The 140,772-nt window shown below is 49.7% G+C and overlaps 3 protein-coding genes, 1 long non-coding RNA gene, 1 other non-coding gene and 1 pseudogene across 11 annotated transcripts; 1 reads left to right on the top strand and 5 right to left on the bottom strand.

Moving 5' to 3' along the window:
- Nucleotides 1-22,219: 22,219 nt before the first annotated feature.
- On the bottom strand, nucleotides 22,220-24,813 carry LOC105870675 (eukaryotic translation initiation factor 3 subunit J-like; annotated as a pseudogene).
- Nucleotides 24,814-29,144: 4,331 nt separating this feature from the next.
- MYO1G (myosin IG) lies at nucleotides 29,145-47,410 on the bottom strand. The gene is made up of 22 exons (XM_012763401.2): nucleotides 47,210-47,410; nucleotides 45,046-45,254; nucleotides 44,768-44,861; nucleotides 43,706-43,871; nucleotides 43,410-43,463; nucleotides 39,891-40,001; nucleotides 39,506-39,622; nucleotides 38,703-38,927; nucleotides 38,453-38,598; nucleotides 37,951-38,065; nucleotides 37,636-37,806; nucleotides 37,344-37,414; nucleotides 36,187-36,261; nucleotides 35,880-36,012; nucleotides 34,982-35,148; nucleotides 34,439-34,646; nucleotides 32,660-32,883; nucleotides 32,017-32,161; nucleotides 31,208-31,312; nucleotides 30,858-30,971; nucleotides 29,500-29,654; nucleotides 29,145-29,417 (listed from the first exon to the last, which is right to left on the bottom strand). Exons 1-22 carry the CDS (start codon nucleotides 47,302-47,304, stop codon nucleotides 29,261-29,263), a joined length of 3,057 nt encoding a protein of 1,018 aa, XP_012618855.1. The 5' UTR covers nucleotides 47,305-47,410; the 3' UTR covers nucleotides 29,145-29,260.
- A 3,656-nt stretch (nucleotides 47,411-51,066) lies between these two features.
- On the bottom strand, nucleotides 51,067-55,706 carry LOC105870659 (uncharacterized). The gene is made up of 4 exons (XR_001153717.2): nucleotides 55,282-55,706; nucleotides 54,750-54,825; nucleotides 51,902-52,139; nucleotides 51,067-51,394 (listed from the first exon to the last, which is right to left on the bottom strand). It is a non-coding gene; the product is annotated as an uncharacterized LOC105870659 (long non-coding RNA).
- On the bottom strand, nucleotides 54,150-54,282 carry LOC142873206 (small nucleolar RNA SNORA9). Its single transcript, XR_012921247.1, has one exon. It is a non-coding gene; the product is annotated as a small nucleolar RNA SNORA9 (small nucleolar RNA).
- A 9,636-nt stretch (nucleotides 55,707-65,342) lies between the features above and the next one.
- Nucleotides 65,343-123,178, top strand: CCM2 (CCM2 scaffold protein). 7 transcript variants are annotated; one of them, XR_012920974.1, is made up of 11 exons: nucleotides 82,836-83,080; nucleotides 91,165-91,338; nucleotides 111,925-112,008; nucleotides 112,465-112,648; nucleotides 115,412-115,548; nucleotides 116,737-116,872; nucleotides 119,039-119,096; nucleotides 119,841-119,979; nucleotides 120,698-120,836; nucleotides 121,383-121,454; nucleotides 122,497-122,616. XR_012920974.1 is itself a non-coding variant. In XM_012763412.3 (10 exons), the coding sequence occupies exons 1-10, from the start codon at nucleotides 65,459-65,461 to the stop codon at nucleotides 122,775-122,777; spliced, it is 1,362 nt and encodes a 453-aa protein (XP_012618866.1). In that variant the 5' UTR covers nucleotides 65,343-65,458; the 3' UTR covers nucleotides 122,778-123,178. The 7 variants fall into 7 exon arrangements, 6 of the variants coding, with proteins under 6 accessions (XP_012618866.1, XP_012618869.1, XP_075862374.1 ...); XM_012763412.3 differs by lacking the exons at nucleotides 82,836-83,080; nucleotides 121,383-121,454 and adding an exon at nucleotides 65,343-65,488 and having other exon boundaries at nucleotides 122,497-123,178; XM_076006259.1 differs by lacking the exons at nucleotides 82,836-83,080; nucleotides 121,383-121,454 and adding an exon at nucleotides 70,997-71,335 and having other exon boundaries at nucleotides 122,497-123,178.
- A 1,338-nt stretch (nucleotides 123,179-124,516) lies between these two features.
- On the bottom strand, nucleotides 124,517-132,613 carry NACAD (NAC alpha domain containing). The gene is made up of 8 exons (XM_012763403.3): nucleotides 131,857-132,613; nucleotides 126,121-129,153; nucleotides 125,830-125,942; nucleotides 125,678-125,749; nucleotides 125,222-125,368; nucleotides 124,979-125,131; nucleotides 124,725-124,847; nucleotides 124,517-124,603 (listed from the first exon to the last, which is right to left on the bottom strand). The coding sequence occupies exons 1-8, from the start codon at nucleotides 131,921-131,923 to the stop codon at nucleotides 124,589-124,591; spliced, it is 3,723 nt and encodes a 1,240-aa protein (XP_012618857.1). The 5' UTR covers nucleotides 131,924-132,613; the 3' UTR covers nucleotides 124,517-124,588.
- Nucleotides 132,614-140,772: the final 8,159 nt, after the last annotated feature.

Genomic DNA, 140,772 nt, shown 5'->3' with positions numbered 1-140,772 from the left:
GAACTATTAATAAAACTCAACAATAAAAAAGAAATCCAAAAATGGCAAAGACTTGAATAGGTATTTCTATGAACCAGACAGAGAAAAACGGTCTGTAGCGTGTGAGGAGACAAACCCAATGGTGTGCTCACTTTGCATAAGTCACTATACCTGTTATACTCCAACTAAAAACTTAAACAATGTATTATGGCGGGCCCTGGGGGTCATTTAGATGGTAGCAGTTTGGTTGTCCAAATTTTTAGATCCTAGAAATCCGTGCAGCTTGACTGCCAGATGTCAGACCTGGCCTTGGAAAAAAGACACTGGCATGAGCACAGGAGGGTCAGGGGTCAGGGTGGAAGGGGATCCAGGCTGCAGCCCACACAACCAGGGCTCAGTCCCACAGGGAAGCCATGAGGCCAGGGGCCAGGTGGCCTCTCCGAGGGGGCAGAGGCCCAGGCCCATGGGGCGACTCAGTCTGGGATGACTGTCACAGCTGTCTGTGTGTTGCCCCAAGCTCTCATGGCTTCTGGCTGGTGGTCCTGGGCCTGTGGGCAGCAGGGCCAGATGAGGACCGGCAGGGACTCTACTGGATGGGTCCTTGGCAGGGAGGGACCCTGCCCCGACTGGGGCCCGTGCCTTCCCGACCTGACTGGTGACCCAGCCCCACAGCTCCCCACTGACTGGGAAATGCCTCCTTCCCAATAACGGGAACGTTTTTAGGATGACAGCTGGTCTCAGAGGTGTGCCAGCTCAGCTGTCTGGAAGCAGAGGGAGAGACTGACACCCAGAGGGACAGCGTGACGATTCCCGGGTGGCAGGGCGAGAGAGACAAGCGCTTCTAACAGCCAGGGCTTGGGGCCACCCCAGGGAGCAGCTTTGGACTCTGCTCAGGCCTGGCTGGCTCCTCTCCAAGTGCATTGTCAACAGAGGGATAGGGACATCACTTTTTTAAATTTTAAAAATAAAATCTTGATCACAAAACAAAATCAAGAGAGCCAGGGCCTGCCCCATGTCTGGCACAGACCTACCGGACAGGGTTGCCCCCGAGGCGTGTCATCTCTTTCACTTTCTCAGCTCTAGACGCTGTGGGATACTGGGGAGGGCAACTCCAATCCCATTTCTAGCAGCCTCCGTCTCCACTCCTCATCTGTCGTGTGGCCTTTGACACACACTTGCCAGATTCAGCAAATAGAAGGGCCACGAAGTACAAGGACCCTGCATTCTCCCATCAGCCGCTGGGGACTTAGACTCAGACTCGAGGGAGACACGCACCTGATTTCAGGAGAGCGTGGAGCAGAGGCCCCGGGACAGGCGTGTTTCTAAGGGCAGGATGGTGAGGCTGAGGCCAGGTAGGTCCTAGATCCACTCAGGCCTCTTCCCTGCCGGCCCCACCCGGCCCAGCCCTGCCTCAGGTCAGCCGTCCACCCGAAGTGCCTTTCCTCCTGGGTGGTGTCTGACTCCTGGCCACCAGCAGTGCTCCTCGCATGGCTCTCTTTGTGCAGCCTTGCTTCACACACGCTGCCCGTGACAGTCTGCCTCTGAGGGTACGTCGTGGGACACAGACACAAGCTGCGATCTGCTCAGACAATGTGGGGACACTCGGATTTGGAACCACTCAGAAACCATCCAGTGATTGAGCACATACTGTTTGCTGGTTTCTGGGTCAGTAACACCTGTACACCAGCAGTCCCCAACCTTTTGGCACTAGGGACTGGTTTCATGGAAGACAATTTTTCCGTGGACTTGGGGGGTGGTGTGGGGACGGTTTGGGGACGATTCAAGCACATCACATTTACTGTGCAGTCAGCCTCTCTGCTAGCGATAATCTGTGTTTGCAGCTGCTCCCAGCGCTAGCATCACCACCTCGGCTCCACCCCAGATCGTCAGGCGTTAGGGTCTCATGAGGAGCCGCACCCCGCATGCCTGGCAGGTGCAGTGCACAGTAGGGTTCGCGCTCCTGAGAATCCAACACCTCACTGATCTGGCAGGAGCATGGTGATGCCAGGGAAGGGGAGTGGCTGTAAATACAGATGAAGCTTTGTTCACTCACCTGCTGCTCCCCTCCTGCTGTGGGGCCTGGTTCCTAACAGGGACAGGTACCAGTCTGTGGCCCTGGGTTTGGGGACAGCAGCTGTAACGATGGAGGCAGGCAGGGAGTAAGAGCAAGGTAGCTGGTGGAATCCCACGGCTGCTGTACCCAGCTGCCTCCTGGGGTTGTGGGCAGGGTGCTAACTCAGTTTATGTTCGTAATCTTGTTTCTCTGGCCAAGTGCATTCTGAGCTCCAAACAGTGACATTATAGATGAGCTTTTCAACTCTCCCAGGCCCTGGTCCTTTCTCCCCGAGGCCTCTGCACACTCCACCCCCCAGCTCTGCTTCCCAAACTCTTCCTGCTCCCTGGTCGTGCCCCTAACCCCAGGCCCTGCACCTGGTGTGGTCTCCCCAAACCCTTGCCCTCCCTCCTCCTCGGGTGTCCTTAGTACCCAGCTTCCGTGTCACCATCACCTACTTCAGGACCCTTGGTCTGCCCCAAAATTTAGTGGCTAAAAGCAATACCACTTTGCTTTTGCTCACAAATCTGCCATTTGGCAAGGCTCAGTGGGGACTGGTCATTGGTGCCACTCAGTGTCAGCCAGGGTGGCTCAAGGCTGGGGCTGGAGCCATCTGACGTCTCACCCACCGGCAGTCTGGCAGCTGATGCCTGGCTATTGGAACGACCCCAGCTGGGACTGTTGGCCTGACGCGGCCGGGGACCCCTCCATGGGGCCTGGGCTTTTTCCTGCCGCAGGGGCAGGATCCAGGTTGAGCATCACTGGAGGAGAGCCAGGCAGTGCCACGTGGCTGCAGCGGGCACATTCGCCTCCTCCTCGGCACGTTTCTTAGCGACACACACACTCCGGCTGTCCCGGATGGAGGCCCCTTTGTGGCCTCCGTCACCTTTTTCCTTTTCACACATTGTTTCTTCTGGTGAGCATGCACAGCTTCTGTACTTTAGAAGACAGAAAATAAAACAGAATTCTAATTTCCTTTTACTTTAATTTCAGTTCTAGACCCCTAATTATAATTCACTCAAATCGTAGTATATGAACGCCCCACATGTGGCCCACTCATCTTTTCTGGTACCATTTCTAATTATTTGATAAAGATAATAGAGTGAATTAATACTCCACCTTTTGAAGGCTTATGGATTTAGGCTGAGTGAAAACATTTCTGCTTTAGAAATGCTACAGTCAGTGGTCTCTGTGCTATTTTTTTTTTTGAGACAGAATCTCACTCCGTTGCCTGGGCTAGAGTGCCGTGGCGTCAGCCTACCTCACAGCAACCTCAAACTCCTGGGCTCAAGTGATCTTCCTGCCTCAGCCTCCCCAATAACTGGGACTACAAGCATGCACCACCATACCTGACTAATTTTTTCTATATATTTTTAGTTGGCCAATTAATGTCTTTCTATTTATAGTAGAGACAGGGTCTCGCTCTTGCTCAGGCTGGTTTTGAACTCCTGACCTTGAGCAATCCACCCACCTCGGCCTCCCAGAGTGCTAGGATTACAGGCGTGAGCCACCATGCCCGGCTGGTCTCTGTGCTATTGATGTCATTTCTGGCCCATGTTTCAGCCCAGACAGGTGAGCACCCACTCGGGGTTCTCCCAGAAAACATAATGTGTGTGTGTGTGTGTGTGTGTGTGTGTGTGTGCACATGCGTGCATGTGTGTAGCTCCTGTTGACATAGCGACTTGGTTTGGGAGAAGTAACCTACAGACCAGGCTTTTACAGCAGGTTCTGTAGTTTAAACAAATTCTTTTTCTTTGAATCATAGAGGAGCAGCCTCACATGATGGTGAAGTCTGTACCTTCTCTAATCCCGTTTCAGTGCCGCCGTGTGGCTGCCACAAGCACACATTGTTCCAAATAGGGATTTTTCCCAGGCAACAGGTTTGGGTATATCTGTATGAGTAGTTTGATTTTTTTAAAATCAGGCAATGCAAACACCTTAATGATTAATGTAATAGATTTTTTGAAAAATTATAAAAATTCTTTGTTAATTATCCGTATTCCTATTAGGAATTTTAGTGCTTCTTATATTTTTGGCAATAGTTAAACAAATACAGTCTTGGGCCGGGCGCGGTGGCTCACGCCTGTAATCCTAGCTCTCTGGGAGGCCGAGGTGGGCGGATTGCTCGAGGTCAGGAGTTCGAAACCAGCCTGAGCAAGAGCGAGACCCCGTCTCTACTATAAATAGAAAGAAATTAATTGGCCACATAATATATATAGAAAAAATTAGCCGGGCATGGTGGCGCATGCCTGTAGTCCCAGCCACTTGGGAGGCTGAGGCAGAAGGATTGCTTGAGCCCAGGAGTTTGAGGTTGCTGTGAGCTAGGCTGACGCCACGGCACTCACTCTAGCCTAGGCAACAAAGTGAGACTCTGTCTCAAAAAAAAAACCAAAAAACAAACAAACAAACAAAAAAAAAAACAAATACAGTCTTAAAGACTACATTGAAAATATTTAATTCGCCCATGTGAATTAAGTTAGAGGCAGGGTCTAAACAGTGTCTACATAAGAACAGACCCTCCTGATGGGAGGTCTCAGGCCTTGGGGAGAGGTACTTGGTTGGGTGGAAAGAACCGGAGCCCTATCCCTACACATCTGAGAGTGGAAGTTCCCTCTGTTGAGAATGAGGGTATTAACATCTACCTTCAAGGTTAGTCGTAAAGATGAAGTGAAGTGTGTGTATGTGAAAATGCTTCGAAAATATCTGAAATCATTTCTCAGCCTGGCATTGGGCAAGTTCTGCCCTTGGGTTCAAATACTCAGATTAGGTCTAGTGTCCTGGAGGGGAAGAAGGAGAACAACATGAGAATCACTTATTCATTCCCTGAGTTGCTTTTGGTCTCCCGCTGAGTGTGGCATGTTGTTGGGTTATAAATATTTATTGGCTGCCTGCTAAGTGTGGCATTCTGGAAAGGTAAACCAGCCTTTGGTAGGGGACAAGAGACAAGTTCACAAACATTCTGAGAGTTCAGAGGGCAGACCACTTCCTGACATATGGGTTTTTTAAAGTTATATAAACTTACAAGCTAAAGGATGACCCCAAAAAAAAAAAAAAAAAAAAGTTATATAAACTATTTTATTTCCAAACTATTATATGTTGATGTTTTATAGAAGAAAAAAATGACAGAGTTCAATTAGCCACTGAGATATAATTGGTTATATTTTCCTTGGGGGTAATATAGAATTTGTTTATTCTTCAGTGGTTTCATGTTTACAAAATACCAGTAAAAATAGTGAGGAAGGGATTCAATCCACCTAACCTATCACATACAGAACAACTAAATATTTTTCTTCCGGAAATTTGGAAGAAATGTTTTCTAAAAGACTGGATATGCCTAATTTTGGTTACTAGTGTCTTAATATTTATTCAATGTTTTACTTTTTTATTGATACATAATAAATATCTATATCTATTATACACACACACACACACACACACACACACATATATATATTTGCACCAACATGGATGGAACTGGAGAACATTATGTTAAGTAAAATAAGCCAGGCACAGAAAGACAAATGTTGCATATTCTCACTCATGGGCGAGCTAAAAAAATTGGTCTCATGAAAGTGGAGAGTATTATGACAGATACCAGAGACTGGGAAGGGTGTGGATTGGGGGATGAAGAGAGATTGGGTACAAACACAGTTAGATAGAAGGAATAAGGCCAAGTGCAGTGGCTCACACCTGTAATCCCTAGCACTCTGGGAGGCCAAGGCAGGAGGATTGCTTGAGGTCAGGAGTTTGAAACCAGCCTGAGCAAGAGTGAGATCCCATCTCTACTAAAAATAGAAAGAAATTAGCTGGACAACTAAAAATCTATATAGAAAATATTAGCCAAGCATGGTGACACACACCTGTAGTCCCAGCTACTTGGGGGGCTGAGGCAGAAGGATCACTTGAGCCAGGAGTTTGAGGTTGCTGTGAGCTAGCCTCATGCCATGGCACTCTAGCCGGGGTAACAGAGTGAGACTGTCTCAAAAAAAAAAAAACAAAACGGAATAAGATCTAATGTTTGATAGCTGAGTAGGGTGACCATAGTCAACAAAAATGTATGTTTCAAAATAGCTAGAGGACAGATCTTGAAATGTTTCTAACACATAGAAATGCTAAATACCCTGACTTGATCACTACACATTCTATGCAGATGTCTGGGTTTTACTCAGGTGGAGATGGCACTGGAGGCCTCTCAGGTGCATGCCTGCGAGCATTCCCCCACCACAACCCGCTTCAGAGCTGCACTTTGGAAAGATGAATCTAATGGGAACATGCAAAGTTGATTAGAAAACAGAAATGAGAAAAAGAAGAGTGTTCCAAGAATTCAGAGTGGAAAACCACCCAGATGCTTTTTTTGGGAGGAGCACCTGGAGGAGAATCTGGGAGAGCACCTAAGGGAGCATCTAAGAGGAGCACTTGGAGGACCCTTGAGGAGCACTCAGGAGCAGTCAAGAGGAACACCTAGGACTACCTGGGGGAGCATCCAGAGGACTCCTTGAAGGAACACTGGGAGGAGCACCTGGGAGGAGCAGAAGGTGTCATGTGGGGAGAGATCACGTTGGGTGTTCCCACTGAGTGGGTGGGCTGGAGGATGGAGAGGTGACAATCTGGAAGACAGATGGGGCTAGAGACAGGCCATCTGTGAGCCAGTGGTTGTTGAAGGGACAGCAGCAACAAGGGACATTCTGAGCATTGTCTGCACACCTGAGTGGGAAATCTGCCCTGGGAAGGAGGAGGGTGTCTCTCTGCTTTGCTGTTAGAGCCGGAGTCACAAGGAGAGTAGACTCTGCCATCTACCCTCCTTTAGTCCCTGCTGGCGAGCCTGGCTCAACAGGGACCAGCCCTCAAACTTGGCAAGTCAGGGGCTTGTGCCCGCCTAAGTGGTCAGCGAGTCCCTCTGAGACCCTCAGACCGCTCCATGCCTGGCCAGGGCCAGCCCTCCTCCCCCTCCTCACTAGGGAATGGTGAGTACGGTAAAGAACAAGGGCCCACAGCTGATGGGGACTGTGGGAACTCAGTCCCAGGGGCCTGGGCTGCTGGGTCCTGTGAGACCTGCTGCCCGGGGCCTCCACACCACCCCACTCTGGCCCTGGGCTCTCAGGGAGTCTGTCTACCTGCACTCCCTGGTGGCCGTCCCTGAGGAGGCTGGTGTGGGAGTATCCTCCCATTCAAAACTGGTATGCAGCAGTTCATGTGTTTGTTCATTCATTCATTCCTGAAATATTTGCTGAGTGCCTTTGGGTCTCCAGGGCTCTAGGGCCGTGCTGCCCGTTCTGGCGGCCACACGCACCCAGAGCCTTGAAGTGCAGCGAGTTCATTGAGAGGTGCGGTGAGTGCAAAGCACATAGTGGGTGTTGGAGGCTCAGTAGTGTAAAAAATGTAAAATATAGTATCAATCATTTTTATATTTGATTGCTCATTAAAATGATTATTTTGAATAAATCATGTTAAATAAGATATGATTAAAATCTATTTCACTTCTTTCTTTCTTTCTTTCTTTTTCTTTCTTTCTTTCTTTCTTTCTTTCTTTCTTTCTTTCTTTCTTTCTTTCTTTCTTTCTTTCTTTCTTTCTTTCTTTCTTTCTTTCTTTCTTTCTTTCTTGCCTGCCTTCCTTCTCTCTCTCTCTCTCTTTCTTTCTTGACTGCATTTCACTCTTTTACCTAGGCTAGAGTACAGTGGTGTCATCACAGCTCACAGCAACGTCGAATTCCTGGGCTGAAGCGATCCTCCTTCCTCAGCCTCCTGAGTAGCTGGGACTACAGGCACACACCACTACATCCAAATAATTTTTAGTTTTTTTTATAGAGACGGATCTCACTGTGTTACCCAGGCTAGCCTTGAACTCCTGGGCTCAAGTGATCCTCCTGCCTCTGCGTCCCAAAGTGCTGGGGTTATAAGCATGAGCCACCATGCCTGCCTCCCAAGTTTTGACTACCAACTTTCTACTTTGCTAAGTAATAATGTTTGAAGAAGCACTGCTCTCAGCAATCAGGAGAGTGTGGTTATCTTAATACCAGAAATGCAGAAAGCCACGGTCAGAATATAGAACTTAATGAAAAACTCATCCCCTGCCCTTTGATTTATTGATTTGTGGAGACCCCAAGTGCTGGGTGAGTTTTCTAAGGAGCCTCTCGTGAGCACATCCACACCCTTGGCTCCTCCTCTCTCGGGCTGCAGTCACTCGCAGGACCACCCGGAGTTGACACAGGCTGTGTCCCCATGTGGGAAAGATGAGGTGTTGGAAACACACTATTGTTGAGGACTGTGGCTGGCACCTCGCTGGGCCCTTCATACACCCTTCATATCTTGATTCTTACACGCAGATGTCCTCATTCATGTGGCTCAGTGGAGGAAACTGAATTTGTGAGAGGCTATGCAAGGTGTCTGGGCCACATAAACTGTAAGAGGATACCCAGATGGCCAACGAGCAGTGAGAAGATGCTCAGCCTCATTAGCAATCAGGGAGAGGCATATCAAAAACGACGCGCTACCACCGACCAAATGGAAAAGACCAGCAGTACCAGGACTTACAGCAGCACCTCCGGTGGGGATGTGAACTGGTGTGGCCACTTTGCAAGCAGTTTGGTGGACACAAAAGTGTGGCCACTTTGCAAGCAGTTTAGTAGACAAATATCCACACATCCTAGGACCTTGCCACGCCACCCAGTGGAAACATGCACATATGCACAGTGGCATTTGCCAGAGCCCCAGACTGGAAAAAGCCAAATATCCATCAACAGAGAAAAAGGAAAAAAAAAATAATCATGCAATAAAACAGCAAACAGGCCAACTGCTGCTACGCACAGCAACTATGATATTTGTATCTAAATGACGTGCTTTCCAAATTTTGCCATTAATATCATGATGAATAATACCTTTATACATGTCTTTATGGAATACTCCTAGATGATGGCTACAAAATAAATTGCTAAAAAGCAGTTGATGAATCAGGCTATGGGATTTCTTAATTTTTATAGATGCTGTCCAGTTACCTTTAGAAAAAGGCTAAATCAATTTTTATGCATACCAGCTATGCCTCAGAGAGCCTGCTTTCCCATACACATGCCAACACACAATGTATATCTGTTTAAAATGTACATTAAACACAAGTAATATTCCTCCACACTTTCACTTGGAGGCTAATTTATTTATGTTGCCTATTTTTAAATCATCTTCAGGGTACTAGTTAAGAAAATGCCACTTGCTGTAACTAACTAACCCTTTTAGGAAGAATATCCCATCAGAAGACAACTCTGTTTCTCTTCTGTGTCAGCAACACAAATAAAAGGTAAGGTCTCTGATCGTTAGCAATGGCAGGATTTGCTCCCAGTGACCATTTGGGAACGTAGTTGGAAGTAAATCATCTGTGTCTGTTTCTTCATCTGGAAGATGAGAGTAAGGATACTATGCCTTACCTCCCGGGGCTAGAATGCTCGTCAGGTAAGGTCACACATTCCAATGTCTGAGTGACAGAGTGAAGACTTCCCCGGTCCCAACCCCCCAGGGAGATAGGAAAGGGCCTACTCTCCCAGAGCTGACCTAGAGCGCCAAGTGAGAAAGAAAAAGGTGCTGGAGAGGGTGAGGCAGGCTGGACCAGCATCTGGGGAGAAGGCAGATCTTGAAAAACCACTTTTCCCAAGAAGTGCATCAGACCAGCATGGACCAGAGAGGTCATGTAGCAGCCAAGCACCCCTCCTTTCTCGTAATATTTGAGGCTTCTTCTGCAGTTTAAGAGCTGTCCAGAGAGCAGAGGGAGGCTTAATGTGGAAGGTGGCTATTTGAAGATACTATGAGGAAACGACACTGAGAAACTAAAGAACGGCAGTAATAAAATATCCAGTGTCTGGGTAATAGTGAAAGGCACACAGTCAAGCCTTGTCTATGGACGTCGCCTCATTCCTGGCACTGCCCCGCGGGCAGGTGCAGAAGACAGCGGAGAATCAGACCGGGGAATGGACCCCCAGCAGAAGAAGCAGGCTCAGGCTTGAGCCTGGACTGTGGGCCCCAACATTGCCCCTGATCCCTGCAGCCCACTGTCTCTGTCCTCAGAGATGGAGAGAAATGTGCTAGAGAAGCCTGTATGTCCAGACAGAGACCCACAGGCTCCTTTGAGAAGTTCCTGTCAAGGATATGATGTGAGCTCAAAATATTTGTTTCTTTTGCAGCATACAATGTATTCCAGAGAAGAAACTTCAGAAGATAGAGCTGAGTAAAAAGAAATAAACACAAATGATACCTCTACACAAAGACAGCCACCATTAACCTTGAAAGTATTTCTTTCCTGTCCTTTTCCCTCTCACAGACATCTCTCTATTTTCCAAAACTGTAATTAAACTATAATATTGTATAACATTTATTTCATTTTTGCCAGAGTGAACCTATTCCTATGTCATTAAATATTATTTCAGCAGTCTTAATGGTACCCAGATGTTCCTTTGTATGATCAACCATGGCTTAGTGAATTTACTTTTAAATATTTTGAAATTTTCCAAAGTCTTACGTTTAAATACAGATGCTCCTTAACTTACGATGGGGTTACATACCAATAAACCCATTCTAAGTTGAAAATGCAGCTCAGAGCGTCTTTGATCAAAGAATCACTGGTGCTTAAAGTCTGAAACCTTGGGGTTGTGTGTTGTTTTTGCACCAATGCAAAGTTGAAAAATCATTAAGTCAAGGCATTGTAAGTCAGGGACCATCTGTATAATATTGTCTTGATGTCTTGGTCTGCTATAACAAAATACTGTAAACTGGGTGGCTTACAAACAGAAATTTATCTCTCACAGTTCTGGAGGCTGGAAAACTACGATCACACACCAGCAGGTTTGGTGTCTGGTGAAGACCTGCTCTGTGGTTCATAGATGGCATCTTCTCACTGTGTCCTCACATGGTGGGAGGTGTGAAGGTCTCACTGAGGTCCCTTTTATAAGAGAACTAATCCCATTCATGGGGGCTCCACCCTCATGACCTAATTACCTCTCAAAGGCCCCACCTTCAAATAATTACACATTGGAGGCTAGGACTTCAACATATGAATTTTGGGGGGGTGGGTCACAAACATTCAGACCACAGCACTTGATACTTCAGCTAGTTCAATTTTGGTGTAAATGTGTGATTCTTTCTTAAGAACCGTCACTGCTCACTGTAAGACATGTTAAAGTAGTGTCTCACATTTTCATTTTCATGTTTTATTACATTTTTACTGTTTTTCATGAATTTATTAACCATTTCTTCTTTGTGAATGTGCTATGTGTTCTTTTTTTTTTTTTTTTTTTTTTTCAGACAGAGTCTCACTTTGTTGTCCAGGCTAGAGTGAGTGCCGTGGCGTCAGCCTAGCTCACAGCAACCTCAAACTCCTGGGCTCGAGTGATCCTTCTGCCTCAGCCTCCCGAGTAGCTGGGACTACAGGCATGTGCCACTATGCCCGGCTAATAATTTTTTTTTTTTATATATATCAGATGGCCAATTAATTTCTTTCTGTTTATAGTAGAGACGGGGTCTCGCTCTTGCTCAGGCTGGTTTTGAACTCCTGACCTTGAGCAATCCGCCCGCCTCGGCCTCCCAAGAGCTAGGATTACAGGCGTGAGCCACAGCGCCCGGCCTGCTATGTGTTCTTTATTCACTTTTCCAGAAGTTTGCCAATATCATAACTGATTCATAAGGACACTGTATATGAATATAAAAACTTCCTATGGCCGGGCGCGGTGGCTCACACCTGCAATCTTAGCACTCTGGGAGGCAGAGGTGGGAGGATTGCTTGAGCTCAGAAGTTGGAGACTAGTCTGAGCAAGAGCGGGACCCTGTCTCTATAAAAAAATAGAAAAATTAGCAGGGTATGGTGGCAATGAATGAGAGTTCTTGATGCTCTACATCCTCACCATCATTTAGTGTTGTCGGTGTTACTGGCCATTCCAACAGGTGTGTAGTGGTATATCGCTGTTGTTTTCATTTGCTAGCAGGAGTGCAAAATGGGACAGCCACATTGGAAGACAGTTTGGCAGTTTCTTTAAAAACTAAACATACTCTTACCATATGTTCCAGCAATTGCATTCCTTGATATTTACTGAAATGAATTGAAAACCATGTCTGCACTAAAACCTGCACTCAAATGTTTACGGTAGCTTCATTCACAGTTGCCAAAGCCTGGAAGTAACCAAGTTATTCTTCAATAGGTGAATGGGTAAATAAACTGTGGCACAACCATACAGTGGAATATTATTCAACAATTAAAAAAAGAGTTACCAGGCCATGAAAAGAACCGAGGAAACTTAAACACATATAGTAAGTGACAGAAGCTAGTCTGAAAAGGCTAAATACTGTATGATTCCAACTATATGATGTTCTGGAAAAGGTAAAATTATAGACACAAAAAAGATAAGTGGTTACCAAGGGTTTGGGAAGGAGGGAGGAGGGCTGAATGGGCGGAGCACAGTGGATCTTTAGGGCAGTGAAAGCACTCTGTATGATACTGTAGCAGTGGGTACATGATATTAGGTATTTGTCAAAACCCATAGAATCATACAACACAAAGAGTGAACCTTAACTGGGAACTTTAGTCAACGATGTATCAATATTGGCTATCAGTTGTAACAAGTGAACTACACTAACACAAGATGTTAACAATAGGGGATATCTGTGTGATGGGGAGAAGGGGTATATGGGAAGTCTCTGTACCATCTGCTCAATTTTTCTGTAAGCCTAAAACATAAAATCCATTAATAAAAAATTTTGGTATCCCTACCACCAATGTGTGAGAGAGCCTCCATTCCAGACTCACCAACAGAATGCATTGTCATACTTTACAATTTTATACTCTGATCTGTGAGTGTAATCATATTAATAGTTTGCATTTCTTTAATTCTGAATGACATTGAACATCTTATTCATATATTTATTATGGCTATATATCTGTGGATTATCTGTTCGTGACTTTTGCCCATTTTTTGTCAGGTTGTTGGTCTTATGTCCTCCTAAATTTTTAAATTAAAATTTTTATTTTGAAATAAGTATAATTATAAGAAATAACAGAGAGTTCCCATGTACCCTTTACCCTATTTCTGCCAATGGTAACATCTTGCAGAATGAGAGTACATCCCCACACCAGGATACTACATTGACACAGTCTGGATACAGAAAATCTGTCACCGCAAGGACAGCTCCTTGCCTGATAAAGGGGCAGGCGTATCTGGCTTGGGAACATTCTGGAGTGACGTTCTATATCTTTCTAGGGCTTACGTTACAAAAGTATATACATTTATCATCAAAAAATGGCAAAAAATCGAATCAAATGGTATTCTTAAAATTTGTGCATTACATTATATGTAAATTGTACCTCAAAAGAAAAAAAAAACAACCACAAACAAATAATGAACTCCAGTTAATGATGTGTAAACAGAAGTATTGGAGGGAAATATACTGTTGTCTGCAATTGAACTTGAAATGCAACTTAACTTGAAATAATAGCAAGATGAATGGTGGATGGATAGAAGAAAGGATACATGGATACACATGTGATAAAGCAAGTACAGTGTTCACTGTATAATTCTTTTCAACTTTTCTGTGTGTTTGAGAATGTTCATAATATGATGATGGGGGAGAAAAATTCATCTTTGACTCAGTACTTTGTGATGCCACCATGATCAGGGACTAAATTTCCATATGTACTTGTGTCGGTTTCTGTACTTTGTTTTCTACTCCACTGGTTGTTTATCATTCTAACCCAACACTTTTCATTACGAAGGCTTTTGTAGCACGTTTTAATGTTTGGTAAGGCTCTCGTAGCTTCTCTTTTTCAGTGATTTCCTGGCTATTATTTCCTGATAATTTTTCCATATGAATTTTAGTATCAACTTGTCTATCTTCATAAAGAAGCTTGGTGTTTCTATTGGAATTGTGTTAAATTTATACATTCATTTAGGGAAAACTGACATCATAATGATGTTGACTTGTCCTATCTAAGAACAAGGGACAAATGGCTTCCATTCTTTCACATCTAGCCTGTGTCTTACAAGAGTGCTTTAGTGTTTTCCTTAGAGGTTTTGCACATTTTAAATACTTATTCCTAAGCATTAGATCTTCTTTTGTGCTATTGGCAGCAGTCCCCAACCTTTTTGGCACAGGGACTGGTTTCATGGAAGACAATTTTTCCATGAACTGAGAGTGTGGGGTTGGGGGAGGAAGGTGGCGCTCAGCTGGTGATGCACGGCCGGTTCCAAACAGGCCACTGACCTGTGCCAGGCCACGGGCCATAGGTCGGGGACTGCAGAGGAGTGTTTGCTACTGCTGTATACTTTGACTGGTTGGGATTTGTGTATATGATGGGTATTATTGACTCCTAAGAGTTAATTTTATATCATAGTATCTTAGTGAATTTTTCCTCAGTAACTTTATTATTGAATCTCTAAACACAATCTTAACCCTAAACCTAACCTTAATTCTAATTCTACCCTAACAAGACCTTAACTAGCATCAACCCAAAAGATAAACCTGTCATCAATCCTAACCTTAATGCTATTTCTATCTCTAATCATAAATCTAATTATAACATCAAGCCTGACTCAAGCCTAATCTAACTTTTACCTTAACCTAATCCTAAATCAACCCCCAAACTTACCCTTCATTAAAGCCAAACTACCACACTAAACTACCAAAACTTAACACAGATCATAATACTAAAGCTCTCTCTAACCTTAAACCATGACCCTAACAAAATGCTCTACCATTAATCTTTACCCTAATCCTCACACTAACCCACCCACATCCTCACTCTAACCCTAACCCTAACCCAGAGTTTTACATTAACACTAGCACTAACTATAACTCTAACCCAAACACTAATCCTAAAACTGCCATTAAGTCTAAACTGTAATACTAAGCCAAATGTAATCTAATCTTAACCTGACTCTTAAACCTAAAACTAACCCTAACCTTAAATCTATCCCTAAATAAACTATAACCCTAACTTTAACCCCAGCTCTAAGAATCAACTCTACCTCCTCTGTCTCATGTATCTAAATACTAACCTTATCCTTAACTACACCCTAGTTCTGAACAAAATCCTCACCCCAACCAAGTGTTAAGCCTAACCATAATCATGAATCTAATCATATTGCCAAAACTAATTCAAATTTAATTCTAACACCAAATTTAGCACTAAACCAATACTAATCCTAATTCTAACATTTAAACCAATTCCAAATATTAACTTAACTAGAGTCAAACTTCACCATATTACAAATACTAACTCTAACCCCAACAGCATCATTAACCTTAAATTTAAGTCTAAAAGTATCATTAAAAACTCACCACTAACCTTAACCCTAATATTAACTCTAGCATTAAACAAACACTAGATGCCTGTAATCCTAGCACTCTGGGAAGCCGCGCGGGAGGATCCTTGGAGATTAGGAGTTCGAGACCTGTCTGAGCAAGAGCAAGACCCCATCTCTACTAAAAATTGAAAGAAATTAGCTGGACAACTAAAAATATATAGAAAAAATTAGCCGGGCATGGTGGTGCGTGCCTGTAGTCCCAGCTACTAAAGAGGCTGAGGCAGGAGGATTGCTTGAGCCCAGGAGTTTGAGGTTGCTGTGAGCTAGACAGAGTGAGACTCTGTCTAAAAACAAAACAAAACAAAAAAAAACAACGACCACTAGAGTAACAAAACCCGGATTCAGCTCTAACACAATCATTAACTAGCACAACTCCTACATAAAATCTAACTCTAACCCTAACCCTAACTCTACAACTAAAAACAACTCTAGCCCTAATGCTCACTTTAATAACCCTAAGCCGACTCTAGCACTAAATTTATCCTGAAACCTAATACTAACCCCAACAGGAAACCAAACTCTAATTCGAGTAAATAATCCAACTCAAAATCTGTCAGTGTTTATATCCTACTGTCTAATCCGATTAGAAGAACTGGATCATCTGGCAGGTACATTTTCCCTTAATTCGCTATAAATGTTGAAATTCTAAAGAGAAGTCATGTGATAGTTTTCAGAGAGAAGGTGCCCATTCCAGGAAGGCCCCTTCTCCGCAACTGCAGTCTCATTACCAGATCCTAGTCTGATCCTCATCTTTGCTGGAACCTCATCCAGAGGGTATGCCGAGTTGGCCAGACTTCAGGGGACTGACTTATACTAATCCAAATCTAACAGACAAGTGTATGTTAATGTCCTGGGCTACCTTTTGTGGAGTCCTACTTTTTCTAGTGATTGAAATAATCATGAGATTCATGAGTGACATGACATGAATGACTCATGTCATTCATGAGACCCACTGCAGGGCCAAGAAGTGTCACTGGAGCATCGCTCCATGCGACCACTGCTCCTCCTTGGAAGTTCACATCCAGATGTCGGCCCCTGTGGTTAGGGAAGGGCCTCTTCAGCAGGGGTGAAGCTAGTGAAAGACTGAATATGCAAACGGACGACCAGAGCATTCATACAACTAGAACCCCAGCAGCGACTAGAACAACCTGCAGCAACCTGCCCAGGAAACCAACCCCTTAGCTACAGGCACCAGCCCCGGCGGTCACCAGCCCGCCACCAGCCAGACAGGAGGCCCCTTCTAGTGAGCCGCCCCACTTCCCCAGGCCAAAGCCTCCCTCCGGGCACATCTGGAGCCTTCCCTGTCCCACTGTGAAGCGTTTCCCCTCGTCTGCCTGCCTGTGAATCTTGGCCAAACCCATGTGATGGTGGCCAGCTCCTTTGCTAGAGCAAGCTCCGAATAAACAGCTGTGCTGTCCTCACGTGGGTGGTCTTTGTTTATTTCCACACTGATCATGGATGTGCCATTTTCCCTGCTGGTGTTGGGCACAGGCACAAGCTCTGACCCGAGACGGGGCTTCCTAGGAGAGATTTTTCTCCCTGATTAAAGACTGCAGTAAGGGGGGCCTGCCCTTCCCCCTCTGGACACAGTCATGTGAAGGTGTGACACTTGAAGTCACACAAGGCAGCCAGCCTATGTCCATGAACCTAAGGCATTTGGGGAAAGCTCCTTGGATACTGGTTGTTGTCCTCCTCATAGCCAACTCTGGCTCAGTGCGGCCACCTGGCTAGGGCACACATTAGTCAGGCACTCTGTCTCCCAAAACCAGAGTGTCCTAATGATCCACTTGGTGAACAGATCAGAGCCAAAGAGGGCTGACCTCAAGATGAGGTACTGAGGACATTTCTCTGCCCAGAGACTCATGTCCAGCAGCTTCACAGTTGGACTAAGGTGCCAATTTTTAAGATAAATTTGGTTTTTTTTAATGCGGTAAAAGTACACATAACATAATTACCATCTTAACCATTGTTTTAAGTGCACAGTTCAGTGGTGTTAAGTACATTCACATTCTTTTTTTTTTTTTTTTTTTTTTTTGAGACAGAGTCTCACTTTGTTGCCCAGACTAGAGTGAGTGCCGTGGCGTCAGCCTGGCTCACAGCAACCTCAATCTCCGGGGCTCAGTGATCCTACTGCCTCAGCCTCCCGAGTAGCTGGGACTACAGGCATGCGCCACCATGCCCGGCTAATTTTTTGTATATATATTTTTAGTTGGTCAATTAATTTATTTCTATTTTTGGTAGAGACGGGGTCTCGCTCAGGCTGGTTTCGAACTCCTGACCTTGAGCAATCCGCCCTCCTCGGCCTCCCAAAGTGCTAGGATTACAGGCGTGAGCCACCGCGCCCGGCTTTTTTTTTTTTTTTTTTTGAGATAGAGTCTCACTCTGTTGCCCCAGCTAGAGTGCCGTGGCATCAGCCTAGCTCACAGCAACCTCAAACTCCTGGGCTCAAGCAATCCTCCTGCCTCAGTCTCCCGAGTAGCTGAGACTACAGACATGTGCCACCACGCCCGGCTAATTTTTTCTATTTTTAGTTGGTTGGCTAATTTCTTTCTATTTTTATAGTAGAGATGGGGTCTTGCTCTTGCTCAGGCTGGTCTCAGACTCCTGAGCTCAAGCAATCCTCCCGCCTTGGCCTCCAAAAGTGCTAGGATTACAGGTGTGAGCCACCGCGCCCACTCTACATTCACGTTCTTGTGCGACCACCATCAGCATCCACCTCTGGTACTTTTTCATCTTCTCAAACTGAAACTCTGTTCTCATCAAACACTAACTTCCCATTCCTCCTCCCCCGGGTCTTTGGCAACCACCGTCCTACTTTTCATCTCCATTAATCTGGTGACTCTATGGACCTCATATAAGTGGAATCATACAGTATGTGTCCTCTTGTGCCTGACTTATTTCACCTGGCATAATGTCCTCAAGGTTTGTCTCTGCTGTGGCATGTGTCAGAATGTTCTTCCTGTTTCAGGCTGAATAATATTCCAGTGTGTATAGACCACATTTTGTTGATCCACTTATCCATCGACTGACGCTTGGGTTGCTTCCAAGTTTTAACTATTGTGAATAATGCTGCTATTTTTTTTTTTTTTGAGACAGAGTCTCACTTTGTTGCCCAGGCTAGAGTGAGTGCCGTGGCGTCAGCCTGGCTCACAGCAACCTCAATCTCTGGGGCTCAGCAATCCTTCTGCCTCAGCCTTCCGAGTAGCTGGGACTACAGGCATGCATCACCATGCCCGGCTAATTTTTTTTTTGTATATATATTTTTAGTTGGTCAATTAATTTATTTCTATTTTTGGTAGAGACGGGGTCTCGCTCAGGCTGGTTTCGAACTCCTGACCTTGAGCAATCCGCCCGCCTCAGCCTCCCAAAGTGCTAGGATTACAGGCGTGAGCCACCACGCCTGGCCTAATGCTGCTATTAATATGGATGTACAAATATCTTCAAAATCCTCCTTTAAATTCTTTTGTACTTACACTCAAGTGGGATTCCTGGATCATACGATAGTTTTTTAACTTTTTGAGGAACTGCCATACTGTTTTCTATAGAGGCTGGTGCAAGTCCTTATCTTTGAACTAGTCTTTTCAAGATCTGTGAAGACTTTCTGTCTTAGGTCTTTAGTGCTGTCATAACAAAACATCACAGTCTTCCCAACACAAAGAAAAAACAAATGATTGAGGTTACGAATATCTCACTTGCCCTGACTTGATCACTATACATTATATTCAAGTATCAAAATATCGCATGTACCCACAAAATATGCCTAACTATGATACATCAATTTAAAAAGAATACTACAGACAAGGCAATTTATAAAGAAAAGAAATTAATTTCTCGCTGCTCTGGAGGCTAAGGCCAAGATCAGGTGCCGGCCTCTGGTGAGGGCCCTATTACTGCGTCACCCCATGGCTGAGGGGCGAGAGGGCAAGCTAGCCAAGTGCTGCCTGAAGCCTCCTTCATAAGGGCCTTCATTCCATTAAAAAGGAAGGTGCCCTCATGGCCTAGTCACCTTTTAAAGGCCCCACCCCTTAATACCAGCACTGTGACAACACCTACATTTTAGAGGAGACACATATTTAAACCATAGCATTCTGCTCCTGCCCCTCCCAATTTGTGTCCTCCTCTCATACAAAATACATTCATTCTATCCTAATAGCCCTAAAGGTCTTAACTCCTTCCAGCATCAACTCAAAATTCTAAAATCCAGAGACTCATCTGAATCAGATACATGAGAAACTCAAGGCATGATTCATCCGAGGCAAACTGCTCACCAGCTACAATCATGCTGTCAAAATACAATGGTGGAACAGGCATAGGAGAGACTTTCCCAGTCGAAAGGGGAGCAATAGGAAAGAAGGAAGAAGTAACAGGTCCTCAAAACCAACAGGACAAATGACATTAAATCTTAAGGCTTGAGAATAATCTTCTTTGACTCCATGTCCCACCATGTGGACACAGTGGGGCAGGGGTTGGGCCCTGAAGGCCTCTGGCAGCCCTGCCCCCATGGCTTTGCTGGTCGTGGCCCACAATTGGTTCTCACACATTGAAGTTGCATGCCTGCAGCTCTCCCAGGCTGGCACTGCATGCTGGTGGCTCTACAGGTCTGGAGTCTTGGGGGAAGACTCCCATGGCTCCATTAAGCATTGCCCTAGCAAGGGCTCTGCAGTGGCCCTCTCCCTGCAGCAAGTCACTGCCTGGGCCCTGAGGTTATCTGAGACATCTTTTGATATCTAGATGGAGGTAGACATGCCTCCATAACTCATGCACCCTGTGCACCTGCAGAGTTAGCACCACCTGGATGCCATCAAGGTTCACTCCTTATGTCCTCTGGCGTGGTGGCCCAAGTGGCACGTGGGCCCACTTCAGCCACAGCTGGGGTGGACAAGGTATGCTGTGCCAGATGTGGAGAGTGGACAAATTAATCAGCCCTGGGTGGCAAGTCCTGAGGTCCCATGGGCGCCATGGACCCCTTCCTTGAAAGACCTTACCACTCTGGGCCTGTGATGGGCATAGCTATCCAAAGTGGCTGTGGGTCATTCTCCATTGGCTTGATGAATAGCACCTGGTTTCCCTCTCTCCATACTAAGCTCCTTATCAAATTGTTATTTAGCTACACCCCTAGCTTTCTTTCCTAAACATGTTTTTTATGCTTTATATAGCCAGGTTGAGAATTTTCCAAGTCTTTACATTCTGCTTCCTTTTTAATTACAAATTCTGTCCTTAAGTTGTTTCTCTCTTCTCACATTTTACCATAAGCAACTAAGAGAAGCCATGCAGCATCCTGAACACTTTGCTGCTTAGAGATTTCTTCTGCCAAATATACTAGTTCATTGCTCTTAAGTTCTGCTTTCCATAAAGTCCTAGGACACGAACATAACTCAGCCAAGTTCTTAGCAACTGTATAAGAAGGGTGGCCTTCCCTCCGATTTCTAATACTTGTTCCTCCTTTCCATCTGAGACCCTGTTAGAATAGTCTTTCCTGTCATGACCACTTAGATGATCTCTAAGGAGAATGAGACTTCCCCAACAGCTTTCCTTTCCTGACCTATCACTGCTATTGCTCTTAATGCTCCATTCATGGCAATACAGGCTTTTTCCAGCATTCACTTCAAGACTATTCTAGCCTCTACCAATTACCCAGTTCCAAAGCCATTCCCACCTTTTTAGGTATTTTTTATAGCAACATCTCACTCTTTTTTCCCCCTTTTCACAATGTATTTTTAATATCCTCACGCTCAATTTTAAGACAAAGCAATTTTAATACTAGGTGCATACCATATACCATATGCCCTTGCTGCAAACAGCTCTTCTTGACAAGTTATGAAGTAGTTAAACGAGGTGTGGTTATGGCTGTAGTACTGAATGGTGCTGGTAAATACTACACAATTTTTTTTTATCATGTCACAACCTTTCGTTTCCAATTTAGTGACTGCTGCTATGGAATCAAATAGCAACAATGACAACATTATTAGGTTTGTTTTGTTTTGAACTATGACTTAGTAGCAACTGAGGTTCCCAGTTTTAACCCCTTGGCAGCAAGATCCAAGTTCCCTCTTTCGCACATTAGCACCTAAGTGTCAAGGGGTTAAATAACCAGCACAAAAGACACTGCACTTCTGGATTGTTGCATTTGGCAGAGCTGAAAGGAAACGAAATTGCGCTACATGTTGAAGGGATTGTGGGCAACATAAAGAAGACACCAGAAGATAAAATGTCACATGAGGTCTTCATAGTCCTGTACATATCCTCCATCGTAACCACCATAACCTGCCAGAGCGTCCTTCATGGTGGCCTTTAATCCCCTCCAGGAACCACACCTTTCCTCTTCTTTTTGGCTTTGTTTCGCTTTTCTTGCTTCTGTCTCTCACTGCACAGTATAGTCAATGAATTGGTAATCTTTTTCAAGTCATCAATTTCCAATGAAATACACACATCTTAAACTAAGAAGACTTCCAAAAAACTGGCATAATATAGTGACCTTTCATATTGTGTAATTTTATCTTTTAGTAATGTAAGATACTGGGCTATAAGGACAATGGACACCTTCCAGCTTCTGTTTACTGCTTGTTTGCTAACCGCAAGGCATTATGAGTACATTATGGGATGCAGAGGAGAAAGACAAAGAACGCGGAAACCGGAGTCTCTCAGCTAGGACCCGGAACAGGTTGGAGCCTATCAGGGGCAGGATGAAGTAAGAATCACTGTGGGGGCGGATGCATGACCAGTGTGTAAACAACTTAGCTATAAAAGGGTCACTAGCACACAAAGGGGGGTCCCTGCCCAAAAAAGAGGCCACTGCGCTGGCACTCTGGGGGCTCGGACCCTAGCTCAAGCTAGATAATAAAACTCCTTTTGATAATTACAGCCTCGGTGACTCTGTCTCTCTGTCCTGCAGCCCTGCGAATCTCGAATATAACAGTAACTTTCCAAATTCTGTGAAGTCCTCTCTTGAAGATGGGTTCACAGCGTCTATTCCATAAACTGTATTATTAACACCCAAAGTTTCCTTTGCTAACTCAAGGTCTGACTCTTCCTGTAATTTCTTTAGCCGCAGTTTATCTGCTAATTGTTCTCCTGGTGTTAGCGCTTCAGGTTCTTCATGTTCTTCTAACCTTTTTAAAACTTATTCTTGCCTTTTCTTCTGTTGGCGTTCTTTCTCTTTTATCTTCTCTGCTATTTTTTTCTTGTCTGAAATTTTTACTTCTGGTTTTACTTCTGCTTCCTCTTTTTTTTCATCATCACCGTCGTCCCAGTTATCCTTGACGTCCTGGTCCTCGCCCTCGCCTTGCCATCGGTCCCCGCCGGCAGTGCCGCTGCCTGCACTTTCCGCATGGGCCCTTCCACGGAGCCCGTGTCCACGTCCGGAGTTGGAGTCCCCCGCGCCCGCGGCGCCTCCATCTGGAACCGGGCGCTAGCGTGCGTGACAGGAAGAGCCAGCGGGGAGTCAGCGCGGCGGAGGTGAGGCACGGGGCTTGCTCAGCATCTCACTCTTGATGCCAATCTATGTCTTTTCATTTGTATTGCTATGACAGAATACTGCAGACTGGGCAATTTATAAAGGAAATGCATTTGTTTCTCACAGTTCTGGAGGCCGGGAAGTCCAGTATCAAGGCGCCCACATCTGATGGGAGCCTTCTTGTTGCATCATCCCAAGGCAGAAGGCGGAAGGGCGAGAGAGCAAGCTAGCCGGATGCTGCATGCAGCCTCTTTCCTAGGGGCCTTGATTCCATTAACAAGGAAGGTGCCCTTATGGCCTAATCACCTCTTAAAAGCCCCACCTCTTAGTACCAGCATGTTGGCAATACCTGAATTCTTGAGGGAACACATTTAAAACATAGTGTCATCTCTCTACTACCGTGTTTCCCGCAAAATAAGACGGGGTCTTATATTTATTTTTCCTCAAGAAGACACCCTAGGGCTTATTTTCAGGGGATGTGTTTTTTTTTTTTTAAGTACAGTACAACAATCTACATTTATTCAAATATAGTTAAGTCGTCTTCTTCTGGAACATCATCATAACTCTCCAAACCCCAAATTCCATCCTGAATTTCTTGCGACTCTATTTCCTTTAGAACCATTGGCCCCAATCTCTCATGTTGAGCAATAGAGCTCTCACGGGGCAGATGAGAAGGGCTGCTCGTCTTCTTTACCGCTCCATGAACAAATGCTTGGGCTGTGCAGATACGCTGCGTAGCCACTGGCTCCTGTCTCACCCACCCAGGCTGCTTGTTCCCAGCTGCATTCCCAAGAGTAACAGGTTTTCACACCCAAAGGCTGCCCACTGGCCCCATGCTCTCACCTCCATGCCCAGCCTGTCCTCATGGCAGCTGTGGCCAATTCCTCTCTGCCCAGGCTGGGCTCCTGGTGGGGAGGAACTCTCAGCATGGCTGATAGCTTAGGAAGGGCTAGGAAGTTGTAAGGTTTCTGGCCTGTTTTGTTTACTTGGAAAATGTATTGACTGCTCGGTGGCAGGTTCTTATTTCTGACAAACGGGGCAAGGTAATGAACGGTGTATGGGGAGCGGGGCTAGGGAAGCTAACCCCACACTGCAGTGCTATGGCCCTCGTGATGTGTGCAGTGTCTCCATCTACAGGATTGCTCTCTCGTTTGCTCAGCTCAGCGAAGATTTAAACTGAACAGATGGTCATGCTCATTCAGATTTGGTTTCTAGAATATTCTGACCTTTAGTAGCCTATAAGTATTTTTCCCTCCCGGGCAAAATAAAGAGTTCAGCTTGATTCCACGGGGTGTTTACTAAGGCAGTCCGTGCAGGCCTGTGGTCTCAGGACTTCTCCGAGGCCCTGCTCTGTGGAGCTGGTGCCCTGGGACTGCCCAGCAGGTGCTGGAGGTGGAGCATCCCTGTGGGAAGGACTCCACCTCCTGATTCCTGCCCCCAGGCCACAGATGAGGCCGATTCCCACCCACCAAGTGTGCATTGACCATAAAACCAGGTCGAATTTCCAAGTCCATCCTGGAAAAGTACCATCTGCGAACTCAAAGAAGTGGCAGAGGCGACAATTGTGGCCGGCAAGCCTGAGGGGTGGGTGAGGGTCAACAGGAAGCTGCCTTCCTCCAACTCGCTGCTTATCACGGTCCTGAGTGGCTTTTTCAAGACAGGAGCCGGCCCCACCCTGATGAAATGCTACCTTCCTGCAGAGAGCTGAGCGCGAGGGGGGCCCTGGGACCGCAGACAACCCCCAGCCTGCAGCTCCTCTGCACCCTGCCACCCGAGGGCCGGCATGGCTTGGTAGATGTAGGAATTTGGGGAAAAATAGGAAAACACCTGCACAAATAGGATAGAAACTGTCTGCCTGTAATACCATCAGCCAGATATAAGCATTCTCAATTTCACGCTTCATCTTTTCTGCATATCGGACAGAGAACATGGATCCTGCAGCACATTTTGTTTCTGACCTCCGTGGCCTGCACCGCCTCTCCAGGGCCCTGCTGCATCGTCCCTAGATCTGTCTCACCCATCAAGGCGGGGCCTGCGCCCCTGGGAGGGACAATGTGGCACCGTGCTTCATGGTGGCTGTAAGGCTGGTGGCGGCGGCCCCTCCCTTCCCTATATGGAAAAAGAAAAGGCTCAGGAGACCAGACCCGCCAAGGACAAAACTGCCAGGCCCCACTGAGAGGAACCACACCCAGATGTCCACCATGATGAGAATGTTTCAGCTCCTGGATTCCACAAATACCGGCAGCCCCTCCTATTTCTCAATGACCACCCAAGGTCACAATAGAAAATCCCCAGCTCTTCCCGCCCAAAGTCCCTAGCCCCGCCCAAAGCGTATAAAAGGCCTCAGCCCCTTCAAACGGTGGCTACTTCTGGGGCCCCCCTCTCTTGGGGCCCCAGAACCTTGTTCAGGAGTGTATAATAAAGCCATGCGGTTTGGCCCCCACTCTTTCTGTCTGTCAGTCTGTCTTTTCTTTTTGCCGCCGCCGAAAAACCTTACAGTGGCCTCCAGCTTCAGTGGCTTGCAGGCTTGCAGTGGAGGGACAGCAGGCCAGGGGCCACTGTTCCATCCATTCTTCAGGAGCCCCTGGGGCTGAGCATCAGTTTGGGCAGTGGCAGATCTTCCAGAAGACACTGCTGCATTCTAGGGGAGGGGTCGAGCATGCTTCCCAGTGTGGGCAAAGCTCTGTCCCTCCTGGTGCTCAGGAGTGGTTTTAGGAGAAGAGGGGTGTTTGTGCCCACCCACAGGGCAGACGTGCCCACACGGCCATGGGACCTGCCGTCTGGCCACGGCACCTGCCCCTCCGCCCCCACACTGTTGGGCAGGGAGGGAGTCTCAGCCAACAGGACCAAAGCTAGCTGCTCCCCGCTTGGAGAAGGAGAACCCCAGTGGCCGCCGGAGGATGGCCTGTGTCCCATGAGCCGTCTCTCGGCACACACCTTGTCTGAGAGAAATGGTGCTCACACAAGTCAACCTCCCTTCCTGCTGGCTCATCGGCAGAACCACCGGCTCACAGGCCAAAAGGAAACACTGGGTTAGACTTCTGCCTGCTCTCAGAGTGTTGGCTTTGGGTTGAGAAGTGGATTTCTTCCCAGTGCTTAAGACACACGTTTGATGGTCTGTCCCCAATATTTAGTGGGACTCTGATTTTACTCTACATATGAGATGAAAAATTTTTTTACTTTTTTACTTATGAGAAAAGAAAAGAACTTTTAGCTGAGGAATGCGAGTCCTTTTAAATTATCAGGCCCAGAAAGACATGAAAATGAGACAGCAATCACATCCTACTTCCCCCTTGAGCTATGTATTTATTCATCTCTTGAAACTGCTTGCTATCGATACCTACGGCAGCTACAAATAACCTCACCATGCTGCTGCGGACTCGCTGACCAGCACCCTATAGCTTAACAATGCACAGCCAATCACTAATCAATGTTATTTCTGCAAACCGAAGAGAACTCGTGACAAACAACTTCGTGTCAGCACACTCGCTGGCCCCCTTTTTGTCTTTAAAAACCTGCTGGTAACAAAGGCTGAGCAGAACTCACACCCAGATTACTTGAGTGTGAGTCTTCCGGGTGACGGTCCTCACTTTGGCTCAAGTAAACTCTTTTTTTTTAAATCTTTTTTCTCTTTTTCATGTACTTGTGGGTCAGAGCATCAAGTAAACTCTTTAAATCATATTTTGTGCTTCAGCCTCTTCCTTTTAGGTCAATACTTATTTAAAAAGTGGCAGAATATCCAGAATATATAAGAAAGTCTTACAATTCAAGAATAAAATGACAATCCAGTTTAAAAATAGTCAAAAAATTTGAATAAACGTTTCTTTAAAGAAGATACATGAATGGCTGATTAACGCATGAAAAGTTGTCCAATATCTGCAGGGCGTGGTGGCTCATGCCCATAATCCTAGCACTCTGGGAGGCTGGGGCGGGCGGATTGCTCGAGGTCAGGAGTTCAAAACCAGCCTGAGCAAGAGCGAGACCTCATCTCTACTAAAAATAGAAAGAAATTAATTGGCCAACTAAAAATATATAGAAAAAAATGAGCCGGGCATAGTGGCACATGCCTGTAGTCCCAGCTACTCGAGCGGCTGAGGCAGGAGGATTGCTTGAGCCCAGGAGTTTGAGGTTGCTGTGAGCCAGGCTGATGCCATGGCACTCACTCTAGCCTGGGCAAAGTGAGACCCTGCCTCAAAAAAAAAAAAAAAAAAGTGGCAGGAATGTATGCAAAGATAATTTAAAATAATTAAATCTAAGCATTTTTTGAGAGGAGACCGATTTAACATTAAATTTAAAAAAACAAAAAGAAAGGTCACCTTTATGGTTCTGTTTCCTTGTCTGCAAAATGGAGCTGGCCGTGGTGCTCCCAGGGCTGCTGGGGGACCAGGCGGGGCAGTGAGGGAAGCTGCCCCCCAAGCCCATGTACGGAATCACCTCGTCCTGCATCCCAGAATAGGGGCCGCCTCTGTATGCATGACGTCTTCACACACTGTCTCAGGTAGTCCTCATCGCAACTTGGGGGGAAGGTTCCAGCAAACTCATTCTGCCGATAGGAGACGGGTCTGGGCTGGGATGAGTGGGTGGGAGCTGGACTCACATCAAGGCGATGCTGACGGGAGCCGATGACGCATGTCAATGCTCAGGTGTCTACTCCCCTTCTGCAAAACGACTGTGGTGGTGTGACATGGGGCTGCAGAGGTCTGGGGCCAGTGGCTCTGCAAGTCCTGGACCCCCTCAGTGCCTCAGGCGAGTCATGGAACCTGCTTTCTCTCCAGTAACTGGGGTGATGTTGGTAACTCCAACATCGTGAGGGTTTGTCAAAGTGATATGTGACGTGTGTGAACTGCCTGACGCAGGGTCAGACACCAGCCTCGCAGCCTCCCTGTTCCTAGCGTGTCGCCCCACCCCTTGGGCTGGACCTCACAGCCCCAGAAACCACCTTGGCAGTTGTGACCTTTCTCCCTCGAGGCCCTGGGCTGGGCAGGAAGTGGCCCCAGGCAGGCTGGACCTCGGATGTATCCCCAGCTCTGGGCTTCCCTGAAGTTGTCACTCACTCACTAAGGCGCTCCCCCAGTGCGGTGGCGGTGGGCCTTCCAAAAGATCTGGGGGAGCTTTTACAAGGCGGTCTGGGTCTCCACCCCGCCCAGTGCAGGAGGAGGAGAATTTGGACAGGAAGCGGGTGGATAATGTGGGGCTCCCTGACGAGGTGACCCGCAAAGGGCAGGGGACCCACCATGTCCGGGACTATTTAGGATTGTGCGATTGAAAGGGACCCTCCTGTCTGATTGCTCCGAGAGGGAGCTGCCCAGCCCAGTTCCGAAGCCACCCAGCTGGGGAGAGGTTTGGAGCTGGCTGTATGGAAGCTTCCAGGGGCTACCAGGCGGTGCTCAGAGACAGCGGCTCTCCCCTGAGCAGGAGCAGCCAGACATGACCTGCCTGCGGAGGTGACCCCAACCTCCAGCACCTGCAGATGCCTGGCCAGGGGCTTCTTAGTAGAAGGTGCTGGACAGTTCTGAGCCCTCAAGTGCCACCCAAGGGCCATGGTGACAGATGCCAATCTTCCCACACACCAAAGTGGCAAACTAAGTGAGGATGCCCCTGAATTTAGGGTGCGCCATAACAAGAAGGAAAGAGCAGCTGTGAGAGCAGGGGCATCATGGATGAAAGGAAGGGGGAGCTGTGGCTGGGGGTGTGCTGAAGAAGGGCTCAGGCAGCCTGCGGTGAGGTGTGTGTCCACCCCGGCCTCCCTCTGGGTATCTTTCTAGGGACAAGCTGTGCTCCTTGGTGCTGCAAGGCTTGAGCTGTTCAGCAGATCTCTGGTTGCTGGCTCCCAGATGCCTGCACGCAGCAGGGACAGGGACAGCCAGCAGGGACAGGGACAGCCAGAAGGGACAGGGACAGTGTCATCTCTGGGCCCCAGCTCCCAGAAGCTCACCCTGTGACAGCCTCAGGGCTGCTCTGTGTCCCCAGGGGTGCTTACACAGCCCTGCCTGAAGGTGACCCTGGGATACCAACCCTTGGGGAGGGCTGGCGAGGGTCAGAGGCCTGCCGTGGCAGTACGGGGCATAAAGCACAGTGCTTTTTGGGGAGAAGGCTTCCTCTTAAATCACCGCTCTTGTCCCGAGGCTGTGCCTGAGGACCAGGTCTTGCCATCCCACCCCAGACTGGGCTCCAGGCCTCCTCCTTCAGTTGGGGTAACCTGAGGGGTGAGCAGGGGACCCTGGGTGGACACTGGCCCAGGTGGGGGCAGCACAGGCTGAGCCACGCCCTGGGTGGCTAGAGGCCACTCCATGTGGGACGGGAGGGACACAACTCCTCCACTGCAGGCACCGGCACAGACTCAGCATCTTTATTGTGCGAGGTCTCAGGGCAGTGTGACTAGGCTGCCACCTTCTGTGTGGCCTCGCCAGGTGCAGGGACTTGGAGCGGGGCAGACGGGCTGGCTCAGCGGCTGGGCCACAGGAGCGTGAAGGTGCCGCGGGCACAGCGGAAGTCCGGCTCTGGCTGCTCCGGCCGGGGCTCCACCGAGAGGAGGCGCCGGGCCCCGCGCTGGCTCAGCGGGATGCAGTCGGAGACGCGGACTTCCAGGGCTCGACCCTCCCTGCATTAGGAGGAGGGGTCAGGGCGGCTGCTGGCAGGGGGCCGCTGTGCCCCACCTGCACCCAGGCCCAAGTCCGACTCACCCCTGGCAGTGCGCGGCCAGCACACCCACCAGCTCCCCGACGCGGTTGTCCAGCGGCGGCCGGGAGCGGTGCAGGCACACCACCAGGTCGTCCTGGCCCTGGGCGTGCAGCACCACCAGCTGGTCCCGCCCGCTGGTCACGCTCAGCCCTGTCACCTGAGCAGGGGATGCGGTCAGGGTGCAGTCCAGCCCACCAGACTTGCCCCCTGCCCCTGGGACCCACCCCAGAAGCTCCTCCCCGGCCCACCTGAGGAGCCCTGCCTTGGGGAGAGCACCGCCACCCCTCCCCCCACACCGTGTTCCAGAGTCCCACCGCCCGTCCACCTCCCTTCCCTTTCTGGTCCCTGCTGACAAAGGGGAAGCTTGAGCAAGGAGCCACGCAATAGGACTTTCTGCCATGATGGATGATTCTAGATCCTTGCTGTCCAACAGGGCAGACACAGCACCTGTGGCTGAGTTTTTAGGTTTTTTGTTTTTCTTTTGAGACAAGGTCTCACTCTGTTCTCCAGGCTGGAGTACAGTGGCCTCATGATAGCTCTCTGCAGCCTCCAACTCCTGGGCTCAAGCGATCCTCCTGCCTCGGCCTCCCTACTAGCTAGAACTATAGGTGTGTGCCACTGCACCTGGCTAAATTTTTTTATTTTTTGTTGAGACAAGGTCTCCCTATGGCCCAGGCTAGTTTTGAACTCCTGGCCTCAAAGGATCCTCCCACCTGGGCCTCCCAAATTGCTAGTATTACAGGTGGGAGCCACCGCCCCTGGCCTGAGTTTTTAGTTTTATCACTTTAGTTACACGCAAACAGCCATACTGGCTCCTGGCTGCTGTATCAGCCGGCTCGGCACTAACAGCCCCTTCTATTCTGGCAGTTATAGGCCCCCCCGACAGCGTGGGAGACCTGAGGGGATCCCGCCAGGATCCCTGCCCCGGGCTGCTCCTTGTCCTGTGGGAAAGGGAGTTTATGGGAACACAGAGCTGCCACGCGTGGGAGCCCGTGGGCCCAGAGCCGCCAGCAGGCAGGAGAGAGACAGGGCGAGACCCGCAGGAGGCACGGGACACGTGGCAGGGGCTCCCGTGGGCTCAGCACGCCCAGGCAGGAGACCCCCGATGGGCACAGGTGGGGAGAGGGCCGTTTGGCGTGGCTGGGACGTGAGAGTGTGGGCGTGCGAGGCGGCCGAGAGGTGAGGCTGGAGGGGCCAGACCCCTCACGCTTTGGGCAATGGGAAGCCACCGCGGGGCTGCTGCCCTCAGCTGGCACGTGGGACGCGCCAGACCATGGCAGGTAGCAGGACGGAGGAGGCTCGGGCAGCGCCCCGCACAGAGGCGCCCGCGTGCGCCCTGCCCGCCCGCCGTGGCGCTCACCGAGTCGAGGGGCACGGCCCGCATCACGCGGTACTGCCGCGCGGGCTCCAGCTTGTAGAGGTGCCGGTCTGTGAGCAGGAGGGCCCGGTCGCGGCACTTGTGGAAGCGATTCACCTGTGGGAGAAAGCGCTGCGTCCGGGCTGTGCCGCCCTCCTGCCACCTGCCTGGCCGCAGGCCCCTGCCGTCCCACCCACCTCCCTCCCTGGGTGCTCTGGTCACTGCCTGGGCTGGAGCTGATCGGTTCGGAAGTTTCGGGAGCAGCTGGGCCGGGGCTGGGGCTGCCGACAGCCTCTCGTGAGTGCCACCTCACCTGTGTCCCCAGCTCCCCCTCCCCCGCACCAGCCTCTAACCTTGCGGACGTGGCTGGAAAAGAGCACAGCCCTGAAACCGTCCTTGTCCCGAAGCGTCTTCAGTCGCTCAGCAAACAGGCTCGATGCTGTGGGATTGTCGGTGGCCTGAGGACAGATGGGGCAGGGGCTGCATGGGATGGAGGCTTGGGAGGAGGCTGCATTGATGGCAGCTCTCCATGAGCGAGCACAGCTACGCTTCACCCCAGGAAACGGCGCCATGGACGTGGGCACTGGCTAAGCAGTGCTGGGCGCCGGAGGGCCGGGGACACAGACTGCAGCTGAGCCCACCCTCCCCGTGTTCCGCACCGTCCCCACAGGCCGCTGCTCAAGCCACTCCTGCACCTGTGGAGCTCTGGAGAGAGCCTCCCAGAGGGCAGGGGACGTGGGGTCGTGGCCCCCCAGCCAGATGCTGCTCACTGCCGAAGCGGGAGACTGCGGGCTGGGGCTGCATGTGAGAACATGGGGGGGGACGACTGCACCTGAGAATATGGGGGGACAGCTGCCTCTGGGAACATGGGGGGGACAGCTGTACCTGAGAACATGGGGGACAGCTGTACTTGAGAATGCAGGGTTGGGGAGGAGAGACTGAGGACTGGCCAGTAAAACCTAGGCAGATGGGGCCCCATGAAAGCCCTTGAACAGCAGGGATGAACTTTTAGGGAGAGGGGTGGGGACTGGGGGGCAGAGTCAATGGGACAGACCACGCTAGGCCTAAGAGAGGAGGTCTGAGAGCACCAGGCAGTGTTAGCCTTGAGCCCCCACTGGCAGCCCACATCCCCCCAGCAGCCCCGGGCCCACCCGGCACTCACAGAAGACAGGTAGTCTCGGGCCCAGGCCCGCCGACAGCCCCAGTCCTGTCGCAGCCCCTGCAGGGCCCCCATGGCAGCCACCTTGGCCTTGATCTGAGCCATGTCTGAAGGGGGGATGTTCTTTACCAGCTGCCGGGCCCGCCACCTGGGAGAGGGTGGGCAGTGAGACGGAAGCCCCGTGCGTTAATGCCCTCCCATGCCCCTCGCCCCGGGAGGAAGCTGAGCCTAGCCTGGCACCAGCTGCCCTTCGTGTCCCAACATCCTAGAAAGTGACCCTGACCTGCAGCTGCCCAACACCCCCCTGTTCTGGGCACAGTGCTTCCTCGGGGCCCTCCTTGTGGAGAACCACTCGCCCCGCAGGACACGCCCAGATGCAGAGTCCCTCCACTCCCCAGCCCCGAGTGGCCACCCCCTCCTGAGCTGCGGCTCTGGACCTCAAATGCCCAGCACGGTGCTCAGGACAGCCAGGGCTCTGCCACCAACTGTGGGATGTGGACAGTCAGCTACTGTGGCACAGCCACCACCTTCCCACCTATCGAGGGGGCTGGCGTGTCCCCAGCTGGGCACTGTGGGGCCGGGGTACCAGTCGAGGTATTCAGTGGCCGCCGGCTGAACAGGAAAGCTTGGCGTGCCAGGGTAGTACCTGCAGAAGAGCGCGTGGCAGGTGTCCTGGAAAGGCTGCAGCACAGCGGGCGGTGGCGGCCACACAAGGTCGCGGCCGTAGAGCGGGGGCTGCCGCACAGCCTGGAATCGCCGCTGCAGCTCAGCCAGGTGAGTCTGCACCTTGTGCCTCCGGAACCAGCGCATGATGGTGTACACAGCTCTCAGCCGCCGGCAGCGCCGCCTCGCCAGCGTGCCCCGCCAAGCCTGCGCGGGCCGGGAGGGGTGGGACACAGTCAGGCCCAGCCAGGCCCCGGCCTCCTAACCCCAACCCTGACCTTAAGCCTTTTTGCAGCACCCCTGCACGTCTCCAGGGAGGCTGACCCGCCCCCTGGCTCCCAGGAGCCATGTCCGCCTGGCTGGTGGTTGGTTCCTGGGTGGGCATGTGGCAGGCTATGCCAGGGGAGCCCTGCCCAAGCTTTGCAGACGCTTGGGAAGGAGTTGCTTGCCTGTCCCAGGCTTTTCAAGCTGGGTCCTGGCACCGATGGGGACTCCCAAGTCCCTCCAGGAAGAAATCTCACATGAGAAGAGAGGTGGGGACAGATGAAGGTGGTTTCCCACCTGCAAGGGCAAATGCTAATGAGTCTACCTGGAATCTGGCCTGGTATAGATTTAGTCTCCAATTCCCAGTATATCCCAAGACAGAGGGATACCCCAAGAATGCGACCATCAAAACTCAGACTGGAAACGTGCGAGGTAGGCCGTTGGTGGACACGCAGACTTCAGCAATACAGCACAGGCCACAGTGTATGGACCCTGAGCTCAACAGACTGAGAAAACCATCATGAGACAATTGGGGAAGTCTGAGCCCCAAGTGGGAATTGACAGCAACAAATAGTTTGACTTTTATGAACTAGGGTGGCGGTGCTGTACAGCCCCTGTGTATGAGAGGAGACGGCAGAGGCGACAACAAACGCAGGGTGTGATCACTGGTCGGATCCTGGACTTCTAGAAGATGAGCTGGGTAATGGTGGGACCGCTGTGGGCGTTTGAATATGGCCCACACATTAGATGCTCAGATATGTAGGTTATTATTTTATCAGTGTTAACTTTCTTGAATGTGCTAATGTTACCATGATTACAAAGGAGCATGTCCTTGTTCTTGTACCTGCTGAGGTATTTAGGAGTGCCATGGCTTTACACAGGTCAGGAGAAAACATAAATAGATACACGTATGAATGTGTGTGTGTGGAGAGAGACAGATACAGAAAGACAGAGAGAGAGACAGAGACAGAGACAGAGGGGGAAGGCAAGGAAGGAGCACCCTTGCAGCAATCCAGGTGGACAGCTTATTTTAACTTTTCTGCAGGTTTGAATTGTTCCAAAATAGAAAGTTATGGGGAGAAGGGAAAGAAGCCTATCCTTTGGAAACGCATACTGGAATGATTACGGGTACAATGGTTTGCTGGGATAGAGGTGCCGGCCTCTACACACGACCATACTGGCTGTGAGGAGACACGGTTGAAGCGGGGCAGTGGAGTGCGGGAGTTTATACATCATGCAGGATACTTTTCTCCAGGGCTGAAATCTTTCATAATAGTTAGAAGGAAAGGAGGGAAGGAGAGACGGAGCGCCTGAAAACCTTGTTTGGAGCACCTGGATCCAACCAGGCCTGAAGCTGGTAGCCACAGGATGATTGTGCCTCAACTGCATCCATGCTTTTTGCTTAAGTCAGTTTCAATTCTGGCCTGTCTCCATCAAGCAGAGACGCCTGTGGCCCCAGAGTGCACGCGCCCCCGTGGTGTCCCTGCCCCGCCCGCACCTTCTGCAGCAGCAGCACGATGATGGGGATGAGGCGGGCTCGGCTCTGCTCCAGCGTGACCAGGGTGCGGGGAGAGCGGATGAACAGTTTGCTGTGGCCAAAGGCCACATCACCCTGAAGCCCGTGCTGCTCCAGGAGGGCGCTCACGGCTGCCTTGTCGGAGCCCAGCAGGTGGTTGGGCCACGTGTACTCACAGGTCATCTTGTACCTGTCACCACAGGAAAGGTAGTGGGGGCCAGGCCTTGGCAGGGAGCACGGGCCTGCCCTGCCCGCCCACCCCTGGGAGAGGGGAGGGGTGCTGAGGGCCACGGGGCTGAAGTCCTCCCAGCATGCTCCTGGAGCAGCCATGACACCTGTGTCCTCCCACATAGGTGTCCTCCTACACATCCTCACAGACATTTTAGTGTCCTGAGCCCAGCAGCGTGCCGGCTCCCCCTGTGTCGACGTCTGTGAAGCGCTGCTCAGGGACCCCCCCCCCCCACGCTCACTCCCAGACTCCGCCCGGGATCGAGCCCGCGGAGCGATGGGCGTCGGTGCCAGTACCTGAGCAGGAACCGAGAGTAGGGCTGCCGGGAAGCGAAGCCAGCCCTGCGGACCCTCACATTCTCCAGCAGTCCCAGGTATGCGACCTGGTGGCGACAGTGGTCCTCATCCAGCCTCCCGGCCACCTTGTCCTCGTTGGGCTTAATGCAGCGGACGTAGAAGGGCTCCTGTGGGGACAGAGGGGACTTGGAGGGGGCCCAAGCACTGTGGACCCTGCCCCAAGCTGGGGGCTTCTCCGATCTCAATGTCCCAGGCCCGGAGGAGAGCTGGGGACAAGGGAAACCACAGCAAACAAGGGCCCTGCAAGCCCAGAGCGCCAGGGCAGGGGCTAGTGAGGAGGCCGGGCCCAGAGCCGGTCTCCAGCCCAGGCGGAGCAGGAACAGGCCTCCCCCTCTCTCTCCTTCCTCTCTCCCTCCGAGAGGGGCTGTCGTCTCTGGATGTTCCATTGTTAAACCCGTCCTGCCATGTCTCCCCAACCCGGTTCCCCCTCTGTCTTTGGGTCCAAGCTTCCCAAGAAAGCTAGTGCCAGTTTCCTGTCCCTCTGGCCCCAGCTGCCAGAAGAGCCCCTGCTCTTGGCAGGAGCTGGGCTGGGCCAAGCCAAGCTCCCGGCAGGGTCTCCCCAGCCCCTCCCTGCCCCAGAGACAGTGGGGTGAGAGGAAGGCTGGCTCGGATCTGGCTGTGTCCTCAGTGGCTGATCAGGCCTCAGCCCAGCCCCGAGCCCCCACATCTAGCCTGTGCAGTGGGCGGGGTCCCCAGCTGGAGCACATGTGGCTCACATAGACAGGAGAAGGCCTCCCCCACCTCCCAAGATGTCAAGATGTGCAGAGGTGGTTAGGGGCCCTACTCGGTACTCAAAGCACAGAGGGAAGGATCCAGAACGGCCGGAGTAGGGGTGTACCTTGGAGGCCAGGTTCTCTACCAGAGCCACCATGGAGTTCTTGAAGAGTGTGCCAGCTGTCAGGGGGCGCTTGGTCACCTCTGTGATGTCCTGCTGCCCCTCCGGCCACATTGCCCGCAGGGTGGGGTCCGTGCTGCAGACACAAGTGTCATGCCCAGCCACCCCCCAGGGAGAGCAGCCTCCCCGGCCCCCACCTTAGCTTGAGCCCCAGGCTCTCCACCTGTCAGGTGTGGGTGGGGGTGGGGTCAGACCCCAGGGTCTCTGAAGGCCCTGGGCCCTGGCCTCCTGCGCCCCTAGCCGTGCTCACCTGTTGTACAGCAGTCGCTTGAAGTCCTGGAAGAGGAAGTCCCTGTTCTTGTCAATGAAGCCGTCCACAGAATACCTGCCAGAGGCCAGGGCCGGGGAGGGGAGGGCAGCTAGGGTGGGAGCTGCTGGGCCTCTCAGAGCACTGACAAGCCCAGAAGGCCCGCTCTCCTCCCCTGCTCTGTTCTAGGCAGTCTCTCTCTCCCTGCTGCCTAGCTCCCCTCCACCTTCCCCCCGCACACCTGCTTTCTCCTTCATCACCTAAGACTCCCTTCCTTGGGAGAAATTTCTTTCCTGGAAGATGAATTGAGTGACTAGGCCCCCAGCTCTGAAGCCAAATGTCCTAGCACAGAGTCCTGGCTCTCACATTCATGCTGTGTGACCTTGGATGAGCCACTCAACCTCTCTGTGTCTCAGTGTACTGGGAACTATACTTGGAACAGTACCTACTGAGCTTTGGTAAATATCAGTGACCACAGTTATGACAGGAACTCCTGAGTCCTGGGTCCATTTTAATCTGTGGGCACTGAGAGCCTCAGAATCATGGCCTGGTTCTCGCACCACTAGAAAGCTCAGTGTCAAGTCGTGGTTCCACCTGTAAAGACTGCTATTTTGTGAACAGGTTTTTGTGAGCGGATCTGACATCTGAATATCTGCATTGTCTACTCTATCTCCACTCCTTGAGAAGCTCAGATTAGGCGCTTGTACCTCTCTGTGAGTCTCCTCAACTTGCTCCGGGATGAGGGGAGCAACACATAAGTTAACCATCACTGTGACAGTCTCTGAAGGACACCTCAGGCCTCAGCGCTCAGAGCATGGTCATAGGACACAAAAGGGGCTCACCCGGGAGCTTGTTAGAAATGCAGAATCTTGGCCCCCTCTGCCCCTTGCACCCCACCTCGCCAACCTGCAGCTACCCCCAGCACATGCTGGAATGGGGCAGGGCCCAGACATTAGGCTCGGGTATCTGTTAAAGGCGACCAGGTGAATGCAGCCACTTGTGAATCTGGTGACGGGCAGGTTGTCTGTGTCTTAAAAGGGCGGGGCTGGCAGAAGAGGCAATGACACCCTGTCTCCCAGACATTCCCCTGGGGTGCTCCTGGCCCGTGATACACGCAACTGTGCCCCATGGGAAGGCCCAGGAGGGAGAGGGGTCCTTACGTGACATCCCCTGCGTAGTGCCTGATCCGGAAGTCTCGGCCAAACTCCATGGTCTTGTCTGTGGGGCAGAGCTGTGGGGACAGGCCAAGGCCAAGTCACAGAAGGTGTGTGTTTGCGGGCGGTCTGCAGAAGGGTCGTGCTGCCTCCATCCCGCCGGGGCAGAGAAGCCCACCACAGTGAAGACAGCGGCACTAAAGCTGGGTCCCCCGCCCAGGCCCCACGAGGCAAAGCCGCGTGGTGCCTGCAGGGCAGATCCCACCGCCCGCTGTGAGTGCCGGGACAGCCGGGGCACCTGGCGGCTGGTGTAGTGTGGGTGGTGGCGGTGGTGCGTGTCCAGGGTCTGCAGGAAGATGCGGTCGGTGATGGTGCCCGCGGCACTGCAGGCCTCGTCCAGCACGGCCAGGATGCCACGGTGCGGCCGCTCCACCAGGTCCACGATGGTGGCGTTGTTGAAGTACTCGACCTGGGGTGAAGGCAGCAGCAGGGAGGCTCCTGAGGCTCTCCCGGCCACTTCCCCCTGCCACCCCTCACTCAGCACCCACCAGGCCAACCCAGGGGCCCCTCCTCACAGGGGCGCCTGACACCCCCTCCGCGCCGCGGTGCTCACGCTCTGCCAGGTGATGCCCTCGCGCTCATACTCCTCCTGCTCCTGCTTCAGGATGAGCTGGATGAAGAGCTGCTGCAGCTTCTCATTGCAGTAGTTGATGCAGAACTGCTCGAAGCTGGGGGAGGGCGTGGCCTTTCAGAGGGACTGTCACTGCTTGCGGGGCGAGCGGTAATGGACAGCGCCTCCCCTAAATGTTCCCCTGATGCTCACTGGGGGGTCTGGTGCCAGGACCTCGCATGGCTTCCCTGTGGATTACGCACCCTACACCACCTCCGGCAGGCATGATCTCATGGACTTGGGTCACTGACCAGAGAAGTGAGCCCCATAATTTTGCCTTCCATCAGGGCACCAAGGCTGGGGGGTACAGCCAAGGCAGGCTTGGGGGGCATGGGCCTTGAGGCCCAGGGACCAGGACAAACTCAGACATTCCCGCCTCCCAGCCTCGGTGAGCTCCCTGGGACTAGGTGGCCACAGCAGCTGGGGGTCAGAGGTGGGGACTCACCTGTTGACAGGGAACACTTCAAAGCCGTAGATGTCCAGCACGCCAATGACCGTGTCCTTGCCATCACGCCGAGGGTCCCGGTCCCGGGCTTCCATAATGCTGTTGATCCTGTCCACCACCCACTCAAACAGCCGCTGGTACACAGCCTGGGGGCAGGAGCACAGTGCGTTTTGCTGCCTGTGGCCTGGTGTCCCCCACCCCCACCACAAACGCCACCCCAGTTTCCCTCCTTCTGCCTGCCCTGGAGTACCTTGGCACAGGCGTCCCGGGCGTAGCTGGCCTCAGCCGCAGTGTGGCCCTTCTCTATGAGCTCCCTGCCTCCCGAGGCCACGGTGCGAGCCAGCAGGGAGCGGAGCACCAGGTCCCGGGGCGTGGCCGTCAGCTCAGCCACGTGGTCCACCAGCACCTCATCAGCCACCGCCAGGCCGTCTTTCTGCACCCCGCCCTCCTCCGTCTCCACGAACTCGATGTTGCCCTGGTGATGGGGGAACCATGAACAGTCCAAGTCCAGGCTCCTTGGACTCCTCAGACAAAGGAACCTCAATGGCTTTGGATGGGGAGGAGGAAGGAAGACAGGGGACGTGGACATGGGGGGGGCCAGCTCCTGGCTGGTCACCATGGACAGACACAGCCAGAGATGAGGAGGTCAGGGACGCATCAGAGCCTTTGCCAAGGCCTCACATCCAAACAATGTGGGAAGGACCCCACTGCAGCCCCTCAGCAGGGGCAGAAGCTCTGCACTACTTACTCCTGGTGCCACTCTGAGAACTGTGGTGCTGCGTGATGTGCCACAAGCTCACCCACGACTGCACTGAGAGGCAGTCTGCATGACACTCGGCTTTTACTGTGCCCAGCAGCCCTGGCCCTAACGAAGGGCTCTCCTCCACACACGGACACAAACACGTCCAAGCAACTCAGCTTCCTTAGGGCAGGGAGTCAGCTCAGCCACATCACGGGGGTATCTGGGACTAGTCTCCTCCTCCCCCTGGGGACTCTCAGCCAGCAACCCCCTGTAGGATGGTGGTCCTCCCATCCCCTCGGAGCCAGGCTCACCAGGTGCAATATGGCAGCCAGGATGCGATACACAGATGCCACCTCCTCAGGACTGAAGCCGATGACCCTCATGGCCTCAGTCACTGCCTGGTAGCTCTTCTCATCACTGTCCAAGGCCTGGGGCAGAAGGAGTTCACTGCCCCAAGCCACACTGGCCCCAGAAAACCTGCCCTCCCTCAACACTAATTCTTCTATCCCAGGCACCTGCTCACCCCTGCACCTAGTCCCCTCCCTGAGCCATTTTCCCTCCAGCCTGAGCACCCTCCCACTCAGCTGCATGGCTCACATCACCCTGGCCTGTGCTGATTGCTGCCCATTCCCTGCCACCACACTCAGGACCCCGAAACAAAGCCCAGTTTGAGCCCCCCGTGCCTCTCACACTCACACTGTGCACGCCCATGCTGAGTCCAGCTCCCTGGCGTGTGAAATTGTACACAGCAGGGTTTCTCTCCAAGTGCAGTTCACGCAGCTCCTTGTCCTCACTGCCCCTCAGCAACTAGAGGACAAAGAGATCCCCTAGTTAGATGAAAGAGCTCGCAGGACCCCCCACCTCCCACCTCCCTGCCAGAGGCAGGAGAACACACAGCCACGATCTTCCTTCCAGCATCGAACCAACAAACACAGGGGCAGATCAGACACAGTGAGCCAGTGAACTCCCAATTCAGTGGGACAGAGACCGTGAAGAACCACCCACGTCAAAGGAGCCCCACTTCAGCGGGAGCAAATGGGGGCTCAGATTCTGTGAAGACATTGCCCTAGACCCAGGGAGACCCCACCTCATGGGGAGCTCAGAGTCCATGGAGACAATGCCCGTGTCCCCAGATCTCCCACATCAGTCGGGAGGCAAGAGTCTGTGGAGATGCTGCCGGAGTCCTAGGGAGCTCCACTTCAGTGGGAGCACAGAGGTCCTGGAGACACTGCCCATGTCCAGGGAGCTCCACCTCGCTGAAGAGCTTAAAGTCCATGGAGACCCCGCCCCTGCCCCAGTGAGCACCCACCTCAGTGGGGGCATCAGAGTCGGAAGACACACTGCCCTTGTCTCAGGGAGCCCATACCTCAGAAGCGAGCTCAGAGTCTGCGGAGGCACTGCCTGTGTCCCAGAGACTTCCCACCTGAGTGGGGAGCTCAGATTTCCTGCAGACACTGCCCTGGACACAGGGAGATCTCAACTCCTGGGGAGCTCAGAGTCTTGGAGACACGGCCCTTGTCCCGTAAACTCCCACCTCACTGGGAGCTCAGACTCCATGCAAAACCTAAAAGGTCCCACACCAGTGGGGAGGAAAGTCTATGGAGATCCTGCAGAGACCTCCACTCCAGTGGGAGCTCAAAGGCTGTGGAGTCACTGCCCATGGCCCAGGGAGAACTACTTCATAGAAGAGTGGTGTAGACACTTCCTGTGTCCCAGGTAGCTCTTACCACAGGGGGAGTTCAGAGTTCTTGGTGACATTGCCCATGTCTCAGGGAGCTCCCATCTTAGTGGGGAGATCAGAATTCGTGGAGACACTGTCCATGTTCCATGTAGATCTGCTTCAGTTGGAGCCCAGAGTCTGTGGAGACACAGCCCCTGTCCCAGGGAGTTCTTACCTCGAGGGGGAGCTCAGAGTTGGTAGAGGCATTGCCTGTCTCCAAGAGTGCCCTTGTCTCAGGGAGCCCATACCTCAGAAGCGAGCTCAGAGTCTATGGAGACGCTGCCTATGTTCGAGGGAGTTCCCATCTAAGTGTGCAGTTCAAGGTCTGTGGAGACACTGTCCCTGTTCTAGGGAGCTCCCACCTAGTAGGGAACTCAGAGTCTTTCAAGACATTGTCTGTGTCAGGGAGCTTCATTTCTTGGAAGCTCAGAGTCTGTGAAAACACTTCATGTGTCCCAGAGAATTCCCACCTCAGTGGGGAGCATGTAGGTCACGGAGATGGAGATCCCACTCACATCCCAGGGAGCTCCCATCTCATGGAGAGCTCAGAGTCCATGGAGTCACTACCAATGTCCCATAGCTCCCAAATCAGTGGGGAGGTAAGAGTCTGTGGAGATCCTGCAGGAGTCCAGGGAGCTCCACTTCAGTGGGAGCTCAGAGGCGGTGGAGACACTTTCTGTGTCCCAGGAAGCTCCCACAGTGGGGAGCTCAGAGTCCATAGTGACACTGCCTGTGTCCCAGAGAGCTTTCACCTCAGTGTGGAGCTTGGAGTATGTGGAGATGCTGCCTGAGTCTCCACAGGAATCACTTCCCTCAGAGGGAGCCCAGAGTCTGTGGAGACACCATCCATGTCCCACCTCAGTGGGGAGCTCAGAGTCCTTAAAGATAATGTCCATGTCTTAGAGAGCTCCATTGCATGGAGTCTCAGAGTCTATGGAACAACTCTGGGTCCCAAGAATCTCCTACTTCAGTGGGCAGCTCAGTTTGTGGACACCCTGCCTGCATCCCAGGGAGCTCCCATCTCATGGGGAGCTCAGAGTCTGTGGAGACACCACTCATGTCTCAGGGAGGTCCTACCTCAAGGCGAGCTCAGAGTCCATAAAGGCACTGCCCATGTCCCAGGGAGCTCCCGCCTCAGTGGGAAGTGCAGGGTCATTGGAGACAATGCATAAGTCTCAGGGAGCTCTCACCACAGTAGGGAGCTCAGAGTCCTTAAAGACACTACCCGTGTCCCAGAGGCTTTCACCTGTGTGGAGCTCAGGGTATGTAGAGATACTGCCCATGTGCCAGGGAGCTCCCACCTCAGTAGGGAACTAAGAGTCCCTAAAGACACCGCTATGTTCCAGGGAGCTTCCATCTAATCAGGGAGCTCAGAGTGTATGGTGACACTGTCCTCCTCTTTTTGAGGTCCCACCTTCATGGGGAGCGCAGAGATGGTAGATACTGTGTCCCAGTAAGCACTACTGCACTGAGGCTCTGAATCTGTGAAGACACTCCCTGTCCCAGGGAACTGCCATCTCATGGGGAGCTCAGAGTCCATGAGATGCCGCCCTTGCTCAAGGAGCTTTACCTCAGAAGGGAGCCCAGATTCTATGGAGACAGTATTTGTGTCCCAGGGAGCTCCACTTCAGTAAGTGCTGGGTCTGTGGAGTCACTGCTTTTGTCCCAAAGAGTTCCCACCTCAGAGACACCATGGGTGTCTGAAGGAGCTCTTACCTCGGAGGGAAGCTCAGAGTCTGTGGAGACACTGCCTGTGTCCCAGGTCGCTCCCACTTTGAGGGAGAGATCCAAGTCCTTAAAGGCTCTGCTTATGTCCCAGTGAGCTCCTACATCATTGCAGAGCTGAGAGTTGGTGGAGACACTTCCGTGTTGCAGGGCTCTCCTAACCCTGTAGGAGTCCCTAGAGTCCCTGAGTCCCTAGAGACACTGCTGTGTCCCAGGGAGCTTCCACCTCAGTGGACAGCACACAGTTTGCCGGTGTTCCAGAGAACTCCACTTCAGTGTCAAGGCTGAGACTGTAGTGACACTGTTTCCAGGGAGCTCCCACCTCTGTGGGGAGCTCAGAGCTCATAGAGACATTGCCTGTGTCCCAGCAAGCTCTTATCTCACAGGGGTGCCCAGATCAGTGGAGACACTGCCAGTGTCCAGGGAGCTGCACTTCAGTGTTGAGGTCTGATACAGTACAGGCACTGCCTGTGTCCCAAGGAATTCCCACCTTAGTGGGGAGCTCAGAGCTTGGAGTCACTGTATAGGTCCCAGAGAGCCCTCATCTGCAAGTGTCTCAGATGGAGGGACATCCTGCTTTTGTGCTCAGGGAGCTCACTCCCTCTTGTCTGTGGGGCATGGGGTGTGTGGCAGGGAATGAGGACCACGGGCTAGTGAGGGGCAGTGAGGCAGAGTAGAGGAACTGGGGTAGGAGGGAAGGGTCACAAGTTGGCCCAGCCTCCTTCCCCCACTCTGTATTTTCCCTCCTCCCCCTGCCCTCATTGGCTCACCTGGTAGAAGGCATGGAAGTTTCTTTCACCCACATGCTGCTTGAGGACCCGAGACTGAGGAGAGACAGGCAGCTGGACTCAGGCCTTGGAAGGGGTCTGCCCTTTGGGACCCTATCTGAGCATTCCCAGATGCAGGGCAGGCTGGGGATCAGATGGGCCTGGTCACAGGGACTCTGGCCCAGAGAAGGGCCACAGGGAGAGCCCGGCCTACCTCACCTACAGCATCAGGGTCCCCAGGCCTGAGATTGGTCTTAGCCAGGGTTCCCCATGGGGGTCTCCTCGGCCCACCTGCCCACCTTCTCCAGCAGGTAGCTGTAGATGTGTCCTCCGACTGGGTCCCCCTTGAAGTCGAAGTTGATGTCCATGTACTTGCCAAAGCGGCTGGAGTTGTGGTTGCGGTTGGTGCGGGCGTTGCCAAAGGCCTCCAGCACACAGGTGGACTTGAGCAGCACGTGCTTGACCCTGTGGGGGCAGAGGGGCCAGGGCTCAAGGCAAAGACCTCCCATCTGGAGAATAGGGTCCCCGCCTGAGTCTTCCTTACAGAAATCCCAGCCTCTCAGGATGGGTAAAGGAGCTGGCTGAGAAGGAGCCAGGGCCTGGCCTGGCCAGTGTGGAGTTTGGGCTGTGTGACGGCCACGCCTCTGAGACGCTAGGAAACGCGCTTGCCAGGCTGGCTTGCGCTCAACAGGGCCTGTACGGCTCCGAGCGCAGGTCTTTGTCTCTCATGTCCACCGCCTCCCCTCCCAGGCCTCAGCTCCAGCCTGGGGAGCTGGTCTGACCACTTGGCCTTGGCCCTCCAGTGCAGGGGTGGGCAGTGGTGCCCGCCACATGTGCTTGGGAACTGACATTGCTTGTCCCCTCTGAACCCCACCTTGTCGCATCTCAACAGGAAGAAATGGGTTCTGACACAGGAAGCTGCTTCTGCAAGGCCCCCAAGGGAGAGCAGTGGGTGAACAGGCCAGCCCTGGTTTCCTGGTTTCCTGCTGTCACCCACACTCCCACTTGGCATGCTGGGCCATCCCGGAGCCTGCCAGCTTCTCTAGGCTTCCATGGGATACCCTGTGGGGTGCCCACTGCCCTGTCCAGGAGGCTTTTCGGGCATCTCTGGGCCCTACTGCACTTCTCCATGTCCTACCTGTCACTGCCGCCTCCTCCCAGGGAGGAGCCTGTGCTCTCAGTGCAGGTCGGCCTGTCTAACCTGGGCGTTGGAGTTACCTGGATCTTCCTGACGGACAAGCCCACTCAACTTGGCCTGAGCTGGGCTCCAGTTCCCGTCTCTCGCTTCCCGGTGCCAGGCCCTTCCCACCGCACTGCAGCCCCGGCCGTGCTGAGGCCCCCAGCTGCACCTCGCGGCTCACCTCTCCACCTCGGCCCTCTGGCTCGGGTTGGTGACAGCGGCGATGTACTGCATGATGTGCTTACTGGCCTCCGTCTTCCCTGCCCCACTCTCCCCTGCCAGAAAGACGGGAGTCAGCAGAATCAACCAGCCTGTGCCCCTTAGACCAGCTCCCTGTGCCAACCACACCCCTGGGACTGGTGGGGTCCTGGGGCCACACGGGCACAGGAGATACTGTAATGCACCCCCATGTTTACAGATGAGGTGCGGAGGCGGGGGCCTGGCTGCAGGGGCAGGTACCTGAGATGACGATGCAGGTGTCCCTGGACCGGCGCTTCATGGCCTTGTAGGCAGCGTTGGCCACGGCGTAGAGGTGGGGCGGCCGCTCGTAGAGCTCCCGGCCCTGGTACCTGGCGATGGCCTCGGGCCCATACAGGGGCAGCTCCTGGTATGGGTTCACGGACACTAGCACCTCGCCGATGTAGGTGTAGATGCGGCCCTTCTCGAACCTGGACATGGCAGGGCCAAGCCTTAGCACTCACAGGCCTCAAGGGACACATGGGCCTCTGGCCATAGCCTTCCTTGGGCCCTGGCCCTTCAGCCAGCACTGCCGCCTGAGGGGCTGGGAGTGGAGAAGGGAGAAGGGGCGGGTGTAGACCTTGAGTCTCCCTGGTGCTATCCTGGGGGAACTGAGCCACGCAGAGCCTGTCCCCACCTCGGTGTAGAGTTTGGGGTCCACACTGCTCTCCATGGGGGTCCTGAGGTCACAGGGTGACCACCCATTTCACGAAGGGGACAGACTTGCCCAAGACCAAGCTGGTGGGGCAGAGGCAGGGCTGGCTCATGGGTGGGGGCTGGTAGGGAGCCGGGGTTGTGGAAAGGGCTGGGCTGGGAGGGGAGGGAGGGGCCTCGTGCTGTTTCCTGTCTCAAGGCCTGGGCGGAACCCAGACAGGAGGGGACCCCGCCCAGCCCCACCCAGACGACAGGAGGAGGTGGGGACAACCTTGCCCAGGACCTGCTGTTACTGTCTTTGTGCACCCCCCACAGAATGTGGCTGGTGGCCGCCACCCCTCCCTGGCACATCCTCAGACTTCTTCAAAAACCTGGTCACCACTGGGGCCTGTGTTCACCCCTTGCTTGACCTTTCTGCCCCTGTGAGGGCTGGGCGGCCTCCCCGACCCTTAGACCTCAGCTCTCCTTGGTGTGTGGGACCCACCCTGTCCCCCAGTGGCCCCGTCCTGGGATTGTTCTTTCTCCACCACTTCTGACCTGGGTGTTCCGGGGCCAGCTCTAGCCATCCTTCAAGCTGTGTGACCAGGGGCAAGGGCCACCTCTCAGGGCTCAGGACCACCAAGGGTCAAGGCCATCTCTTGGGGCTTGGGGCTCTCATCACCCTCATCATTAAGATGGAGATGATAATGATTGTGTCATAAGCTCAGTATTTTTGTTGTTGTTGTTTGTTTTGTTTTTTTGAGACAGGATCTCCTTCTGTTGCCCAGGCTGGAGTGCAGTGGCATCATCATATCTCACAGCAGCCTTAGACTCCTGGCCTCAAGCAATGCTCCTGCCTCAGCCTCCAGAGTAGCTGGGACTACAGGTGTGTGCCACAATGCTGGCTAATTTTTCTATATTAGTAGAGATAGGGGTCTCACTCTTGCTCAGGCTGGTCTTGAACTCCTAACCTCAAGTGATCCTCCTGCCTCAGCCTCCCAAAGTGTTACGATTGCACAAAGTGCTTAGCTCACGTCCTGTCTAGCCCTCCTGTCCTTGGGTCAGACTTGCAGCCTCTTGATGTCTGTGCTTAGTGGGGCTCCCGGTCCCCAAGTTCTCCCCAGGAGCTTCCCAAGCACATGGCAAGCGCCTCCCACACTTCCCTGGGAGTAAGGACATGAAGCCCAGCTGCCTACACAGCCACCCTGATGTGCCATGTCCCCACCTCCCAAGCTCCTCCTGCTTTCTGCCCACCTCGCTTGATGGCAAATTGGGCTCTGATGTCACTTCTACCAGCTGTGTCCTGTGACACCCCATGTGCCCACCCAAGCATCACCTCAAAGCTATGAGATGCTTTGGACCCCAGGGTGGGGCCTGCCTGCTTCATCTCAGAGTCCTGGGCTCAGGCCAAGCCCCACGAGGGAGATGCAGGGAGGGAGCAGCAGCAACTGTCGGGAAAGGGCTGGGAGGAGGGCCCAGCCCTGGCCCCAGTGCCCAGTGCCTATCTGTCCAAGCAGGAAAGAAGGGGCAAAAGGCACCTGGGCCGTGTGGGAGGCAGGGCTGGGGTAGGGTGGGGCAGCTCCAGCACTGACTGGCCAACCCTGATGGGGACGGGACTTCCTGGTCTGGTCCCATCTTCCTGGGGCAGTGCTTTGAGGTGCTCATTTCAGCCCAGGGTGTCTGCCTCTGTGCCAGGATGAGAGGCAGGGGGCCTTGGTGGAGGGGAGCCTGGAGCCTCCCGCCCTGGGCCTACCTGAGCTGCAGGTTCCTCATGAAGTCCTCCATGGTCACTTGGTCCAAGAGCACAAAGTCGGGTTTGCCGTACTCCGGGCCTTCCTCGTCCTCCATCCTGCCAGCTGGAAACACCCAGGCCAGGTTGCCTCACCTTCCTGTGCCGGCTGGCAGGAGGGCGGTGGGGAGGGGAAGGCTGGGGAGGCCCAAGCCCTGCCAGGCTCCTCCAGTGCTGCAGTAAAGTAGGAAGTGGGTTCTGGCCCTGGGAGGGGCTGCCTTCCCCACTTGCTGCTCCCTCCCCCACGAGGTGCTCTGAGCCCTGCTTCCTGTCCCTGTGCCCCACAGCTGGCCACAGACCGTTAGGTCTGACCTGCTTGCATGCGAGGGCCAAGGCGCCAGACCCCAGGTCCTCCAGCTCTGGAGGGCTCCTTGATGGCCTCTTTCGGAAGCTCCCGTCTACCCCAGGCAGCAGACAAGACTCCGTGGGTGATTTCCAATCCTGGCAGCACGTTAGAGTCACCTGTGGGACTTTAAAGAAAGATTTCTTGACATGGTTTTGGCCACCCAGCTGTATGTGTCTGTCTACTCAGAACTGAACACTAGACGAATTTCACCATGCATGTTTATTGTACCTTAGTACAAAAATGTGAAAAGATCCTAATGCCCAGGCCTCTGGAGCGGGGAACTGGCAGCAGCATTCTCCCCCGTCACTGGGGGAGAAATGGGAAAAGCTTCTTGTCCGGCCCTGTGAAGGGTCAGGGCTCAGGACTCCTCACACTGCAATTCCCACCCCAGCCCCCTGGAGGGACGGAGGCCCCTAGAGTGTCTTCTGGGTGGGGCCAGCCTGCAGGGGAACCCCATGCTCCTAACTGTCCTCTGCCTCGTACTTTCATCTGACAAGCCCTTCAGTCCTTACAGCTCTGAGACGTGCCTGGTACCTGCTGTCGTGCTTTGTAGATGAGGCAGCGCATTTAGGAAGTAGCCCAAGTGGCTCCGGTTTCTCTCCACACATAGCACCCCGACACGGTGGGCCTCGGGCAGACGGGGCGGTTCTCTCCCCCTCTGAGCAGATGGGGCATCTCTTGTCCTCCAAAGCAGACTGGGGAAAGAGTTCTCTCAGCCCAGGGCAGACCAGGACAGTCCTCTCTCATCCTCTAGGAAGACTGGGACAGGTCTCTCTCTTCCTTCAAGCTGACTAGGGGCAGTTCTCGTTCAACCCTCCCTCACACGGGGAGGTCAGAAGGACAGATGTCGGTATTCCCAAACTTGGGTCACTCACCTGCCACCTTCCAGATTTGTTGTACTCACAAGCACTAGTTTAACTATTATCTTTCAAACATCTCTTTTTAAACTTTGAAATAATTGTTTGAAATGAAGTTAAGGTTTTTTTTTCTCTTAAAACTAATGCATTCCTGATAAAATTGAAAGTGCTTATCCAGTACCCGACAGAACTAGGTCATGCACATGCAGTGATAAGGGGCCCTTGTTCCAACACATCCCAGCTTTCTGGCTCCACCCTGAGCTGGGCCTGAGGCTCCTCGTGGGCAAACTCGGGTCAAGCGTAATCCTTCCAGCTCTGACTAGGGAGGTGCCCTCACACCCCCAGCCTCTTGGGCTGGGGCTTTTGAAGGGTTTCCCAAACCTAAGTTCACCCACACTCTTGCAGGCTCATCTCCCTTTTCTTAGTTTCACTTCCCCAAACCCCAGGGAGTTGAGCAGGTGGGGGTTTGTGTTAACGATTTAAAGGAACCAACAGAACCAATGCGGCTGTCCCAGTAAAACCTTAGGGGTATTGAAATCTTAATTTTATGAAATGTTCACCTGTCACAAAATAATATTCTTTTGGGTTTTTCCCCCAAACACTTAAAAATGTCAAGACTATTTATAGTGCAGAGATTTGGCCCGTGGGCAGAGTTTGCCAGGCCTCCCTTTATAGGCTGGTGCTGTGAGACCCTGGGCATAACCGCAGTCATGACTAGGCCTCCTCCCAGCTTGCAGTTTGCTCTGCATTGCCTCATCTGATTCCTGTCACCTGGGCCAGAGCTGCCGCTATTCTTACTTTGCATCTATTGAAACTGAGGCCCAGAGATGACATCACACCAAAGGAAGTTCCCTCTTGGCTCTGGACAGACCTCTGGGCCCTTGCAGCACTGTATTTAGTGTCTCTTTAGACCCCGGGGAAAGCCCAGATGGTCAGTCTCAGCCTGGTTCTCAGCAGGCAGGACAAGTGGCAGCTCTGACCTGCAGCTTTCCCAGGGCAGGCTCCTTACAGGGTGTGACCAGTAGGGCACAGCAAACACTGTAGAGCAGATGGATGAACAAAAGCAGGGGCCCCTGGAGGGACAGCAGTGAGGGGCCACCACCAATGCTACCAACTCGAGCCTGGCAGGGAAGGCTCTGGCCCTGGCTGCAGTTTCATTCATTATCTCATCTCAGTCTGTTACTTACTCCACCAGGGCCCCCTTGCCCTGAACTTCCTCCACACAGCCTTCAAACTCCAGGCTCACTGTGCTGCTGCTGACCTCTGTGACAAATCCCTCGTCCCAAGAAACTGTCCCTTTTCAGGTTTTCAGCGACCTTACACAATGGTACCACAATTTAGGATGTGTATTGGAAATCTATTTTTACCTAAGGATTTACTGTCAGGCTAGTTGCTGTAGGTGAATGGCTCCAAGGCGCTCTGGAAATGCAGACTCACAGACCACACAGCCCTCTGAGCCTTGTGAGCCTCCTGGGACAGAGTGGAGGCTGGTGAGGTGCTGCCACCCGGCCATCAACCCCCACAGCCAGGCTATCAGGAGCTGCTATCTCTGGGGTTTTGAGGAAATGAGTCTTCCTGACCACACCCTTGGGGTGTGGCTGCAGACTAGAAAATCCGGCTCTCTGCAGTCTAGAATAGGGGCCTCAGTAAAAGATGGTACTATACCTCCGTTGCAGGCCCTTTAGTCTGGTGTCATCCTTTTTGGTGTATGGGACAAGGACCTGAGGAGCTGGCACCTTTGTGTGTTTTTCCATTCACTAGTCAGTGGCAAATTGAATGTAAAAGTTGCTTTTTATTTTTTTTTTTGAGACAGTCTCACTGTTGCCCCAGCTGGAGTGCAGTGGTGTGATCATAGCTCACTGCAACCTCAAACTCCTGGGCTCAAACAATCCTCAGTCTCCCAAGTAGCTGGGACTACAGGTGCATACCACTATGCCTAGCTAATTTTTTCTATTTCAGTACAGCCAGGGTCTCGCTCTTGCTCATCTCCAACTTCTGAGCTTAAGCAATCCTCCTGCCTCAGTCTCCCAAAGTGCTAGGATTATAGGTGTGAGCCACTGCGCCTTGGCCTTGCTTACTGTCAACATTCCATGACAATGTCACCAACATTAAACTACAGAACCAAGTCCTGTGGGCTCAATGGTGCATTGTGACTGCTATGTTTCAAATGAAATGGGAGATATCTGGGGCATAATGCAGACTAAAGCTATTACTTCCTGTAATATTTCAATACTTAGGTGAGTACCTAGGAGTATTTGAAAAGACAAGGGTATTCTACCGAGCCAGTGGGTGAACACCACTGGAACCCACTCCAGGATCTCAAGATAAAGCTCCCAATGACAGTGCCTTTGTGCCCATTGATCGCATTGCAGAATTCAGCTGGTTACCCTTGGCACTGTGATAAATATCACCACCACATACCACCATCAGCTGAAATAGATGGCACATGCACACGAGGTGATCACCAAGTTCCAAGTGGCCATCATCTACAAGGCAAGATCACCGAGAATGGTAAAATACCTAGGGCTCCCTTGGACTTAGCTGACAACTCCTTCAAGAAGGGGCAGAGTCTTCCTTATTTTTGCATGTAGCATATGGAAAGAAAAGGCTGGACTGAATCACATTTAAAACCATTCATTATTTATTAAATATCCCTTGTTTTTCATTCAGCAGACACCAGAAGGGCCTGGATCTTGATGCAAATCAAAGTTCTTCATTCTGGAAGCAGAAAACCCAGCACCCAAACCTGGGATCAGAGAATGTCTGTCAGACTCGCATCCCATCAAGGGCCAAGAACCAGAAATTCCCAGCTCCTAGAAGGGAGGCATATGAGGCTTCAAATCTGCTCAGATAATTAAGGTGTAAAGACTTGGGTTCAAATCTGCTCCACTCCTCATTAGGTGTATCAGCACGGGCAAGCCTCCTTCTCAGTATCCACGTCCTCATCTGTAAAAATGAGATTAGAAACACTGTAGAGGTCTGTTGTGAAAAATTAAATGACATAATTCACTTAACTAGGGATTGTTATAAATGCCTATTGCCACAACAGACGGAACAGAACCCAACTTCCTCAATCCTGAACCCATTCCCACTGAGCTGAGAGGCCTGTGACCAACCATAGTGGTAGCACGAGCCCCTTCTAGGCTGACACACCACTAACCTTAGGGAATTCTGGGGAAAAGTCTATAGGTTGAATACAAACCACATAGGCGGTCCAAGAATCAGGCACACAAATCCAGACACTAAACAACTGTCCCCAAATAATCTTGTTACCTTAAAGACAATTAACCTTTCTGTGACTCACTTTATAAATAATTTCTGGGACTTATAATATGGGAGGATCAGAACAGGTTGATAGTCTTTGAACTTTTTCTTGGCCAGGTGACTTAAGGAAAATTAACAAATAAAACAGAAGTGAAGTTACTTGCTAGGCCAGATCTATCCTGGACTTACCTCTGGCACAGGTTCCATGGAACAATCTGGCAGCCACTGAAGAAATCCTCTCTCAGGTCTCCTCTAGCTCTGGCATCCTGAGATTGCTGAAATACTGATGGATGGTAGACACCTCTGTGCCAAGTGCTGGGGCCGGCATACAAAGTGGAACCACTGGGGAGAGATGGCTGTCAGGAACTGGGAAGGTCTGAGCTGCCCCCTCTGCGGCTAACAAGGTAGCTTGCCAGGTTCATGGACACTGATAGAAAACACAGAATTCCTTGATTAGAGACAAAGGACAATTGATTATTCAATTCACAGCAATAGCAAGAACATCAGTATTTTCTAACACCCTCTCAAAGCCCCAGTTCCTACACAGTGATGCAAAGGGAGTCAGAAGGCACCAGCACGCGCATTGGCTGTGACAGGAAAGGCACCCAGTGTGGGACTCCCCATCTTTTACAATGGACAGCAAGAATGACTGCTCTCTGCTCTGGAGGAAGGCACTGCCTCTTACATTCCATGGCTGTCTGTTGCACAAACATCCTTTAAAAGATAATTTGGAAAAGACAACCAGTGCCGGACTCACAAGACTGCAGAGACATGAGAGAGCTCCCAACAGCAGGCCCCAGGTGTTCTGTAACTGTTCCTGGACTGAAGAGGCAGTCAGCTGGAAAAGCCTCTACCCTCAAGAGAGAAGGCGACCCTCCCACCAGAGGAACACAGGAGCTGTGCCGCTCGAGCTATGACCAAGGTGGCAACATTCTTCCAACCCAAACTTCCCAACTGCTTCTAGATTCTACTCAGGCTTCCAGGCATGGCATCTCAGAAAAGAGCACAGGCTGCAGTGTCAAACTCCATCTGCCAGTTTCTGGTTGGGCAACCTTGGACACATAATTCTGACCTTAGGCCCTTCATCTATATTGAATCTAAAACCACCTCACGAGTATGAAAATTTTAAACTAGTTGAGGAATTAAGAGGTTTGGCACAAAACAGGTGTTCAGCCAACATTAGTGCCCTCCTTTCCTATGACCAAAGCTGCAAGGACCTCACCTTCGGTTAGCTCCCAGGGCATTCAGTCCCTCTGCAGAACTGAGCCTTTAGTTTTCTTTGCTTTGCCTTGTAATTGTAAATATCCTGTCCCATCAGCGTCTCAGGGCAGAGCTCTTCCCTGTTAATCCTTTCTACTTCGGCTCCAACTCCTACCTTTACCACTCCTCTGAGCTTCACTTTCAACTTTTATAAAGCCTTTGCTTTGGCCGGGCGTTGTGGCTCACACCTATAATCCTAGCACTCTGGGAGGCCGAGGCGGGTGGATTGCTCAAGGTCAGGAGTTCGAAACCAGTCTGAGCGAGACCCCATCTCTACTAAAAATAGAAACTAATTGACCATATAAAAAGTTAGCCGGGCATGGTGGCGCATGCCTGTAGGCCCAGCTACTTGGGAGGCTGAGGCAGTAAGATCACTTGAGCCCAGGAGTTTGAGGCAGTCAGCTGGAAGCCTCTACCCTCAAGAGAGAAGGCGACCCTCCCACCAGAGGAACACAGGAGCTGTGCCGCTCGAGCTATGACCAAGGTGGTGCTGTGAGCTAGGCTGATGCCATGGCACTCACTCTAGCCTGGGCAACAAAGTGAGACTCTGTCACAAAAAAAAAAAAAAAAAAAGCCTTTGCTTTAAGAATATAATGAAATACGCCGGGCGCGGTGGCTCATGCATGTAATCCTAGCACTCTGGGAGGCCGAGGCGGGTGAATTGCTCAAGGTCAGGAGTTCAAGTTCGAAACCAGCCTGAGCAAGATCGAGACCCCGTCTCTACTAGAAATAGAAATTAGCTGGGCATGGTGGCACATGCCTGCAGTCCCAGCTAATCAGGAGGCTGAGGCAGTAGGATCGCTTAAGCCCAGGAGTTTGAGGTTGCTGTGAGCTACGCTGACACCACGGCACTCTAGCCCAGGCAACACAGTGAGACTCTTAGCTAAAAAAAAAGAATATAACAAAATAAAATTTGTGCTGAGCCTGGAGCATAGCAAACACTTAATGACACCCTTCACCTTTTATATCAGCACTGTCCAAATCTACTTCTGCACACAGAAATGTTCTTTAATCGGCACAGTCCAATATGGTAACCACATGTGGCTACTGAGCACCAGAAATGTGGTTAGCATGAATGAAAAGCTGAATTTTAAATGTAATTAACACCACGTGGCTGCCACATTACACAGTACAGATCTATACAATGCCCAGCATACAGGAGCGAGAAGAGAGCAAAAATTGTCTGAAATTTCTATAACCTTGCTCTGGATGGAGCAGGGCAAGGCCTCAAACCGTTTCAAAGCTGTTCTGGCAAGCGCTGTAGGAATGCACAGGGTCACCGCAGACCCAGGCACGCTGGAGGCTTGCTACTCACATTCAGCCAAATCCCCCAAACCTCAGGAATCCCAAAGTCCAGGGGCGAACAGTCCATAGAGTTCAATTAGTCTGGATGAGCTTGGTTCCAGAAGCCCACCACTAAGAACAACTAACTCTAAGGGAAAGACCCTTTCTGGCTGAGGGAGTAAGGGAAGATGTCTTATAAGAGGTAGGTAAACTTACTCCATGAGCTAAACTTCCACATTATTCTGTGACACTCCAATTCTAGTGTGGTGCTTCATTATGACCACAGAAATATCCATATCATATACTTACACAAAAATAACTTTTTCCCTTCATTTTTCTCATGTATTTTTCTCTGTATGTTTTCAGAAAACGCTTCTGAACTAGGGTGTAAGTCAGGACACATAAGTAAGTTCCACGTGGATTTTTTCCGTGAAATAACGGTTGGAAACAAGTTCCGGGAACGCAGAGCTGTGGGTTCCGAACCGTGACTTACCAGGGTATCTTGCAGGACAGCTGCTGTGACAGCAGCTCCCACTTTGAGGAAACATCACCTCGGCCATGACTCCCACCTAGAAGTGGACAAATACTGTCAGCTCCAGCCTGTGCCTCTGAACCTCACCCAGCTCTAACCCGGCACACAGCCTGAACCCCTCTTCCTCATCTCGAGGTAGGTCCACCCGCGATCTCATCGCTCCCAGCGAGACCCCTCCAGGTCTCACGTCCCATCCCTTAAAAAAGCTCGTGAGATCCCTCCACATCACACCGCCCATCCCGACTACTGGGGTCCCTCCAGGTCACGGACAAGCCCCACTTCTCTTCTGAAAGAGACGCTCAGAAGCACAGCGTGAGTTATACTATGGCCCCCGAGTCTCCTCCGAGAAAAATGTTCTCAACGCGCTCACCTGTCCCTTACAGGAAGCACGTGTAGGGAAGGTTTGGGCTGCGAGCGCAGCCGGCGCCCCCACTCACTGCGGTCCGGCCTCCCGAGCCACCTACCACCGAGCCCTGAGCCCCCCGACCCCTACCTGGGCTCAGGAAAAGGCGGCGGAATCCTGGATGGCAGTGGATGACAAAAACACCCACGAGACAGCCACAGCGACCGTGGAGCACAGGCGTCGCACTCCTGACGTCATCGCGCAGCAGCCCCGCCTCGAAGCCGTGCGTGAGCCCACGTGACCCCGTCCGGGGCAGGTGACGTCAGCGCAGCCACAGAGGCGTGGTTTCGGACGCTGGCAGGGCGCCGTAGACTGGAGTGGGACTTCTAGGATCCGGGACCGCGTGGCGTGTTGGGTCTTTAGGGTGTCCACTCAGTGGAGTCTCCCAACCGCCTTTTGTTACCCACCCTTAGTGTCCAAGAGGCTGGAGTGACGTAACTACCCAGGGTCCCGCAGCCAGGAGGAGCCGAGCAAGACGGAGCCAGACAGCCTGGCGGGGTGGGGACGCTCAGCCGGGAGTGCTGGGCCTGATCCGGGCAGCTGCATGGACGGGGCGGGGCGGGGCGAAACCCCACGTGGACCTGGAGCCTGGGGAGCGAACGGGAGCCAGCCTGTGGGACTAGCACGTGGGAAAGACGATGCAGGTGGAGGGCAAATACAAATTAAACACTGGCCCCCAGGCCTTCCCTACACGTGCAAGGGGCAGTTGAGCGCGTTGGGAACATTTTCCTCTAGCTTTCTTTCAGAGTTTCCTTTTTTGGGGCTCACGCCTGTAATCCTAGCACTCTGGGAGAGCGAGGCCGGAGGATCGCTTGAGGTTGCAGTGAGCTATGATGATACCACTGCACTCTAGCCTAGGCAACAGAACCAGACTGTGTCTCAGACTTTTTTTCTTGCTCCTCTGTTTTTCAAAGGTATGCAAGTCTTATTACTTTTTTTTTTTATGGCTAAGCAAGCCCATGGCCCATCTGTCTCAACTCAGGAATGTTGGTTCAGAGCCATCTTTTCAAAGTGTAATTGTCAAGGGATATAAAGCCCAATCTTCCAGTTTCTTGGGAGGACCAGGGCCTAACTTGTCAACTGACTGCGAGTTTAAAAAAACCTACTTAAGTGATGTTTTGTATCCACGTAGCTGTATAAAAGAGTGAGTTTCTTTTTGTGATCCCTTAGCGGGTTGTCTGTGATGTGTATCATTCTGATTTAATGCTTATTCAAGCATTACCTTTTCTTTCTCTTCTTTGTGGAGAGGTTTTCTGGGTTAGGAGAAAATTTTGTTTTTATATTCCCCACCACAGGCAGAGGAAAGCACATTGGAAAGTCCTGAGATTGGGAAGGATGTCGTTTGTTGGGGGCACTACTAAGCATTACAGGATTGTAGTGCTCTGAAGGGATCTTAATGAGGAGAGAGAGAGGAGGACTTGAAGAGTCTTTTCTTGGGGGGTGTTTTGAGACAGGGTCTTGCTGTGTTGTGAAAGGATAGAGTGCAGTGGTGTAATCATAGCTCACTGCAACCTCAGACTCCTGGGCTCAAGGGATCCTGCCGCCTCAGCCTCCTGGTTAGCTGGGACTACAGGCCCATGCCACCATGCCTGGCTAATTTTGCTATTTGTTCCTTCAGTCAGGGTCTTCCTGTGTTGCTCAGGCTGGTCTTGAGCTTCTGGCCTGAAGCAATCCTCCTGCCCCCACCTCCCAAAGTGCTGGGATTACAGGCTGGAGTCACCATGCCTAGCCCAAGGGTCTTGAATATCAGGCTAGAAAGGCAAGAGCTTAGTTTTGTAAGTAAAGAAAAGCAGAGCAGTATTTGAAACTCATATTTTACATATGGTACTTAGTAAATACATTCAATCACCTTGTGGTATATTGTCAGTGGAAAAGAACCCAAACTCTAAAATAATTTAATGGGCGACCCTGACCCAGAGAGCCAGATCCAAGAAACCTTGAGCCAATGGGCTCAGTGTGGTTGGGTTACAGTTTGGCTTTAGACATTTCACGGAGACAGGAATTACACATAAAGTCATAAATCAATACATGGAAGGCATACATTGGTTAGGCCCAAAAAGGCAGGGCATCTTGAAGCAGGGCATTACAGATTATAGGTGAGTTTAAAGAGTCTTTGATTTGTAATTGGTTAAAGAAACGAAGATTTGTCTAAAGGTTTGGAATGTTTTGAGTTAAGATAAGGAAGTCTGTTCATCAGAGACAAACCACTGAACACATACACCCAGGCTCAAGTGATCTGTTAAGTAAATTGATGTCTCTAAGAAAAAAGAAGAGACAGGGAGACAGCCTTTCTTTTAAAAATGTAAATTTCCCTTTCAAAGGGGAGCATATGATGTTTTTGTAGCTTCTGTTGTTCCTCAAAATTATCAGCTCAAAATAATCTTTGTGCCAACAAGATGTCAAAGTGGGGCTTATAAGGTTGCTTTTGGCCGGGCGTGGTGGCTCACGCCTGTAATCCTAGCACTTTGGGAGGCCGAGGCGGGCGGATTGCTCAAGGTCAGGAGTTTGAAACCAGCCTGAGCGAGACCCCGTCTCTACAAAAAAAAAAAAAAGAAATAAATTAACTGACCAACTAAAAATATATATACAAAAAATTAGCCGGGCATGGTGGCGCATGCCTGTAGTCCCAGCTACTCGGGAGGCTGAGGCAGTAGGATCGCTGAGCCCCGGAGATTGAGGTTGCTGTGAGCCAGGCTGACGCCACGGCACTCACTCTAGCCTGGGCAACAAAGTGAGACTCTGTCTCAAAAAAAAAAAAAAAAAAAAAAAAAAGGTTGCTTTAGCTGGGGCCTGCACAGGTGGCTGTACTTCTGAGGGATCATTATGATCCAAAGTTGGTTTGGTCCTTCATGATTTATAGGCCTGGAAACTGGATATTAAAATTCACTAAGCCCAGGAGTGGTGGCTTGCACCTGTAATCCCAGGACTTTCTGAGGCTGAGGTAGGAGGATCACTTGAGGCCATAAGTTCCAGACCAACCTGGGTAACATAATGTGACCCCATTACTACAAAAAATAAGAAAGATTAGCCAGGTGTGGTGGCCTGCACCTGTAGTCCCAGCTATTGTGGAAGCTGAGGTGGGAGGATTTTGAGGGTGCAGTGATCTATGATGAGGCCATTGCACTCTAGCCTAGACAGGGTCTCTAAAAAAATAAAAAAATTTAATAAATAAAACGAATAATAAAATTAACTGAGAATAATTCATTCTAAAGGGTCTTTCCTTCACTAATAAGTCAACATAGATGTATCACCTGCACAGCAGTGTGAAGTGTTGCATGGCATATGTCAAGGAATAACTCAGAGACATCTAGTTATTTACGAGCCAGTTATTTCCCATATTAGGGAGACAGTTGATATAGACGGTCAAGGACAAATGTCTGAGAGGGACAAAAAGGAAAACACTGCAGTTAGCTTCAGGAACAGTGAAAAGATTCAGTTTAAAAAAACCAATTAGGGGCTGGGCCCAGTGGCTCACGTCTGTAATCCTAGCACTCTGTGAGGCCAAGGCAGGCCGATCGCTCAAGGTCAGGAGTTCGAAACCAGCCTGAGCAAGAGTGAGACCCTGTCTCTACTAAAAATAGAAAGAAATTAATTGGTCATCTAAAAATATATAGAAAAAAAATTAGCTGGGCATGGTGGCTCATGCCTGTAGTTCCAGCTACTTGGGAGGCTGAGGCAGAAGCTTGAGCCCAGGAGTCTGAGGTTGCTGTGAGGTAGGCTGACACCGCAGCACTCTAGCCCGGGCAATGAAGTGAGACTCTGTCTCAAAAAAAACAAACCAAAAAACAATTAGGCCCTGCACAGTGGCCCATACCGGTAATCCCAGCAGTTTGGGAGGCCCACGTGGGAGGGAGGATCGCTTGAGGCCTGGAGTTTAAGACAAACCTGGTCGACATAGACTCTATTTCTACAAAATAAATTTTCAATTAGCTGGGTGTGGTGGTGTGCACCTGTAGTCCCAGCCACTCGGGAGACTGAAGCAGGAAGATTGCTTGAGCCCAGGAGTTCAAGGCTGCAGTGAGCTATGATCACACCACCACACTCTAGCATGGGTGACAGAGCAAGACTCTGTCTCAAAGAAAAAACCCCAAACAAACCAAACCAAACCAAAACAAAAAAACCCACCCCAATTAGCTGGAATCTAGCAGATACATGAATCTGGGAACATTGTCTTTGAGTAGGCCAACTAAGGGTAAACTTTCAGTGTAAAACCCAAGGGTCTAGCTGGGAAGCTGTGTCCAGGGACTATACCACCTCAGTCTGGCTAAATGTGCATCATTTTCTTCATTAGAGTTTCTCAGATTCAAGGAGGAATCCTATGTAGTCCCCACCTTCAAAAGAGCTTACTTACAGCTTAGTAAAGGATATGTCCTAAACTTGGGCAACTAGAGTTATACAAATAAATTGCTCTGGGAACTGGAGGGAAAAGTTGCATCGAAAGATTTAGTAGAAAGGTGATTCTTGAGCTGGGTGATAAAGCTCAATAGCTAAATTTCCCAGGAGTGCAAAAAAATTTGGTTTACTAACCTGCTGTGACCAGGGATAGCACCCCAGAGGAAGGTGGGCTGCCTCTCATTATGAGGGAGTAGGAAGGGGGTTTTATAAGGTTCAGGCTGGCCCTGAATAACTGAGGAGGGGAGAGGGGAAGTGAGAGTTAGCTCTAGATTGTTGCTTTCATGAAGTGTAGGCAGTTTGGTAATTGGTTATTTTTGTTCAAGACCTGGGAGCCCCACAGCAGGCTAGGGAGGTTATTGGTAAGAAAGCAGTAATCACTCAAAGGTAGGAGGCTGTCAGGACACTTTATAGCCAAGGTGTGACCTTGGGAAAGATACTGTTTTATATTATCATTGCAGCTGGTTTCGCTGGTGTCTGTTTTGAGAGACTGAATATACAGACAAGACAGTGGTTGGACCATTTTATACAACTAGAACTCTGACCTACAACCTGCAGCAACCTAACCTGCTCAGGAAACCAACCCATTACCTACGGTAACCAGCCCAGGCAGCCAGCCTGCTATAAGTCAGACTTGCAGGAAGCTAGGTGCTAGCAGTCTCTAGTGACAAAGCAGGAAATTGGCCCCAAATGGCCAGGACTTGATTAATAACTGGCAAGCTGTCTCTCGCTATATACAAAAACCAACTCAAAGTGGATCAGAGACTTAAATGTAAGACCCAAAACTATAAAACTACCAGAAGAAAAGATAGGGGAAATGCTTCAGGACATTGGTCTAGGCAAAGATTTTATAGCTAACACTTCAAAAGCACAGGCAACAAAAACAGAAATAGACAAGTGGGACTATATTAACCTGAAAAGCTTCTGCATAGCAAAGGAAACAATCAAAAAAGTAAAGAGATAACCTGTAGAATGGGAGAAGATACTTGCAAAGCATCCATTCGACAAGGGACTAATATCCAGAGTATACATGGCAATTGAACATGATGATCCTGATTTAAAAAGAAAAAGGGGGCCCGGCGAGGTGGCTCACGCCTCTAATCCTAGCTCTCTGGGAGGCTGAGGCGGGCAGATGGCTCGAGGTCAGGTGTTCGAAATCAGCCTGAACAAGAGTGAGACCCCGTCTCTACTATAAATAGAAAGAAATTAATTGGCCAACTAATATATATAGAAAAAATTAGCCAGGCATGGTGGCGCATGCCTGTAGTCCCCAGCTACTCTGGAGGCTGAGGCAGCAGGATTGCTTGAGCCCAGGAGTTTGAGGTTGCTGTGAGCTAGGCTGACGCCACGGCACTCACTCTAGCCTGGGCAACAAAGCGAGACTCTATCTCAAAAAAAAAAAAAAAAAAAAAAAAAAGAAAAGAAAAGGAAAATAAATCAGAATGTAGGAATGTAAAAAACTCAATAACATCAAAAAACCCACAAACATTAAAAAGTGGGCAAAGCACATGAATAGACATTTCTCAGAAGACATACAAATGGCCAACAGGTATATGGAAAAATACTCAACATTAGTAATCATTGGGGAAATGCAAATCAAAATCACAAAGAGATATCATCTCACCCCAGTTAGAATAGCTATTGTCAAAAAGACAAAAAATAAATGCTGGCAAAGATGTGGAGAAAAGGAAACTCTTCTACACTGTTGGTGGGAATGTAAATTAGATCTGTATGGAAAACAATACAAAGTTTTCCCCCAAAAACTAAAAATAGAACTACCACAGGATCCAGAAATCCCACTATATATATCCAAGGGAAAGGAAATTGGTATCTCAAAGGGATACCTACATCTCTGTGTTTATTGCAGCACTATTCACAATAGCAAAGATATAGAATCAACCTAAATGTCCATCAATGAATGAATAGATTAAGAAAATGTGGAATATATACACATGGAATACTATTTGGCCATAAAAAAGAATGAAATCATGTCATTTGCAACAACATGGCTGGAACTGAAGGCCATTATGTTCAATGAAATAGGCCAGGCACAGAAAGACAAATATCACATGTTCTCATTCATATGTGGGAGCCAAAAAGTTGATCTCATGGAGGTAGAATGTGGAAGAATAGAAACCAGAAGCTGAGGAGTGTGTGTGGGTATTGGAGGATGAAGAGAGGTTGGTTAGTGGGTACTATCATATACCTAGATGGAAGGAATAAGTTCTAATGTTTGATAGCAAAGTAGGGTTATTATAAACCCTACTATAATACATACACCCACTAGGGTGAAATGTATATTTCAAAATAGATAGAAGTATAAACTGGCTTGAGTCTGAGAAAAAAAATAAAAGATTTGAAATGTTCCCAACACAAAGAAATGATAAATATTTGAGGTGGTGGATATCCTAAATACCCTGATTTGATCATTATGTATTGTTTGCATGTATCAAAATATCACACATATCCCATAACTATGTACAATCGTTATGTACTAGTAAAAAATTAGTAACTGGCAGCTTCCCAAGTTTTTGTCCCTGCTTCTAACTTAGGACTAACCAGAGAAAGCCAAATATGCACCCCTAACCAATCACTTAGCATGTCCCCCTTCAGCTTCCCCAGGCCAACAGCCTCTGATCCTGCTAACTTGGCATTCCTGGAAACTTCCCTTTTTCTACTCTACTGCTTACCTATTCCTCTGCCTGCTGCAGAGTCTCTACCAAATGGAAGCGATGGTGGCAGACTCCCTTGTTATAGCCTTCATTTTTCTCATTTTTGTTTTTTTTACGTTCCAGTGGAACAGTGAATGGAGAAAGACCACTTTTTCTCATTATGTTGTCTTTGTTTATTTCTACAGTTATCATCATCATCTGATCATTAGCTGGTGGATTTTTACTTGAAGCATGAATCTGTGAATGCAGAGAAGAGGCAAAGGCATTCTAGCTAATGGGTAGGGACAGCTTGAGGAAGTTGGCACATCCAGGGTCAGGTTAAAGGAAGTTTTAATAGGTTGCTTACTGAATTACAGAGGGATAAATGTGGAGAGGTATATTAATGGAAGATTGTGGAAGACCTTAAATATCAGGCCTTGGTTCGGTGAATGGTGGGAGAATAATGACAACCAAATGCACTGCAGCATTTTCGTGCAGGAATGTGGCAAGCTGGATTATTGCAGAAGGCAGATTGAAAGGGTGTTTCTCATATCTCTTCTCTATCTGCCAAACGGACTGAAATACCTATGCCTTTTGGGAGTGCTAGAGACTGATTAATTCTTTGGTAGTAGTATCAAATAGGGTCCAATCAGGAGACAGAAAAATAGTACAGGAAAAGTTTAATGTAACGAATTATTAAGTATAACATGGGATTAGGATAAAAAGGGGTTAAAGAAGATAAAAATAAACCAAGTGCAGTGGCATGCACCTGTAATCTGAGCTACTCGGGAGGCTGAGGTAGGAGGATTGCTTGAACCCACTAGCTTGAGATCAGCCTGGGCAACATAGCAAGACGCTGTCTCAATTAAAAAAAAAGTGAGGGAGAGAAAGAAGACTAGAACAGTAGATACAAAGAGCAGCTACTATCTGAGAGCTGAGGTCAAGCTCCCAAGAAAGAAACCTCCCTCCTCCCCCAGGGCTGAGCTACATACAGACCTTGTTGGAGAGGGTTACTGGGGCACTGAAAATGATTCCACGAAATATGGCACTTTGGCATGCTGAGTGCTTTGAAAATTGAAATTTTCCAGAGGGACTCTCTGGAATTTCCTCATCTGACTAACTTAAGAAAGCTTCTTTTGGCCAGGTCAAAGTGGCTCAATCCTGCAGTCCTAGCTACTTGGTAGTCTGAGGGGGTAGGATCACTTGAACCCAGGAATTTGAGGTTACAGTGAGCTCTGATTGCACTATTGCACTCCAGCCTGGAGACAGAGCAAGACTCTGTCTCAAAAAAAGAAAAAGAAAAACAGAAAGCTTCTTTCCAAAAGAAATGCAATTGTCTTAAAATTCCCATCCCTCCCTCCAAGAAATCTCATCAAATAACTGGGAAAGATCAACCATGGGAGAAGAGAAGAGACTGGGAGTTGTTACCACAACCAGACTGAATTTTCTTCTATTCTGAGGGCAGTTTAGAGAGATTGTCTGGGGGACTCCATCAGTATAAGACAATCTTTGTTCCTGTGCAATTCTGCCCCTCACCTTCCCAAAGAGAGTCACTTACATGTTCATTTCTGTCTCCAGGGTGCACTCATTTCCCTTGAAAATCATTTGGTCCCACAACCCCCTCTTCCTCTCCCAGTGAAGAGGGTGTTGAAGTATCGACCATCTGGCCCTTTCTTCGAGTGTTCGTATTTTATATGACTCCCATGCACATGTGCGCACATAATACATTTGTTATGCTTTTCTTTTGTTAAGCTGTCTTTTGTTATAGGGGTGTTGGCTGTGACCCTTTATGATGGGGAGGAAAGATCACCTGCTTTCTGTCCCTACAGGGCATGGACAGGGCTCACTGAATGGCAAAAGGTGTGCTGGCAGGACTTGCTGAAAATCTACCTTCTAGGATGCTAAGGAACGTTAATCATGGGAGGTGTCTTGTGGAAGCACTTGGGTATAAAACTGCTCCAGGGTTGCTGGAGGAAACTGCTGGCTGCTGGGTGCCTTTGGCAGTCATGTGCTGCAGGAGTTGGGTGCTGAGGAAGCCACCCAAGATGAGGACAACCTGAACCTGGAGAAGCTGCCATTGATGTAGCAGGTGGGGCCGGGGAGGCCTCTCATTCATCAGGTGGCTGCCAAGACAGTTTACCAGAACCAGGCAGAGAAGCCCCTTACTCGGCGCCGGCTCTCCAGCACCTTCTACTGACAACGCTTAACACTGTGCACTCCAGCAAGGTAAGAATGCTTGACGTGCCCAGCTCCGTGTTCTCAGAGCAGGAGATGAGAAGTGAACGCAGAGCTGAGAGACAATACACAGACAAACTGAACAATATCCAAAACTTTCTAAACCTCATCTGTAAAATGTGGCAATTATACTAGCTGCCGGTTAAGGGTCTACGGTTTTATTCTGACAGGGCCTGGACACCCTTACTGTTCCGTTTCTACGTTCCTGATGTGTTTGTCCAAGGCAGGCAGGCATTAGAACAGGGAGGAAGTCCTAAAAAACGGTTTCCCTGTGGCTGAGAGAATAAAGGGACACACAAGAGGAAAAGAAAGGAAGCGGCCCCGCCCCTCCCGCGCCCTGCCTCCGGCCCCGCCCCCTTCCTGCCCGCCTCGCTCTCCCCACTGCCCCCGGCCCCACCTCCTTCCCGCCGGCCCCACCCCCCTTTTCAGGGGCCCGAGCCCGGCCTCCCAAAGCGCTAGGCAGGCTGGGAAGTCGGCCGCCCGAAAGATGGCGGCAGAATTAAAAAGTTCGAGCAGCTCCCCCGCGCGTCTTCGCGGCCCTGAAGAGTCGGGGAGGTGGGCGGGGGCGCTCCTAGGCCTCCTGAAGGGCACGGGACGGGCTGGGTACGGGGCAACGCAGGCGCGTTCTTCGCCGCCCCCGAGGCGGGGCCTGCGAGCCGTTCGCCGGGATCGGGTCCCGCGCACGCCGTCCTCTATGAGGGGCGGGGTCTAATTGCAGGGCCAGCTCAGCGCCCTTGGGCACGGAAGTGCGGATTCGCGGCTGATGTGGGTGGGGCCTGCGCGGGGGCGGGCCCTGCGCGGGGCGGGGCCGTCTCCCTCGGGCCCGGAAGTGCGGGTGCGGGGCGCGGCCCGGGCGGAGACTGCGGGGCCCGGAGGGCGGGCGGCGCCGGGAGCGCGGGGGTGGCGGGCCTGGGGCGAGCATGTAGCGGCTGCTGGCAGCGGGGCTCCCGGGGCGGGCCGGGCGGGCCGCGGGGGTTGCACGCGGCGACATGGAGGAGGAGGGCAAGAAGGGCAAGAAGGTGAGCGTGCGTGGGCGCGTCCTGCTGCGGGGGTTGGCGGGCTGCTGGGTCAGGGCCCCCGGGCGGCCCGGGATGGGGTGGAGCCTGTGGGGTCTCTCGGGACCCGGGCGGGGGTGGCGGGCACCGGCAGGGCGGGGCAAGGCGAGACCCCGGACAATGGTCAGGTGGGCCTGAGCGGCCGGACGGGCAGGAAGCGCCGCGCCTTTGCTCGGGCACGGCCGCGGCTCGCCTCAACTTCGGCCCCAGATGGCCTTCCCGGCGCGTCGGGACCGGGGCTGCAGAGGAAGTGGGCCCAGCGAGGGGCCAGAAAGGTGTCCAGGGCTGGAACTGGAGCCAGTGGGCTGTGCGCTTAAAGTGGAGACGTGTGCTGCTCACTTGACTTCGTTCTTGGATATCAAGTAAAAGCAAAGATGGGATTCACTTCAGTCGTCGAGTATCACTCGCACCTAAAACCATTGAGTGATTTCAGTGACGTTACATTTGGCAGTGGGATTTAGGACATTGTTCAAGAGGCTCTTTCGTTTATGTCGTTTTAAAAATGTGGCTTTAATTACAGGCTAGAGTAGATAACATTTTAAGGAGACTGGAAGAAAGATGTGGAATAAGCTACCATTAAAGTGGAAAATGAGTTTTAATAAAATGTATCCTTTTCAAATAAATGCTTTATAATGTTCATGTCTTGGCTATCGTTTTCTTTGTGATAAATGTTTGTGTGCGCACTTGTATGCACAAGTTTAAGACAGCCCTTGGTTAAGTCCTAGCTATGAGCTTACTACCAGGTACTCTGAGGAGCAGTGTCCTTTAATTGAGGACTACTCATTATTAGGTCTTTTACAAGGTGCCCCGTTTTTTAACAAGTTCTATTTGAAATCAAATGTAGCCAGGTTGACCTTCAGAGAGTTCTGTGGTGCTGCTTCTCTACTTTCTCAACTCATTATGTTAGGAACATGCATGTCTAATTTAGGTGCATTATCACTTGCGGTTAGCTACAAAAATGGTTGAAAGCTAGAAAACAGCTCAAGAAAGTTATTTAGCCTGCAAGTGTTAGACTAGAGAGGAGTGCTGCACACGGAAAAGGGAATAGCCAAGTTGTCTAAAGGAGTTAGCTGGAAAGGAGAGGGGCTAACCCACCGACTGCTTTAACAGGGACCATCAGGCCTGAGTATGGCTGATGCTGAGTTTTGCTGGAACTGAGCCACCTTTTCTGGTGGAATGCTGGGAGCCGAGAGCACTGGGGATTGGTGACCTCAATCTGCACCATTTACGTGGGCACCTGGCCCACCTACTTACCTGTCTGTGACAGGAAAGGATGGAATTGATTCACTTCTGAGTCTTCTATCAGCTTTGGTGGAATCATGAAACATTCAGCAATATTGAGAGAAAGAAGCAGTAAGACATTCCTAAGCTTTCAGAATAGAAGTGAAAAACCAGTAAAACTATCAATAATTTTATAGTTGGGGCAATGAAAAAATTTAGGTATAGACAAGGTTAATGATTAATTTTATTGTCTTTATTGAAGGAAATAATCAATTGTAGTTGCATAAGCCAGAAGTTTTTTGTATTTTTTTCTGTGTTCTCCCACTTGCCTTGCTCATTTCCTGTAGGCAGGCCAGACAGACAGCTCTGGGGCATGGATTCCTATCCAGGTCATGACTTTACCTCGCATACTCTGCAGTTGCACACTGGCAGAACCTTCCTACTCTGCTCCCCCATGTAGTGTGAGGTCACCTCTTAAGAACTTTGGAGCTTAAATTATTCTCATGGTAAATTAACCAGAGATACTTGTTTGAAACTTATACACAAATCAAGCTTACACAGCAGAAGTAATGACTTAATTCCTTGAAAGTACAGTTTGGACATTTAAGTTTCAAAGTTACCTCCTTCAAAAAAGTTAGATTTAAGCCTTTAAAAATGTGGATTGTTGGCCGGGCATGGTGGCTCATGCCTGTAATTCTAGCACTCTGGAAGGCCGAGGCGGGAGGATTGCTCAAGGTCAGGAGTTTGAAACCAGCCTGAGCAAGAGTGAGACCCTGTCTCTACTAAAAATAGAAAGAAATTAATTGGCAAATTAAAAATATATAGAAAAAATTAGCCAGGCATGGTGGCGCATGCCTGTAGTCCCAGCTACTTGGAAGGCTGAGGCAGGAGGATTGCTTGAGCCCAGGAGATTGAGGTTGCTGTGAGCTAGGCTGACGCCATGGCACTCTAGCCCAGGCAACAGAGTAAGACTCTGTCTCAAAAAAAATATATGGATTGTTAGGCCTTTTTTAGGCATTAGACACTTGTCTTAGTGTTTTATCAAACAGTGATTCTGGCATGTTCTACCATGGCCAGTTTTTGTCAGGACACAGGAATAAGTGAGCCACCAGAGAACTGATGGACTGAAGTGAATTTAGTGGAAAGTGGCCCCAGGTGCAGCCCTGCCTTACCTCAGCCCACCCCAGCACATGTGGTTATGGTCACTGAACACCTGGAGTTTCCTTGGGCAGGCCATAGTTCATTTAGTAAACATCTATGGGGCGTCTGTCGTGTCCCATGAAACTTGCTGGGTGATGGGGATAAAGGAAGGACTGGTGACCTTGATGAGCCAATGGGGAGATGGATCAGTGCTGGGTACATGTGGAGGGATGAGTGCATTGACAGAGAAGTCCACTGACTGCTAGAGGTGTGGGACCAGGGGAGTTAGAAGTACCACTTGGGGGTTGTTCTCCTGCCCTGATGTCCACAGAGTGACTGGTGCTTTGAAGACTGCAAGTCCTGATTTGGGGTTTGGAAAATAAGGCTCCTGTCTGCAAAATGGATCCATGTTCTGTGCATTGTGGCACTGTTCTGTCAAGGTGTAATTCATTTTTGTAAGAAATTTAGGTGTACACTTGAGTTGGATTATGTGCATTTTTATACTCAGACAAGGATCACAGCCTGAGGAAGTCACCCTGGGGCCTTAACTCTGTTGTGGGTCCCAGCTTCTGCTGCCTCTGGTCTTAGGTCACCACACCAGGTGATTGTGATTTCATCCTGAACAAAGTTAAATATTTTTGCATTGATCTAATTTATTTACATTATTTAAATTTAAAAAAGGTTATAAGATTCCTTAGAAATGTAGGACTGAATATTAAATTATAAGAAGGAATTAATTTTGTTTGATGTGATTGTCTTATAAATTCTGATCTGGTAAACATATGAGGTATTTATAGGCGAAATAATATGATTTCTGGGATTTGCTTTACTCAGAAGGAAAGGGAGGGGGGATGATAGCCAAATACATTGATAATGGGTATACATTTTTCTGTCTACTTTTGTGGAGTTTTGAGAATTTCCATAAGAGGTGGGGAGGAAAAGAGTCCCTAGGTCATGGGCTCTGGGTTTTCAGCTCATGTAGCTGTCAAGTCACCCCTGGGCCCTGTCTGTGAGGAATTGGGAGCTTGGGTTGATCCACTGTCTTTTACAGTTTACTCACTGAAGGCCCTAGGAAGCCATACCTTCTCCATGCTGACCTGGTATAGACAAGTGTGTGTGCCTGTGTATAAATGTCTGCATAACCGAAATGAAAGTGTAAAGGGGCCGGGCGCTGTGGCTCACGCCTGTAATCCTAGCTCTTGGGAGGCCGAGGCGGGCGGATTGCTCAAGGTCAGGAGTTCAAAACCAGCCTGAGCAAGAATGAGACCCCGTCTCTACTATAAATAGAAAGAAATTAATTGGCCAACTGATATATATATAAAAAAATTAGCCGGGCATGGTGGCGCATGCCTGTAGTCCCAGCTACCCGGGAGGCTGAGGCAGAAGGATCACTTGAGCCCAGGAGTTTGAGGTTGCTGTGAGCTAGGCTGACGCCACGGCACTCACTCTAGCCTGGGCAACAAAGCGAGACTCTGTCTCAAAAAAAAAAAAAAAAAGTGTAAAGGAATGGTACTTCATATGAGCAACACACTTTGATTTTTAATTCTGGTCTGTTCCTCCCCATTAAATCGCTGGTCATGACCTAAATTGCTTTTATAACTAAATTGAGTCTATAATTATCACCAGCCATAACATGGATTAAAAAGGTGAATTGGGCCTGCTATACCTTATTGCTTTCTTTTTTTTTTTAATTCTTTAACATTTGCCCTTTGGCTGTAATACACCTTGTTTTATTTTTCCTTGTAAGTAGTAGTCACAGTGATTCTTGGGTGGCAAGTTGGTGACCCAAGGTTAGGAGGCTGGCAAAGACCCTAAGTCAAGTGGTCAGTAGATTAAGGCCAGAACGACCAACAACCTGCAGCTTGGAAAGTTGCCATTTATTAATACATGGTAGCATGTATTTATTAATTTTCAACATATAGTCAGATTCTATCATCATTTGGATTGAAAAAGCATGTCAGAATCTCCCAGTGCTGCTTTGTTATGCTCTGAGCATCCTTTCAGAGGAAGATAGTGTAACAAAGGATTTCTCTCAGTGATAGAACTGCAATGAGGGCCACTCTGCAGATGAGAAGGGCCGTCAGCATTCTGCCCCACGAGGGCAGGTACTATTGATCTTCTAGTTTCTTCATTTATGACAGCAATGCTCCCATCTTGTCATCGCTCTGCAGTGTAAGTAAACAGTCATGGTTCAGTCCTGTAAATCTCACTGTTCAGCATTGAAATCATCCTCTTTATTATTCAAGTGCCACCCACATGCTAACATAGTGAGAAGAGGGGTAGGAACTGCACTTTGGAAAGGAAGCTGCTCACACCTCAGCAGAGATTAAGAGAGGGCAGGTGCTAGAGTGTGTCAGAAGAGACACAGGGCAGGGTGCAGCCAATTCCAGAGGGGACTGGGACTGTGTCCCAAAGTTCAGAAGCAGAGAAGAGGTGGAGACAGCCCTGCAGTGCTGGGAGGGCCTTGGCCTGGGGAGTTTGGTGTTGGTCCTGTGTGTACTTGAAGCCACTGGAGGTGTCCGGCATTCATCCATTAAACTACTGTTTGTCAGCACAGCTGTGACAGGCCCAGATGCTGAGGAGACGGATGTGTAGGACAGGCCTATGGCTTCAGAGCTAGGCACTGGAGTTGTGGACAAAAGTGGGCTTCAAAAAGAGGGACTGGGGATTATGAAAACTTCGAGTACAAACATACAGAAAATTGTGTGATGATGCCCCCTGTGTTCAACTGCAAATACCACCCATGTGTGGGCAGTCAGTTTCATGTGTGCACGTTCTCCTCATCCCTGCTCCCTACCTGTGTGGGCTGAATAGTGTGTTCCCAAACTCATGTGATGAAGTCACAACCCCTAGGACCTCATGACATGTATTTGGAGTGGGTTTTTTATTTATTAATTTATTTAGAGATGGGGGTCCCACTATGTTGCCTAGGCTGGAGGGCAGTGGTTCCATCATAGCTCACTGCAACCTCGAACTGCTGGGCTCAAGTGATCCTCCTGCCTCAGCCTTCTGAATAGCTGGGACTACAAGCACATGCCACCACACCTGGCTAATTTTTTTTTTTTGTAGAGACAAGGTCTGGTAATGTTGCCCAGGTGAGTCTCAAGTGATCCTTTAGATGGGGTTTTTAAAGAGGTGATTAAAGTAAAACAAAGTCATAGGGTGGACTCTAATCCAATCTTGCTGGTGTCCTTTTAAGAAGAAGAGATTAGCACAACAACACATACAGAGAAATGACCATGTGAGGACATGAGGGGAGATAGATGGCCATCTACAATCAAGGAGAGAGGCCTCAGGAGAAACCAACCCTGCCAACACCTTGATCTTGGACTTCCAGCCTCCAGATTCGGAGAATAAGTTTCTATTGTTGAAACCACTCAGTCTGTAGTATTTCCTCCTGGCGGCTGAAGCAGACTGATGTACCAGGTCATTCTGAAGCAAACTCTAGAGGTCAGTTTGTCTGTAGATTGGACTGTAGTGGTCCTGGGGTGGGTTCCGAGACCAGGTCTGCACTGTTACCCTGGACACAGAAGAGCTACTCAGAGTGACAGGACGATTTTCATGGCACTCCGTGTGGACCATAAATCCAGGCTCACTTGTTGTGGTCGGGGGAATGTGGATGGTGTTTTGGGACTTGGCACAGCAAGGGACATCCATGTTGCCTGGAACAGGCTTTGTGCTCCGGGATCTGTGGCAGGAAGAGTGGGCCCGGCCATGTCCTCTGCATGTGTCTCTATGTCCCTGTTGTGGACAGTGGATCCTTGTTAGTGTACTCCCCACTGCTTCACTTTCTTATCCCTCAATCCCAGAACAACAGCTGTTTTTCAAACAGTTACACAGGTTTAAGGAGTTTACATTTGGATTTGTCAATTGAACTAGGTGTTTGTTTCTTTTAGTAGAAACAGGAAATTTTTTCCTTAACTCTGTGCCTGTGCCAAAAATGTGACATTTTTTCCCCAAGTGTGTCCGAACAGTAACAGTTTTTCACTTGGATTATGTTAAGAATTAGGGCATTTGATCACAGACATTAGTGCAATGAAAACAATCCCCTTTAGTAAGCATAATAGGAAGCGGGAATCTGGGTTTTGTTTGCAACTTAAGATGGTATATCTTATAACCCAGGGAGGAGGAAAGAATAGTTGCATTCTGAAAGTGGGAAAACTGGTCAGCCTAAATCTGTGGTGTCACTGTTCCTGACAGAAATCGAATGTGGAATGGGAGGTACTATTTCACATGTGCTGTTACTTGTACCTTTGAGAAGAAAAAGAGAGAAATCTTTATTTATATCTTTAAATTTTTTTTCTGAATCTTATTATTTATATCTGAATCTTTATATCCATTCTATAGTTTAAAATTCCATGCAAGTTTTTTCAGAAATCTAGTTTGCTACCTGTGTGTCATTACCACCAGCGTTCTGGTCAGGTGTGGAAACTGTCCACATTTCCCTTGTTGGTTTATGTGGCAGGAATACATGTTATTCATGAGATACCTTGATCAGGTCTAAGTGTCAGTTATGTTGACTTTGTGTCCCATGTCAGAGAATGCCCAGGTCTGATTATGTCTAGCTGTTTTATTACTGTCATTAGATGCATCACTCTAAATAGCTCCTACATCTATGTACTTGGATATAGACAATAACCAAAGCCCACCTGCCTGTGCACATCTGATGCAGACCCAGTTCAGCCTCCTTTCGAAGGGTTCTCCCACCTAGCATTTTCCATCTTCAGCACCCCCTCCTTGAAAGAGGAGGGTGTAGCCTCTGTCTCTGCTTATTCCTGTCCATTCTCCCCACCCCCAGTGTTTCATTATGAAAAATTTTGACTACACCAAAGTTGAAAGAATTTTGCTGTGAAGACTTGCACACCCCCCCACCTAGATTTGGCCCTAACATTTGCTGTATTTGTTTCATCCCTCTACCTAGGTATCAATCCATCTTATTTTTCAGATGTATTCCAAAGTAAATTTCACACGTTACTTCATTTTGATCTAAATATGTAACCATGCATGTCGCTAACTAGGGCTCAATATTTGCTTAGACTTTTCTTTTGATGTACAATTTACGTATAGTGATATAATATACACATATTAAGTGTACATTAGCTAAATATTGACAAATGCATACATCTATGTAACCCAAACCTCTACCAAGAAATAGAACATTACTACCACTGAGAAAGTTCCCTTGTGCAATCTAGCCTGGGCTACAGAGCAAGACTGTCTTAGAACAAAACAAAACAAAAGAATTGCTTTATTCAGCATGATGTTTTTAAAATTCATCGATATTGTCGTATGTATCAATATTCCTGCGTGCATTCTATTGTACGTATATGCCAGGATTTGTTTATCCACTCACCAGTTGTTGGACATTTAGGTTCTTTTCCAGTCTTGTATTATTATGAAAAAGCTGCTGTGAACATTTGTGAACAAGTCATTGTGTGGATGTGTTTTCATTTGTCTTGGGTAAATACCTAATAATGGAATTGCTGAGTTATCTAGTAACTGTATATTTAATTTTATAAGATTCTGCCAAACTATTCCCTACTGAATTTTTATCTACTAATTCCATCAGTTATTGAGAGAAGGGGTGTTAAATTCTCCAGTTATTATTTTACATTTGTTTGTTTCTCCCTCTAGTTAGTTTTGGATTTATATATTTTGAAGTTCTATTGTTAAGCACATACACATTTAGGATCATTATGTCCTGTTGAAATGAATCTTTTTCTTTATGAAATAACCATCTTTATTTCTGATAATACCCATTGTCCTAATCTCTTTTGTCTGATATCAGTATAGCCACACTGCTTTCTTGTGCTGCACATTTGCATGATATGTCTTTAAACATGTCTGGAGATGTATGTATATATATTATTATTATTTTTTGAGCCATAATAGCTAGCCAACTTTATGTATTTTTGGTAGGAATACCACACAGATGATGGCGTGCTCTTCTCATCGCATCATATCAGAGGACATGAAGTTGATTTGTGTTAATGCTGGTGATGTTAACTGTGATCACTTGGTTAAGGTGGTGTTGCCAAGTTTCTTCATTTTAAAATTCTTATTTATTCCACAGCCAGGCATGGTGACCCACGCCTGTAATCCCAGCACTTTGGCAGGCCCTGGCAGGAGGATCACTTGAGGTCAGAAGTTCGAGACCAGCCTGAGCAACACAGTGAGATCCTGTCTCTATAAAAAATAAAAATTAGCTGGGTATGGTGGTGTGCACCTGTAGTCCCAGCTACTGGGGAGGCTGAGGTGGGAGGATTGCTTGAGCCCAGGAGTTTGAGGTTGCAATGAACTGTGATGATGCCGCTGTCCTCTAGCTTGGGCTAAAGAGCAAGCGAGATCCTGTCTCAACAAAAAAAAAGGAAAGGAAAAAATTCATGTTGTTGTGCATCCAGCATCTTTTTGACAAGTCCCTATCATCCTTTCAGCATGTCCTTACATTGGCTAAATCAAGATGTTTTAGGCTAATCTTATTTTTTCCCATTCCAGCCCTGGAACCAAACATTTGCCTAAGGAGCCCTGGTTGTTTAGTTAAAATGATATTTAGAAACCAAGATGTGGTCGGTAGGTGCACTCTTTGCTACTAGAGTGGTTTTATTTCTAGGTCTTCTTAGCAGACAGGGAATTTTTCACAAATACACACCCCTCTTTTCTGTCTATATTAAAAACTAGAGTTCACACTGATACCTCTAATTCCAGTCCATTACCACAGAATTTATTCTGGTTTTCCCTTTTCCACTCTTATACCTTGCTTCTCCAGCAGTGAGAAAACTGGTTCCCATCATCTTCAGTGCGTTTGCCATTTTGCTCAGTCTCCCTGTAGCTAAATACTCCTAGCTTTGCCATCCACACTCAGCTGAAACATGCCACCATTCCCTGCCTGCAGCCTGCTGCTGGGCATGCCGTTCTGAGCCAAACCCAGAAATACTCCCCTCTGCTTCCTGAGTTCACTGGCCAAAACCTTGGGCTTGATGAAGAGGAAGGAGGAAAAAGGGGGAAATGCCAGTTACAAAGCTCCACTCTGGACATGTTGCTCCTGGCCCCTGCCGAATGCCCTGGCTCAAGCTGGGCTTTGGGTATCTGTTTGCCTCATGCCTTGTGTGTTGAGCCAAATTTGGGCCCGGACATACCTGCTGTACTCCCACCACATACGTGTCAGCCCAGAGCTTGCCCTGGACACACTGGTTCCTTGCCATCACTGGCCAAAGCATGACCTTGATAAAGGGAAAGGGGAAGTGGGAAGAGGCAGGATCAAGACCAGTTAGAAAGTTCAGCTCTTGGCCAGGTATGGTGGCTCATGCCTGTAATCCTAGCACTTTGGGAGGTTGAGGTGGGAGGATCTCTTGAGCTCAGGAGTTTGAGACCAGCCTGAGCAAAGAGTGAGACCCCCCGTTTCTACAAAAAATAGAAAAACTAGCTGGGTGTGGTGATGTGCGTCTGTAGTCCCAGCTACTCAGGAGGCTGAGACTGACGATTGCTTGAGCCCAGGAGTTCGAGGTTTCAGTGAGCTATGATGATACCACTGCACTCTAGCTGGATGACAGAACAAGACTCTGTCTGGAAAAAAAACAAAACAAAAACAAAGAAAGCTCAGCTTGGACATACTACTTCCTCTCTTGCCCTTGACATGCATGCTGGGCCCTGGGCACTCTGCCCTCTCCAGCTTGGCACGTTGATCCCCACCACTCCCCAGCTCCCTCAACCTTTTATCGACGGCCAAAGCGAAGTCACAATTTTACTCTTTTAACAACCTAAGAAAGACATTAAAATGAATATATACGATCTCTCTGTGATTATCATTTTCAGCACTTTTATTTCCACTAGGTTAAATTTCCATCTGGAATCATTTACCTTTGGCCTGAAGACCTTCCTTAGAATTTTTCATGGTGTGGTGAAGGCCTGGCATGTTCTTTCAGTTTTTGTTAACTGAAAATATCTTTATTTCATCTTTAGTTTTGAAGGATATTTTTAGTGGGTATAGAATTCTAGATTGACTGTTTTCTTTTTCTTTCAGCATTTTAAAGGTGTAGGTCCATTATTTTCTTGCTTCTATCGTTTCTCTTGAGAAGTTATCTGCCATTCTTTTTGTTGAATGGCTTTTCTTTTCTTTGACAGTTTTTAGGATTTTTGTCTTTATTATTGGTTTTTAGCAGTTCATGATGTGTTTGTTTGTTTGTTTGTTTATTTATTTTGAGACAGAGTCTCACTTTGTTGCCCAGGCTAGAGTGAGTGCCATGGTGTCAGCCTAGCTCACAGCAACCTCAGACTCCTGGGCTCAAGCAATCCTGCTGCCTCAGCCTCCCAAGTAGCTGGTACTACAGGCATGCACCACCATGCCCGGCTAATTTTTTCTATATATATTAGTTGGCCAATTAATTTCTTTCTATTTATAGTAGAGACGGGGTCTCACTCTTGCTCAGGCTGGTTTCAAACTCCTGACCTCGAGCAATCCGCCCCCCCTTGGCTTCCCAGAGTGCTAGGATTATAGGCGTGAGCCACCACGCCCGGCCTCATGATGTGTTTAGATATGGATTTATTTGTATTTATAATGCTTGGGGTTCACTGAGTTTTTTTTTTTCTAGGTTGTAGTTTTGGGTGAAATTTGGAAAATATTTTGCCAGTATTTCTTTAGATAGTTTCACTTTCCCATACTCTCTTTTTTCTCTTTCTGGGCTTCCCCATACACATGCATCAAACTGTTTGATACAGTTCCACTTGTCTTTTTTGTCTTTGTAGTTTAGGTGATGTTTATAGTTCTGTCTTCAAGTTTACTGTTTTTTGTCTAATTTACTGTCAATCCCATCTATGAATTTAAAAATTTCAGATATTGTATTTATTATCCTAAGATTTCCATTTGATTTTTTTTTAAGTTTCCAAATGTCTCTTGAAATTTCCCATGTCTGCACCTCATTTTTTAATGTTTTTAAAAAATAACTCTTTAATATATTTATCAAAGTTATTTTGTAGAGTTCTCGTCTGCTAATTTTTTCACATAACATTAAACCTAAGCATTTTCTTTTGTGAATAGTATTGATAACTAATTTTTTTTTTTTTTAGACAGAGTCTCACTTTGTTCCCTGGGCTAGAGTGATTGCCTTGGCATCAGCCTAGCTCAGAGCAACCTCAATCTCCTGGGCTCAAGCAATCCTCCTGCCTCAGCCTCCCAAGGAGCTGGGACTACAGGCATGCGCCACCATGCCCAGCTAATTTTTTTTTATATATATTTTTAATTGGCCAATTAATTTCTTTCTATTTTTTACTAGAGATGGGGTTTCGCTCTTGCTCAGGCTGGTCTCAAACTCCTGACCTTGAGCAATCTTCCCACCTCCACCTCCCAGAGTGCTGGGATTACAAGCATGATCCACCATGCCTGGCCTGTTTTTCATATTTTATCTGAGTTCAAAATTTCACCCTGTCAGAGAGTTATTCTGATACAATTTACTTCTCCATTATGGGAATAGAAACCTTTTTTGGTTTATTTTTTTCTCAACAGTACTTTTTTGGAGATCTTTCTTTATGGATATATAGTTTCTTTGTTTTTCTTTAGGGCAGCATGGCATTTTATCTATGGGTCACTATGATTTATTTAAATAGCAGCCTGTTTATAGACTTGTATTAATAGGTTGTTATTTTGTTCTAACAAATATGCAGCAATTAGCCTTTTAACCTATTATGTGTGTGTAATGCATCTGTAGGATTAATTCTTGAAAACACAATTGCTGGGAAAGCATATGGGCATTTGTAATTTTAGTAGATATTAGCAAATTGTTCTCTATAGTAGTACCAATTTTTATTCTTAACAGCAATTTATGATGAGTGCACTTGTTTTCACATATCCCTGCCCATCTAACACATTGCCAAACTGGTGAATATTTCCTAATATGATAGATGAAGTTGGCATTTGCTAAAAATTTTGGACATTTTCCAAAATGAACTTAAAAGTCTTTTTCTTACTAAAAAATACATTTACATCTCAGGAAAGAGTAGCAAAATATATTCAATGAAAAATAATGAAAAAAATCCTACCCACTAGAAACAACTATTATTAGAGTTGCATTGCTTTCTTCCCTGTGTATGCTTTTTTGTGTTTGCATACACAGTCCTGTTACCTTGGTATCATTTATTTCAAACACTTGCTTAGTGCCCACTGGGTAAAGGACTTTCTGGGGAGCTGTCACTACCTGTCCGAATCTCCCTCACTGAATTAGTGAGGAAGCCTTGGCTTCCTAAAGTGCTGGGATTATAGGTGTGAGCCATTGTGCCCCGCCTAGTTGAGGACCCCTGCCTGGTGAGGGGTCTTAGTGCCCATGAGGCAGAGAGCATTGAGCACTGTTGCAGAGGGCAGAGGGCAGTGGGGCAGGTGGCTTTAAAGCTGTGCATCAGGCACCTTTTCCCTGTCCCCTGGGCCTGCCTGTGGAAGGCTGGTTTGCAGAATGGGTGAGGTGAGGGAAGGGGATTGGGGGGGGAGAAAGAGTGGGGGAAACGGCCAGGGGAGGAGAGGGGGTGGTTCTTCTTGCCCTCCCCTTGCAGGGCTGGTGCACTGAAGAGCAGCTGACATCATGGGGCAGACTTTTGTTGAGTTTTGCATACTGTGGGTCATGACCCGTTAGTGGCTTATGAAATCAGCCTGGTAAGTAGCAATCCATTTTTTTATGTAAGATAAAAAGATATAAGTATAAAGTTAAAGAACTTAAGGAAAAATTCTACTGGATTCATTTTGAATTAGAGCTATTGTGTATTCTTAGCTGTCCTCCCTGAAAACAGCTGGAAGCAATGACAGTCCTATAGCAGGGAGCACAGGTAGGACTTTATTGTCTGAGTTCTATTTCAAGTAATGTGATTACACTAAGTGGGCGAATGTAATTTTTTGCCACAAAATTTCTGTACTTTGGAAGGAGAATGTCAAGCAGCTAGATCAAATGTAGACTGTTAGGCCACATTTTAGTATATTTCACATGGGGGGCATTAATTTTTTTTTTTTTTTTCAACCAGCTCTTTGTTTTCTCTTGAGTTTCTAATAAATTGCTTTTCTTGCCTTTTTCTTTTGAGATGGAGTTTTGCTCTGTTGCTCTGGCTAGAGTGCAGTGGCATCACCGTAGCTCACAGCAACCTCAAATTCATGGGCTCAAGTGATCCTCCTGTCTCAGCTTCCCAAGTAGCTGAAACTACTGGTGTGTGCCACTATGCCTGGCTAATTTTTTCTATTTTTGGTACAGATGGAGTCTCACTCTTGCTCAGGCTGGTCTGTAACTCCTGAGCTCAAGTCATCCTCCTGCCTCAGCCTCCCAGAGTGCTAAGATTACAGGTGTGAGCCACCACTCCTGGCCCAATTACTTTCTTCTTTTTCTTTCAAGAGACATATGTTTCTGCTGCTGTGTGGAAGCTGAACAACAACAACAACAAAAGACATGTTTTTATCATCAAGAACTTCTAGGCTTTCAGTCATGTGGCTTATGCAATGCAATCTTCTTTTTCTTTTGTTTGCTTGTTGTATACAACTGTCATTGTTACCCTAGGATTTCTTTTCCCTGCCTCCTGGGTTGGTAACTCTGTTTCTTAGAGTCCACATCTTTTTCTTTCCTGGAACCTTTTTCTTTTGTGAGGAGTATATCCTCTAGTATGTTTTTCCAAAAGGGTTTTTAGAGTATAAAGATCCCAAGGTACTGCAGATGTGAAAATAACTATTTTTGCCTTTAACGTGGCTTTAAATTAACTTCTAGGTTTAAAATAATTCCCCCCCCCAATTTTAAAAGCATTATCACATTCTCTTCTATCAAGAGAAGGGATCTAATGCTGATCTGATTATTGGTTTTTTTTTTTTTTTACAGGTAATCTTTTTCTTTTTTCTCATTGAAAACTTTTAGAATTCTCTTGAAATTTTGTAGTTTTATGACGATGAGTCTCAGTGTCTAGGATTTGTCTCTTTTACATTTAGCTTACTTGCTACTGTTTTTTTGCTGTCCATAGAGTTGAGTCTTTTGTTGGCTTTTCATATTCCTCTTTCGGGTTTGTTCTTGTTTTCCTCCTAAGGGACTGCTAGACTTTATGGACCTGGCTTCCGTGGCCTTTAATGTCTCTCATATTTTCTAACTTTTTATCTTTTTGCTTTATGTTCTAGGACAGGGTTGGCAAACTTCATGTAAAGGGCCAGACAGTAAATATTTTAGACTTTGTGGGCCAAGAGGCAAAATTGAGGCCATTAAGTAATTGCTTATATAATAAGAGAGAAAGCAAATGTCCACAGAATTTTTATTGATGAAATTCAAACTATAATAATTGAGCACAACTTTTTTTTTTTTTTTTTTTTTTTTTTAAATTGTCAACACAGGTGTGGTTGAACAACTTTTTTTATTTTGAGACAGTCTTACTCTATTGTCTGGGCTAGAGTGCAGTGGCTTCATCATAGTTCACTGCAACCTCAATGTCCTGGGCTCAAACAATTCTCTCACCTCAGCCTCCCGAGTAGCTGATACTAGAGGTGAGTGCCACTGTGCTCGCCTAATTTTTGTATTTTTTGTAGAGATGGAGTTTCACTATATTGCTCAGGCTGGTCTCAGACTCCTGGGCTCAAGCAATCCTTTTGCCTTGGCTTCCTAAAGTGCTGGGATTATAGGTGTGAGCCATTGTGCCCCGCCTACAATTTTTTATAATACAGTTCTGCTACTGAGAATGGAATTTTTTTGGGGGGCTAACATTTCCCTTATCAGGGTTCAAACTTGATGCTCCCCCTCATCAGATTGATGGCCAACGGTCATCTGTAAAACATTCACAGCTGGGGGCCGTCAGCAGCAGACAGGTGTTGGCCAAGCCCATGACTCTGTCTTCCACATCACTCACTGGGCTCTGAGCTACATCTATTTTATTATTCTAGTGGACTTTTATTTTGGTGATCGTATTTGTAGTTTCTAAGATACCATTATTGTTCTCTGTTCTCTCTTTTTCATAGCTGCCTGTTCTTGTTTCGTGGATGCAGTTCTTCTCAAGTGTTTCTACACCAGCTACATTTAGGTGCCCATGTCTGTCTCTCCTCAGTTGCTCTTTGTCAGGATCGTTGTGTTTGTGAAGGAAGGACGGTGTGGACTAGTGTTCAGAGCATGTGGGTTTCCTTTTTAGTCCCATCTGTTTTTCCTGAAGGCTGCCCCCCTGCCCCCCGTTCCCCCTGCTGGAATCCAAAATAGGGGTGGGGCTGCTCAGTGCAGTAGCAGCAGCATCTCTTTCTGTGTCTCACTCCTGGTTTGCTTTTTTTTTTTTTTTTTTTTGAGACAGAGTCTCACTTTGTTGTCCAGGCTAGAGTGAGTGCCCTGGCGTCAGCCTAGCTCACAGCAACCTCAAACTCCTGGGCTCGAGTGATCCTTCTGCCTCAGCCTCCCGAGTAGCTGGGACTACAGGCATGTGCCACTATGCCCGGCTAATTTTATATATATATATATCAGTTGGCCAATTAATTTCTTTTCTGTTTATAGTAGAGACGGGGTCTTGCTCTTGCTCAGGCTGGTTTTGAACTCCTGACCTTGAGCAATCCGCCCGCCTCGGCCTCCCAAGAGCTAGGATTACAGGCGTGAGCCACAGCGCCCGGCCTGGTTTGCTTTTTTCCCTTCGAACCTGTTGTGAAAGTCAGGGTTGTCTGGTTCTGCCCTGTAGAGGCAGCTTTTAGAAAGGAGGAATCTGAGGTTGTGACTATGCTCTGGGTTTTAAAGAGAGAAAGTGGTAGTCCAGTTAATACCAGATACGGATTCAAACAAATCCAGTTTTATTGCTACTTTTCCTACTTTACTGCACTCTCTATATCTGTGGCATATGGAGTAATAAGTGAAGCACAAGATTATTCTGAAGCAATTTGTTTTCAGAATCAAGAAATATTAAACTTTCTTACAGGTTAATGAACTTGATCCATATGAAATTGCCATTTTTATAGGCAAAACAGCATTGAAAATCAGCACTTTGACTTGGTTCAGCCTAATATTAGTAAAATTGTAATTGCTATGTTTGTTTATTAATCTGTGGGTATGTGTGGTCACTCTGATTAACGAGAACACTGAATTAAGTAGCCCTGTCTATCTGCAAGCCATTCTGGAATCTTCAGAGTCCTAAGAGCCTTCACCAGCAGCAAATCCAGCTTCTTTTCTAGATTAGAAAATTTACCCTGGAGAAGTTAAAGTGAGCTTGCTCAGGGGCACACACTGTTTAGTTTCAAAGTGCTGACTCAAACCCGTCAGTCCTGGAGGCTGAGGACCTACGAGCCAGGTGTGCCCTGCACCTGGAAATGCAGCTGCCCCTGTAGAGGTCTTGCTGCCTTGGCACAGTGTGGCTGGAACAGCCTTGGCTCGTTTCCATCCTCCCATGAGCTGAGTCTGCGGGTCTTCAGCAGCAGCATGGCCTGTTGTCTCCAGCAAAAGGAGGCCCCTAACAGTGTTCTCTGTCTGCATGGTTTTGTTTTGTTTTGTTTTTTTGAGACAGAGTCTCGCTCTATTGCCTGAGCTAGAGTGTGGTAGTGTCAGCATAGCTCACAGCAACATTATACTCATGGGCTCAAGTGATCCTCCTGCCTCAGCCTCCCAAGTGGCTGGGACTACAGGCGTGCGCCACCATGCCTGGCTAATTTTCCTACTTTTAGTAGAGACAGGGTCTCTAGCTCAGGCTGGTCCCAAACTCCTGAGCTCAAGTGATCCTCCCACCTCATCCTCCCAGAGTGCTAGGATTACAGGCATGAGCCACTGCGCCTGGCCTCTGTCTGCATGTTTAGCTTTGGTGTTTGAGTGTGCAGAATGATCAGACCTCCAAAATAATGCCCTTTCATTTTCTGCGCAGTTTCGGCTGGAAATGCAGAGAGGCTGCCTGTGGGGTTCACGTGCTGTGAGCAGTAAGGAAAATGAGCCGGTTTACTTTGTGTCTTTTTGTGCATGCAGCCTGTTTGGATTTTGCCAATAGTTTCTGGGTGCTGCCTGCTTTTAGTTTGAAAAACTGTAAACAGCTTCAGTGGCCTTTGCATAAGGAAGCTGTGGTTTCTGGTCTTCCTGTTCTCTCGTGTTTTTTCGGGGGGAGGGCTAACATCTGACCCTATTTTTTGACAAGTTCGGAAGTGAATAGAAAATGCACAGTAACTACGGGCAGAGGTGTAGAGACCAGAATCCATGCAAAGAAATTCCTTCTCAAACGGAATTTCAAACAGGGTATTCCATGGAGAATGAGGTAGGTTCAAATCCTGTGTGGAAACTGCTGTCCAGAATGATCGTGTGGGTCCCTGGTGGGTAGCTTTTGTGGCTGCTTCTCAGGGCTTGCTGGCTGTGAGTTGGGGTGGCCCAGTTCCTGTGACCCTGCTTTGGGAGCTGGGGTGGAGGGTTTGTGCCTGGCCTTGTGGTCCGAGTCCCTGTGGCTTCTGCTGGAGGCAAGTCACGAGCGTGTGGAGGTGAGACGCCATCCATCCAGGCGGGGTGTCCCGGCTGTTGCCTTCAGCCATCTTGACCCACAGAATAAGAGGCCACAGGTTTTACATCTTCCAGGGAAGATGAGTTGAAAAATGCTGTGGGGAAAAGGTAAAGCAATAGAGAGCACCCACAGCTGGAGGGGTCGTGCCTGGAGCTTCATCCACGGAACAGGAGCAGGGACTGTGTGCAAGACTCCACCAGCGCAGGCCGGGCCCAGCCCTGCTGTGGCTCCTACAGGCCTTACGTTGCCTGTGCCTTTGTCACCAGAGCAAACAGGCAGCAGTGAGCGGAGATCCGGCTCCCGTTGGGACTCGCCAGGCCCTGAGATGGGGACTTCCATAGGCTGCGTCGCACTCATTATTTAGACCGCTGCAGCGCCCAGGAAAGGTCCTGTTTCTGTTGGCAGGCCCTGAAGTACTTAATTTTTTTTTTTTTTAAAGATAGATAGCTAATCTGTCAACCGGCAGCGCAGGGAGTGCTGGAAGATTGTTGGAGTTGGGCTCGGCAGTGCTGCTGCGCAGCTGTCACCAGAGGGAGCTCTGTCGTGGATCTTGTAGAGGGAGTTTGTTGCAGTGCCTCCATGCGCACCGGGCAGTGTGATTTATAGAGGTGGCAGGTGTCGCTCTGTGGGGAGTAGCCTCTTACCGTCCAGCTGGACAGAAGTGTAGCTGCAGGTTTCTGCTGAAGCAGGGCCACTCCGAGCAGTGTTTTCAGACCCACGCACTGGGTTTGGTGCCTCCTCCAGCCATTCTGCATCCCTGCTGGGCCCTGATCATCGCTGTGTGGTTGCTGTTGGTCTCATTCCCTCTTCATTTATTTTTTTTAGAGATAGGGTCTTGGTCTATTGCCCAGGCTGGAGTGCAGCTGTGTCATCATAGCTCACTGCAGCCTCAAACTCCTGGGCTCAAGTGATTCAACTTACTGAGTAGCTAGGACTACAGGTGCACGCCACCAAGCTTGGCTAATTTTATATGTTTTTGGAGAGACGGGATCTTGCTGTGTTGGTCAGGCTGGTCTTGAACTTCTGGCCTCAAGCAGTCCTCCCACCTTGGCCTCCCAAAGTACTGGGATTACAGGCAGGAGCCACTGGCCTGGCCTCTCTTCCTCTTTACACTGAGGTCCCCCTGTGGGCAGGGACGGTGGCTTCCACGGCCCCAGTGTCTGACACATAGTGATTACATAGGAGACATTTGCTGAATGTTGAACTTAAGGACACCCAGCGCCTTTAACTTTAAACATCTTTGTTCAGAAGCAGTCTTGTTTTATTAATTAGCTAGGCCCCCCTTATAGTTTACTGTGAGGATTAAGTAAGATGCACGTGTGAAAATGCCCTAATACCTTACTAGAGACATGCTCGGTGCTACTCAGTGCATCTAAGACTTCTTCCTTCTTAGACGACTCAGTGCTTTCTGCTGAATGCTCCTGAGCTTAGCGTTCTGCATGGGGAGCCCAGCTGGTGGGTATAGCTATATTATTTACTCTGGTCCCCAAGTAGAGGCCGCTGTCCCATGACTCCGCTTTTGCTGGTTCTTTTAGCAGATGCATTTCTCCTTGTAAATTAATGAACAGATGCTTCAACTTATAAGGCTCTGAGGATTTGTTGGGTAGACTCAGTTACTCCAGAGCTTGTTCACCCAAGTGAGCTGGTGAGGTTGAGCTTCCCATCTAATAAAACTCAAGACCCGACGTCGGCAGCCGGGGCTAACCTCGCCGAGACCCTGAGCCTTGACTGCATGTGAAGAGAGCACTCTCACCACGTAAGCTCTAAATAGGCCAGATTTAGCTGGAGTTTTTTTTTAACTAAGGGCCACATTTTAGGTTTCCAACTTTTAAAAGTTGTTTTAAGCTTAAGGTGGAAAATATTGCAAGAATATTGAAAGGATCTAGGGATCTTTGCAGAGTGAGTTCAGAAAGTTGTGTACAGTTATCCGAGGCGGCGTGTTGCACGTGGAGGAACGTCTTTGCACGGTGCTGTGCGATGACCCGGCTCTGTGATCCTAGCTCTGTGCCTTGGACCCTGGCCAGTCCCTTTAACCCTCACAGCCTCAGTTTCTTCAGGAAAGACTTAGGCTGGCATGGATCCCACACCCCTCCTTGGTGCTGGGGCTGCACTCATGGGAGAGAAGCCACACTTGGCCTGGCGCTCCCCCTGCGGCTAAATTGGTCCTTCGGTATCTCAGGTTCAAAAGTGGTAAGATCGTTGGGTAGGGATGAACATGCTCGCCCAGTAAAACACCGCGGACTGAAGAATGGATGCTTGTGTGCGCTGAGACTACCTTTTAAGCTCCATCAATCTATAGAACATTCCAGTGAGTTAATCCGTGATGGTTTCCTGGAATCCTGATTCTGTGCATCAAAATATTCCTTATTGTTTCTCAGTTTATTTTTTAACCAGAGCTTTCCTTTAAATTTGCATGTTCTAAAGCAACTTCAGTTCCAAAAACCTGAGGTGTGCTCTGGTTAAGTTTCATCTCTGGAGTAGTGGAGCGCCCCCCAACAGTGCCAGCTGTCCCTCCTGCCCACGCCCTGTGGCCGGGAGCTGGGCCGGCACTGCAGGGCGAAGCACTGACGTTGTCCTGGGTGACAGCGTGGCCACCCTTCCGCTCTGTGCTGCGTGTGTGGGAGTCACAGAGGACAGCTGCCGCGGACGAGCAGGGATGCACTTCTTTACGTGACAGCTTCAGTATTCCACTTTCTAGGAAAACCTATCCACCAATTAACATTATTTGTGACTTGAAAAAACAAAAGGCCTGTGGTGCCCGCTGTATTCAGGACTAAGGGCGAAGGCCAGAGAGACACACCTGCCTCCAAGCAGGTTACAGAATTAAACTGTCATGATTTGGAGCCCCAGGTCAAAGGATCCTCCAGAGTACCCTGCCATGCCTTTGGTGTTACGGCGTCGCTCTGTCCTCTGCCAGTCTGTGAGCAGTCAAAGGGCGACATCTATTGGTCACCTCTCCTTGTCCCTGGTGCTCAGGGTAGCACCTTTAAGAACAGGGTGGTTTAGCACTAATGTGAATGAACCTTCGGGGTACCTGTGCGTCTTCAGCCCTGGCTGGCTGTTTCTACTGTGGATTTAATTCCTGATACTTTGCCCTGGTCTTTTTTCTTCTGCTTGACTCTGACATCCTCGAGGGAGGGACTGTGTCTCCTCCATCCACAGTGCCTCCCCAGAGAGCTGGCCTGGTGTAGCACCCAGTCACTGGGAGTACCCACATTTATTGCTCTCCAGCCCTGTGCACGCTCCATGCTGGGTGCAAGGGCCACACGGCGAGCCAGGGTCAGGGGAAGACAGAGCTGGGCTCAACCTAGAGAAGAACTGACCCTTGGGCCATAAGGGCATCTACAGTGGGCTGTCCTGCTTTCCTTGCCCTGCAAGAGTTCCTACTGCGTCTCACCGCCTAATTGCAGAGGGTCTTTCTTCAGGGGTGGGATTGCAGGACAGGGGCCCCTAGGGTCCTTCCCAGGGCAGACTATAATTTTGTCTGCAGACTATAATTTTATGAGCTGTACACCAACACTAAAATAGCAGTGTAAGTTGCGGGTGGTTTGTGGACCTGTTGATTTGGTTTGGGCTTCTTGATTAGAGGTGATCTTGGCAAATCTTTTGTCTCAGTTGTTTTCCTGTTGTTCTCTTATGTAGATTAGTAACTGGTTTGGCTAACAAGTAACTTTGGGATGATCCTCCAGATGGAGCTGAGCTGCCTGTCTGCACTGTTGTTTTCAGAACTCAGTTACTGCCAGGGCCACAGCTAGTTACTGTTTAGGAGGAGTGAGCTTTGTGGGTGCAGTAGAAATGGTTTAGGGACAGCCGTTTTCTTCTAGCCAATTTTGAGATTATCCATGTCTGTGGAGATGTAGGCTTCCTAAAAGCCAGGCTCATGGGCCACATGCCTTTGCATTTCCATAACCTCCAGGGCAGGGCCTTGCATGTCATAGGACCTAGGAGAATAAATGAGTGATCAAGTGTAACACATCTGAAGAGTAATCCGTGTGCCATCTGGTCACCAAGGGTGGTGCCAGTGGAGAGGAAATCACAACTCAGCGAAGCCTGGTCTGTTTTTGGTAGAGCTGATGAAACGTGATTTTTACGTGGCTAAAATTAGATCACTAAATTTTGAGGGTCATTTTCCACTTACAGTGTACCGTAAGTGGCTATCTGACCCATCATAGGTGACTGTTTTCCACAGTTCTTCTGCGTGAACCCCACACTACAGCTGCCTCTTGCCTAAACTTGTCCTGGGGCTTAAAGCTTGGTGGTGGTTAAGGGAAATGAACCTCCTACTTGGGAGGCTGAGGCAGGAGGATCACTTGAGTCTAGGAGTTTGAGGCCAGCCTGGGCAACATAGTAAGCCCCTGCCTCTAAAAAAACCCCAAATAAACAACAACAACCAAAAAAAAAAAAAAAAAAGAGAGGGACAATTCCAGGTCAAAATGGGGGACTACTTGTCAAGGGGAGACTATTCTAGGTTAAGGACCATATCAGGTCAAGGGCAGACTATTCGAGGTCAAAGGTAGATCATTCCAGATCAAGGGGGAATACTAAGTCAATGAGGAGGATTATTCCAGATCAAGGTCAGATTATTTCTGGTTAAGGGAGGACTATTCCAGGTGAAGGAAGTAGATGCAGGAGAGGGTCCAGTTGGCCTGTGTGAGAGGAAGCATTTTATGTTATGTTATGTTATTATTATTTTATTTTTGAGACAGAGTCTCACTTTGTGAGGCTAGAGTGAGTGCCGTGGCATCAGCCTAGCTCACAGCAACCTCAGAGTCCTGGGCTCAAGCAATCCTGCTGCCTCAGCCTCCTGAGTAGCTGGGACTACAGGCATGCGCCACCATGCCCGGCTAATTTTTTCTATATATATTAGTTGGCCAATTAATTTCTTTCTATTTATAGTAGAGATGGGGGTCTCGCTTTTGCTCAGGCTGGTTTCGAACTCCCCGACCTCAAGTGTCAATGGATAAAAGCCAAACTCTGTAAAATAATTTTAAACAGATTTATTCTGAGCCAAATTTGAGGACCATGACCTGGAACCACTGCCAAGAGGCCTTGGGCAAGTGGACTCTCTGTGGCTGGGTTACAGTTTAGTTTTATACATTTTCAGAAAGACAGGGGTTACAGGCAAAGTCACAAATCAATACATGAGAGGCATACATTGGTTTGGCCCAGAAAGGTGGGATATCTCCAAGCAGGGGCTTACAGGTTATAGGTGGGTTTAAAGATTCTTTGGCTGGCAATTGGCTAAGAGAGTTAGACTTTATCTAGAAGACCAGAAAGGATATGCTTATTTTAAGATAAGGGTGTGAGCACTCTGGGAGGTCCAGACAGGAGGACATTTTAAATTTACGATAGGCACCTGGTAGGATGCTTTAAGATGCTTTAAATTTACGAATAGGCATCTGCCAGGATGCTGGAGTTAAGATATTTTAAATTTATGATAGGCATCTGCTAGGATGCTTGAGTTAAGACAGGGGTTTCTTATCTTTTCGGTGATGTTAATGCCATACCAGAATCAGGTTGAGAAGTAAACCACCACTGCTTAGTGGGAATTTACCGTTTGTCAGCCTGACCCAGCTGGCCTCCTTAGGAAGGAGTTTTTAGCAAAAGAAAAAGATCAGAGTTCAGTCCTCATGAGCAATCCGCCCGCCCTGGCCTCCCAGAGTGCTAGGATTACAGGCACAGGTGCGAGCCACTGCACCCAGCCGAGAGGAAGCATTTTAGTTGATTATAGGGCTCTAAGCCTGGGTTACATGCTTGTCACCTGTCTGAAGCATGAATGAGGCTTAGGCGCTTGGGTGCTAGTCCAACTTTATTATCTAGTCTGTGGTCATGAGGTGTAGGAGGCAGTCCGATATATATGTGTGTGTGTGTGTGGGGGGGTGTTATCTATGTAATGACAACAGTTGAAAGAGATGAATTATAGTGTATTGTCAAGGTAAAACCAGTTGTAAAAATAAGTGTTGATGTATATTTTGCATGCTCACAACATATCAGATATGTGCTCAGAGCTCTACCTAGGTCGTTTTATTGACTGCCCGTGGCAACCCTGTAGGGATCATTAACCTGTTTTGCAGACAGTGAGCGCTCAGCTAACCAGTTTGTTTAGTAAGTGGTGCAGCCAGAGGTCAGGCCTTGGACCTGAGGGGCATTGTATTTACCAGCAGAAGGAGGAGAGCTGGCAAAGGGTCCATGAGGTGCAGGAAGCCCGGGGGACAGAGGGACAGAGGCATGGTGGCAATGTCAGATAGTGCACTCCTCTGGAAACTTAGATTTTTTTTGCTAATACTTTGTTTTTATTGAAAGAGCCTCCTAATCCTGTATCTGTTTTAATGGATCAATGGAATAAAACCCAGATATGCAAGGGCTAAGTACATAAAGGTGAGGTGTGAAGCAGAGGACCCTTGGCTGTCGGGAGGCAGCAGGGTCAGGAAAAATGTCAGGGTCTTGCTTTGTGAGGATTTGTTTGATTTGGGGTGGGCTTTGGTTATTTACTTTTCCCTCAGATGCTGGAGGGCTGAGCCCGTTTGTAGGCGGTGGGGAGGGGCCGTGCAGGGCAGGGCTGACCCCAGCCCAGTTACGGGGACAGCTGCAGGGTCTGTTGGGAGCCCCTGTGTGACCAGCCCCTGCCTTTGTCACTGATTGGCTCAGTGGTCACTGATTAGCTCAGTCCTTGCCACGGTCGTCCATCTGTGAGACTGGTGGGTTTGATGAGGCGCCCCCATGGCACCACAAGTCTGTGACACCATTTTATGTTGGATTTGGTGTGTGGCTGGATTTCCCATATGCAGGCAAGAGACAGAAATGAGAGTTCTTCATGGTGATTTACATGTATATATTTGGTTTGGTTTTGAAAGTGTTTGGTGATGGGGGGGTCTGAGCTTGGCCCGCTGTGGGGTCCTGGTGGGTGAGCTTTGGAAGGAGCCTCGCCGTCCCCCTGAGTTACTGTCAGGAGTTATGGAGAAAACAATGGGGAAATAAGTTCTCGCTCTGACTTAGGTCACAACCTGGCTTTCACAGGCCTGTGATGTCTCCCTGCTGGGCCTGCACATCAGTGTCTGGTTGTCTCCGGCTCATGTTCCTTGGGGTGACTGGAAACAGGGACTGTAGTGTGGCCCGTCAGCATGGCTTGGGGCTGCTGTGTGATGGAGGGGTGTGGAGGGAGGTGGGGCTCTCTGTTATCCTCACTTTCTTGCTCTTTAAATTGGCTTAGCCTTCAGAACCCTCCTTAGATGCCTCTTGGTTTGAGGTTATCAGGGTTAGGGGCTGGCCCGCTGCTGATCAAGGCTTCTCCCTTGTTGATCTTCGTTGGTGCTTGACATTCTAAATGTCAGCACTCAGCCACGGGGGCCTGTCGAGGAGAAGGAATCACAGAGAAAGCAGGTGCGCCATTGAGGACTGCGCTTGTGCAGAACACGCTTAACCTGTTGGTGCCAGCGCCGGCCACACCTGCCCCTGCCTTCTCAGAGCTCTCTGAAATGAAGTGTCCCGGCAGAGCCAGAGAGAGTTGGAGTGATGTTGTGTTTTGTCTTCTGGGGGGAATCTCCCCCTTTCTGTTGCCTTCTCGCCATTGTCTCCTTCCACATGTCATAGGAATAGGTGAGGAACAAGGCCCTCCACGCCAGAGACCGCCTGGCCGCCCAGGCCCGCCCTGCTGGCCTGCGTGCTGGCTGTGGGGCCGGTCCGCAGGCTGTGTGTTCTTAGCACCCTTCTCCCAGTTGGGCAGTTGCCCACCTCTGTGTGCATGGGGACGGTGGTAGTGGTTTTGGCTGCTTCTGTTTGTTAGCCATAGGTACGACTCAAAGCATTTGTAAATAATGAACTCCAATCATTGCCATTTCTGCCTGCAGCCTGGAATTGTGTCGCCATTTAAACGAGTATTCCTAAAAGGTGAAAAGAGTAGAGATAAGAAAGCCCATGAGAAGGTGACAGAGAGGCGCCCTCTGCACACTGTGGTGTTGTCATTGCCTGAGCGCGTCGAGCCAGACAGACTGCTGAGCGACTATATTGAGAAGGAGGTGAAGGTAAGTCGTCACGGGCCGCAGGGCGCGCCTGCCAAACGACAGCAAAGGTCGTGCTTGTGTCCATCAAACACTCTGAGTCTATGAGACGCTGCCATACAAGTACCTTAGTCGATCATCCCACTAGTTGTCTTGCCTGTGGTGATACGTCTAATATCTAATAACTGGAAAACCAAAAACCCAGATTGCTGTCCTCTAACCTCAGTTTCTGGTTCTTTCTATAGCAGCATGCCACCTTCTTTCTCCTTAGGGCCCAGCTGTGTAGGCAGCATGTGCTGCTTTACCAGAAGAGGGTCGTGGGGCTGGGAGAAAACGGGTGTCTCCTCTAGTTTGCAGATGAAGAGAGTTACTTGGTCAGGCCATGGCCTGTTGCGAGTCACATGGCCTGTGTCACAGTCACAGCCTAGGACCTGGGTCCTGATTCAGACCTGTTGTTGTGTCTCAAAGGCCTGTGCCTAGAATACTAAGCATCAGTCATGGGATGTGCATGAGTTGATTTTTAGTCCCTAGCCTAAAACAAAAGCAAATGCATAAGACGGTAAAAACCCACGAGGTCAGAGAGAATGGGAAGGAAGACAGTAGTGAATGAGGGTGATTCGTAAACTTGGAGTAAGGAAACCAATGAAGGTGAGATGACCAACAGCTAGTGCAGCCAGACCTGAGTCCCATCAGAGGAGTCCAGGAGGCTCAGGAGGGGCATGGGGCTGCTTGAATGTTCTGTGAGGGATTCTGCTCTCACTTGGCCCAGCCAGATGGTTGGCCCACCCTCACCCCACTGGGAGGTGGGGAGCTTTGGATGTGAAGAGACCTGGCACAGCAGTGGGTAGGGGAAGACCCAGACTGAAGACAAGGAAGTTAAGTCAAAGCTTGTATGTGGAATGGTGAGAATTCCCAACTCCTTTCTCTGTCAAGCTTCAGGAATGCCTGTAACCAGGCCTTTCCCACAGGGGCTCCTTGGAAGGGTGCTTGGTGGGGAAGTTGGGCAGCCCATTCTAGCCCTGGCGGTTACCATTCAGCCAGCCTAAATAAAGCCTGACAGTTGGGATTCCTGCCAGGCACCAGCTTCTGTCTGCTTTTCAGAGCTGCTTTTCAGACATGGGTAGTGGAGAATAAGTGCATATTTTTGAGGTAAACTTTCAACCTAAAGATAGAGCCCAAGACAAACACAAAAAATAAACATGAATGAAATAGCAACAATGCAGAAAACAGAGGAAGGAATTATAAAATGTATAATATTTTCAGAAAAATAAGAGGAAATATTGTTGATGATGACATGACATTATTCTACTTTTACATAAAGAAAAGGTTAAGGGAAGAACTTTTGGCATTAAAAACACATTATGTTGCTCCACTTGACCAGCCTTAAAAAAAAACAAAAAAAAAAACAACAAAAAAACACATTATGTTAATTATATATCTTAAAAAAATTGAATGGAGGGTTGAAAGATAAAAATAAAGAAAATCTCCCAGAAAGACTAACAAAAAAGACTAAGAAAGTTAGTAAACAAAAGGTGAAAAAGAGAAAAACAGGAAATTCAAGGATCTATGAGGTTCAGCATCTGACTCACAAGAAGAAAGAACGGAGGAAAGCATAAGAGGAAATTATTAAAACAAGAGAGCGAGAACATTTTGCAGAATTAACCAATAGACACGACTTTCCTCCCCGAAAGGGTCCCATCATGATGACTAGAAAGTCAGGTCTCTAAACCTGCACTTGCAGTTCCTGGAGGCTGTTCTACATCAAAACACACAGGCAAACCAAGAAGGAAAACGGGTTTGGAGCTCAGGGGGTCTAGCATAGAAAAGAACAGAGATAATTCCCAGGATGACAGAAAAGCAAAGTCCCAGGACAAGAATCTAAGAAACAGGCCACAAAAGCTCTGGGAGAGGGAAGTGCAGATATGTTTGGGTAGAAGCATATATTGAGACTGCTGAGGAATTAGAATAGTATATAGAAAACGAAGCAAATTGAGGGGGTGTCTATAAGAAACCATGAAACATTAAAACTTGAAGATTGGGTATTTCCATTTCTGGGAAGACAGAGTAGATATACTTTTCCCTATTTTTCCGGTTAAGCACAAATAAAATGCCTGGAGGTTATATATGCAATAGCATAAGAAGACTCTGAAAGGCAGAGAGAAGGCAGACCAGCCAGGGACCTCAGGACCCATAGAACAACCCCAGAGGAGGAGGAAATGGCAGCCTAGCAAGACAGAAAATGTTTAGACAGTAACTACTCAGCACTAACCAAACATGGCAGATAAAACTGTGGCTCTGCCTCTGGCTCTGCCAGCAAGGGGCCACTTCCTCCTTCCGAGAAGATCAAGTAGGGAGCACAGACTTTTATCCCTCCTGGGCAGTAACAAACCCCTGAGGAACCTTGGGTGGTTCTGGTGTGTCAGTGGAGGTGCAGTGGGGGGCAGTAATTAGGCCCCTACCTCCCCAGCCAGGGAACTGTGAGCGGAGGCTGCACAGAGAGCTGGAACTCCCCACTGTGTCCAGCAGTGAAGAGGGGCCCCCCACTCGGGTGTCACTGGAGGCCAAGTGGGGAATCTGACCTTTGATCTTCACCTGGTGGTAAAAAGGTGGTGCTTTTTACCATCTGAGGGATTAGATTAAATTTTTTTGCATTTGTGTCATCAGAGTCCTGGAGGGAGAGGAGAAAGAGGGCAGGGCTGAAAAACTTTTCGAAGATATTTTAAGGGAAAAATTCTGCATTCCCCTCCTAATAATAGCATGGTTAAGCAACTATAAAAAACTTTATAACTTCTATCTTGTAATAGTAAAACTGCCAAATAGCATAGATAAGCAACTTTTGTAACCCTTACCTCATATAAGCCTTAAAACCATTTTTTCTTCTGTAACCACCAACTTTCTCATAACAAAGCATATAAAAACCAGCATAGGCCGGGCGCTGTGGCTCACGCCTGTAATCCTAGCTCTTGGGAGGCCGAGGCGGGCGGATTGCTCAAGGTCAGGAGTTCGAAACCAGCCTGAGCAAGAGCGAGACCCCGTCTCTACTATAAATAGAAAGAAATTAATTGGCCAACTGATATATATATAAAAAATTAGCCGGGCATAGTGGCGCATGCCTGTAGTCCCAGCTACTCGGGAGGCTGAGGCAGAAGGATCACTGGAGCCCAGGAGTTTGAGGTTGCTGTGAGCTAGGCTGACGCCACGGCACTCACTCTAGCCTGGACAACAAAGCGAGACTCTGTCTCAAAAAAAAAACAAAAAAAAAAACCCAGCATATTTTAAACCCCATTTGCTCAAAATGTAGAGGCAAGACCCCTCTAAGCCCGCGCATAATAAAAAGCCTGTTTTGCAGCACTCTAGTGTGACTCTTGGTTTGTTTCCCCGGTCCTGCTTGCTGGAACAATATAAAGGCTGAAATGTCTAAATGTCTCTAATTTGGCAAAAGACAAGCAGAGAGATTAAAAAAGCTGAGCAAACCCCAAACAGGATAAACCCAAAGAAATCCACACTAAGACACATGATTGTAGAACTTCCGAAAAGTCAAGACAAAGAAAAAAATCTTATAAGCAGCAAGAAAAAACTTTACCCATAGGGGAAAACAATTGGAATGATAGCACATTTATCATTAGAAACAATGGGGACCAGAAGGAAGTGGCACGATACTCTGCAAGTGCTGAGAGACCTTGTAATACCAAAAAGATAATGAGAGTGCCGGGCATGGTGGCTCCCGCCTGTAATCCTAGCACTTTGGGAGGCCGAGGCGGGCGGATTGCTCAAGGTCAGGAGTTCAAAACCAGCCTGAGCGAGACCCCGTCTCTACCAAAAATAGAAATAAATTAATTGACCAACTAAAAATATATATACAAAAAATTAGCCGGGCATGGTGGCGCATGCCTGTAGTCCCAGCTACTCGGGAGGCTGAGGCAGTAGGATCACTGAGCCCCGGAGATTGAGGTTGCTGTGAGCCAGGCTGACGCCATGGCACTCACTCTAGCCTGGGCAACAAAGAGACTCTGTCTCAAGAAAAAAAAAAAAAAAAAAAAAGATAATGAGGCCGGGCACGGTGGCTCACGCCTGTAATCCTAGCACTCTGGGAGGCCGAGGTGGGTGGATTGCTCGAGGTCAGGAGTTCGAAACCAGCCTGAGCAAGAGCGAGACCCCCGTCTCTAATATAAATAGAAAGAAATGAATTGGCCAACTAATATATATATAGAAAAAATTAGCCAGGCATGGTGGCGCATGCCTGTGGTCCCAGCTACTCGGGAGGCTGAGGCAGCAGGATTGCTTGAGCCCAGGAGTTTGAGGTCGCTGTGAGCTAGGCTGATGCCATGGCACTCACTCTAGCCTGGGCAACAAAGCGAGACTCTGTCTCAAAAAAAAAAAAAAAAAAGATAATGAGAGAATACAAGCAACTCTACACACACACACAATGGACCAGTTCCTTGAAAAGCATGCACTCCTACAGGTCATCTAATATGAAATAGATCATTTGAATACTCTATAACTATTAAAGAAATTCAGTATCTAACTTATCTCCCATAAGTCTCCAGGCCCAGATGATTTCACTGGAAAATTCTATCAAACATTTACTTATTTCAGAATATTAAGAGTGTACAAATGTTTATGGTTACGTGGATCGCTTTTGTAATGCTTGAGTCACAGCTGTAAATGTGCCCATCACCCAAATAGTGTTCATTGTGCCTGTTAGGTAGGTTTTTGACCCTCCTCCCACTTCCCTCCCCCCTGCTTGATTTCCACTGAGTTTTACTTCCCTCTGTGCCCATGTGTGCTTGTCTGTTACAATTTAATAGCCAGTACATGTGGTGTTTGTTTTTTTATTCTTTAGATACTTCACTTAGGATAATGGTCTCCAGTTCCATCCACATTGTTGCAAAAGACATTAATTCATCTATCAAACATTTAAAGAATTAACACCAATTTTATATCGTCTCTTCCAGAAAAACAGAAGGGGAGGAAACACTTTCTGACTCATTTTGTGAGGGCAATATTACCCTTATACCAAAACCGACCAAAACAGTGCCAAAACAGACCAAAAAAGAAATTACAGACATCCACGCTGACACAAAACTCCTTAGAAAAGCATTAACTAGGCCAGGAGGCACAGTGGCTCATGCTTATAATTCTAGCACTCAGGGAGGCCAAGGTGGGAGGATTGCTTGAGGTCAGGAGTTCAAGACCAGCCTGAGTAAGAGCAAGACCCTGTCTTTACTGAAAATAGAAAAAATTAGCCAGGCGTGGTGGTGCGCACCTGTAGCCACAGATATTTGGGAGGCTGAGGCAGGAGGATCACTTAAGCCTGGGAGTTTGAGGTTGCAGTGAGCTATGATGACACCAGTGCACTCTAGCTCAAGGAACAAGGAGACTCTGTTAAAAAAAAAAAATTAGCTAATATAATTCAGCATTATATAAAAAGAATTATACACTGTGACCACGTGGAGTTTATTCCAAGGATACAAGTCTGGCCTAATATTTGAAAATGTAATCCATAATATCAATAAACTAAGGAAGAAAAATCACATGATTATATTAATTGATGGCAGAAAAATTATTTGGCAAAATTCAGCACCCATTCCTGATTAAAAACTCAGAAAAACAAGATATGTATATAAATAATGAATATGTGGATGCCAAAATTAAAAATATTCTACCATTTATAATTGCTTAAAAACGAATCATAAGTTTTATAAAACATGTATGAGATTTGTATGCCGAAAACTACACAACACTGATGAAAGAAATCAAAGATCTGAATAAATGGAAAGATCATGCTCATGGATTGGAAGATTCAACCTAGTTAATACGTCAGTTCTCCCCAAGTTGATATAAATGTATCATCTCATTGAAAAGCACAACCTCCTACCACAGATCACCCATAGGAAATAGATAACTTGAATAGCTCTCTAACTATTAAATGTGAATGATGCAATTCCTGTCAATATCCCAGCAAGATTTTTTGTAGATATAAACATGATGATTCTAAGATTTATATTGAAGGCAAAATAAGTAGAATAGCTAAAACAATTTTTGGAAAAGAAGAATAAAATGAGAAGAATCAGGCCGCCTGATTTCAAGATATTTTGTATTGCTACTGCAGTCAAGACTGTGGTACCTGCAGAGTGACTGGCACAGAGATCAGGGTAGCAGAATCATAAATCCAGAAACAGACCTACAGAAATATGCCCAGTTGATTCTTGACAAAGATGCAAAAGCAGTTCAGTGGAGAAAGGATAGCCTTTCAACACATGGTGCTAGAGCGATGGTTACATCCACAGGGGAAACTTGAACCTTGCCTTAAACCTCACACCTTGTACAAAAATTAACTCAAAATGGACCATGGGCTTAAATGTAAAAGTATAACACTTCTAGGGAAAAAAAAACCAACTGGAAAATCTTCAAGATATAGGGCCAGGCAAAGAGTTCTTAGGCATAACACTAAAAGCACAATCCATAAAAGGAAAAACTGATAAACTACTTAGACTTCATCAAAATTTAAAACTTTTGCTCTGCAAAAGAGGATGAAAAGTAAGGTACAGACTGAGAGGAAATATTTGCAAACCACATATCTGACAAAGGGCTAGTATCTAGAATGTGTAAACAACTCTCAAAACTCAACCATAAAAAAGCAGACAATCCAGTTAGAACATGGGCAAAGGACAGGATGAGACATTTCTCTGAAGAAGATATACAGGTGGCAAAAAGCACAGGAAAAGTTCAGCATCATTGACCATCAGGGAAATGCAGATTAATACCACAATGAGCTGTCACCACACACCTAACTGGCTAAAATAAAAAAGTAGCATATGAAATGCTGGTGAGGATGTGAAGGAACTGGACACTTCATACTTTTGCTGGGTAGGAATGCAAATGGTACCATCACTGGAAAACAGTCTGGCAGTTTTCAATAAAACTCAACATCTAACTATTAATATGAGACAAGTTGGCAATTGTGCTCCTAGGCATCCCAGGGAAATGAAAATTTATGTTCACATGAAAACCTGTGTGTGAATATTCAAAGCAGTTTTTTTCATAATAGCCCCAAACTGGGAACAACCCCAATCATCATCCTTCAGTGGGCAAAGGTCCGTCTGTACCATGGAAGACTAGTCAGTAATGAAAAGGGGCAAACTACTGACACACACAGTAACCTGGGTGGATCTCTCAGAGAATTATGCTGAGTGACAAAGCCATTCCAAAAGGTTCCGTTCTGTATGATTCCCTTTATATAACAGCCTTGGAATGACACAGTTACTGTATGATTCCCTTCATATAACAGCCTTGGAATGACACAGTTAGTGAAATGGAGAACAGATTGGGGTGTGCTGGGGTTGGGAGAAAGTAGGTGTCCTGTGTAAGGGCAATGGGAGGGATCCTTGTGATGAACATTCCGAGTCTTGACTATGTCTTGTTGTGATGCTCTATAGATCTACAAGACGGTGCCTTTGGGGGTATTAGGTAAAAGGTGTAATGGATCTCCCTGTATTATTTTTTACAATAGCATGTGAATTTACAATTATCTTAGAATAAAAGAAGTTTAATTATAAAGAAAGAAAAGATTGTGTATGAACAAAATTATAATTTCACTACTTACTACTTGGCATATCAGTGCAATAGGATATAGATAACAAAATGATTTAAGCACTAAGTAATGATTAAGAAAAAAGGAAGGGGAAGTGGGAGTGGTGATATAATCGGAAGTCAGTAGATAGTCAATAAATGCAAGTCTTAAATTGATAAATCAAGCAATAGCAATGTAAACCCATTATTTAGAAAAGTGACCCTAGACGCCAGAAGAAACGGAAGACTGAGCGCGGCTGCCTCTCAGACGTGGTTTATAGGCTTGTCCCAGTTGGCGCAGGAGATTGTTACAGAATTGTTTGGGCCGTTTGCCTTTTTACATTTATTTGTACATTTATTACTTTGATAAAACAAAAGCAGTGACGACCACAAAGAATCCAGCAGTGGTGAGGAAACATTTAGTCCCACGTACTCCAGTGTGGTTCTTTATGGAAAACATTTTGCATTTAGAGTGAACATTAATAAACTAAAGGTGAGAAGAACTTAATAGTAGCTTCTATTTTTGGAATGCTTACTCTGTGCAGCGGCACTGTTTAGCATTTTGGATGCATTTTTCTCATTTAATCCTCACAAAACCTTCATGCAGTAGAAGCATTCTTGCTGTGTTCGCCGTCACACGCTGGCGCTTGCTGCGGCAGAGCCGTGCGGCGCGGGGCTTCTCGCCGGCCCGCGGGGCCTGCCCACCGTGAGCGGACTCACACCAGCGCGCTGCGTGGTTTCAATCCTGGAAGAGGCGATGGGTTATGAATCACAAGAACCTTCTTGGTTAGATTTGTTATTTAAAAAGCATTTAGTTGAATACGTAATTTATGTACATGCCGTAATTTATGTACAAAATTCAGATGGTACAGAGGGATTCTTGGTAAAAAGAAGTGAGCTCTATGGAAGGAATTGCTGACAGCAGTTTCTTGTGTGAGCTTACACAGATAGTCTATCCGTGTACAAGCATGCGTGTGCATTTGTTTCCCAAATGATTACACTATTTGCCTCTCGCATTTTACACTCAACAATATGTCTTGATTTATCCCAGAGAGTGTTTACATTAGGACATATAAAGCTGCCTCGTCCATTTTAATGGCTGCATAGTATTCCATTGCATAGCTATACTATATTTTATTTAACCAGTGACCTATTAATTTGTTTTCAACTGTAATACACGTTTTATTATACCTATAGGATAAATTATAGAAGTGGAATTTCCGCGTCTTGTAAGACTAGGTTACTTTTTAATTTGATGGACATTTCCAAATTGCTCTTCTTAGAGGATTTAAACTACTGTGTGCCATCAGTAGTTTCTTGAGAGTGCAATCAGTCCTCCATCTCTGCATGTTCTGCATCTGTTGACTGAACCAACCATGGATTGAAAATATTCAGGAAAAATAAAACCAATAAAAAATAATAACACAGGCCGGGCGCGGTGGCTCACGCCTGTAATCCTAGCTCTTGGGAGGCCGAGGCGGGCGGATTGCTCGAGGTCAGGAGTTCGAAACCAGCCTGAGCAAGAGCGAGACCCCGTCTCTGCTATAAATAGAAAGAAACTAATTGGCCAACTAATATATATAGAAAAAATTAGCCGGGCATGGTGGCGCATGCCTGTAGTCCCAGCTACTTGGGAGGCTGAGACAGAAGGATCGCTTGAGCCCAGGAGTTTGAGGTTGCTGTGAGCCAGGCTGACGCCACGGCACTCACTCTAGCCTGGGCAACAAAGTGAGACTCTGTCTCAAAAAAAAAAAAAAAAATAACACAACAATAACAATACAAATTTAAAAATACAGTATAACAACTATATAATATTTACATTGTGTTAGGTATTATAAGTAATCTAGAGATGATTTAAAGTACATTCGTGTGCCACACAAGACGTTGCAGTCAATGACAGGACTGCATGTATGGTGGTGGTTCCATAAGATTATAATAGAGATGAAAACTTCCTATCCCCTAGTGATGAAGCCTTTGTAATGCTGTAGCACAGCACATTACCTTTTCCATGTTTAGACACGCCAATACTTACCATCATGTGACAGTTGCCTACAGTATTCAGTACGGTAACATGCTGTGCAGGTTTGTAGCCTAGGAGCAATAGGCTGTACCATATAGCCTAGGTGTGCAGTAGGTTGTGCCATGTAGGTTTGTGTAAGTGCACTAAATTGCCCAAGGATGCTTTTCTAAGAATGTGTCCCTGTTAAGTGACACATGACTGTTACAAGGAAGAATGAGTGTAGGTTATATGTAAATACTATGCCATTTTATATATATGATCTCAAGGGACTTGAGATCATCTGCACTTTTTGGTATCTTTGGGGGGTCCTGGAACCAATCCCCCAAAGATACGGAGGGACAGCTGTACTTGTTTATCTACACTCTGAGGAACAACACAGTGTGCATTCAAACTTTTTGATGTTTGCCAATGATAGCCATAAAATGTTTTCTCATTACAGTTTGTACTTAGAAGCTGTAGTCCCCAACCCCTGTGGCCTATTAGGGACTGGGCCACAGAGCTCTGCCTCCCCCTATCCCCCCATCCCTGTGTTCGTGCAAAAATTGTCTTCCATGAAACCAGGAACGGGTAGGGGAGCGCCCAGTAGGAGGTGAGTGGCGGCGGGCAGGCGAGAAAGTGAAGCTTCATCTGTATTTGAAGCTGCTCCCCATTGCTCACGTCACTGCCTGAGCTCCACCTGCTCCCCCTCGCCCCCACCCAGCCATGCATGGAAAAATTGTCTTCCATGAAACCAGTCCTTGGTGTCAAAAAGGTTGGGACTGCTGCATAAGTGATGTTGAATATCTTTCAAATGGTCAAGAGTTGACTCTCTTTCAAATTGTCTTTCTAGATCCGTTATCCTCCCCCTTTTTTTTGACATAGGGTCTCTCTTATTCTTTCACCCTGGTAAAGTAGACTGCAGTGGTGTCATCACAACTCACAACAACCTGAAACTCCTGGGCTCAAGCAACCCAGCTGCCTCAGCCTCCCAAGTAGCTGGGACTACAGGTGTGCACCACCATGCCTGGCTAATTTTTTCTGTTTTTTGTAGATACAGGGTCTTTCATTTGCTCAGGCTGGTCTTGAGCTCCTGACCTCAAGTGATCTTCCCAGCTTGACCTTCCAGAGTGCTAGGCTTACAAGTGTGAGCCACCACACCTGGCTCCATTGCCCATTGCCCATTTTATCTACTGGGTTGTTGCTTCTTTTTTTTTTTTTTTTTTTTTTTTTTTTTTTTTTTGAGATAGAGTCTCGCTTTGTTGCCCAGGCTAGAATGAGGGGTTGTTGCTTCTTTTCTTAATGTGTGTGCGGTAGCTCTCAGTATGTCAGGTAAGTTAGCCCTTTGCTGTGAAGTTATTGCACATGTTTTTCCCAAGTTTGTGATTTGTCTTTTTGTTTGTAGTTGTCTTGGGTTGGTTCTCTAGCAGCAGAGCCTGAAACTGGAGATAGTGTTCTACTGATCTGTTAAGGGTGTGCTTGGGAGAAAGAGTGAAGGAGGCAGAACAAGGCAGAGGGAGGAGATGCACGAGAATCGCAGGCTCAGGGGTTATTTCCAACCTGTCAATGCTCTTTAGAGCTGCCTGGAACGCGCAACTCTGTGAACACGGAAGCAGCTGGGGGTTTATCTGCCCTCACTCAGAGCGGCTGGCTGAGGGGTCTGAGCACTCTGCCCAGTGCTTCCCGATCCATGTTTCTCACTTTAAGTTCATTCCATCTAGACTCAGCTTCTCCAAAGTCATTTGGTATAATTTCTGAAAACCTTTCTAGAACTGCAGCCCCTGATACTTCAGTGGGTCCTGAGGCCACATTCTACTCACTGGGGACACAGCACCACACAGTGACTATTGGTTCAGATGTACACTGCACCCCGAAGGAGAGGGGGCATCCTTTCAGGGTGTCATCTCCCAGCTGGTCCTGTAGCTGTGCCTTCCAGAAGCCATTCCACAATTCCATCTAAGCTGACAGCTCTGGTACGGTCAGGTATTTTATAGGACTATTGAATTCCATTGTCATGTGCCTCTTGCTGTACCTCCTTTAGCATGAGTGAGTCTCTTGACTCAAGGTGATGTTATGTGCCATCCCACATCAGAAATCAGACACTGCATGAGCCCTTGGAGAGTGGGCTGGCAGATGCTGCAGGCAGGAGAGGGAAACTCATACCTGGAGCACCTGCCAATCCTCACCAGGAAAAAATATATCCCATTGCATGTTCAAGGCAGTCCCAATGTATTCTATTGGCTACGGAGTAGCTGGTTGGTCTTCTCGAGGGATGATGCCTTATCAGGGCCACAGAATTGGTATCCTGCTGGCAGGTCTGTTGTCACGAAGGGCTGTCATGCAGTGGCTTGTCCCCAGGTACATGAACCAAGCTTGGGTTCTCCCCTTTGTCGGCTGTGTATTGGGAACCCTTTCTGAGGCCGAAGGTGTAAGCTAAGTGCTGCGCGGGTGTGGGCCTGGACTACCTGTTCCTGCAGCTGACATTCTCGGCACAGTCCTGGGGCGAGAGCAGGACCTGAGTGTGAATGTGCACTGTTGTCCATTCCCATGTGGATGTGAGTGGTTCCTGATAGGTTTGGGAAAGAAGCATTTACTGTGGCCACAAATCCTGTACCCAAGAGCGTGTTTATCAATTCGAATAAAGATTCCGTTTAGTTTAGTTTGTAGCAGTCCACTGTCATTGGCCATGATCCACCCAGTTTCTGCACAAACCAGGCAGGGCCTGTGATGGGGACCACCCTCTCTGCATCATTTAAGTCTTTGAGAGCAGCACTGATCTCTACTTTTCCACTGGGAAATGATATTGTTTTTGATTTACTACTTTGGCTAGGGGTGGGGAGCTGGGATCAGTTTCAGTGGCTTCCAAATAGCCTTTTCTATTTATATATAGATAAAATAGAAATATATATGTATATGTATGTGTGTATATATATGTGTGTGTGTATATATATATATATATATATATATATAATACTTCAATACTTCTTACTCTACAGGTCAAAGGACCAATGTGTGGAGTCTGCAAACTACAATACATTTGTTCCTAGTATATATTATGTCTGTATATTCAGGAAGTGGGCAGGTGACCACCAGTTGATTCTTGACCTGACGGACACACTTTGAGGTAGACCTGGCCCTGGGCTCCGTGTATTAGCTGAGTCCTTTATGTTCCTGCTCTAAAGAGGCCCTTGTTGGCATTTGGGTCCCTGCCTATCAGTGTCATCTCAGACCCTCTATCCCCAAAATCTTCAAAGACTTTTAGTTCCCAAGGCACTTTTCCCCAGGTAAATGAAGTCCCTTCTGGAAGAGCTGGGGAAACACCGTGGTGTGCACTCACTTCGGTGGGTCTAAGCTGCTTCAGGACTGGAAACTGAGGCAGAGATTGATACTTTCCATTGCAGAAGCTGACCTTGGCCTTCTGCGTATTTGATTCTGGTCTTGTTTATATACACTGAGCAGTGCCCTTGTTGGCTCCCATCTCTCCTGAGCCATCTCTGGAGATCCCAGGCTCCCAGTGCTGCATGTGGACCTTGCTGCCTGTCACAGCTCCGCACTTATCCCTGCACCAGGCGGGGCAGTGCTGCTCCCTAGCTTCTGCTCTTCCAGGGTCCTGTTACCCCCTTGCTCCTGGGGACCCCAGTTCTGTGTGAGCACAGCCAGCAGTTAGCTTCCCATGGGAGCTGACCAGCATAGAGGAGCTTGGTGATGCCCACACCCCTCTGTGTATTCATTCTTGCTATGGCAAGTGGGGTGCCATTCAGGTCTTCCCCTGGGACATGGCCACTGGTGGGTTTTCCTTTTGTTTTGCAGATCCGTTCCAGTATGCCCACTGCCCTGAGCCATTTGATACCTCTACCCACAGTTTGCTGCAGCAGTTCTGCAATCTCTCCTTTGTCTAATATGAGCCATCACTTTTGCTGAACGTCTAAGAGCCTACCATCAGCATGTTAGAACGGTCTCTGGACCCTTTATCGGGGTGTTAGATGCACCATGGAGCGTGCCCCACTAAGGACAAAGTCTCATCCAGCCCATGAGACTTTTTATTTTTTTAATTTTAAAGTTTTTAATGCACAAAAAGAACATCCCAGAAACAGAACAGGTACTGACTTATTAATGATAAAGCACTATATAAAGGAGACCCCTCCCCACTTGGGAATATAGTATACATAGGCATGAAAGGAGGTGAACACTTCAGGATTAAAATGAGAACCCTAAAGTTGTATACAACATTCATATATGGCTTATCTCATAGGAATAGTATTTTCATAATGATGTATATGACATTTATCCTTATTGGTAAGATGCTTTTTTTTTTTTTTTTTTTGACTCAAACAAGAACACTGAAGAGGTAGTTTTGCCAATGCAAGGTAAGAAGAATGCAGTTTTAACCTTGCTTGCTGGTTTCCTCAGAAATCTGCAAGCATTTCTTTTTTGTTCTAATTTTCTCCTGGATCAACCAGGAAGATAATGATGCTTTTAGAAAAAGCTGATTCACAACCCTCTAAAAACTGGTTCCCCCAAGTGGACAATGATGGATATGAAATAGATTCTGGCTCAATGAAGACCTGTTAAGATCTGACCAGCAGTTGTAGGAATTCACCCTGTTGTCTTGTTGTTGTACGCATAGACTCGTGATGGCAACTTCTTCAGTGACCCAAATATATTATTAGGTGCCCTGTCATTAAAAGTCAGGAATTGCTTTAAATTTTTAAAAAATTAAAGTCAGAACTAGGTTTGAAAAATTCTGTAGCTGGCCTGTGAAATTGCATGATGAATACTGCAAGCAACTGCACGTAATTTCTCATGGTTTGGGTTGTGTTTCTTAAAGTCATCACATCTTAGACTCATAGGGAGTTTTGCCAGATGCTGTTTTATCTGTGTGTGGGACACATGGAGTGGGGAAGGGTCCATTCCCCTGGACCCAGCACCCTGGGATCCTCTCCCAGGCACACTCCCAGCCCCTGCAGTAGTTAGGCAGCCCTGCAGTGGGCCTTACAGCCAGGAGGGGCAGACAGGACAGACTCTGAGGAGAGCACGTATTACCGTGTGAGATGCCCATCTCATTTGAAGCCTTTGTGTCATTTTTGAGCAAGAGGCATGGGGGGCAGGATGGAGGTCTGCTGTCTTCCAACAGGGGAGGATAGGCCACTTCTGCAGGCCCAGATTGTTCAGAAGAATTTGAGGACTGAGGTTCTCAAGGGCATGTACCCAGATAGCCCCATCACGGGTCTCTGCGGTCTGTTCCTTCCCTCTCAGGGCCCAGACTCCACCATGAGAAAAATTTCAACCAATAAATGGAAGTTACGGGGAGACTGATCTGGGACCAGTATAAAAATGGACTTCTGTTGCAACTTGTCAAAAATTATTTTTAGAAGAAGATGCCTAATGAAGCGGTGACGCCCCTGGCAGGGAGGGTGTGGCCGCAGCGCTCCCCGGGGGTGGGCCGGATGGGTGGCACCGTCAGGTGAGGTGTGCTTGGCCGTATCATCTTCTGTCTCACTGGTACCAGAGCTAATTGAGCCGATGACCAGCTGGTCAAATGTCCCCTTGCTCTGCCACCGTTTCATCGCAGTCGTCTCTCTCAGCTGCGACTCGCTGTGGCCAGTGCGTCAGGGCAGCCCGCGGTGGGCGTGGGCCGGCCGTGGCTTTGCTGTGGGCGGCACTCAGAGTTGGCCAGGGACACCAGGGGACCGAGCGTGTTCGCCCAGGGCAGACAAGGAGGCCAACTTGAGAGCTGTCCAGGAGGCGCACTTGGTCCCATCCAGAATTCTGACCAGGATTAGAGCTGTAATTTTTCTTTATTGATAAAAGTTGTTTTACTCATATAAATATTTTACAGGGAAAAAATTCAAATCTCAAATGAGTGAGGGCTCATCTCCACGTGAAGAAAGTAGAATCCTCTTTGGAGATCTGTGAGCCCGAATTTGAAGCACTGTGGTCAGATTTTCGATACCACTAAAGAAAAGGTAGTGCTGGTAACATTGTGTACCCAAATCGAGGAGGCTGGGGACAATTCCTGCACAATTCCATAGACATCATAACAGAGTCCTTTTGTTTCAGCAAAGCATTTGACATATGACCCCATCTTAGTCAATATTTTTTATTATTTGTCTGAAAACACAAAATATTATTTTTGAATGATACAAAGCTAGGAAGTATAGCAAATGAAATTATTGAATAAAGCTAGTAAGATGAATTTTTTGTTATTGTGGTAAAATGTATATAACATAAAGTCTACCATCTTGACCATTTTCAGTTCTACAGGTTATTAACAGTCAGTAAATTCACATTGTTGTATGACCATCAATACAATCCATCTCCAGAACCTTTTTTATCAGCCCAAACCAAAACTCTGTACCCATTAAACAATGACTCCCCATTCCCCCCACCGCCAGCTCCTGGGAACCACTGCTCTGCTTTCTGTCTCTGTTGTGATTTTACTACTCTAAGTGGAGTCATATATGATTTGTCCTTATGACTAGCTTATTTCAATTAGCACAATGTCCTCAAGTGTCTTCCTCGTTGTAGCATGTGTCAGAATTTCCTCCCTTTTTAAGACTGAATAATATTCCATTGTATGTATAAACCACATTTTGTTTATCCATTTATGTTTTGATGAATATTGTTTATCCATTTATGTTTTGATGGATTATTTCTACCTTTTGTTGATTGTGAATTATGCTGCTATGAACATGAATATACAAATATCTTTCTTTTCAAGCCCTTGCTTTCATTTCTTTTGTATATATACCCAGAAGTATGGAATTGCTGTATTATATGCTAATTTTGTGTTTTAATTTTTGTGAGGAACCACTATACTGTTTTCCACAGTAGCTGCACCATTTTACATTCCCATCAACAATGAACAAGGGTTCTAGTTTCTTCATATCCTTGTCAACACTTGTTACTTTCCCTTTTTTAAATAACTATCCTAGTGGGTGTGATGTGATATCTCACTGTGGTTTTGATTTGCATTTCCTTAATAACTAGTGATGTTGAGAATCTTTTCATGTGCTTATTGGCCATCTGGGTATCTTCTTTGGAGAAATGTCTATTCAAGTCATTTGACCATTTTTTAATTGGGTTATTTGGGTTTTTTGTTGTTGAGTTACAGGGGTTCTTTATATAGTTTGGGTATTAATCCCTTATCGGATATATGATTAGAAATATTTTTTCCCATTCTGTGGTTGTTTTTTCACTCTATTGATAGAATCTTTTTTTTTTTTTTTTTTGAGACAGAGTCTCACTTTGTTGCTCAGGCGTGAGTGCCATGGCGTCAGCCTGGCTCACAGCAACCTCAATCTCCGGGGTTCGGTGATCCTACTGCCTCAGCCTCCCGAGTAGCTGGGACTACAGGCATGCGCAACCATGCCCGGCTAATTTTTTGTATATATGTTTTTAGTTGGTCAATTAATTTATTTCTATTTTTGGTAGAGATGGGGTCTTGCTCAGGCTGGTTTCGAACTCCTGACCTTGAGCAATCCGCCCGCCTCGGCCTCCCAAAGTGCTAGGATTACAGGCGTGAGCCACCGCGTCTGGCCTGGCCAATTAATTTCTTTGTATTTTTAGTAGAGACAGGGTCTCGCTCTTGCTCAGGCTGGTTTCGAACTCCTGATGTTGAGTGAACCACCTCGGCCTCTCAGAGTGCTAAGATTACAGGTGTGATTGTGTCTTTTGAAGAATTCCATTGTGATCTGAGAGCAGATGTTGTATAGTTTCTGTTCTTTTGAATTTGTTAAAGTATGTTTATGGCCCGGAATGTGGTCTATCACGGTGAATGTTCTATGTGAGCTTGAGGAATGTGTGTATTCTGCTGTTGTTGGATGAAGTAGTCTAAAGACGTCCATTAGATCCAGTTGACTGACGGTACTGTTGAGTTCAACCATGTCCTCACTGATATTCTGCCTGCTTGATCTGTCCATTTCTGATGGAGGGTATCGGAATCTCCAACTATAATAGTAGATTTGTCTGTTTCTCTTTGCAGTTCTGTCAGTTTTTGCCTCATATATTTTGATGCTCTGTGGTTAGGTATGTGCACATTTAGGATTGTTATGTGTTCTTAAAGAATTGACCCCTTTATCATTATGTAGTGCTCCTTTTTATCCCTGATTTTCTTGCTCTGAAGTATGTTTTTTTTTTGTTTTTTTTTGTTTTTTTTTGAGACAGAGTCTCGCTTGTTGCCCAGGCTAGAGTGAGTGCCGTGGCGTCAGCCTAGCTCACAGCAACCTCAAACTCCTGGGCTCAAGCAATCCTTCTGCCTCAGCCTCCCAAGTAGCTGGGACTACAGGCATGCGCCACCATGCCTGGCTAATTTTTTCTATATGTATTAGTTGGCCAATTAATTTCTTTCTATTTATAGTAGAGACGGGGTCTCGCTCTTGCTCAGGCTGGTTTCGAACTCCTGACCTTGAGCAATCCGCCGGCCTCGGCCTCCCAGAGTGCTAGGATTACAGGTGTGAGCCACCGCGCCCGGCCTGAAGTATGTTTTATCTGAAATTAATATAGCTAATGTAGCTTTCTTTTGATTAGAGTTAGTATGACATAGCTTTCTCTGTCCCTTATCTTTGAATCTATATGTGCCTTTATAATTAGTTTTCTTGTATGTAGCATATAGTTGGGTCTTGATTTTTTTTAAACCAGTCTGATAGTCTTTGTCTCTTTATTGGTGTATTTAGATCACTCACATTTAAAGTAATTATTGGTATAGCTGGATTAATATTTACCATATTTATAACTGTTTCTATAATTGCCCTTGTTCTTTGTTTCTTTTTGTCTTCCACTCTTGTTCTGTTTGGTATTCTCTGACATCCTTGGATCTGTGGGTTGGTGTCTGACATGAATTTGGGGGAATTCTCAGCCATCATTACTCCAAATATTCTGTTCATCTCTTGCTTTCTTCTCCTTGTATTCTCTTGTACATATGTTAATTATAATTGTCCCACAGTTCTTGGATATTCTGTTTCATTTCTTTCATTCTTTCATTCTTTTTCTTTGCTTTTTAGTTTTGGAAGTTTCTATTGACACATTCTCAATCTCAGAGATTCTTTCCTAGGCTGAGTCCGCAAACTATTGTTTGCCTTTTAGTGTGTCTCGTCATTTGCTGTTGAAAGCTGCACATGATGTCCTGGGTAGAAGGAACTTAGGTATGAGGGAAATAGGCCTTACTCTAAAGCTGTATGTTTGTCTGGCTAGGAATTTGGGCTGTGTTTATTGTTTGCTGCAGCTGTACATGTCAGAGGACAAAATCTCCTTTGGTGTTCTGGTTTTTGTCTTCCATTGTTTTGGGGTTTTCCTCAAAATTCCTTCTCAACTAGGATCTGAGGCCTACAGCTCTTTCAGCTGCAATCCCCTGTTATGCAGGAGCCCTGCAGGGGGGAGAGGCTGTGCCCCTGGCTGTGAGCTCCACAGCTGCTTTTCAGCTCTGTTTTGTTTTTTTACCCCTTTAGGAGAGACAGAAAGGCCAGAAGAGGCAGGAGTTGGGTGTTTCCCTTCCCCTAGGTGGTTAGGCTCTGGTAAAATGGTTTTCCTTTAGCAGAGAGCTTTATTAAGGATAACAGAATGCTCTGATCATCATTTTAAATGGTTTCTTTTCCCTTCCCTCTGCCGGAAGCAAGAAGGGATTTTCTTAAGTCTTCATCCTAGGAACCCAGGGGGGCTTTTAGAGGCGAAACTCAGGCCAGTATGGGGGCCCCTGTTACTGGGTCCCCAGGAGTTTTCCTCTGGAGCTGGCCCATATTCAGTCTCCAGCACTTACCAGTTCCCCTTTCCTCTCTGGGATCCTCAGCACCCACCTGTCTGTCTCTCTAGTTTTGGTAGGATTGTTTTTCCTCAGTTATCTGGTGGATGTAAGAATGGTCATTCATTTTCAATTTGTCAGCTTTCTTCTTCTTGTGAGGATGGGAGTGGTGACTTCCAGGCTCTTTACATGCTGGACTGAAACTGTAAGTCCCGCTTTATCCCTTGTGAACAGAGAACTTAGATATGTGAAGTAATGAATGACTGAGAAAGGTTGAGTATAAGAAGTCTGCTTTTGGCAAGAAATCAGTCACCTATTACAAAAAGAAAAACCCTGAAACATGAAAAACCTCGTGTCAGTCAGCAAGGTGCAGGTGGGAGCCCAGCAGGTACAGTGCTGCCATTCGCGGCCTTCCACCCCTGAGGCCCCGCATCATGGAGCTTTGCTGAGCCAAGTGCCCCATGGTCATGTGTGACAATAGAAACCTACTTACTTCTTGTCCTCGTCTGTTTTGTGCCGCTATAACAGAGTACCACAGACTGGGTAATATATAATGAACAAACATGTGTTTCCTGTGGTTTTAGAGGCTGGGCAGTCCAAGGTCAAGGGGCTGCATCTGGTGAGGACCTTCTTGTTGTGTCATCCCATGGTGAAAGGCGGAAGGGCAAGCGAGAGAGGGAAGGGGGCTGAACTGACCCTTTTAGTTAGGAACCCACTCCTGCCATAACAAACCCATTCCTGCTATAACTGCATTAATACGCTCAAGAGGGCGGAGCTCTCACGCCCTAAGAAGCCCTTAAATGTCCCACCTCTTCACATTGTTGCACTGGGGATTGAGTTTCCAGCACACGCTTTTGGGGGGACACATTCAGACCATAGCACTTCATTTCTCTATTTTTGCTCATTTCTCAGCTGTGTGGACCTTTGCAGTTTATGAGTTTGATTTTGGTGGGGTTGTGCATGGTGCCGTTGTTTTCAGTTTCCCCAACAGTGACCAGGAAACACCAGCCATCCCTGTTTCAGAGTCCAGATTCTACCAAAACTAATTTTGAGATGCCTTTTGCAGGACTTTTGATGACGACCTTGAATACAGAATAGTAGGAAATGCGGGAGGGTTGTCCTCAGCCAGGATAGATTTCTGTAAAAATCCAGGACTCACATCCTAAAGTTGGGCTTTCACGTGAGCCGGACAGAACTGCCTGGTGGCCTGAGCACGAGGCACTCAGTCTGTACTCTCTGCGGTGACAGTGGTGGTGTTGGCTCAGCTCCCATTTCTTATGGCACTTTTTCCTTCACTTTCTTTCAGTATTTAGGTCAGTTAACGTCCATACCAGGATACCTGAATCCTTCCAGTAGGACTGAAATCCTGCATTTCATAGACAATGCAAAGGTAACCCCACCCTCTTACCCCTGTGCCCTGTCCCTTGACCCATGTGAGCCCTTGGTCCCCTTACTCTTGGCCTGTGGCTGTGGGGGAGGACCCGGTCCTGTCACATTATGGGTGCACTTGGCTCTTTGGCTCTAAAGACTGTTCTTCAGTTTCAGTGTTAACTTTATTCTCCTGACCTGCTCCACATGGTTTTGGGCTATTTCCAAAATGTACACTTTTGAGATATTCCAAACCACATGCAGTAAGTCTGAATCTAAAGGCAGTTCCAGAAGAATCCTCCAAATGGTTGACTGCATCCCTGGAGTAAGCACCACTGTGCTGAGGGGAACAACACTCACCTTACTCACTTAGTGCCGGTCACTCGTGGCGTTGGCCAGCATGGTGCTCCCGGGAGGAGAGCCCACTGCCAGCCTGCAGCCACTTCCAGCATTTCTGATGCCGTGTGGTTCCTTCCAGAGAGCCCACCAGCTTCCTGGACACTTGACTCAGGAGCACGATGCTGTGCTCAGCCTGTCTGCCTACAACGTGAAGCTGGCCTGGCGGGACGGGGAGGACATCATCCTCAGGGTGCCCATCCATGACATCGCTGCCGTCTCCTACGTTCGGGATGACGCCGCACACCTGGTGGTCCTGAAAACAGGTAGGAACCTGGGAGGTCCTAGGTTCCACGGAGCCAGTGGCAGGGTGTGAGGGGTCACAGTGGGTCTGCTGGGACCACACACCATGTCTGACGGAGCCGTGAGTGCTGCCAGTACTGACTCTTGGAGCGGTGAGGTCTGAGCTTGGGTGAGCTCTGAGCACAGTCCCCAGAGAGCCTGTGAATCTAGTTGGGGTCGCTGTGGTCACAAATCAGATAGGTGGCTCTGGAGGGGTTCATGAAGGTGGCTGTTGCTGTACTTTGTCATCTGTGTAGCAGTAGCTTTGACCTGCACACACACACACTGTCACACTGTCACCAACCAGGTATGCGTGAGACCCCCTCTGTGCCCCACTTGTCTCTTGTTTTCCTTCATGGTGTTAGTGAGCATCGACTGTTTAATGCCAGGCATTAAGTTAGGCTGAACAATATGAAGCTGCCCATATTTAACCATTTAAATCTATAAAAATGGCAATTTAATATGGCTCAAATTAGAACAAATTATTTGACGTGATTTATCTCATTTGATTTCTATAACAAATCTATAAGAAGGATTCCACTTACTCCCACTTTACAGATGGAGAAACTGAGAGCAGAGAGATGAACTTGACAAAGGCCATATAGCTGGTAAATAGTGTGGCTGGGCTTGAGCTGGTTCCGTCTGGCTTAAGAAGGTTTGCTTCATAACTGCTTCCAATCACACTGCCCAACACCGCGGTGACCTCCTGGTTCCCTACCCTCGGGTCGCTATAGGAGGCCCTAGGTATCCTTAGGGACAAGGAATGAGGACACTGGCTTCTGGCCAGGGTCTGTAGGTGTTCTAAGCAGGTAGGGAGGGAAGACAGGCCCCTTGCGACCTGCGCTGCATGACAATTTCTCAGCTTCAGTCACTAGAAAAAATTGCTGAAGAAAATAAATAACAGATTTTTTTTTTTTTTTTTTTTGAGACAGAGTCCAGCTTTGTTGCCCAGGCTAGAGTGAGTGCCGTGGCATCAGCCTAGCTCACAGCAACCTCAAACTCCTGGGCTCAAGCAATCCTTTTGTCTCGGCCTCCCGAGTAGCTGGGACTACAGCCATGCGCCACCATGCCTGGCTAAATTTTTCTATATATATTAGTTGGCCAATTAATTTCTTTCTTTTAAATTTATTTTTTTTAATTTTAGCATATTATGGGGGTACAAGTGTTAAGGTTACATATATTGCCCATGTATTTCTTTCTATTTATAGTAGAGATGGGGTCTCGCTCTTGCTCAGGCTGGTTTCAAACTCCTGACCTTGAGCAATCCACCCGCCTCGGCCTCCCAGAGAGCTAGGATTACAGGTGTGAGCCACCATGCCCGGCCAGATTTTTTAAAAGAGAGAATGAGCTTCATAGAAACTTTTCAAAAATAGATGAAAAACAGGACTCAGATCTTTGAAAGAACTTTTGATTTAACGGAAGAGATCAAGTCCCTGTGTCCTGGGAGTAGGTGTGTCCCTTCATCCACTCAGTGCCCACTCCGTGCAGGCACATCTGTAGGCCTCTGTGGACCAAGGTATGCTGGCAGCTGGGACAGTCCAGGAGGGGGATCGTTGTGGGGGATGGGCAGGTCTGGCTGCAAGAGGTCCACATGGCAGGGGCTGCTTAGAGGGCGGTGACTTAGGTGGGGCTGGATGAAGCAGGGTCACCCGTGCCTCTGCCAGAGCACTTGCTGTGTGATTCAGGAGAGGACACGTCACTGTCTGTGTCTCTAAGCTGCCTTCCTGCTTCCTTGAGAGACTCCGCAGGCATGGGCCAGGGAGCCGCATTTTTAAAAATGTTAAGTAAAGAGAAGCAAGTGAAATTAGCTTCAATAATATTCTACTTACCCCTCTATATCCAAAATACTATCATGTTAGCATATAATCAGTAGAAAATCATGGAGCTGTTTAGCTTGCTTTCTTTGTGCCAGCTCTGAGGCCCTGTGTGTAGTTTACACTCACAGTTCAGTGTGGACTTGTCACATTCCATGTGCTCAGTAGCCCTGTGGCCAGTGGCTGCCTTAGGGACAGAGTAGTGCCCGGGATCTCACTGTGGGGCTTGTGGAGCTGTCCCTTATGGAGCCCTTGTCTGCCCGTGTACCTGCCTGCATCCGGCCCGGTTCTTATCTCCCCAGCAGCTCCCCAGTTCTGCCTTTCTGTCCCTGCTGTGCTGGGCCTGGCACTAGGGGCACTTCCGGGCTTTGCTTCTAGCCCTGAAGTCCCCCCAGGTTGACATTGGGCAAGCCTGGAGTCACCCCATGTGTCACATGAGAACCTCATTTGTCTGGGGAGGCCCTCAGTAGGGCATTAGGAACAGGGGCACCAGGGTCTGACCATCTAGATTGGCACTTGGACTTTGCCACTCCCACACTCTCAGGCCCAGCCCTTCACCACCCATCATGCCTCAGTTTACCCATTTGTAAGAAGGGAGTGCCTTTGGGCAAGAGCACATGGAAACCTCCTGGCAGTGGACTATTCTTAGGATTGTTTGTGGTCTATTATATACAAACTTGAACCATGTGAAATTGCAGGAAGACACAAGCTCTGGTGCCCTAGAGCTCAGGGCTTACCTCTGTTCCCACCCTTGTTTATTGAGGCAGAGGAGTGGAGGGGACCTGCCCAGAGGGTGTGCCTGGTGCAGGCCTGTCAACCAGGTCGTTTGGCAGACACCTGAGCCAGGTAAAGGACCCCTGAGCAGCACCTGTTGCCTCTGGTGTCCTCACGCTTGGCCTCCTGCACTAACCTGAGATGGTGTTGACTTCTCAGCCCAGGACCCGGGCATCTCCCCCAGCCAGAGTCTGTGTGCCGAAAGTTCCAGAGGCCTCAGTGCAGGCTCCCTGTCAGAGAGCGCAGTGGGGCCTGTGGAGGCATGCTGCCTCGTCATCCTGGCTGCGGAGAGCAAGGTGAGCCCCCAGGCCCCGGCCACCCACGGTCAGGCCCCGCCCACCCACGGCCAGGTCCCGCCCACTCACGGCAGGCCCCGCCCACCCACGCCCAGCTCCGACCCTGCCCTGCCCATAGTCCCGCCTCTGGCTCCGCCCAGACCCTGCTCATGACCTGGGCAGGCCCACGTGCCCTACCTAGCCACGCCCAGCCCTGCCCAGGGCCCTGGCCTTAGCCACTCCCTCCCCTCTGCGCAGCTCTTCCCCAGGCCCTGCCCCTACCTGGCCCTGCCCACAGCTCTGCTCCGCCCATGGCCACGTTCCAGATCCCGCCAAGGCCCCCGCCCCAGTCCCTCCCACCCCCAGCCCGGTCCCTGAGACGGGCACCACCGGCACTGGTTGCTCATCATTCTTCTCCCCCTCCTCTCATGCTGATGGGAGCGGATGGTGGTGGCCACCTGCGTGGTGACTGTGCTTGCAGATTCCTCAGCCTGGAAGAGCTGAGGGCTGGGCATTTGTGGGTTTGGGGCTCCTCTCTGCCACCCAGAGGATCACTTAACACCTTTCTATTTAATTTCTGCACCTGTAAAATGCATACTAGTGACCTTGCACCTTAAACCAGCATCGGCACTGTCGCCCTTTTCAACCTCTTCGTTTGTAGGGCTGCCCTGTGCATTGCATGTATGGAGGGGCATCCCTGGCCTCTCCCCTTGTGACAACCAAAAAAAAGTCTCTAGACATTGCCACACACCCCCTGGGGGGATGTAAAATCACCGAATGAGAGCCCTTGTTGTAGGCAGCATGCTGTTATAAAACCATTTACAGCTGTTAGAAACGCCTCCAGGTGGGCTGTGATCCTGGTGGTTTCTTCTCTCCCCTCTTTCCCAGACTGGGGAGGAGTTGTGAGGGAATTGACGGGGTCAGGTAATAATGGGAAGAGGAGGTGGGGCAGGCAGCTGACACCTGTGCCTGCACCAGTCCCCTCATACCTGCAAGGCCACACCTGGGCCATCTGGTCCTAGATCAATCCTAATTGGCTGGGTCTCCTTTTTGACACTCTTGGGCAGTGAAAGGCGGGGGCACACTTGGTTCCGCCATCATTCGTATTTACTGAGCACCTGAGACATCCCATGTGCTCTGGAAGTGGCCTGGGAAGGTGTGGTCTCCAGCCCCGCCAGACTGTTGGAGCAGCTGCTGTCCCCCATGCAGGTCGCTGCGGAGGAGCTTTGCTGCCTGCTGGGCCAGGTCTTCCAGGTTGTGTACACGGAGTCCACCATCGACTTCCTGGACAGAGCGATATTTGACGGGGCCTCCACCCCGACCCACCACCTGTCCCTGCACAGCGGTACGTTGGTGAGGGCGGGCAGGAGCGGGGGCAGGAGGGACTGCTGCAGTGGCCCTCACTGCCCTGTGAATGACACAGGGAACAGTTAGCACAGTTACTGCGGTGATGTGGTGGCCCTTTGTTTCCAGACTTCACTGTTCATACAGGTTGGTAGGGTTTAATCAAGGCAAAAGCATCGCCCCTTCTAAGGGAGTTGTTTTGAGCATAAATGCCGGGCCAAGATAGGGTAACTTCCTGGTGTAAGTTTGGGGGCCATGAACACTTTCTCTGGAACCACGCGTGCTAACGTCCCTTCACCCAACTCAGAACAAAGACGGAGCCAGGAGAAGGCTCCTAGCAGTGGGGCATGTTAGAGAACGAGGAGGCTGAGAGGGGGCTGGGGAACCTCCCTGTGGGCACGCCCAGATCCCCAGCGTGAGGGCTCCTTCTGGGGCCGGGGCCAGGCGCACGGGGCTGCTCAGGCTGCCTGGGACGCCAGCCGGTGGTGGAGAGGGGGGAGAAGTGAAGGAACATTGTAGGCTGCACAGCGGGACCGGCGCTCAGAGCCACCGCCTCCTGCAGGCTGGTTACAGAGCGGTTTCAGGAACCTGTTAGTCCGTACAGAATCACTTTGTTATAGACACGCTCACTTGGGCTAAATCTTCTGAACACCAAGATCATATATTTTTCAAATATATTGGTTATTGAGGATTAATAGTTTGCATAAAAGGAAAAATACTAGAAATAGTGCAGCTTGTTGCCTGCAGTTTCTTCTTTTTACTGAGATAAGTCCCAGCCCTCTAGCCCTCCCCACTAATTCTGACATCTCAGCCAAGAGGGTAAGCAGTGGAGAGGCTTGGAGAAGCCTGTGCCTGGTGGGAGGGCAGCGGCCAGAGCCCTGTGTGGGCATCTCACACCCTGCAGAGTCGCTGAGCACTCAGAGCTTTTTTTTTTTTTTTTTTTTTTTTTGAGACAGAGTCTCACTTTGTTGCCCAGGCTAGAGTGAGTGCCGTGGCGTCAGCCTAGCTCACAGCAACCTCAAACTCCTGGGCTCGAGTGATCCTTCTGCCTCAGCCTCCCGGGTAGCTGGGACTACAGGCATGCGCCACCATGCCCGGCTAATTTTTTATATATATATCAGTTGGCCAATTAATTTCTTTGTATTTATAGTAGAGACGGGGTCTCACTCTTGCTCAGGCTGGTTTTGAACTCCTGACCTTGAGCAATCCGCCCGCCTCGGCCTCCCAAGAGCTAGGATTACAGGCGTGAGCCACAGCGCCCGGCCCAGAGCTTTTTTTTTGAGACAGGGTCTTGCTTTGTCACCCAGCCATTCCCCGGCTCAAGCTCCCCTTTGCCACATTCGCAACATGTTCCCAAGTTCTGGAGATTAGGGGTGATAGCCTGGGACCCGTGATCCTGACTCCACGCCGGCCCCGTGTGCAGTGCCATAAATGTCTCTCTTGTCTCCCGTCCTCTCCCTCCTGCTCCCCGTTAGTCCTACACCCTCCCCACAACTCACCTCCTCTCTTAATGCTTCTTCTCGCTGCCGTACTGGTGTTGAAATGTCCCTTTGCTTAGGTTCGGAATAGCAAACTACAGTCCGTCACATAGACCTAGTGTCACTTTCTGAATGTTACCCAGGTAGCTGCTCTGTGTAGACCCTTCCTGGTCTGAGGGTCTTGGGAGTCCCAAGGACTCAGCTGTGTCCAGGCTGGGGGTCAGACTGCTTGGTGCTGACTGGCTTCTGCTGTGTGACCTGGGTCCATTTGCATATGACTCAGTTCCTCATCCTCACGTGCGGATGGGCGACAGGTGCCTGGGTTAAAGAAGACAAAGCCCACTGGTCAGAGTGCAGTGATGTTTACCATTAATTGATGCCAACCTGTAGCAGATTCCTTTGTTCCTTCTCCACTCCCACTGCTTCACCTGACTAGCCTTAAAAAAAATAATAATTAAAAAAAAAAGCCAAAGCCCTTGATACGCTGCCTGGCACACAGCCCCAAAGGCAGCTTTCGTTGGCTTTGGCCATGGGCGATTCCTCCTTGTGGGGAGGGGCCTTGCCCTGGGACACACAGCACTTTCCAAGTCCGGTGGCTCAGTGACGGAGGACTGCAGGGTCCCTGCTGGACTCGAAGTGCTTCCCCCTCATGTATCTGGTCGTCTTGGGTTTCTGCGTCTTCCTTACAGACGACTCTTCTACGAAAGTGGACATTAAGGAGACGTACGAGGCAGAAGCCAGCACTTTGTGAGTACACGTGCCCTGAGCCCCGGGGTTGAGCAAGCATCAAACATGCTGCCTGGTGTTGTCTGGGCTCCGGCCACTTGGCCCCCAAGCTCACCTGGGCCCCAAGCTCACCTCGTCTTTGCTGAACCCAGCACCCCAAACTCACCACCCTCACCTGGTAGGCTTCTGGAGCCCTTGCCCTCTCTCTGTCTCTCCCTGCCCTGCCCGCCTTCCTGTGGCCTCCGGAGTGACCTTGTAAAGGTCACATTGGATGGTGTCTTTCCTCTGACCAAACCTGCTGAGGCTCTGGCCTGCCAGCCCCGTACCTGCCACCTGTTCCCTCCGTAGCAGCTGAGACCATGCTTTCCTTTCCTGCCGCCCCTTGCTGCCCGCCCCACTCCAGCCACTTCCCTGACCAGTCTGTCCCCTGGGCCTCCCTCCCAGCCCGTTGCCCCCAACAACACTGCCCGCCCCCAACAACACTGCCCACCCCCTGGCCCACGCATTCCCTCCCTCCCTCAAAGCCTGTCTGAAAGCCACGCCTTTGGGGAGCCTGGGAACAGGCCAAGCTGAGCACCCTCCACACCTGGCCAGCTCTCCTTTTGTCATCATTTTTGTCATCCTTGTCATTGTCGTCATTGGTCACTTTCATTTCTCTGCTTAAGAGCAGGGACCTGCGCACACCGGGCACTGGTTAGGCTCCCCGAACTCGTGTGGGAGGAGGGGTCGGGAGGCCACCTGCCCACACGCTGCATTCCCTGGCAGCTCCTTCCCCGACTCTGCGGATGCAGGCGGAGTGTCGCCGTTGTCCTTCTACATTCAGCCCTTATCCCACGGCAAGACGGTCAGTGAGAGTGAGCTGAGCGCCAGCGCCACCGAGCTGCTGCAGGACTACATGCTGACGGTAGGCCCTGGGAAGAGAGGCAGGGGAGGAGGCCATGCTGGGACAGGCTGCTTCCCCCTCTGGAGCGGGCGCCTTGGGCACACCTGGTGATTCTGCCTGCATCGCCGCCTCTTCCCAGGGCCAGTCTGGAAGAGCACGAGCTGGTGGGGTGAGGTGGAGGGGCCTCGGCCGTCGAGGCTGGACCACAGTCCATGCCTGAGTCCCAGGAGGTGGCGGATGGTGGGCCCCGAAAGGCCACCAGCCAGACACTTCCTACCCGTCATATGAAGTTTAGTGACTGAAAGCTTTGTCTTCCTGATCTGCATGTATTTTGTACGCTGAAGGCGTCAGTGTTGGCCCTGGGCCCCAGGTCACCAACTTCCCACCCCCACCCTGCTGACTCTGTCCAGGCCCCCTGCCTCCCGCACCCTCCGGCGAGGTGCTGGTGTTCCAGCTCAGGAGCGTGGAGCTGCCGGGTGCCTCCCTCTCTGGGTAGCTCCCACACCAGGCCCGGCAGGACGAGGACGCGTTGTGGACGTTCTGACCCACGGCCTGTGCAGACGTGAAGCTAGAGGCGGCCAGCGTGCGCTTGGCGGGGGCTTGGCACACGGGTGTGCAGCCGTGCCCATCGTGCCTGCTGCGGGAGCTCGCCCAGGGTTGGCGGCCATGGCAGGGTGGGGCAGGGCTGCCAGATCCTCCCGCTGTCCCCAGCCCAGCACCTGCCTCTGCCCTCTTGCAGCTGCGCACCAAGCTGTCGTCGCAGGAGATCCAGCAGTTTGCGATGCGGCTGCACGAGTACCGCAACGGGGCCTCGATCCATGAGTTCTGCATCAACTTGCGGCAGCTCTATGGGGACAGCCGCAAGTTCCTGCTGCTCGGTGAGCTGGAGCCTGAGAGGGTGGCCGGCCCAAAGCTTGCTTGGGGAGGCTGCTCCCCCCTGGGAATGTGACCTCTGGGTGGGTGGGGTAGGGGCTCCGTCAGGGATGGGAAGTTTGAACCAGAGATGGTCATCAGACTGCAGGCTCAAGGCCAGGGGACCTGCTGTGACTACTCTGGGGGCTCTTCCCAGGGACTGCCAGGGGCCATCAACAGTCCTTCAGTCTCCTGGGAGCCCTTGAGCTGAGCTGGGTGGGCCCTGCCAGGGAGCAGCAGAGCGTTCCTGGGAGCGGGACTTTGAGAATGAAACCCTGGGATTTGGAAGGTGTGCCGGAGCGCAGTCAGGGAGGTGTGGGTTTGGGGACTGTGTAGCAGTGTGATGGGCAGAGGCAAAGATGCCTCTTTGCCCAGCACGTGGAAGGAATAACCTTTGCCAAGAGCCCCAGAGAGCTCACCATGTTAGATCAGAGCCACTGGCAGGCTGGGTGGTCTGGCCCGCCTCAGACAGCCGGGACTCAGCTGCGGTTTGCCCTTCTGCTGACTCTCAGAACACGCGAGCTGGTGGTAGCTAGCTGAGGGCGCCTGAGTCCTGAGCCTGTGTCCTTAACACACCAAGGAAGGTGGGTGTGTTGCCCTCATCCCGGCCCGGGGAGCTCACGGGAGGGGGGAGGGCTGCGGGCTGGGGCAGGCTAGCTGTACGGCCCTGTCCAAGTGGCACCCACCCCTTCCATGCTAGCACCTGTGTCTCCTCCCGGGCTAGGCTCTGCCTGCCCACCTGCAGCAGGGGTAGACGTTCTGAGAGACACCCGCATAGGAAGATGGCCTTCTAAGTAAGGGTGGTCACCCTGTGCTGGGCTGTGGCAGGGAAAAGGTGAGTTTGGGTATGAAGCCTTCCTCTGAGAGACTGCACCCTCATTGCTGGGTGCTGGGAGGCAGCTTCAAGGACTGCTGTGAGCCTCAGCTTTCTTGGCCGGGCGCGGTGGCTCACGCCTGTAATCCTAGCTCTCTGGGAGGCCGAGGCGGGCGGATTGCTCAAGGTCAGGAGTTCAAAACCAGCCTGAGCAAGAGCGAGACCCCGTCTCTACTATAAATAGAAAGAAATTAATTGGCCAACTGATATGTATATAAAAAATTAGCCGGGCATGGTGGCGCATGCCTGTAGTCCCAGCTACTCGGGAGGCCGAGGCAGTAGGATCGCTCGAGCCCAGGAGTTTGAGGTTGCTGTGAGCTAGGCTGACGCCACGGCACTCACTCTAGCCTGGACAACAAAGTGAGACTCTCTCAAAAAAAAAAAAAAAAGGACTGCTGTGAGCCTCAGCTTTCTTACTTGTAAAATGGGAGCTTTGTGAGGACTGACAGAGAATGAGAGGAGGTCATGGATGCCTGTGCTGGTGCCCCGAGGCCAGGAAGGCCAGGTGTGCCGGAAGCAGCAAGCTGGCCAGGGCCTGCAGTGCCTGTGGGAGTTGGGGACTTAGCCCGACCGTCTGGCCAGGGCACATGCTGTCAACCGCAGTAGCTAGACATGGTAAGCGTGGTGTCAGGTCTCCCAGGCTGTGCACCCAGGGGCAACTGCAGCCCTGTCCAGGGCTCTGAACCCTGGGAGCAGAGCCGAGCAGGCCAAGCCCACCTGGAGGTGCTGTGCTACGTGTGTCGCGTCTGCAGGTCTGCGGCCCTTCATCCCTGAGAAGGACAGTCAACACTTCGAGAACTTCCTGGAGACCATCGGTGTGAAGGACGGCCGTGGCATCATCACCGACAGCTTCGGCAGGCACCGGGGGATGCTGAGCACCACGTCTAGCTCCACCACCAATGGGAACAGGGCTGCAGGCAGCTCCGACGACCGGTCGGCACCCTCTGAGGGGGACGAGTGGGACCGCATGATCTCGGACATCAGCAGTGACATTGAGGCGCTGGGCTGCAGCATGGACCAGGACTCAGCGTGACAGGTGGCAGGCAGGGGAGCACCCCCACTTTCTGCACAGTTCTCTCAGGCCTTCCTGGGAGAAGGTGACCAGACCTGCGTGTCAGCCCTTCCCGCTTGCTGGAGGCTGGGGAGGAGCTCCAGGCACAGGTGGCCCTGGTGGCCCAGGTCCTCCACTGTGAAGGAGCCAGGAGTTGCCTAGGGACACACACCCCAGTGCTGGGTGGAAAGCTCTGGGCCTCATCCACCTGGGCTCTGCCAAGCCCCCACCACGTACCTGTTTGGGGAGGGCCAGGCTGAGCTGGCAGGGAGAGCCACTCCTGTCAGCCAGGGCCTTGGACAGCTGTCAGTTTTGCACATGATGTTCCTATTGTAACTCTCAGAGACCTTAAAAAGAAGTTTACTGCAATGTGAATAATTTAATCTCTGGTTGCCAAGCATGTTTCTGATCTATTTGGGCAAAAGCCATGGGTGCCAGGATGGGTGTCCATTCTGGCCTCTGCCCCTGGAGCCACATCTGTCCTGCAGTGCCTGGGCTGGGCACAGTGGTCGCAGGGGGCTGGGGCAGAAGACGCAGTGGGCTCTCGTGCCACAGAAATGACTCAATTTGGGCTTTGGCTTTATGGACATAGGACAAGAGCAAGTGTTCTGGGCCTCTCATGGGTGGCAGGGACTCCTTGATCATTACATCCCATGCACTGAATCCTCTAAGGACCCTGGCTGTGCCTAAGGGCCACCCCCTGGCACTGATGCTCCTGCCGAGTGGAGTACCATCTGTGAGATCTCTTCATCTTGGGGCCCAGGGTCCGACTCTCGGACAGTCCGGCCTGCTCCTCTGCTGCCCCTCCCCCCGCCCTCGTCCTGTCCCTGAGCCCTTCCCCCCAGCCCTGTTGGCTTCATTCTTGCCTGCAAACCTTCCTGGGGACACATGGAGAGGAGGGGGGAGGTAATCTGGGGTAGGTTGTCCTGGGCCTCTCCTTCCACTAGAAAGTGGCCAGACCCCTGCTGAGACCCCCACGGGCACATCCTGGAAGCCCCCAGGCTGAGGAGACTGGACGGTCGAATGCGCCTCCTGTGCAGGCTGGGGCCGTGTCCTGTTGGGCAGAGGGCTGCACACCAGGCCCTGGGGCTTCCCTGGGGAGGGAGGAGGCAGAGCCCCTGGGGCTGATGGATGCCCCAGCTGTGTACAGGCCAAGCCAGAGGGTCCAGAGTGTCCCTCAGGCACCTTCCAGAGCAAGGTGGTTGGGTCTGTGTGGTATCTCAGCTTTAGGACAGGAAGGTGGCCAGGACAGTGCTTAGTAGGGAGAATTCCCTCTGTCCTAGGCTGTCATAGAGCTGCTCGCTTGTGTGCCTGGGCCGGGGAAGGCAGAAAGGCTTTGTTGTTGGGGTTGTCTCTAGGTTTACATGCAAATGGGCCTCCTGGAAGCACCAGCAGAGACTGAGGACAAACCAGAAAGTCCCCTTGCCCCTACCAGAGCCCACCCTGTGCCAAAACGGTCACAGTGCCAGCCCAGCCTCTGCACATACTGAACTCGGCCGCTTGTGGGCCTTCTACGTGGACAGTCACTGGACGTGGCCCCACACTGTGGGTCACTGGTCTTTGCCAGCAGAAAGGGTAGAGGGCACGCAGCAGAGCTGGGCCGAGGGGACGCCAGAGGGCAAGGGGGTGCCAGGGAGTGATGAAGGGGCACCAGGGGGTGATGAGGGACTCCAGAGGACAATGAGGGGACAACAGTTCAGTAAGGGGACATCAGAGAGTGATGAGGGGACACCAGTTTATTGAGCAGCAGAGCTGAGGGAAGGGGCAGGATGGACCCAGCTTCAGGTCAGCAGCTACATGGTCAGTTCCTGCCGAAAAACGCAGAAAGAGAGGGTCATGTTGGGGGAAGTGCCACCACCCCCAGCAGAGCCAACAGCAGTTTCTCTCCGAGGCCCTCAGGAGCCAGGGAAGGAGCTGGTGCTTGCTCACCATGATGGCATTGACGATGTCACTGTGGTTGTCTCTCAGGGCCCGCACAGCCTTGGCCCTGGACACGTTGGCTTGGGCCATCACCAGCTCAATGTCACGCAGCTCCAGCCCTGCCTCGTCCACCTGGGGTGCGGGGAGCGGGGAAGTGGCTGGAGCTGCCTGAGGCCCCTGGGCCAGCGCCCTTCCCTGGAGGCAGGGCCCCCTCGCCAGGCAGACCCCTCCCCGTGCAGGGTCCTGGAGCCCCTGGACCTTACCTCCTCCTCCTCCTCCTCCTCCTCTTCTTCCTCCTCACACTCTGGCCTCACCCGGGGCCTGGGTGCTGACTCAGGGACCAGACCCGAGGGCTCTGAGGGCACCTTGAACTTCTCAGCCGCAGCTTTGTGCACTTGCTGGGACAAGTCCTCAATCTGCAGCACAGGAAACAGCTGTGTCAGCAGAGCCACACACTCCCTGTCCCCCGGCCTCCCCATTCTGCCATAGCTATGGCCAGAACAGACCTTGGCCTCACCGAAGACCACATAAGTGTCCGAGGCCGGGCTCTTGAAGACGTCAGGCTTGGCGATGACAAAGAGGATGTTCTTGGACTTCTGGATGGTGATCCTGGTGACTCCTTGAATCTGCCGCAAGCCCAGCTTTGACATTGCCTGGGAACAGAGGGCAGAGTTGGGCTCTGAGCTGGCGTCAGCCCGAGTCGGGGGAGGAAGGCTCTACCCGAAACCTCCCAGTGACCCTGGGTGGTCAGTCCTTCCCTGTGTGCAAAAGGGGGCTGGCCTCCGTCTGTGAGGCTGTCTGCACGTCCAGCCTCAGCGGTGTGAGGGCAGGTGTGTGGGTTACTGGCAGCCTCCTGATGGGTGGGATTTCATTAGCCATGGAGTGTGAGGGGTCTTGGTAGGGACGTTCCCCTATGCAGACGGTCCCAGTCCTGGGGTCCCAGCAGAATGCCCCCAGCCCACCTTTCGGGCCTTCTTCTCACTGCGACTCTGCTTGGCTTTGGCGATGGTCTCCTCGCTGCTGTCTGTCGGGGCCTGGGGAAATGTGAGCGGTGAGCACCCATGGGTGGGTGCGGAGCCCTCCCAGAGGCCCACCCCTCCCCTGGACAGGGCACCTGGGCTGGGCACTGCGTGGTCTGAGGCGCCGAGATGTCCTGCTCATCCAGCTCGGCTGATGAGTCCCCGTGGCTGTCCGAGTGCTGGCCCGAGCCTGGGGCCTGAGGTGAGTCTGGGGAAGGGAGAGGTGTGAGGATGGCCTCTCCCTCCTGGGGGCAGGCCTGGCAACTCTGCCCTGCTGCCATGTCAGGGCCAGAGAAAGCAGTGCCGGCTCTCCGTGATGGAGCGTGGTATCTGGGCCCCCCAGAGGTCTGTCAGCCCTGGGGGCCCCGCCCCATGCTCCTCCTCACCTTCCTCCAGGCTGTCCTCGTCCTCTTGCTGCTCAGAGGTGGGGAGCTCCTGAGGCCCAGAGCATGGAGGCACTTGGCAGGGGGGCGAGATCCGCAAGGCCAGGTCTTTGGCTTTTGTGGGGGCTGCCCTGGGACTGAGGAGGGGAGAGTGGGACGCGGGGCTGACCCGCTGCCCAGTCCCTGGAGGCTGTGAGGTTCCTGAGACAGCAGCAGCCACTGGCCGGGCTCCTGCCTGGGGCGGTGGGAGGCCTGGAGAACCTGGGGGCTCCTCGTCCTCCACAGAGTCTTCTTGGGGGCTCTGGCACAGGCAGGGGGCAGGGGGCTCCAGTGGGGGTGGGGATGCCCTGGCAAGGACGCCAGGAGTGGAGGAGTCAGGGCCTGCGAGCCTGTCCTGGGGTGCACTGGGCAGGCCCCTGGCAGGGCTTTCTGAGGGCTGTGGCGGGGAGGGGCTGGCGGCCCTGGGTGCTGCCTGGGGCTGCTCACCGCTGCCCAGGCCCAGCGCAGGCTCCAGCTGCCGGGAGGGTGGTTCGGACAGGGGGGCACCACCAGGCTCCTCAGGACAGCCTCTCTCCAGCCCAGAGGCAGACCCTGCTGAAGACTCTGGGCAGGAGCCCAGACCGGCCTCTGTGGCCACAGCTGTGGGAAGCCTGGGTCCAGGAGTGCATTCTGGGCCCCTTCCCTCCCTGGCTGGGCTCAGGGGCGGTGCCTGGTCGGCCTCAGGGCAGGCAGCAGGACGTGCCTCGGGAGCTTCTCCTGAACCTTGGGGTGCTGCCCCAGGTCCATGTCCCTGTGCCGGTGGCTTAGGGCCTCCTTCCCTCTGGTTCTCAGCCACCAGGGCCTCCTTGGGAGCTGAGTGGGCCTCAGCTCCATCACCTGTCTGCACTTGGGCTTCCAGACACGCCTCCCACTCGGGCTCAGAAAGGCCTTCGGCTAATTCCTCCCCAGCACCAGAGGCAGGCTCGGGAGCATCAGGGGCCTCCGTGCCCAAGGTGGGACATGCGTCTCCATGTGAGGCCCCGGGGGCCTCTGCGCCTGCACCTGGCTCTGGGTCATCCTGTTGGAACTGGTCCAAGGCTGGAGGCTCCACACCCCTAGGGAGGGCTGCATCCTTCTCGTCAGGTGCTGGCCTCAGTCCTAGCGTCACACCTACTTCTTCCTGGGCCATGGAGGCCATGGGCTCTGTGTCTGGGGCACAGCCTGCTGCTGCCTGCAGGGCCTGAGGGGTGACCGCAGCTACAGGCTCCTGGCCTAAGGGGGGGCCTGCATCTGGCAGGGGCAGAGGTGCTGCTGTAGCACAGTCCCGGGAGAAGGGAAGACTCTCTTCAGCCTGCGGGGGCATGGGCATGGCTGCGATCATAGGCTGTGGGCCTGAGGAGAGGCCTGGCCCTTCTCCCTTCAAGTTCTGAGGAGGGTCTGGGCACAATGTGAGGCTTGCTTCTTCCTGCGGAGTTGGGGGCGTTTCTGCAGTGACAGGGCCCTGCTGTAAGGCAGCGCTTCCGCCCTCCCGGGACAGCTGAGGCGTTGCCACGGCAGTGGGTGCCTGCCCAGCGGTGGAGTCTGCTTCTTCTTCCCCAGCCTGTGGGCTCACCCAGGTAGCTGCCTCCATCTGGAGGCCTGGGGCTGCCTGCAGAGAGTGAGGGGTCACAGTGGCAGCAGACTCCTGGCCCACGACGGGGCCCTCTTCTGATATTTCCGAAAAGGACTCCTGGCTTTGGGTAGGGTGGGCCTCTCCCCCTGAGACCTGAGGAGTGGCCTCTGGGCCCCAGAGTGTGGCCCCCTCCTGAGCCTCCGGCCCCTCGGCCCCTGCTCCGTCCTCCTCCTCTGCCTTCTGCAGGCTGTCCGGGAGCAGGGCGGAGGGCTGGGCGTGCGGCTCCCCGCTGTACAGCCTCTCGTCGTCCGCGCCTGCGTAGGAGGTCGAGTCCGAATCAGAGCAGGCCCCGGAGGTGTCATCTCGAAAGGCAAAGGCTTCGTCCATGCCCTCCGTGATGGACAGGTCAGACAGGGACTGCAGGAAGGAGGCGGACGTTGTGTCCTCCTCACCCTCCCCGACCAGGTCCCCGGCTGGGTCGGGAGCCGAGACCTCCTCCTCCTCCTCTTCCTCCTCCTCTGCAGGCAGTGGCGTCACCTCCACCGCCTCCACCTGGAAGATGAGGCTGCCCTGGAAGGGCAGGAGGGCTGCAGGGATCATTGGGTCATTGGCCAGGAAGTCTAGGTCGAAGAAGTGGCCCTCCTGGCCCCAGGAGGAGTCGCTGTCTGCTGAGAGGCTGGACTCGGAGGACGGGGGCCCCAGGGGCCCGGCAGGGTGCAGCTCCCGTTCGTCCATCACAGACCCCGCGGGGGAGACGCCCCAGCCCGAGGGGAAGTCCAGCCCTTCAGGGGCAGCCAGCAGGCTGAGGGAACAGGAGGGCGAGGAGGCCCAGCTGTCCCCATCGGCTGTGATGTAGGAGCCCGAGGGCGAGGCTGGGGGTGAGTCCCGCAGCTCTTCCAGCAGCTCCACCTCCGAGTCCCAGGTGTCCCTGTGGGGCCCTCGGCCAGGGAGCAGGGCATAGGTGGTCTTGGTGGGGGTGGAGGGGGGCGTGAAGTAGGAATCAGGGTCAGAGGGAGGGGAAGGCACGGAAGGATCATCCTGAGAACAAGACTCGGGGGGCGGGTTCAGGCTTGCTCGCCCACCGCCCTCCCAGTCCCTGAGCGCTGGCTGGGCGGCCCTGGGTGACAGGAGGGCCTGGCACGTCTCCTCACCCATCACGATCCGGGGCTCCAGGGCGGCTGGGAGAGGAGCCTCGGCGGGCAGAGCCTGGGGGGCCAGGCCCTCGGGGAGGAGTGCTGGGCTCGGGCCACCCTCAGCCGGGTCCGCCCAGGCTGAGGGGGACCCGTGGGGCCCTGCATCCCAGCTGGCCCCCTCGGGCTGGGGCCGGGTGCCCGGCTTGTCGGGCAGGAACGTGAGGGTCAGGGGGCTGGGCCCTGGGGTCAGGACATGGGGCTCCTGCCGGTCCCCTCTTGGAATGGTGGCAGCAGCTGCATCGCAGGAAAGATCTGTGGAGACAGAGGAGGACATGAGGCACCCCTGGACGCACCTCCAGGAGGGCCAGGCCAGGGGAGGTGGATTTCTGAGGAAAAGGGCTCAGAGGAGAGCTGGCTGAGGAAGGCAGGAAGGAAAGGAGAAGAGGCCGTGTGGGCTGTTTGAGGGAGAGTCCCAGGAGTTTTGACAGAGCAGAGAGCAGCTGACGGTGGTTTTGTGCAGAGCTTTGAGGGCAGTGTTGCTGGGTGCTATTAACGGACCTGCCCGGCAGCTTTTCTCAGGGCACTTCAGCAAAGATGCAGCTAGCATTTCTGTCTCTTCCCAGAGACTGGCTTGCCGTTTCTTTCCACACAATCAGTGCGGAGCAGCTGGGCTTGGCAGGACAGGCGGCGATCAGAATCTGACCACCCATTAGACAAACACATGAGGCAGGCAGGGGCTCACACGATGCAAGCTCTGGAACATTCTCGGTCTCACCCTGCTGTGAGGTGGAGGTCTTGCCTCTCTGGCTCATCTCTCCTATCCCTGCTTCCTATGCTTAAGGGCACCCAGTCAGGGGCTCACCAAGGCTCTACTCCGACCCTGCTCCCCTCCCCCCTCGCCATGGCCAGAGAAAAGGGGAAGCCAGGGGTCACCATATGTGGCCAATTTTCTGGAGAGCAGAGACAAAGGGTCCACCGAGGCTGAGTTGGAGCATCCAGCCAGAGGGGCAGTGGTGGGCAGGGATCCTGACCATGGAGTCTGGCGAGAGCACAGGACAGCTGTGCAAGAGCCAGTGGGGGCCTCTGGTGGAGTCTTCTCCATGGTGGCAGCCACCCCATGGTGAGCCCAAGATCCCTGCCCAGGGCTGGGAGCGCCCATCCTGCCCTGTGGCCCATCTCTGGGTCTCTGGTGCACCATCACCCAGACCCCAGGCAAGACCTCACCATCAGGCCGTGGTGCTCAGTAACTCTGGGCGAATACCTCCAGTTGAGAAATGACTCCACGTGCACCAGGAAGTAATGTGCAGGGGTCAGAAAAGACTGAGGGGACTCAAGGAGATGGAAGAAAACCCCTCTGAAGTTGCAGCATGCCACACTGCTGTGGTTTTCTGCCTCCTGGTCTCTTACTGGCCTGCATTTTATCACAGGCGAGATCACACTACACAGTTTTGAATCTAGTTGTTTTCACCCAGCATAATCTCGTAAGTGTTTTTCTGTGTGCTCCAATGCTCACAAGCCTCATTTTTAATGTCTCTGTGACATCCCCTCCCTCACCTGGACCAAGGCCAAGAACACCTCTGTCTGAAGCATTGGATAAGGCCCTCCTCCCTCCAGAGCCCAGGCCAAGATCTGCCGGAGAAGCAGGGAGGGGCAGCACACACAGGCTAGTTCTCTGGGCGGCAGATGCCTGCCGGGTGATTCCTGCTCTACGATACTCACTAGTGACAAGGAAAACATCCCCTACACCTCAGCTTTCTCATCTGCAAAGTAGAGCCAGGAATAGAGGTAAAGCTGAAGAAGGGGTGTCCTCCTTGCCAGGCTGCCCCATCTGCCCACAGCAGCATCAGAGCCGGGGGCCCTTGGCCACCAGCTGGGACTTTTCACTCAAGGGTTTTGCTACTGGGGTGCTAGGGCACCCTGAGAGAAGGGTCCTTTGGGTCCAAGAATGCCTGACTCCCAACACCAGCAGTGGGTGTGGCTCTGGGGCATCACTGGGTGCCCTGAGGTTGGGTTCTTGGCTCTGACCCCATGTGTGCCCCCCAGAGCAGGGGAATGGCAGAGCTGGGCCAAGGTCGGAATGGAAGGGAATCAGAGGCTAAAAGATTTTGTAACTCATTCAAGGTCGCCAAGCAAGCCAGAGCAGAGCCAGCACAGGACCCTGGGTCTGGGGAGTCCTGGCCTGTACTGCCTGCCTCCCACTCAGAGTGGAGCCAGCAGCCTGTGTCACCGCTCGGTCAGGCCTCAGGAGCCAGCACTGGTCCCACTGCCAGGTGACTTCTCGCCCACAGCAAGGTGCCCTTGGCCCTACCCAAACCACACATGGCCGACCTCCATGGCGGGGCCATCCAGGCTCTGATTGTCCCCAGGCCTAGGTGGACCCATCAGCCTCCACCAACGCTTGCTGACCCAGCCTCTCCAAGGACCACTGCTAACCAGGACACCTCCCCCAAGGCCTCCCACCTCCCAGACTCAAATCCGCCCTTTTCCTGACACACTGGCCCTGCCTCTGGGCGACCCCAGGCTCCAGCCAGTCCTGCTCCTCGCTCTAGAACCATGACCAGTCCTGGCCCTGGATGGCCTGGGGTGCAGTTGAGGACATTCCCGGTGGGCACCTTCAGAGACCCGCTGCCCCCCACTCCCCCTACCCACCGCCTTTGGTCCAGAGCAGCCCAACCCCGCCAGGTCTGCAGCATGGTGCAGAGACAATGGGCAGCAGCGGACAGGACACAAGCCCCCACGACCCCTGCGTCAGAGGCAGAGGATGCAAGCCTCACGGCGCTTCTGGCTTGAGGAGGGCAGTCCCTGCGCCCCCCGCCCTTACCTGCGATTCTGGCGAGGGGGAGGGGAGGCTTCATGCGGAGGGAAGGGCAAGGGCGGAAAGAGCCCGAGAGGGGACAGCCAGGTGGGCGAGGAGGATGGGGTAGGGAGAGGGCCGGCTACAGGGGAGGGATGGAGCGGGAACCCCGGCTGGAGAGGGGAGCGGCCGGAGGGGGGGAAGAATCGGCGTGACCTCACCTGTGCGGGGCCCCGGTCCGCCCGCCTCAGGCAACAGCAGCTCCGCACGGGCCGCCTCCCCAGGCATGGCCTGGCCGTGCGCCCGCCGGTCCCTCGCTCCCTCAGTCCCTCTGTCTGTCGGTGCCGCCGCCCCGCGGAGCCTGCGCGGCCGCCGCCCCTCGACCAGGCGGTGGGGGGAGTGTATGACGTCAGCGCCGCCCCGCCCGCCCGGCACCCCAAGTGAGCGTGCGCCGCGCCAGGCACTGCGGAGCGCGTGGGGGGGCTCCCTCCCCGCCCTCACCCTGTCCTGCCGTGGCCTCCCTCTCGCGGTGCGCGGGTCCGAGGGGGCGAGAGGGACGCCTGAGCCCGCCCCGCCTTTCCCATAGCTTTCCCCCCTTTACGGGGGAGGGATTGGGGCCAGTTGGAGGCTGGGCACCCCCTAGGGTAGCATCCACCCTTAGCTGGGAAGAGGCGGGGATGTACCCGGAACCTGAAGTGTGCAGGCCTGGGAAGGAGGGCGGGGATCCCTGGGGCAGGGGCTGGGAGCACTTCTGGGGGAGGTGGCGACATAGCCTCTTCGCCCCCCCCTTCCGCGACTCTCCCCACTCCGTCTCCTCCAGCCCCCTGCCGCCACCGCCACCGGCTGACTGGGAAGAGGGCGCAGGGCCGGGGGAGAGGTGGGGGCCCCGCCCAGCCCAATGCCTCCATCGGAAAGGTGAGCTGGAGCTGCAGCTCCAGCCTGATTGGTTGATCGTCGCAGTCGTCGGTCTCCGTGGCAACCGCCTCCTGTCTCCATGGCAACCGGAGATGGAGCCGGCGAGAGCATAGCGGGGAAGGTGGCCAGGATGGGTCTCCAGGTCTCTCCAAAACTTGGTGATCTGATCCCCCCGCCCCCAATTCTCTAGGCAGTGGAATAAAAAGGGAAGAAATGAGCCTCCCTCATTCCTGTAAGCCCCCTCCGCCACATCTCCCAGGAGTAAGCGCAGCCCTTGGCCTTCCTGAAATGTGCTCTTGCTCCCACACAGGCTGGGGCATCACGCAGAGTCACTGAGTACTGCCCTCCCGTGCCAGGCACCGGGAGACGGATGAATGAGACATTGTCATCACCCCTGAGTGGGGAATCAGAGCAGCCATTGTCACAGGCACGGAGGGAGCTTTCAACATCCTCAGTCTTCTGCTGGTTCCAATTTCGAGCTCATGAAGCCAGGGGCTGCCCTCTGACTCCCTCTAAACCTGCCCCAAGGTGCAGCACCACGTACCTGGCTGCCTGCTGGGGCCCAGGCACCAAACCCCACTGGGGTCTCTCCCCACTGGGGCCCAGGCACCAGACCCACCACATCAGTAGAATCAATATCAATTTTAAACAATCTCTTTCAGAAAACAGAAGAGGAGGGGACACTTCCTAACTCATTTTATGAGAAAAGAAATATCCTGATGCCAAAACCAACAAAGTACCAAAACCAAAATGAATCCCCCACAAAACCCCAGAAAACAAAAACAAAAACTACAGACCAGGCTGGGCATGGTGGCTCACGTCTGTAATCCTAGCACTCTGGGAGGATGAGGTGGGCGGATAGCTCAAGGTCAGGAGTTCAAAACCAGCCTGAGCCAGAGTGAGACCCCCATCTCTACTATAGATAGAAAGAAATTAATTGACTAACTAAAAATATATATAGAAAAATTTAGCTGGGCATGGTGGCGCATGCCTGTAGTCCCAGCTACTTGGAAGGCTGAGGCAGAAGGATTGCTTGAGCCCAGGAGTTTGAGGTTGCTGTGAGCTAGGCTGACGCTATGGCACTCTAGCCTGGGCAAGAGAGTGAGACTCTGTCAAAAAAAGAAAAAAACCCCACAAAACTACAGACCAGTATCTCTCATGAGTATAAGCACAAAAATTTTCAATAAAATATTGGCAAATCAAATCCAGCAATGTATAAAAAGAATTTACCCTATGACCAAGTGGAATTAATTCCAGGTATGCAAGGTTAGTTCAACACTTGAAAATAAATGAGCATAATTCGCAACACCAACAGGTTAAAAGAAAAACACTATATGATAATACCAATTGACACAGAAAAAGTATTTGACATACCCAACACCATTCATTATGAAAAAATGTTTTAGCAAGTTAATCTTTTTTTTTTTTTGAGACAGAGTCTCGCTTTCTTGCCCAGGCTAGAGTGAGTGCCATGGTGTCAGCCTAGCTCACAGCAACCTCAAACTCCTGGGCTCAAGCGATCCTCCTGCCTCAGCCTCCCGAGTAGCTGGGACTACAGGCACGAGCCACCATGCCCGGCTGATTTTTTTTTATATTATATATATTAGTTGGCCAATTAATTTCTTTCTATTTTTATGGTAGAGACGGGGTCTCACTCAGGCTGGTTTCGAACTCCTGACCTTGAGCAATCCGCCCGCCTCGGCCTCCCAGAGTGCTAGCAAGTTAATCTTGATAAAGATCACATACAAAAAACTTATAGCTAACATCATACTTAATGATGAAAAACTAAATGTTTTTGAAGATTGGGAACAAGGCCAGGGTATCTGCTCTCATCACTCTTTTCAACATATTAATATTACCAGAATTTCCAACCACTACAATAGGCAATAAAAATAAATAAAAAGCAGATTGACTTCTACAATGAAAGTGTGAGGAGTTCTGCTGACCAGCTCCCCAGTGAAACTGGTAAAAATTATTATTTTTTTAAATTAAAGCTTCAGCCAGGTGTGGGAGCTCTCACCTGGAATCCCAGCACTTTGGGAGGCCAGGAGTTCAAGGCCAGCCTGGGCATCAAAGCAAGACCCTGTCTCTACAAAAAATAATATTAAAAATTATTTAAAATTTTTAAAATAAGCATTCTGGTAAAGGTCCAAAGGGCAAACAGAAAAAGAAGAAACGTCTATTTATGAAAATCTATGAAAATTTAGTAAGAAAGGCAAGAATATGTAGTATTTGAACCAAGACTGCTTACTCCTAGCCAAGGAAGGTGGCCTCCACGTGAGGATGATGTAGATAAGAACTCGGGATTTCCTCTTTCCCCAGATCCCAGCCAGAGGGTTTTTCCTGGGAGGAGGAGGATTTCAGTATTTCTCATCCTGCTCCCAGCTACCTGTTGCTGAAGCTAAGTCCTGGGTGAGAGTGGTTGAGAGGTGGGAGCTCCCTTTTTCCACATGGCCTCCACTTATGGAAGGGAGGCTCTACCTTGGGCATGGCATCCTAAGAATACTGGAACTCTGATAGCCCCATCCCAGCTTATGAGGTTGTAGTTCAATGTCAAGAGACTGGAACTACAACCTCCCCCTTCACTACTGCCTCCCCTTCACTGAGTGCTTAGCTCCTAGAATAAGGGTGTTACTCAGAAGCTGCCATTGAGCTCAGAGATTTTGCCTGGAGGGAGAAGCAGGTTTTAAAAGATAACCCCTAATCTCTTTCTTTTTTTTTTTTTTTTTTTTTTGAGACAGAGTCTTGCTTTGTTGCCTAGGCTAGAGTGAGTGCCGTGGCGTAAGCCTAGCTCACAGCAACCTCAAACTCCTGGGCTCAAGCGATCCTTCTGTCTCAGCCTCCCAAGTAGCTGGGACTACAGGCATGCGCCACCATGCCCGGCTAATTTTTTCTATATATATTAGTTGGCCAATTAGTTTCTTTCTATTTATAGTAGAGACGGGGTCTCGCTCTTGCTCAGGCTGGTTTCGAACTCCTGACCTCGAGCAATCCGCCCGCCTCGGCCTCCCAGAGAGCTAGGATTACAGGCGTGAGCCACCGCGCCCGGCCATCTTTCTAGAGGAACTGACTTCACTTGAAACAGTGTATGGGGAAGTTTAAACAGCAGAGGTTATGGTGAAAGGCAATTGGAAGGAAATTCGTGGATCTAATGAAGATGCAGCCTAGACTATGGGTTGGCTAGTTTGCAGGAGAAAACTGGGGAATAAGCCAGCTGCAGGAGCCCTCTTGGGATTAGAAAAAACATCAATCTCTAATACTGATCTCAGAAACTATTCTATCCAAGAGGCCACAATTCTGATTGGTTTATAGAGGAATTTGTGGCCCAGAGCACTTTTGAAAACAACAGAGCAATCACTGCCATTTAGTAGTGGCACTTAATGGAGTTTAACAGCGGGGCATCAGGGAAAGAGAGTAAGAGAGCCCTACTGATACCAATGTCATTCCAGGGTAACTGTGCCATACCCATAGCTGCACCTTTCTGAGAAGGAACATCAGAGGCTTAACACTGCAGGGGTGGGGAGACTTCACTGAAAAAATCCAGCTAGACACTTAAACAAATAAACAAGCAAATAGCAATAACAAGGCCCAAAAGGGAGCAGGGCCAGACCAGTACCCAGAGTTGCTATAATGTTATTAAAACATCCACTTTCCAACAAAAAATTACCAGACACACAAAGAAACAGTAAAGTATGACCTTTACACTAGGAAAAAAAACCAGGCAATGGAAATGGTTTGTAAGAGCACCCAGATGTTGATTTAACAGAAAAATATTTCAAAATAGCCACTATAGATATCTTCATGGAGCTAAAGGAAACTATGATTACAGAAGTAAAGTAAGGTATATCATGACACTGCATCAAATAGAAAATATCAATAGAGATAGATATTATAAAAATAATCAATGGAAATTATGGAGTTGAAAAGCACAATATATGAAATAAAAAATTCACTAGAGGGGCTGAACTGTAGATTTGAATGGACAGAAGAAAGAATTAGTGAACCTGAAGACAGATTGATAGAAATTATAAAAACTGAAGAACAGAGAGAAAAAAGAAAAATAAACACAGACTCAGAGAATGTAAACACCATTAAGCACACCAACATACACATAATGGGAATACCAGAAGGAGAGTAAAGAAAAAGAATGGAGAAGAAACATATTTGAAGTAGTAGTGGATGAAAACTTCCCTAATTTACTGAAAAACAATGACCTACATATCCAGGAAGCTCAGTGGACTCAAAGAACATATATGAAAATAGATCCAAACATTATAACAATAAATTAATTCAGCAAGGTTGCAGGATTTAAGATCAATATGCAAAAATAAATTATTTTTCTATAAACTTGCAATGAGAAATCCAAAATTGAAATTAAGGAAACAATTCCATTCAAAATAGCATTAAAAAGAATAAAATACTTAGGAATAAATTTAACAAAAGTAGTTCAAACCTTATACTCTGGAAACTCCAAAACATTGTTGGAAGAAATTAGGGAGTGTCTAAATAAATGGGAAATCATCTCATCTTTATGGATCAGAAGATTTAACATTGTTAAGATGGTAGCAACCCCCAAGATCTAAAGATTCAACACAATCCCTATCAGAATCCCAATGAACTTCTTTGTAGAAACTGATGAGCTGATTCTAAAATTCACATGGAATTTCGAGGGACCCAGAATAGCCAAAACAATCCTGGATAAAGAAGACTTCCCAATTTCAATACTTTTTGTCATACAAAACAGAGACAGTGTGCTACTGGCAAAAGGACACACACACACCCCAATGGAATAGAACTGAGAGCACCAAAATAAACATGTATTAAATACACCTATGGTCAACTGGTTTTTGACAAGGGTGTTAAGACAATTCCTTTTTTTTTTTTTTTTTTTTGAGACAGAGTCTCACTTTGTTGCCCAGGCTAGAGTGAGTGCTGTGGCATCAGCCTAGCTCACAGCAACCTCAAACTCCTGGGCTCAAGCAATCCTCCTGCCTCAGCCTCCCAAGTAGCTGGGACTACAGGCATGTGCCACCATGCCTGGCTAATTTTTTCTATATATATTAGTTGGCCAATTAATTTCTTACTATTTATAGTAGAGACGGGGTCTCGCTCTTGCTCAGGCTGGTTTCGAACTCCTGACCTCAAGCAATCCGCCGGCCTCGGCCTCCCAGAGTGCTAGAATTACAGGTGTGAGCCACTGCACCCAGCCAAGACAATTCAATGGGAGAAAGAATAGTCTTTTCAATAACGGTGCTGGGACAACTGGATCGTCATATGCAAAAGGATAAAGATGATGCTTTCTTGCTGAAATTTAATTGCCATTGTAACAGTATTAAGAGGTGGGGCCCAGTTATCCTAAGTGAAGTAACTCAGGAACAGAAAAATAAATGCCACATGTTCTCACTTACAAATGGGAGCTAAACTGTGGATACAAATGGGCACACAGAATGGTATAATGGACATTGGAAGATTCAAAAGAGGGGAGGGTGGGGTGTGAAAGATGAAAAATTACTTATGGGGTACAATATATACTACACTACTTGGGTGATGAGTATGCCAAAAGCCCAGACTCTACCACCACACAATTTATCCATGTAATGGAATTCAACTTATATCACCTAAATCTGTTAAAATAAAACAAAATTTTAAAAAATTGTTTAAAAAAGTGGTGAGACCTTTAAGAGGTGATTAGGACATGAGAGCTCTGCCCTCATAAATGGATTAATGCAGTTGTTGTGGAATGGGTTAGTTATCACAGAGTAGACTCCTGATAAAAGGATAAGTTTGGCTTCCATTTTTTCTCTCTTGCACATGCTTTCTTGCCATGCAATGCCTTCTGCCATGGGATGACCTTTGCTAAATACTGGAGCCATGCTCTTGGACTCCCCAGCCTCCAGAACCATGAGCCAAACAAGCTTCTGTTCTTTATAAATTACCCAGTATATTAGTCAATTTTGTGTTGCTATGAAGGAATACCTGAGGCTGGGGAATTTATACAGAAAAGAGGTTTATTTGGCTAATGGTTCTGCAGGCTGTACAAGAAGCATGTTACCAGCATCTGCTTGTAGTGAGGGCCTCAGGAAGCGTTTACCCTGGTGAAGGGGTAGGAGGTATGTCACATAGCGAGAGGAGCAAGAGAGAGAAGGAGGGGTGCAACAGTCTTTTTAAACAACCAGCTCTCATGTGAACTAATAGAGGGAGAGCTCACTCATTACCTTGGGAGGGCACCAAGCCATTCATAAGGGATCCACCCCCATGATCCAAACACCTCCCAGCAGGCCTCACCTCCAACATTGGAGATCAAGTTTCAATATGAGATTTGCAGGGCCAAATATTCAAACCGTATCACCATGTCTGCGGTATTTGAACAACAAAAAATGGGTACTGAGAAGTAGGGCTATGGCTGTAACAAATACCTGAAAATGTGGAAGCAGCTTTGGAACTGGGTAATGGGTAGAGGATGAAAGAATTTGGAGGAGTAGGCTAGAAAAATCCTGTATGGCTATGAATGGAGCATTAAGGGTGAGCCTGGAGAAGGCTTAGATGAGAGCTGTAGGGAAAGCCTGAATGTTTTTAGAGACTACTGTATGTGGTCGTGACTGAAATATTGATAGAAATATGGACAGTAAAGGCCATTCTGATGGGGTCTCAGGCAGAAATGAGGAACAAAGTGTTGGAAACTGGAGTAAAGGTCATTCTTGTTGCACAGTGGCAAAAAACTTGACTGAATTGTGTCCATATTCAAGGCCTTTATGGAAGGCAGAACTTAAGAGAAATGAGCTAGGATATCTGGTGAAAGAAATATCTAAGCAGCAAAGCATTCAGGTTGCTGTGTGGCTACTTTTAACTGCATATGGTAAGACAGGAAAGAAACGACGTAAAGATGCAATTTATAATTAAAAGAGAAGCAGAACCATCTTGTTAGTATAGTGGTGAGTAAAATAAAGATAGAAAAAATGTATTAAAACAATGGGAGAGACAGACAGACAGACAGACATGCACAGGTAGAATGGAAAGATGTGGACAATTTGCATCTTGACCATGTAAAAAGTGAAAAAGCCTATTCAGGAAAGCAAACAAAGGGGGTGGTCAAGGGACTGTTGCTAAGATCAGTAGATTTTATCAAGACACTGGCAGAAAGTCCCCTGAAGGTATTTCAGAAATCTTAGAGGCTGCTCCTTCCACCAAAGGCCCAGAGTTCTAGGAAGGCAGAATGGTTCTGGGATATGGGCTCTGGGCACCCTCCAAAGGCTCACTGCTCAAGGCTGCCTCAGGACTCTGCTCCCTGCATTCCAGTGTAGCACCCCTCAGCAGCCCCAGCTGTGGCTCGAGTGGGCCCAAGTGCAGCTCAGGTCACCATTCTGGAGGGCACAAGTGGTTAGCCTTGGTGGCATAAACATGGTGTCGTCTACAGGTGTGCAGAATGCAAAAGTTGTGAAGCATGGCTACCTTCACCTGGATTCAAAGGATGTTGTGGATAGCCCAAGGGCCCAGGCAGAAACTTGTGTCCAGAGCAAAGGCACTGCAGAGGACCCTACTAGAGCAATTTCTAGTGGAGCCATGGGAACAAGGCCACCAGTCTCCACTAGGGTAATGCCTACTGGAGCTGTGGGAACAGAACCACCACTGAGCCCCCAGAACTGTAGAGCTACTAATGTGCAACTCCAACCTAAGAGAGCTAAAGTGTGTGCTGGGCCCAGCAAAGCCACGGGGTGGGGCTGCCCGAGGCCTTGGGGGACCTACACCAGTGTGTCTGGGATTGGGGACATGGAGTCAAAGATTATTCTCCAGGTTTAAGATAAAATTTTGTTCACCCTGTTGGGTTCTTGGACTTACTTGGGACCAGTTACCCCTCTTTCCTTGTCTATGTCTCCCTTTTGGAATGGAAATGCCTAACTGTGTGTCCCACTACTGTATTTTGAAAGTAGATAACTGGTTTCATTTCATAGGCTCACAGTGGGAGGACTCTGCCTCAGGATGAATCATGCCCCGAGTCTCACTCACATCTGATTTAAATGAAACTCTGGACTTTTGAGTTGATGCTGGATCAAGTTAAGACTTTTGGGTATATTGAGATAGAATGGATGCATTTTGAGAGAAAGATATGAGACTGTGGGGCCAGAGGCAGAATGCTATGGCTCGAATGTCCCCCCAAAACTCATGTTGAAATTTAATTGCCCTTGGAACAGTATTAAGAGTGGGGACTTTAAAAGGTAATTAGG

The sequence above is a fragment of the Microcebus murinus genome, chromosome 9 (genome assembly GCF_040939455.1).
Source record: "Microcebus murinus isolate Inina chromosome 9, M.murinus_Inina_mat1.0, whole genome shotgun sequence".
Lineage (NCBI taxonomy): Eukaryota > Metazoa > Chordata > Mammalia > Primates > Cheirogaleidae > Microcebus > Microcebus murinus.
This window is presented reverse-complemented; position numbering and strand designations above follow the sequence as displayed.

Excerpts from the sequence above, each read along its gene's own strand:
- CCM2 (XM_012763408.3), top strand. The coding sequence starts at position 82,982 with ATGCACAGTAACTACGGGCAGAGGTGTAGAGACCAGAATCCATGCAAA. Across the intron at positions 119,097-119,840 it reads GAGGCAGAAGCCAGCACTTT|CTCCTTCCCCGACTCTGCGG; the intron begins GTGAGTACACGT and ends ATTCCCTGGCAG. Across the intron at positions 119,980-120,697 it reads TGCAGGACTACATGCTGACG|CTGCGCACCAAGCTGTCGTC; the intron begins GTAGGCCCTGGG and ends GCCCTCTTGCAG.
- NACAD (XM_012763403.3), bottom strand. The coding sequence starts at position 131,923 with ATGCCTGGGGAGGCGGCCCGTGCGGAGCTGCTGTTGCCTGAGGCGGGC. Across the intron at positions 125,369-125,677 it reads GTGAGAAGAAGGCCCGAAAG|GCAATGTCAAAGCTGGGCTT; the intron begins GTGGGCTGGGGG and ends CTCTGTTCCCAG. Across the intron at positions 124,848-124,978 it reads AGGAGGAGGAGGAGGAGGAG|GTGGACGAGGCAGGGCTGGA; the intron begins GTAAGGTCCAGG and ends CCCGCACCCCAG.
- MYO1G (XM_012763401.2), bottom strand. The coding sequence starts at position 47,304 with ATGGAGGACGAGGAAGGCCCGGAGTACGGCAAACCCGACTTTGTGCTC. Across the intron at positions 38,599-38,702 it reads CCCGGGACGCCTGTGCCAAG|GCTGTGTACCAGCGGCTGTT; the intron begins GTACTCCAGGGC and ends TCCTGCCCCCAG. Across the intron at positions 37,415-37,635 it reads CACACTACACCAGCCGCCAG|CTCTGCCCCACAGACAAGAC; the intron begins GTGCCCCGGCTG and ends CTGTCCCCACAG.